This window comes from Prunus dulcis, chromosome 3 (genome assembly GCF_902201215.1).
Source record: "Prunus dulcis chromosome 3, ALMONDv2, whole genome shotgun sequence".
NCBI classification, from domain to species: domain Eukaryota; kingdom Viridiplantae; phylum Streptophyta; class Magnoliopsida; order Rosales; family Rosaceae; genus Prunus; species Prunus dulcis.
Genome location: NC_047652.1, coordinates 18,872,905 through 19,009,486, shown reverse-complemented (window position 1 = coordinate 19,009,486; position 136,582 = coordinate 18,872,905). Strand labels below are relative to the sequence as shown.

The window sequence follows — 136,582 nt, the reverse complement described above, 5'->3', positions numbered from 1 at the left end:
AATAAGGTGGACTAAATTTACCTTACACACAAACCTATTGAAAAATAAAAAATTCTATGGTACAAGTGAATTTCATTAATAACAAGAAGTTCCAAATTTCTAATTTAAAAAAATTAAACCTATGTAAATCTAGCAACATAAAAAAATTGAAGTAGGAATTTTAAGGTCAATTATAGCAATTACACATAAACTTCTCTAGAAATAAGAAAAATTGAAAGTTTAATCCATTACAAAAGAAGAAGAAAAAATTTGAACAATTTTAGTCCATCTAGCTATTCAAGCCAACTTGGAAAATAAAATTGAAAAGAAGGTTTTCAAGCCAAGGTAAAGGATTTTCTCTAAGGGAATGAAATTAGTGTTTTATGAAAAAGGGTAAGTGTCACATGTGTGAGGTTAGTTTATGTTTTTCTTTCTATCAGACTTGTGGGTTTAGTTAACTAAAGAAAAAAATATGAGATTTTTTGTGGGTGGGATAGGGGTGGTGTGTGTCTGTGTGGGGTGTAAAAAATAAAGTCGCCTAGGCTGCCTATTACTATTCTAACTCTCCTTCAATTATCTTGAACTCCTATGAATTCGAGCAAGTGTTTTCTTGCATGTACCCTCCTCCTCCCTCATTGATAGCAATCGAAACGGTGTTCGACTTCTCAACATGAACTACAAGATTACTTGTTGGATGACCTGAAATTTTCCACTCCAATAGTGGCGTTATCGATTGTGTGCACTAACAACAAGTGCAATTGCAGCACACTTGAGCTACAAGGAAACAGGAAGCAGTTGGAGCCAGTTACAGAGCTTGCAGTGGTATCAGGTACTGGGAAATTTGCTACGCTTGAGAAGTATTTCTTGGACAATCCAATTGGCTACTCAGTTGTAAAATGGAACGTTACAGTGCAACATTATTAGAAGATCATGTATATGATCCTTGGTTGGAAATATACTGCAAAATCAATAAATGATTAGTTGCAGTTCTTGTTCTTGTAATTTGCTGGTCAACCCTTGAGATACCAATATAGGGGCATAATTTAGTTGATGCATTTTTGTGTCGCTTGTGAGTTGGGAAGTATTCAAAACTAGATGTATGCATTTGTCCAGCCTCGTAATTTATAGTTTTAGCAGGATGTGTATGTCGTGCGGAAGCGTCAACCAATTGTAAGTGAAAAATAAACAACTGGCAAGAGATAAAAAAAAGAACAAAACAATACCAACAAGAACACCAATATTTATACTGGTTCGGCGATGTCTACATCCAGTTTGGAGACAATGGAGTATTCCACTATAATCAAAATGAAATAATACAATAGTATTTAACACTCAGAAACTCAAGCCCTAAATATACTCAAGCTCACACACTCAAGAATATAAAGGAAATACAAATTGAGTACAATTTAGAGAAAGGAAAAAAAAAAAACTGACAGCAACAATTGTTTTGCTGCCTAACTCTTTATTTTTCCTCTCTCACTTCTATCTCTCAGTCTTTGGTGCGGCTCAATCCCACTGGTGCTGCTGCCATGCTTCTCCATTTATAGAGAAGACAACGGGTGAATGGCAACTACTTCAGTTATGAGGCCAGCAATGGAGTCAAAGTAAGCCATCAATGCTAGCTACCACTTTGTCTCACCACACGATGCTGTTCCCTTTCTGCTAAAGCCAACCACCATTTGCAGAAGCCAATTCCAAATATCAAATTTAAGTAGCCGACAACACTTTACACTTGGGCGTGCAATCTTGAGTCAATAATCAACAGTGTAAACTGCAGTATGTGTGACTGTTATCAAATTTAGTTAGTCAAATTCCAACGTTGATATGCTCACCAAATAATATGAGACAGAATGCTCGATGTGGTAGCATTGACTTTTGTAACGATAAAGACTAATAAGCCTGTCAATCCATATAGTTGTACCTGCTCCAGTAGAAGATTCAGCAGCATAGACTCCATTTTAGTTGATTAGTCATGCCTTGCCCATTATATGTAGTTTCTTTTTATTTTGTTGACCAAAAAATTCCTTTTTTGCAACCCCCTTTGGTTCTAGGGATTTTTCCTTGGAACCAACTTCTTTGGCTAATCAATCGAGCGAATTTTACCCCGTTCATGTTATAGAGAGACTATTCTTCGCAATTTTATGATGAGTTTTGGTTCTCCCCATTTCTTTTGGACTGGCTTTTAAAATCCTTTATGCTGAGAAGGTAGAGTTGCTAGATTTAGATAGATATTTCATACCCAGTGTTGTGAGATCATGTGGGATATTGGAGGTGTTGTGGCATTCTTTGGCCAAGTGGATGTTGAGCGGGCAAGCCCTTTCACTTTTGGTGCTTATGGTTTTCCGTTCATGCAGAATCAGTTGTTCTCATGGTCTCTCTGTAGCATTGGTGCTATAAGGAGTCTTCTTGATCCTATATCTATCAACTCTAAGTGAGAAGAGCTTGAATTTGTAATAGTTATTACTCAATATCTTGCTGTATTTATTTTTCCTGATTTATTGTTTGCAACAACCTCCATTTAGGATGTGTACTTCTTTGTATTTACCTTTTCATTAATGAAATTTTGCTTGTTCTAAAATTTAAAAAAAAAAAAAAAAAAACCACAATAACCACACAATCCACACCCACTACAAAGTCAATAGAGTGCAAGAGTTAAATGTAGTCATATTCATATTATAAGCCCAAAAGGAAATATAGTCTTAGAGGAGATTAAAGATTCTATACGGCACATGACTTTATTATGTTGATATCCAGTATAAACCTCCTTACGGTTTTAGTGCTCCATAGTCCATATGCGTGGTTGACTAAGAATCAATTATTTCTGTGTTCATATATAAATGGAAACCAATACCCTCTCTCAAAATCACAAACCTATCCCAAAAGCACCTTATCTTCCAATAGCCTAATTCTTGGTTGCCCAATTTTCAGAAGCTCCTTGTTTATCTAGCAATGGCATCAAACCTCATACCAAACCTCAGTGACTTCTCCTTTTCACTACTACTGGTTCTAGCCATGGCGCCATTTTTAGCCCAATCCAGTAAGCTCAAAGAAACCCAATTGGTCCTGTACTTCCAAGACAACGTCTCTGCTGGTCCAAATGCCACAAGCTTACCAGTTGCAGGTATTGCGGGCAAGCTTTGGACCTTCACTCAATTTGGGACAGTTTATGTCACCGACGACCCATTAACTGCAGGCCCGGAACCAAACTCTGCCTCCATAGGCCGGGCCCAAGGCATAACTGTGGCAGCAGCCCTGAATGGACGGAATGCCCTTGTCTTGGTGTCACCTGTGTTCACAAACCAGGAGTATAACGGCAGCACACTAGAGCTACAAGGAAACAGCAAGCAATTTGAGCAAGTTAGAGAGGTGGCAGTAGTATCTGGTACCGGAAAGTTTCGATTTGCTAGGGGATACGCTACGTTTGAAACATATTTGGTGGACCCTGCCACTTCCTACTCCGTCGAGCGATGCAACATCACGGTGCAACATTACTAGGATATCAAAGTTTAAGGGTTAGAGATGATGGGATATAAATAATAAGCATGTTTTCCATTGTATGAATAAAATACCCTAATTTTGTTGTGTACTAATTTTTTCCCTTAGGGTATGTTTGGTAATAACACTTTGAAAATCATGTTTGGTAAGAGGGGGACTAAATTAAATGGGATTGTATAGTACAAGAGTAAACAAAAAGCGTCACTCGCTCTTCCAATTTAGTGAGCCTCAAACACAATTCGCAAACTAGCGATTTCGCTAAACAGAGAATGTGAGTCCAACAATAACCAGCTTCTTCTTCTTCACCTAGAACTGTAACCACCATAGACCCAATCAAACCACTAGAATCACCACAGACCATCGTCAAACCCAGTCACTCGAACCAACCACCACCAATTAAAACCCAGTCACTCGAATCAACCACCACCAATTCAAACCCAATGGAACCACAACCCAATTGAACCCAAATTCAACAACCAATTGAAACTTCCAAGAAATCATCCACCATGATCAGGACAACTGCAAAGGGAGACACCATTAACGGAGATGTAGGCTTTCTTGTATGAGACTGAGAGAAGGAAGTCATGAATTCCCAGTCTTGAAGTGGTTTGACAAAAATTCTAAAAACTAATTGGTACCCATTAAAGGATTCTTCCGGAAAATGACATAGAAGCCATCAAGTTGAACTTATGGAATAAATAGCTGGTATTGAATTTCCAGCCTCTGTCTGTCTGTCTGTCTGTCTCTCTCGCGCTTTTTCTCACCTAAAACCCTTGTCCACTCTCTCTCTCTCTCTCTCTCTCTCTCTCTCTCTCTCTCTCTCTCTATCTCTCTCTCTCTCTCTGCGCTTTTTCTCACCTAAAACCCTTGTCCACTCTCTCTCTCTCTCTCTCTCTCAGTAAAGGTTACAGCTTTCAATCTAGATAGTTGATTAAGAAGGAAGAAAGAAGAAGAGAGGAAGAAAGGTTGGGATGGCCTAGGAACTTGGGAAGGAAGAAGAAAATAGGAAAAGGAAAAAAAAAAAAAAAGAACTGGCTGGGAAGGAAAGGAAGAAAAGGAGAAAAAAGAGAAGGAAAAAAAAGAAGAAGAAGAAGAGATAAGATAGTTTTAGCAATCTTTAATTAAAATTAAATATTCAAATTTTATTTATTTTTAATTAAAATTAAATATTAAAATAATTATTTTTTAGTCCGACACAACACCAAACATAGGTTTTCACTATTTTTACAATCCAGTTTCTTAGTCCGACACAACACTAAATGTAGGTCAGTACATAATCCAGCTTAGGCCCATTCGAGCTAATCCAAGACAGTTCCAAGATTTAGTCCAGTCCATGACTGTTCCCCCCATTCCTCTTTCTCTTCAAAAAAAATCTGATTTTGGGATGAGTTGTTGATCTATTGGAGGTGAGTCACCTAGTCTAGGCTAAGGATATTAATTTCTTAAACTAAGATAAGATTGGGGATGAAGGAAATGAAATTTGGGAGAGGAAAAGAATGGAGAATAGGAGGAAGAGAAGAAAAAATCTATAAGGTGACTCAATTTCGAATTTGTGATTTTTAACTTGGTGTTTGTGTGTTTCTAGTTCCTTAAAGAGTTTTTTGAGTCTTTTGAGAGATGGGAAAATTGACTTGGAAGAGGTTGAATCTCTATTTTTGGGTTGGGTGGATAGAGCAATTTTTCAAGTGTGGGTGTTGTTGATTTTGGTTTCATTTTGAGTTTTTGATGAGTTCGATTGACAGGTATGAAGTTTAGAAGTGTTTTAGAAGCCTTAGGAACAACTTGGAGGTGTTAGAACGGTCGAAAACGACTTAGAACCAAATATGGAAATTTGCATTTTCTGGAAATTTGCAGTTTGCGAGCCTCAATTTGGCTCTCTTTTTCTCCCAATCCTCTGAATTTTTGAGAACTCCATTTGTTGGATTTTAAACTAGACTTGGCAAGGAACAAAACACAATTGGTTTCGTCGAATTTGGTTGAGTTTGGATACGTCAAACACGTGTGCAAAGTTTGGAAAAAAATCTGTTTTCTGCAGAAAAACCAGCCACGAGTTCAACTTTGGACCTAGTTTTCTCCTTCGTTTTAGCTCCGTTTTGAGTTTGGGTTGTTCGGTTAGAAACTAGAGAGAATAAGCTTCAAATCCACTACAAGTTTTCCCAGTTTTGTTAACTATAGTTTGGTCAAAATGTCTCACAAAATCTGACATTTAAACTGAAAAATAGAGGAAGTTGCAGGATTTTTTTGGGGAATATGATGAACATTAACCAGAAACAAGCCCACTCGCGGCTCCGGCGAGTGGCGGCTGTTCCGGAAGCCTTTCGACGCCATATTTTTAGTCCATTCGACTCAATTTCTCGATCCGAGTCCGATGATATATGTTTTGAGTCAATCCGAGGTGGTGCAAAGTATGAGCGGGTTGCGGGGCCCACGAGACCCAAATAGTAACTTTTGGATAACGGGTGTAGTTAGCCTTGTTTGGTGTTGACAAGGCATAGGACAGAGTTTTAGATTATTTTAGACGAGATTTGGCCGCTTTGGACCTCGGGCTGGTCTTAAGGGCATTTTCGTCATTTGTAAGCAAAGTATTTGAAATGCATAAGGTTGAGGTTGGACTTAGGTGAAATAAAGTGAAGACTGCTCAATAATAATTTGAATTTGGATTTGTTCAGGAATTGGATTAAAAGTGTAGATTCGACAACTCCGAGAATCTCCGAAGGGTAAATTTGGTACTTTAGCTAGTTGGGCATGAGGTAGGATTTCCTTATTTCCCGATGATTGGGCTATGTCACTTTTAATCTTGGTGCTTTTATATAGTACTATAAATATGAATATTATTGTTGCTTTGCTCGGCGAATATTATTTGATGTTATGTGAATATTATTATTGGTATTTCTTCGTGGATTTTATTTGATGTTGGATGAATATTATTATTCATGTGATTAAATCTGAAATATTATTGTTTATCTGTATTCTTACTCAGCATAAATAAATGATGTTTGTGTTGTATTACATATGCATCATAAATACAGTTGTGTTGGGTATGTGTGTAGTTTAAGGTATATCTAAGGGGTGGGAGAAGACTTTAAATATGTCTGAGTAAGAAGAAAAAAAGTAAAATATATTCAAGTGACGAGAGCAGGGCTTGAATATAATGAGGTGATGAGAGCAGGACCTCTAATGAAAAGTGAAAGTTGAGAAATTCGTAAACAAAAGAAAACTGGGTTAAGGACGGATGGGCGCTAGCTCATATTTTAGGGTACTCGGAGCCACAATGGTAAAACGCATGATATGGGACATGCATGATTGTTGCCCTAAGGTATGAATTAGTGAGATTAGAAGGGAGTGAGTTCATGGCACCACTACATATGCAAATTTATTTATCTGGTATGGTTGCATAATTTCTATATCTTGTGTTGTTTGTTGCATGACACTTTGATTAACTGTGATAGTTGACCTTGATGGGTTTGACGATACTTTACTGGGCATTAGAATGATCATACCCTAATAGATTGTGCAGGATTCAAGGCGAAGTTTGAGGAAACCGGTTTCAACCGAGCTACTAGGTTTTTGTTAACGATTTGTGTAATTAGCATTTGTAAGTAGTCAACCGTTTGATAAAGATCTTAGTGTGTATTTAACTACGAGCTACTACGATTCTGTGTTGTTAAGTAAATTTGTATTCATTTGTGTCTCTTTTTCTCATCATATCATGGTTGTAGGATTTTATTCTTATGACTATGGTATGACTCACACCCTGATTCGAGAATATTCCTTATTTTCGAATCATGTCGTGACAAAACGAGTATCGGGTATGGGGATTCCCGAACTTGAAAAATTCCCGACAGGTATAGGGAGGGGATGGTATTGGTGTCCCCATCCCCGAACCTGACCCGAAAATATATATGTTTATACTTAAATGAATAAATGAATAAATAAATATTTATAATATTTATGTTTAACCCTAAGTTAACTTCCATCTCCTAATTCTTCCTAATCTTCTCTGGAACTTCGTTAAAATATTTTAATATGGGCTAGATCTAGATGAGGAGGTAGAGTTGCTAGATCTAGATGGATCTTTCATATTGGGTGCTATGAGATCATGTGGGATACTGGAGGTGTTGTGGCCTTTTTTGGCCCAAGTGGATGTTGAGCAGTAAGGCCATTTTCACTTTTGGTGCTTATGGTTCCCTTTTCATGTAGAATCAGTTGTTCTCATGGTCTCTCTGTAGCATTGGTGCTGTAAGGAGTCTTCTTGATCATATATCTGTCAACTCTTAGTGAGCAGAGCTTGAATTTGTAATAGTTATTACTCAATGTCTTGCTGTATTTATTTTTCATGATTTATTGTATGCAAGAACCTCCATTTGGGATGTGTTCTTCTTTGTATTTACCCTTTTATTAATGAAATTTTGCTTTCTAAAAAAACAAAAAAAAAACAACCACACAATCCACACCCACTACAAAGTCAATAGAGTGCAAGAGTTAATGTAGTCATATTCATATTATAAGCCCAAAAGGAATATAATCTTAGAGGAGATTAAAGATTCTATACGGCACATGACTTAATTACGTTGATATCCCGTATAAACCTCAAAGCTAAATTTTTTAATTATGGTTTTAGTGCTCCATAGTCCATGTACATGGTTGACTATGACTAAGAATAAATTATTTCTCTGTGTTCATATTATACATGGAAACCAATACCCTCTCTCAAAATCACAAACCTTTCCCAAAAGCACCTTATCTTCCAATAGCCTAATTCTTGGTTGCCCAATTTTCAGAAGCTCCTTGTTTATCTAGCGATGGCATCAAACTTCATACCGAACCTCAGTGACTTTTCCTTTTCACTACTATTGGTTCTAGCCATGGCGCCCTTTTTAGCCCAATCCAGTGAGCTCAAAGAAACCCAATTGGTCTTATACTTCCAAGACAACGTCTCTGCTGGTCCAAATGCCACAAGCTTACCAGTTGCAGGTATTGCGGGCAAGCTTTGGACCTTCACTCAAATTGGGATAGTTTATGTCACCGACGACCCATTAACCGCAGGCCCGGAACCAAACTCTGCCTCCATAGGCCGGGGCCAAGGCATAGCTGTGGTGGCAGCCCTGAATGGACGCAATGCCCTTGTCCTACTGTCACTTGTGTTCACGAACCAGGAGTACAATGGCAGCACACTAGAGCTACAAGGAAACAGCAAGCAATTTGAGCAAGTAACAGAGGTGGCAGTAGTATCTGGTATCGGAAGGTTTCGATTCGCTAGGGGATACGCTACGTTTGAAACAAATTTGCTGGACCCTGCCACTTCCTACTCCGTCGAGCGATGCAACGTCACGGTGCAACATTACTAGGGTATCAAAGTTTAAGGGTTAGAGATGATGGGATATAAATAATAAGCATGTTTTCCATTGTATGATGGCATAATATTTACCAATAAAATACCCTAATTTTGTTGTGTACTAATTTTTTTCCCTTATCATATTTGGTACGACTCATTGGACTGGATTGGGTTAAATAGCACTCGAAACCCTTGTTTGGTAAGAGACGAGACTAACTTAAATAAGACTGTATAGTCCAATAGTGAAAAAACGCCTCACTCTCTCGTCTAATACAATGAGCCTGAAAAGTGGTTCTCTAAATAGCACGCTCGCTAAAGAGAACACGTGAGTCCGACGTCTATCTTTAAAAAAATATCATAATTTTATTTGTTTTCTTTTAATTATTGTTTTAAATTTATTTATTTAAATTTTTTTTTGGTGGCAGCATTTATTTATTTTAGATAAAAATCCTTAATTAAATTTAAATATTACAATAATTATTTTGATATTGCATTTGGAAAATCAAACTATAGTAATTTACAAATGTTTGATATTTTTTTTTATATTGAAACAAGTTTAATAATTCATGATGTGATGCTTTCTTTATCACAAGCAATTTTTACCTTATCAAATTATATTTTTCAGTTTGAAGTCAAAAGTCAAATATATAAAAATTATACATATATATAATTTAATTATTGTTTTACTTGGTCCCTGAAAAACCTAGAATTATATTGAGTGAGCTTAGCTCCTTTAACAATGTTTTCACCGACTAAGATTAATCTTGAGAAGCCAAAAAACAAATATCATAATTTTATTCTTCATTAAAAAAAAAAAATTTATTTGTTTTCTTTTTATTATTGTTTTAAATCTTTTTTTTTATTTTTTTGGTTGCCAAATATTGTTATAAATCTTTGAATTGGGTTTCTTTTTAGCATTTATTTATCTTTTAGGTAAAAAAACCCCAATTAAATTTAAATATTATAAGAATTATTTTTTAGTCACACTAACATCTCTAGAGTTTTTAAGTGCTTTCACAAACTTTACGAGGTTTTAAAAATTACATGAACACTCCATAATGTTTCAAATTGTTTTCACAAAACCACTTTTCATTGGAATTTTGTGAAAAAATGGAAAACCGCAAGAGGGATGGAGCCATTGAAGCTTGGGCAAAGTCTCTTAAACTGAAGTTTTTTATAAAAATAATAGTTTTCCTCTTTCTGTAGAGCCAAATACAAAATATTTATATTATAAATAACATATAAGTAAATTGGAAAGCTTTGAAGGTATAATAAAATTGAAGAAAACAAAATAATAGGTAAGTAAAAGGAAAATAAATAATAAGTAAGAATGTGAGTTTGGTAAGGTGAAGCACGTCAAAGACGCTGTCCTAAAGCCTTTGTAGTCTCCATACGTGCAGGTATTGACGGTCTACAAGACTCCAAGATACGACCCCTTGTACACAAACTCAAGATCCGCTATGAGCACATTCATAGACAGATAGGTATCCAAGTCACATAACCATTGCCCAAAATAATAATAATAAAGTAGAGAATATATGTAAAAGTACAAAAGGAGAGAATCAGAATGTGGTATGTGATATTCTAATAGTGTATTGTGGTTATTTCAAATGTGAAGGAGGAGTGGCCTTTTATAAGCATCCAAAAACATGTAACTTTCACAAACCATAAAAGTTCACCAACCAAAAAATTAAGGCATTCACCAACCAGAAATAAAACCTAAATATTAAATATTTATAACCCCCACAATAAATAAAATAAACCAACTAAAATAATTAAATAAATAAAACGGTTAAATTTTTAAAACCTTTAAAATTCCAACATTCATTGGCAAGGCTTAAGCATAAGGGCGAGAAGGAAGTATCCTCTCCATATAGAGAATTGAGCTCCGTTGAGGATTGTATGGAAATATTGGAGGCCATGGAGGGAGTGAATGATGATGCTTATGTGAAAGCTTTGGATAAGTTTACTAATTTGGATTGGAGGAAGATGTTTGTGAAGATGTTGGATCCACGGAAAACAGTGTGGCTCAATAGCCTACTAAAGTGAACGAGAGTGAATGAGTCTTAATTTATTTAGATTGAATGATTAATTGAGCTTGACACTTATATAATTGGTGAAAGATTCTGGCTTGGGCTGACTTCTCTATTTGGACAATGTAAATTGATTAGTAGTAGGTATCTCTCTAGGTGCTGCAATTGATTAGTACTGTTTCTTGTTGTTTATATGGAGTTGCTGCTGCTGTTGGTTTTTTACTTGTTATTTGGTATGTTTGGACTTGGATCTAAGCATTCATTTGATGTTGGTTTCTGCATGGTAACTTTCCTTTTACAGTCAAAACCAATCATTTACTGGTTATTTATTGCTATATATATATATATAGTCCTGATCTCTTGGACTACAGAGGTTCAAGAGATTTGTGGTTACATCCAACGGTTCACTCACTTTTGCACTTATTTTAAAAAATTTTTTTGAATCATTGGATTAATATCCAACGGTGAGTGACCACAATCTCTTGGACTCCTATGGTCCAAGAGATCAAATATATATATATATATATATATATATATATATATATATCTCTCCACCCCATAGTGACGAAAAACAGCAGCTTTGGTAACTTGATGTTTGTTTCAGTAAAAGAGGCATTGTAACTTTCTTTTAACGGTCAAAACCAACTTGTTATTGTTCCCTCTCTCTCTCTCTAAGACTAAAAGAGTGAGGAAAAGAAGCAGCTTTGGTAGCTATTTTTGGGTAGAAACTAGAAAACAAGCATCTTTTGGCAACGTGATTGCAATTTGCCGAAAATATCTTAATTATAAAAAATAAAGAAAAAAATTGTTTTCAAGAATTCAACCAAACAAGTTTTCAAATTTTAAAGATTCAAAAACAGTTTTCAAGTTGCATACCAAACAACTTTTTGAAACTTAAAAAATGGATTTGAGAACCCCTTGTTTTTAAGAAAAATAAAAAATTTTGAATTCCCTATTTAAATAGGATACCATACAGACCCTAAATAACTCAAAAGAAAAAAGAAAAAAGATAATTGCAAATACCAATATATACAGAGTACCGAAACGAACCACCAAACGGCCCAAACGGGCGCCAACACACCACAGAGTCGGTGCGATTTAAATCTTTCCTAAATTGAATTTCGTATTTCTTTGTTTGGGTCGTCCTTTTAATTCTAGGGTTTTGGCCGTTTGGCGCTAAAAGTTAAAAGGATGTTCCAGCTGCTGCTTTGCGCGGCGATCTTGGGAGAAATAGCGCTGATTCTAGCGCTGCTGTTGGAGATCAAACTGGCGGAGCCAGTGATGATAGCGGTAGATCGCTTGAAACGAGGGAGGGGCCCACTCGTTGTGAGGATCATCGCTGGTTCGGTGTTGTTTCTGCTAGTGGCCAGGGTCTACGGTACGATCAACATCATCAAACGAACCACTATGCTCAATCCGAGTGTTCTCATGAACATGCTCAAGATTTCTCTTACCGGTAACTTATTTTTCCTTTTTACAAAAAATTATTTTTGTTTTAAGATTAAATTTTCAGAAATTGATGGTACGAAGCTTAGGAAATCAAATTATAGGGAAAGTCAAGAACTTGAACCAGGCTTTCTAGTATTCTATAGAGAAATTGATAGCAGGATTTAGCTTAGGAAACATGATAGGGAACCCATTTCACTTGGAATGGGATTCTCTACGTGTAACTCTTTTAGCCTCTGACTAGAGCTGGGATTTGGGGCATTCGCAGGAAGAGAGAAATGAGAGAGAGAGAAGATATTTACAAAATTTCCCTTTAAAGGGGTATGTGCACATCGAATGTCAAAATTTAACAGAAAAGTGGACAGTGCATTTCAATTTTTCCAAAGTTCAAAGGGATATTGAGAGTATTTTATTTGCTTTCCAGGGACAAAGTGCAGCGTGCACTATAATTCAGGGGAATTTCTTCTAGTTTTATGAACTTTTCACTCCCTCCTCTAAGAAAAATGCCATCTTGTGTGTGGGGCGATAAGATATCCTTCTGCATTTTCTATTTACAATCTTAGTTTGTTTTGTGCTTGTGTGCTATTGGTAATGGTATATCACAATGTATGCTTTCTTAATTTGATTGATTGTTTGCTTAGTTTGTTGCTTCAAATTGATTTCCACGTTATCGAATGCAGGATTCTTGCTGTTTCTTTCAGTTATTTTGGATAGATTGCATCATTACACGAGAGAAGTTTCTTTACTCAGGACTGAAATGGAGGCTGCACAAAGAGAGAACCAAACTTTAAAAGAGGAGAAAAATGGAAGAGCCATGGAGCTTAAGATCTTGGGACAAGAGATTGCTAAATTGAGGACAAACATCATGAATACGGAAACTGAATATGAGACGAAAGCGAAGGGGGCAAAGCTGGAAAAAACCAAGGCATATGCCTTGAGAAAGCAATATGAAGGACTCCTTGCGGAAATTGATCGCGTGCAGGAAGACAACCAAATTCTTCGAAGCCAGCTAGAATGGGTGGATCTAAGCTATGATGACAAAACGAAACATGCAAGGAAGCGATTACATTAGCAAATTTTATTCATATGTATATGCGAGGGCCTTTTAGATGTGGGATTGAGGCAGAGAAAAGAAGATAAGTGCACCCATATGTATATAAAGTGTAGGAATTGACGCAAGGAATTTGTGTAGTTTTGAATTCTTTTAGTTCTGCTAATGTGAAGATTGCTCAAAGCATTGAACCCATTTCAAAATGTTACATGTGGATATCCCTTATCACAAAGCTAAAATGAAATGAGTTATCGAAAGGTTATTTCTTTCTTTTTTGTTGAAGGGTAAAATTGCAATTTTGGGAAAATTCATAAAAGTCCTCTGCTTCTATAAAAACACGCAGATATTCAATTTCAGTCTCCGACCTCAGGCTCTCTCTTGCCCGAGATTTTAGATTTTGGATGTAAGCGTAAAGGCAAAAGGATGGTGCAGCTGCTTTTGATCTTAGGGCAGGGGTTGGTTTATCTGCTCTACGCACTGATTTTCAGCGAAATGGTGCTGATTATGACGTTGCTGTTTGATGCTCCTATGACGAAAATGGCGATCTTGGAGTTGGATAGTTTGAAGCTAAACCAAGGAAAGGGGCTTTTGATTGTGAAGATTGTCACTGGAACTCTGTTTCTGGTTTTAATGGCTAACTTCTACAGTGTCCTCCGTATAACTATGAAGAACCGAACCAACGAGGGCGGTGGGCTAAACCCAACAGAGGAGGTTCTCAAGTCCATGAACATACTCCAAATTTCTCTAATTGGTAATTTTTCTTTTCGAATTTTACTGGGTCTCTTGTGAAATTCCGGATTTTGTTCTTGTTCTTTTTGGGTTTTACTTTGTTTACGTCTATCAGTTTTAAAGTTTCGATTTTGGTTATGCTAAATTGGAATATTCAATAAAATGTTATCAGTTTTTCACTGGGGACATTTGACAAACACCTTCTGATCATATGCAAGCTCTGTGTTTACTCAGGATGAGATTGGTATTGTGCTAAGTTATTAATCATCTACTTCTAGTTTTATGAAACTCTCTGCCTCCATTTTGCTAGACAAAACCTTTGGCCTTCTCATCTTTATAGATAAGTTTGTGCTTGTATGGTATTGGTCTATATCACAATGCATTTTGCGTACAGCATATCTGTGAATTTTATTCTCTGATTTTTCTTAAATAACCATTTGTGAATTTTGTTTCCCACAAAAAATTGATTTTCAACCTTGTTCAAAATGCAGGGATTGTACTGTTTCTTGTACTGATGATAGATAGCTTGCACCATTACATAAGAGGACTTCCTTCACTCGTGATGGCCATGGAGGCTGCAAAAACACAAAACCAAAGTTTTCGAAAGGAGAAAACCGAAAGTGTACAGAAGCTTAACACCATGGTACAAGAGAAGGATACATTGAGGACAAAGCTCAAGTATCTGGAATCTGAATGCGAGAGCGAAGCAAACGAGGCAAACAAGGCAAGAGCCGAGGCAGAGGCCCTAAGACAGGAATCTGAAGAATTCTTAAAAGAATATGATCGATTGCTTGCAGACAACCAAAATTTTCGGAACCAGTCGAAATTGGTTGAACAGAGATTCACCAAGCAAAGCATATCACACCCTAATGACAAAAAGAACTTGTAAGGGAGTTGTTAGGTATTTTTGTTTCTTCTTAACTTTTTTGTATATACCTCTTTCAGGATGCTATAGTAGGCAGAGAAGAAAATGAGAGCACTTATGCAATTGGACCAATATTTGTACGTAAAGGTAGTCAAATGATGCAACAATTGAGTTGATAGAATTTGGGTTCTCTTAATAGAAACATTGCTCTGTGTTCATAATGACAAATACAAACCATAACCATAACTCAATGAACTTCACAATTCACAAAGCAATTTCAAAAGCTCCTACGTGTACATGGAACATTTGCAATCCTACATTGATACATTTTTTCAAGGACTTACCTATTGAGAGGAGGGCAATAATATACTAAACTCACACATATACACTCGAACTCAGAATCTTGTCTGGTGAAGCAATTACTCTAAACCACTACACTAGTGGGTCCTTTGCTATATTGTTACTTATTCGTTTATGCTTTTTTTGGTAAATACATGTCATCTTTTCATTGATTTGGTCAATCCGACAATTCAATGGATATTAATAAATAAATGGCTTATTATCACAAAACATCCCTAAGGTTTACGAAACTATCAGATTGCATCCTTAATGTTTTTTTTTTGTCATTCGTGGTCCTCAAGGTTAGTATGCATGATCACAAATAGTTCATGTCGTTAGGTTCCTTCGAAAACTCTGTTAGTTTGCTGACGTGGCAAATATGTATATCACAAAACATCTTTGAGGTTCACACACCTATCACAAATGGTCCTTACGAAATTTTTAAAATTTTTAAAATTAAAATTTTTGTTTTCTCTTTAAAATTTTATGAATTATAATTATTTTAAAAAATATATTAAATTTTAAATACATGTGACACTATATTATTGTAGATGTGGGCTCCATATATATGCCACATCAACAAACTAATGAAGTTTTTTTAAAATAATTTAAAATTCATAAAATTTAAAAATGAAAAGAAAAAAAAAACTAAAAGTTTAGGGTTCATAAATGGTCCTCAAGATTAAAATCTTTCTATAAATTTTTTTTCATTTTTAAATAATTTTAAAAAGAAAACCAAAATTTTATGAATTTTAAATTTTTTTTTAAAAATAAGTAAGGATCATTTGTGATAAGTGTGTAAATCTCAGGGATGTTTTGTGATATATATATATATATATATATGTATGCCATGTCAGCAAACTAACAGAGTTTTTGACATAACCTAACGTTAGGGACCATTTGTGATGACACATACTAACTTTGAAGACCATAAGTGACACAAAAAAAATTAAGGATACAATCTGATAGTTTCGTAAACCTTAGGGATGTTTTGTGATAATAAGGCTAAATAAATTCATCTTTGACATATTTTCATTAATTAACTATTTAATATTTTTTTGGTTTTAACAATAATAAGAACTTGAAAAATAATTATTTAATTTGATTAGTAAGTTTTGCGTAAGTAGAAAAAGTTTTCTGAATAACTAAACTGATCTAAACCTTAATATAGCATCTTGAAATACTCAAAACCTTAATTTGTATTTTATCAAGTCGAATTCGATTAACTCTAAACCTTAATACTTGATGATGGTCTCAGCTTTACCAATGAAATACTCAAAAGAATAAAACAGAGGAATCTAATCTCAGCAAATTATCTTGTATTGAATAATCAGAACAACCCAGTTGCACAAAGAAAATTTTGTTCACTCAACTCTTTCTGCTGTACAATTTTTTTGTTCTGCACTCATGGCATTGAACCCATTTTCAAGACCCACCAAACTCATGTCCTTTTCATCAATATTGCTTCTACTAGCCATGCTCATGCCTCTAGCCAAGGCTCAAAGTCCTAGAGAAACCACCATAGTGTTATACTTGCAAGACTTGGCATCTGGGCCAGATGCCACTGTTGTCCCAATCACTGGCATCCAGGGCAAGCCTCAATCTTTCACCTCATTTGGCACCATTTTTGCCGTTGACGATATCATCACAGAAACCCCGGATAAAGTGTCGGCCCAAATCGGTCGAGCTCAAGGCATCCTAGTGGCCTCATCCTTGTCTGGCTCCAATGTGCATGTTTCAATGTCAGTTGCATTCACGAATGTGGAGTACAACGGTAGCAGCCTTGAGATCCAAGGCATCAGCCGCCAGTTTGAGAGGTATAAAGAGGTCTCAGTGGTTTCAGGCACTGGATCATTCAGATATGCAAGGGGATATGCTACTCTTGAGACAGTTTTCTATGACAATAAGACCTCCTACTCGATCATTCGATGCACTGTTAGGTTGCTTCCAAACAGTCAATAGTTGCAGTCACTTTGAGAAATGATTGTATTTTAGCTCTGAGCATGCAAGAAATTGATGAACATCTTTTTTTGGTGTCTCATAGAAATAATATTGGACCTTCCTTTTTAGCCAAAGCAGAACTCAAACTACTTCTTCTAGTCTCTTTGATTGAGCACATCCTACAATTGGCCCCAACAAAATCCATCTTGGAACTAATTTATTTTGGTCTTTACACAAATATATTTATATTAGGGTCTGTTGCAACTTGCAGGCGTGGTGCATTATTGCTTAAACAATTCTCAACTAGAAAGGAAGTAACAAGGAAGTAAAACAGAAGCTAAATGGTTGATATAGCATCAATGATTGCTCCTTTTTCATAATATAAGTTGAAAACCATAACTCAACATCACAAGGCAATTTCAAAAGCTAGCTCCTTTTCTTCTTAACCTGTTTTCTTGGTTGCTCAATTAGCTCCCATCCACCAATGGCATTAACCTTCATACCAAATCTCAGTGCTCTATCCACAATGTTGTTAATGGTTCTAGCCGTGACTACATCTTTGGTCCTAGCCAGTCATGAGGTCAAAGAAACCCAACTTTCCTTCTACTTTCAAGACATCTTTGCCGGTTCGAATGCCACAGACATACCATTTGCAGGTATTTCCGGCAAGGCTTGGACCTTCACTCAATTTGCCACACTTTATGCCATTGATGACCCTGTCACGGAAGGCTCACACCCAAACTCAGCCTCCGTTGGCCGGGTACAAGGCACCTCTATGACATCAGCATTGGATGGACTTAATGCTCATGTCTTGTTTTCCATTGTGTTCACAAACAAGAAGTACAATGGTAGCACTCTACAGATACAAGGGATTGATAAGCAATTCGAGCCAGTTAGAGAATTATCAGTGGTTTCAGGTACTGGAAATTTTCGATTTGTTAGAGGATATATTACTTTCGAAACGATTTCCGTGGACATTCCAAACTCATACGCAGTTATACGATGCAACGTTACGGTGAAACACTACTAGAACATCGTGCTCTTCTTTGTACTCAAAAGATTAAAAACAGAGTAGTTTAATTTCAACAATTATCTTGTATTAATGTTTTACTACAAGGGTTTTCTAGCAGAAAATTAATTGAGAATTTTAAAACCTTATCTTTTTGCTGCTCAATTTTGTTGTCTCTCCACTAATGGCATTGAACCCATTTTCAAGACCCATGTGTATTATTCATCAATGTTGCTTATAAGTTATAGCCATGCTCATACCTCTAGCCAGGCAGAAAAACTTAATTGTAACGGGTATAGCACTATTTTGTTAATCCCGACCAATATCACAATGACACGTGAAAAAGTTATCTCATGTGTCATTGTGTCAATAGTCAGGAATAACAAAAAGTGTCCCGTTGCATGAAAGTCTTTCTCGTAGGCTCAAGGTCGGAAAAAATAATGAACTCTCCTTTTTGGCCCAAATAGAACCCAATCTACTTCCATAATTGGCCCAAACAAATCCATCTTGGACTTCTTGCTTGGAAGTTGCAATGAGGTAATGCCAGTGAAAGGGGTGTAGATTTATATCATCTCAGAAACTTTAAGGCATTAACAAATGGATAGTAGATTAGTATTGAATTGGAAAGTTCTGGTGCTTTCAGACTCTTCCTCTGGCCACATAGAAAACTTTAGGCCACTTCCACTTGGAAGAACTCTATCCACCCAAATATTTGTTGTGTGTTATGCGAATCTTAATAGTATAATCGATCGATGTTGTTCCATGTTCTTTGAAGGAGAGTATTGTCAATAATATTTATTCCAACACACAGAACAGAAATCTGGTTCGAGATGTGAATGTTGGGTTCTGGCTTATCAAATACCGACTTAACTAGGCCATCTATTCTTCTGACAATTGCCTCAACAGTAAATAATGACTTGAAATCTCAATTTCCTAGCCACTAGCATTTGAGGAACTATACCCAATTTAAGCAGCAGTTGGCGGAATGGAATTAAAAACACCAATGTTTGGCAGCCTTCTTTACCTGCCAAACAAAGAAACTAAGCAGAAAGGATGATGGGTTTTTATCTTTTATACCAAGAATTATTTCTTCACTATGTCATGACTCATGGGAATTAAACCAAACCAACGCTAATAGTATCTAACATGACTTGTAGACTAATGATTTCAGATTCAAACTTACGTGACATTTTCGTGATATGTGTAAGGAAATTCCCTTCCATTTCAAACTTCGGCAAATAAAAAAAAAAACACAAACAAGAACTGACCCACCAAACACATATGGGGCCTACTAGCAATTGAGAGGGCTCACCATCCACTTTATAACAGTAAAACAAAAGAATAGAGGAAAATATGGAATTTATGATTACTAAAAACTTGATATTGAAGGAAATAACAAACTGTCCCTGTCTCTCTCAAAAATCAAATTGCCCAAACCTACACTACTGTTATTCATGTTTTTTTTGCAGGCCCCTAAAATATCAAAATTAATTCTACACCTATTATTGCTATCTAAGAAATTTAACTCCTCCTCCTCCTCCTCCTCACTACCTACAGCTTCAGGGCTTTCCAGTTGTTGTACATCACAATTAACTAAAACCCTTGCCAACCCACCAATCACATCAACATCATCTTCAGCTTCAGCATCATTGGCAATACCAATACTGTTGCTTTCCTCACAATCATTCCCTCTGACTGTGATCCAAGTCTCATCCAAAGCCCACCTGGGATTCCCTGAAGACAAGGACAACCGTCTGATCCTGTGATCGGAGGAGGAATTTTCAAAACTTGGGAACTGAACAAGATTGCCCAAAGTTTCTGATTCTTCTAAAGAGTTCCATAAGCCTTGATCAAGAATACTTGTTGGAGAAAATGAAGTGGATTCTTGAACCTGCTTTGCACTAGAAGTAATTATAAGTTCTTCCTTTTCCTCAAGAAATGAATGCTTTAGAAGTTGACTAGCCGTCCAGCGCTCTGTTGGGTCCCTCCTCAAACACTTTCCCAAAAATTCCTTTGCTTGATCTGAGAGGAAGCTTGGAATCTCGGGCACTTCACCAGAATACGCAATTTGATAAAGAACACTTACTGGGTTAGCTGCATTAGGCCATGGCACTGATCCCCCAGTAGCCATTTCAATAATTGTGCACCCAAGAGCCCATACATCACAAGGAAACCCCTGCTCTTCCCCACGCGCCACCTCCGGGGCCATAAACATTGGTGTGCCGCCAATTGGCACCGCCACTTCCCCCGCCGGATTAGCCCACCTGGCACATCCAAAATCAGCAATTTTTGGACCATCGTCACCAACCAAGATGTTCCTGCCTTTGATGTCACAATGTACCAACCCATGTGAATGCAAGTACTCTAGCCCCTTCACAACGTCCCTTGTGTAATCTCTGATCAGTGACTCGTCAATTTGGCCTCCGTGGTTGTGAATTTCATCGATGATCGTGCCTCGGGGCATGTATTCCATGAAGAGATTGTACATGAGCTTGTTGCTCTCACTAGTCATGTCATGCCCCATGTAGCTTATTATATGTGGACTTCTCAAAGCAGAGAGAATTTTCTGCTCCCTTTGCAAGAACTCGGACTGGGACATCTCGGCTGACTTGACGGCGAACAAGTCGCCGGAGAAGCAGGAGGTGGCTAGGGAGACGATGGCTGATGAGCCATGGCCAATGGTGTGGCCTCTAGTCCAGTCCATTTGGTGATGAGCTAAGAATAGAATGTAGAAAACTTTTTTGTGTTGGTTAAGATGCCTATTGTGCCTCTGCCTTTATATATGGACTTCCTCACTTGCAAAATATAATAAGGTGGGATAGTTTAATTGGTTGGTTGGCTTTCTCTCTCTTTCTCTCTCTTTCTCTCTCCATCTGCAACCAGAAGGGTTGACAATTCCTTTAACACTAGTCGACCACGTGTCAAAATTCGGGCGGGGTCGACGGCGGTGGCCTCCTATAAGGCTGTGATTTGGCAAAATGGCACGTTGGCACGTGTCAAGGATTGAGGTTTAAGAGCGTGCAAACTGGTTTTGGTTTGGTGCAACCGTGCAAGTGATGGGGAGGGGTTGGGTTGGGTTGGATGGATGGATAAAAAGCCTGAATAGGATGCTCTAATTTGTAAGGACGTGGGGAGTTTGGAAATTAAAATTGGCAACTTATGGGTGAGGTGTTAGGGGATGCGTTGAACCACCAAAAATGGGGTTGATTTCTAGTATCACTTTCAATTTGGGTTTTGGTATATTGGTTGAATTCAGGCATGTGCTATTGGATAAAAATATCTGGTTGGTCAAGATTTCAAGTTCTTTTTTTGTTGAGAAAAGTACAAGTTTCTGGGTATTTACCAAGAGTTAAAGAAGAAAAAGGGGGTTAATCTAATACTTGTTTTTTTCTTTTTGTCTGTGGGCTTTGACCAATTTACACTACACCATGCAACTTTTATATATATATATAATGATTTTGGGACCCTAGCTATATGATCAGTGGAAGCTTTGCCATGAGGATGTTGATAGTTTTTTTTTTTTTTTTTCCTGGTTAGGAATCAGCACCTAATATCTCTTTTTGTCAATTTAAGCCATTGTTTTTCATTGACCAAAATTGATATTGCTTCACCACCATCATTTGCTGAAAATTTGTGACTAGACTAGTCACAAACACATCCAAAATTCAAAGAATGTGCTTTACTTGAGCTACTTATAACTATATGACCAAACAATCCCTCCCCCCCTGATTCAAGTAAAAACAATGCCTCCTGATTCCATGTATTTGTCTTCATTCATTGAATGATGGCAAAAATTTGGCAAATACTTTGGATAAGTATTGACTAGCATAGTATCAAGCTAAAACTAGTATATTGTTGATAAATATTGGTTTCCGAAAACTTAAACGAGTACGGATCAACAATGTATATCAAGCTACTAGATTTTTTAACGCACTGCTAAAATATATTTTATCATGCACAATATGCAACCTATTAGAAAGTTTATTTGTTTGTTAATAAGAGGATTTGTGTCTCCTAAGTAAAGCAATCATGATTGATGATGCCGTCTTGGACGTGGCCCGTGGGCACTCCACTAAAATAATCACCCCCAAAATTTTCATGTCTAGATTGTACACAAAGGAAAAACGATTATCCACTATGTATGGTATGCAACAAACACACCTCAAAAGAAAACTACCATGATGAGTGTAAATATAATTAATCTACCATGCTAATCTGAAAAGGGTCATAATTTTAAACCAAAAAGTGTCATTAATTGCATTGAAACCATTAAATTAAACACTAAAAAATATATATAAATGTTTGATGAATTCATGTGCTACGTTTTGTTGCTTGAAGCCTCATATTGTTGATGTGATTTAGAAAATATTAAACTTCCTTCTCCAACTTCCTCATAATGAATAGCACACAACATATGGTAGATAAGCTTTTGATGAACCAATAAAAGCTAAAAAGGGTGTGGTGGTTTGGAACTTTGCAAGAGAGTTAAAGAGAGGAATCAATTCAAAGAGGCAAAAAGGCACAAAAACAAATGGCAGGGGTTGTGACCGATTCCAATTGACCAAACAATACCACAGTAAATCGGCAGGTGGGGTTAGTTGTTGTTGGGTTATATAACTTATAAAAGTAATATGCCAACAACAACCCTAATTAAGAATCTCCCAATGGCTGTCTCACTCAAAAGTTTTTTTTTTGGATAATGTTACTATCTCGGGTGTTATAGTATGAATGGATAACGAGTTTATATTTATAATATAATATTAATAAATAAGAAATATATTATAATATAAGTGAATTATTAACATCACATCACATGACAATGTTAAAGTCATATCGAAAAATTTCTCGTCTCACTGAGACACTCATACGCTTACCCACCCCACCATCTAATTTCTGTCAAACATGTTCAGTTAGTTGTTGGACCAAAGTGAGGGCAAATGTAAACCAACGCTTTCTCAAATCCCATGCGTGGCTTGTAAGGTAGCTTCACACAATGCACATAAAATATGATATTCTTGTTCATTTTTCATAAGCAATTCATTACTTATGAAACTGGGGCTAAACAAAAGAACCATAGGTAAGTGAACACGTTGGGCACGTTTTAAATGTCTGTACTTGTGGAAGTGACAAGGTTTACGTGCGTTTGGATGCCATTGAAATTATAAGGGAGAGTTAGTGTGGTCCTTTGAACACTGTTGATAGGTGGCTTCTTTTCATTTATGCCTGGCCTTCCCCTTCCGGCAAAGGATAAGGAAATTGCAGTATGCTTTTTCTTGTAAATTTAATGATATAGCTGTGTGAGCCTGCCATCAATTTGCTACCTTTTTCTAATAATAAAAAAATTGTACTGAATGTGAAGATGAATGCACTCCTTTGGTCCTACCTTGATTTTTTTTTAAAAACCATTATTGCCCTATAATGTAAAGATGAATGCTTGAGTTGGTATATTTTGGGGGAAAGAAAATTGCTTTTAATTTATAAAGTTCCCAGCCCACTTATCTTAACTCATTTTCAACGCAAAGCATTGAGATGAGATGAAGTAAAGACTAACTGAGAAGTAAGAAGCAACAAGAAAGCTAGTCATGCAAATGGCATGGAGACATTTTGTGTTGAGTGTAATGATACACCAACAAAAGTTCCTTAATTTCGGAATTTCAGATTAAAACGATAAGTTGTGAGAGTGTTTTATTTGTTCATGCGTAGATCATTTAAATTTATCTAGCAATTATATCTGCATCCGAGATCATGTATTCAAATTCCTCTTCTCTAATTTGACTTATAACAAAGAAAACTTGGGAGTTTTGGTTTGTTTTTTTTGGTTGCTTTGGGGATTTGAGTTTTAGATTGTTGTTCAGTTTTTGCGTAGTTGGAAAAATAAATGAGTGTTGCTTTGGTTTTAGCATGATAGGGTTGTTAGCCGGCATTTCAATGAGTGGAGATGGATGGGTTTTGCTTGCTTGGACGTGCCGTTATAGAAACTCTCTCTCTCTCTCTCTCTCTCTCTCTCTGTGCGGTGGCCATTTACAGATGGAAGAATCATAAAGAGCGCGGCAACACGTAACAAGTTTGTTTATGTGTCACTTTTTAATTTGTTAGTTAGAGACTTTGAGAGCTAAAAGTGCTTTCAATAGTGTGACTCTTTCTGCTTCAACCACGTACATGAGGAAATCCACAATGAAGACGAAATTACATCTTTTATCGCTTCTAGAACATTATAAACATTATAGGTGTGATTTGTGAGCTCAAAGTTCAAACCAATGATATCAGTTTCTCACAGAAATGATTTGTAGTGGCCACCTGTCCACAAGATTGTTGGTGGCTCATGTCAGCTTGAAGTCATTGTGACACTCTTTTAAATTTGTGCCAAGAGACTTTAGGTATGGCAACTATACGTCAACTTCAAGCCCATGTATATTAGAAACCAAGTTTTCTTGGGCAGATACAAACAATCTTGCCTTGATTTATTCACAGATACAAGATTGTAAAGGTTCATTGTGTCCATGGTCCATCACATAAACAAGTTCTATTGTCACAACCCGTTTTCTGATGTCTGCAGAGATTATTTACACAAGCAGGGGAAACAGAAAATAAATATAGAACTAAGCTGCTTCTGCAAATCCAACTGTTGAGTTCCCATAGTCGAACACGGTGTGATACCGACCCATGAAAATATCCCCCAAAATCCTGCATCAGATTTTCACCATTTTTAGCAATCCGATGTAAACTGTTTTGTGTGTGCCATTGCTGAAAAGAATGTACAAGTTCAAAAGATGCTATAAGCAATTATGGGAAGAGATAAATACCAGAGTGGTCCTCGAGGAGGAGCGACATCTAAAGCGATAAACCCACTGATGCATTGAGCTGCAACTCCCTCCCCGACTTTGAGAACGTACTGATCCAACAAACCAACGTTCAGAAGAATAAACAATATATAAGTGGGGTGATAAATAATACATAAAATGAACAATTAAATATTGGATAAAAAGGAAAGAAAACTACTTTTATCAACAGTGGCAATAATGCCTATTAGAAATATAATATCAGCTTGCATAATCTTATCTTGATGTGAGAAAGACAGAGACAGAGACAGAGACGGAGTAGAACAAATTGAAGCTAATCTGGCTCTAACTAAATGCACTACATGGTAATAAATGCTAAGATGTACTCAAACCAGTTTCATGCAGAGAACTGGTTATGAAAACTCGAAGTTGATAAGTCTTTCTTAAGTATATTAACGCAGTTCCATGAGTGCTTTCTTAAGTTGGAGATCTTTATTCACAATTGGGCATGTGAATACAATTGAGAAGTAGCCTACTCATGTACTCAGATGAAAGATGAAATGATTTAGGGTTAATGCCATGACCACCATACCTGCTCTGGAGCAAGGTCAAATAGTTTACCACCAATGGTAAATGATACACTGGGTAAGGAGGATAGAGCGTCACACTGAACTACCGATTCTCCACTGGGACTGGGAAGTCGTTCACAGAGCTGCAAGCAAGAATTCCAGCATGAGCTTGCTGCAAGGAACGTTTCACAGACACATGAAAAGGAAGTTTAATTTACCTCATTGACATAATTCAAGATCTGATCTTCTGTCTCATTTAGCCTTAGCCGATTCTGCATCCATACCACTGCCATCTCACAAGCAGTACATGCAGCATCATGCACGCCGTCAGATGTCATTTCTAGTTTCTCATTCACCATACTTTCAATGCCCATACTGCAAAGATGTTAACACATTTAAATCAAAATGATCTAAGAAACTCATTATTACCACTATCCTTCCTAGAAAACCTTTAAGAAAATAGATTGATCTGCATCTGACCTCACACCATGAGTTCCATCAAAAGTGCAGAAACCAATTTGGGAGCAAATTTTTTTGGGTTGTGCCTACAAAACATGCCAGTAAAAGTAAAAATCAATTCACTGCAGGGAGTTTTCCGGCGAATTGAATCAAAGAGAAAAGTACCAATATAAATATTGTCTTCATATATCATTAAAATGATGGAAGAACAGTAAACTTTTAATTAAAATGCACTGGAAACAAAAAATTTAAAAACAAAAATATATATACCTGAGCTAGCAACATTTCTATTATAGTTTTCCCATATTGTTCAACCACTGTCTTACATTCTTGGCTTACAACACCAGAGGCTCCAATGGCATGATTGATTTGGGTGATAACAGTCTGAAAAAGTGAGATTAGACAATAATATTGATTAGAAGTTGCTAAAACTATCAAATAAAACCTGATCGCAGATCACAGTGATGTGGGCTTTTTATATTCAACAGATATGCCTTAGACAGCATGATACGTGTATGTCTTGTGCAGCGCTTCTTGATATATTGATAACTGGATACAAAGAAATACAAATACGGAAATGGTTGGCTAGAATACATACTGTTGGCCCAGCCAATAGGGAGGTTCCTGAATCGGCAATTGCTGAACAGCCACTAGCACAGAATCCTGGAAAGTGACATGATAATCTTTCAATACCATAACAAACAAATGATAGAAAGTATCTACTGTCTCAACATAGGAATGTTTCAAATACAAGTTCCATATCATTACCAGATGTTTCGCCACCAATTAAGACATCACCCATATCAAACTACAAATAAGAGAAACCAAAAAGAAGAATGAAACCAACAAAAAAAAAAAAATATCAAATATCAACTATCAACCATCAAGTAGAAAATCTGCAAAAGATGGTAATATCTTGGATTGCCAACCTGCCAATAGCCTTTCTGAGTCACAGGAACATATGTATGCTCACCCTTGTAATGATTAGAATCAACCCCACCAAATACAATCTCACCCCCTTCTTCCCCTTCAGTATTGCGATTTAACCAAAATGAGAAAACTGGTTCTGTAACAAGACCTTGATTGACCAAATTATACCTGTTATAATGGCCAATGCAATGTCAAACAGATTAGCATTGAGGACTTACAAGTGGGGGAAGGGAAGTATAATGATAATCACAGCTGACAGAATTTGGAGTGTTTAAAAAAGCATTTAGCCCATTAATATGGAAGAAAGAAACTAGTATATTATTATGATGTACAAATTGAATCGAGTAATTAGTATACTTAACAACTAAGTGGTATTGACATACCAGACAGGAACAGCATTTCCAACTGAGATCTCTTGAAATCCAAGTCCAAGTATACCATCAAACTTAGCTGCGACGAATGTGATGCCAGGCTCTTTCGTTGCCTCAATAAAGTCCTAATAACCAGTAGTCATAGTAAGGGTAAAGTCCACAACACTGAAATTCACCAAATCTAGGTTCTGTCAAAACTTACCTGATCCTTAACAACAAGATTGCCAACAGTGACATGGTCCTGGCTGAAGAAACCTGCAATTGCGCCGGTCCCATACTGGATTGCCGCAGATTTTCCTACATTGGAAAATGGAAACACACAGTTTTGACATTTAGTTTATACATTGTTCTTTAAAGAATGTCAGTGTTTTCCCCTTTCCATGAAGTTTAAAACAGTATCACTAAATGCTATGGTTAGCCCTGTATTGTGGAACATTTGGGACACCTTGATCAAGAATCAAGGTTTTGCTCATCCCAACCTAGGGCAGTCATAACTTATCAGGATGTGAATGCCTTGAGCCAGTGAATAGGAACTTACCGTTCTTTGTGTATGTACTTGATTGGCTAGACTTATACTTGGAGTGAAAAAAGCAAGCAACCTGCAACCAAATTCGAAAGATACGAATTTTTAAGATAACTTCATTTGAATTAATAGTTTTGATATTAAAAGAACTCGAAACAATGGAGGAAAATACTTCATACGCTTACCGAGAAATAACACTTGGCTGAGGGCACCCAAAGATTAGAACTTCCAGTGTCAAATATCACAGTGAACTTCTGAGCAGGACTTCCAATGCCAATCTCACCAAAATACTGAGCATCCATATAGTTCTTTAGTGCAACAATATCAGTGTCCTCAGAATCCCCAAGATTACCACGCAGATGATACTTCCTAATAGGACCTCCCGGTGTTTCTTCTTGCTCATTAGCATTACTTCTTCTATTCATGTGACATTTTTGATCTATTTTCATCTTTTTCAGTCCAATTCTGACCAACCCATCATTGGTTGTGGAAAACACCACATGAGACAGAAGCAGAAAGAGAAAGGGAGTAACCAAACTGGCTCCAAATTTGGTACCCATTTTGAGAACTGCAAAACAAAGTGTGCAAACTTGTCGCTCAACGATCACTCTTAGAAAGTACTGAAAAAGCTTTGACAAAACATATTAACACGGTCTATGTGTTTGGTTACTGAGAAACTACCATGAAAGCAAACAATTACATAATGGCAATTAGACTTTCGTTTCTTTTGACCTTTTAGTTATATTTTCTCAGGAACCAAACGGAGCTTAAACAACCCTAGTAGAACTCAGCCAGCAACAAAGGTGCAAACTTTATAGTTTAAACGAACACCATCTAAAGCATGTACAAAAATAACCGATTCAAAAAAACATCTGGGTGAGAATCAAATGATCAGGAACTTAATTTTGAAACAAAAAATAAATTCTGGAAAAAGGAAAAAAAAAAAAAACAAATTACTCACATTCCTGAGTACGACTTCGAACTACGAAGGAGCAGGTGAAAACTGAAACAACGAGGAAACTCAAGTCAGACGATTTAAAAGAAGAGAGGCTGGTTCGTCTGCTTTGCGCAGTAGATTAGTTCATGTTACGAACCAACGATGCAACCAAAGCAGCTTTATCGAACGGATCAAAATTGGTTGCAATTGTTGTGGGTCCAAGATTTGATGATGTGTAGTAGCATAATTGGTTGTCTGTCATTTGATAGTTAACTAGTCGAACCAGCCGAAAATTACAGTTATTCTTTGCTCAACTACCAGTCTTGTTTTAAAACTTAGGTAGTGGCGCCTTTATGGGACTCACAGTCACAAGGTTAAGGCCCATCAACAGGCCCAAAATAATCGTTCATCCCTCCTGCTGGACTTTGATGAGCTTAAACTTTTGGGTAGCCCATTTTGAATTGGAGCCTTTCAGTTTTGGGGCTGGCTTTAACAAATGTTAGTATCGATCAAGTACGGTTTCATAATCCCCAACTCAAATCTCAACCCTTATCCTAATCAGCTAACTCAACTTTTATCTCAACTCTCTTCGATAACGAAGAAAATGTCTAAAACTCATTCTCTAATTGTGCACAAGTCTCAAGATGAATATCGTACACATGAAATCATCTGCAAGCCACACTTATCAGGTAAATTCAACTATATTTACACTCATATGAAATGTTCGTGCTCTTTTTATAACAAAGCTACAAAAGCCGCGACGATGGGGTCAAGCAACCCCATTAACTTTTTCTCATCTTTCGCTAATCTTCATCTCAACGTAATAATGACATTAAGATGTTTGACAAAATGTTTATAAGTGATTTTAAAAGTAAAAAATATTAAAATTGTGAAACACGTTGATTTGATGATTGTAAGATAAGAAACCTTTTCTAACTTCGTTGCTGCCTAAAAGGGTACTTATCTCAAACATTATATCAACTTCTTAATCTTGCACAACTCACATACAGTTCATCCACCACACTCACAATCAAACAATTCAAATCAAAGCCATTAGCGCAATGCAAGAAGAATATAACCAAAAGAATGGGACAGGAAATCGGGTAAAGTCCAAATTAATCCCAAAAGAAAAGAGTGTGGAGCAAAAGCCAAAAAGTCTCTTTCTCTTTGTCCCTTAGTCTCTTTCTTTACGTGTCAAACTAATCCCCAGTCTTTTGAATAACTCCGAGACGGTTTTGTTGACTCCTTCCCTTGACCGCCAGTTGATACACATAACTCCAAGAAAAAACCAAATGCCATTATTCTTCTTCCCCACATTGTCATTTTGCTTTATCTTTTCCTTGTAACTTTTATTTGGTGCATTGGAAAAACATGTAACATTGACATAAAAAAGAACAAAAGAGGAGATGGCTGACAAAAACACCAATCCCTCCATTTCCGGATGCATCCAAAAAAGGAAAACCAATTTGCATTCTTTCCTCTTCCTTTGTTTTTTTTTCTTAAATTTAATGGGACTTTGTACTGACATACAATTTGAACATATTGATGATGTTATTCGAATGACAAAGAATATAAAAATCTATGTTTAATTAATCCCTCTCCACCCAAAAAAAGAAAGAAGAAAAAAAAAAAAAAACATGTATATTCTCACTTTCTTTTCTCCCAGCCCATACAAAGAAAGAAAAAAAAAATCCTAAAAAGGACAACTAAAAAAGAAAAAAAGAAGAAGAAGCTTGCTTTAGTTGGCTGAAAAACTTGAATTGCTAAGTTTATTGTTGTTGCTGGTGGTGTTGCCATTGCCATTGCCGTTGTTGTTGTTTGAGTTGGTTGCAGGGTTGGTGCCGTTGTTACTATTGTTGTTTGGATGAGCATTGCCAATAATGGAGGTGATGGCTGCTGCCAGAGCTGCAGTGAAGTTTGGATCAGCTGCAATGGCGGCAGTGGCTGCAGTGACAGTGTCAGCCAATGAGTTCTGCTGCTGCCCTTGGTGCCCTGGTTGCTGTTGGTGACCCAGTTGGCCACGCTCCATGTCTTGTGACATTTGCAGGCCAGAGAATTTTGACTGGTTATAGAGTGCTTGACCAAAAATCTGAGGCAGCAATGAGACGGGTCCATTGGTGAAATTCTGAGATGGGTTCGGGAATGGGATGTTGAATTGGCCTGGTGGCCTTTGGAGCTGTAAAGGGTTTGGTGATTGTGTTAAGTCCAATGTAACAGTAGGGAATGGTGCTGAGGCTGAGATGGTGGCCATGCTAGAGGAGCATGGGAGGATTGTCCTGGTGAGGAAGTTTGAGTCCATTAGGCCATCTGCACTCGGCATAGACCCTGAGAGTAGCATTCGTGCCGCGGATGAAGTAGTTGATGCCATTGCCATGGCTGCTGGAGGCAATGGGTGGTTGTGATTGCCTTCATATGTAGTAATTAGGATTGTCCTATCTTCTGCACATCTTTGTACCTGTTTGATCGCAGTAGCAATTAAAATTAGTACAAAGATCGAAGATTAACATGTTGTGAATCATAACCGAAAATGGAAACAGTCTGACAAAATAACATGCCGCATATCTAATAAGAGAATGTTACCCTAAGCGAGAGAGCTTACTTGTTTTCGAACTGGGCAACCAGCAGCCATGGTGCATCGATAATAAGCTCGAGGACACGGGTTTCCCTTTGCCATCTTTTGTCCATACTTTCGCCATTGACATCCGTCAGTGATCTATAAACCCAACAAAATTTATCAAATTAGCAAACATGTTGGTACAAAATCTGATGCGTCATATATATAAAACTCCAATATAGTCCAAAACACATACCATAGGTGCCTCTGATCGAGCTCTGACCGAAACTCTTGCCTTCCTCATGGTAGCCTCAGTTTGATCAACCTCTTTGGGAGAATTGAGCCTTGGAACTTTGTTCGGGCCCCAACTCTGTGATGGCTGATCTGGGCTCTCCTCTCTCCCAATCCCTCTTCCAAATTCCTTCTTCTCCTGATCATCACTATGCCCTGCAACCTTCACATTCTCTCCAAGCGATCCAGACCGTTCGCGGCTTTTTTCTTCAGATGAAGACTGTGAAGGCTCATCAGTGTCAGCATTATTAGCAGCCAATCCGAGATCCATAAACTGCCTAGGGACCACTACTGGCGATCCATTGCTATTAATGAGCTTCTTTTCTTCCACCACTACTTTGTTGTTCCCATCAAACACTCCATGGCCTTCAGCAGCGCTACTGTTCTGCTCAGCCTTCTGGCTTTGCATCAAAGTCAGCAAATGCACCTGAAGAGCGTTGTAATTGGTAGTCACCTGATTAAGCATGCCTCTCAAACGTTGATTCTCCGCGTTCATTCGCTCAAGCTCAGCTTGAAGAACAGCCAGCTGAGAAAACAAAAAGTGATACCAACATATATTAAATATGGCAAATTAGCAATAACCCAAGAATCAGGTCCAAAATTCAGTCACAAATTAAATAAATGCAAAAGCTAAATTATGTATCTGTACCTCACTTTTAGCTCTTTTATCTTCTATGTTCGACGAAATGCCATCATCCACCACTGATTGCTCACTGCTAGTGTTTGTAAGGAGAAGATTCAAGCCAGTCTATAAACACATAAACAAAAACTAAAAACAATAAGAAAATGATGATGACTGTTTGTCGAAAAAGGTTCCGACTTCATTAAAATCTCATGGACAGACAGTTGTTGAATTAAGAACGCCGATAAATCAGTAATAACAATGAAGATGAAGCAAAATGGTGAAAAGGGTCGCTTACATTTACGTTGAATTCCATATCCGTCGGGCCATGTAAGTCCATTTTATCAGCAGGGTCGGCGGAGGCAGACTTGTCTTGACCAACATGGCTCTTGTTATCGGCGAAGAAGTCCCTCTCGTCGATGACTTTACGTTTTTCATTGGAGGGTGGTTCAGGAGAGTGCTGATGGTGATGATGATGATGATGATGATGATTATCAACATCTTCATGGGTGCAGTTGAGGTTGACTGAGAATTGCAGAGTTGGAGGAGGAAGAGGAGGGGGAGGAGGAGACCTCTGGTGAATTGTGGAGGCGTCCATGTCCATGTTGAGTGAGGAGTAATGAAGCTGCTGCTTCTTGGTCCTGCAGGGTTGGTGGTGGTTATATTGGTCTTGTTGAAAGGAGTTGAGGACTATGGGATTGTGGAGAGAGAACCCAAATGGATCTGAATCAATGGAGAGTCCACTTCCCTTGGCCATAAAAACCCAAGAAAACTGTGGAGAGAGAAGAGAAGAGAGAGAGAGTGTGTGTGTGCGTAGGTGGAAGTGTGTGTGTGTGAGCGTAGGGGGAGAAAGAGAGTGCAATGGACTCGGCAATAAAAGGGGGGCTTGGACTAGAGAAGAAGACCCAATACCAAATTTTGATCAGCAAGAGAGTAGCAGCAACAACTGGTGACTGGTGGTGGTGTTGTGTTCTCTGTTGAACATTAGGTTTGGGATTGTTGGATTTGGATTGGAGAGAAATGAGGGGGAGGGAGGAGGTTGTGAAAATGATAAGATAGGGATGAAGAGGATGATCAAATTGGAAGGTAAAAATTAAAAAAAAAAGGAAGGGGAATTAATGCTCTTGGTAGCTACTTGGGATATTGCTTTAAATATCACATGAGGGATGACTAAATACACTTTATATATATATGGTCACATGAGTAAAGCCTAGGTCATTAACAAGGATCTGACTTTTGGGTTCACCTTCATGGAAATTTTTTTATTTTTAAAGAATATGGAAAGTTTATTAGTAATAATAAATTTTGAGCTTATTTACAAATTACACAACTAAAAGTCTTGGTGATTTTCGAAGAAGGTCATCATCTTTCAAAATTTCAAGTCGCAACCCAGACTTTTAAAATGTTATCAATTTCAACATTTCGTTTGTTTGACTGTGTGTTCTTTCGTTAATTATTTACGTGGCAAGTGTGGGCCCACTTCTAAAAGACAATAAAACTAATTTTGAAGAAAAAATTTCTTTGTCTAATTTTGATCTAAGATAGTGATGTGGGGCTATGTCTTCTTTAAGGGTTAGGTTGCTTTATAAGGTGAGCTTTGTGTAACACCAGAACTGTATGGAGAAAGGATTTTTTCTAAAAATGCTCTTAACGAATAAACGTACTGTCAGACAAGATGAATGTCGGAATTGATAATATTGTAAAACTTTAGGTAACAATGTGAAAAGATTGAAAGATGGTGACTCTTTTTGAACTATTGGGTTTCAAATTCAAATCTAAATATGATGGAAATCAAGATTTAACTTAACTAAATGCAATATCTTTTCTAAGAAGATAGGTTTGACCTCCATTTTGTACACACTAGAAGAAGAAGAAAGTGAAAAAAATATTATACCCACCTAAACTCTTGTCTTGATTGAATTATTTATTTTATTTTGGAATGGAAAATTTCAAATCAACTTAAAAATAAATCAGTGATTGGGATGTGTCCATCGTCCTCATACGCCTAAAGCTTTTCTTAATCTGAATGGTGATAATATTACTTAAATCACAGACTCGCACTGTAGCAGTGTGAGCACAGATTTATGAGGGAGGAGGCAGTTAGTTGGGCCCCACATCATGTGGGTCCAACGCAAGGGCAGTCGTTCGATCTGGGTCTGATGTGAGATAGATTGACTCGTTCACGGCTCCCGATTGGCCCGGCGTCTTTCGCTCGTGGAAAGTATAGTTTGAGTCAACGGTTCTTATATGAACCTGGGGCGGGTCCCATATGGAGGTTGCCGATTGGCTTCTTTTTGGGGGGGGGGCCACTCGGACTTTGGACACGTACCACCGTATGGTTCTATTCGGACCGAGGCTGACGGGTTGACCCCGTCCACCGCAATGGACCCAATCTTGTGTTTTATTATATATAGATACCAGATCCAAGAATAAAATGCTAAAGAAGAAAACAAAATTAATAATTAATATAAATACTAAAATTGAAATAATGGTCCATCCATCAGTCTTGCCCCTTGACTCCGCTTTGTTCCTTTAGTTATTTTCCCCTATTAAAAGAGACAATGATATAATGGTTTTATGTGGTGAAAATCATGGGCATCGCTTTAAAATTTGAAATCAAATGAGTGAAGATTATTGCAAAAGATTTCTTGCACTTCAAATACGCAAGTGTATGTTTGGCTTCTTGTATTACGCCGTCTAGTGTCTACACACGCATGTGCAATTCTTTGACAATTTTTCAGTGTTACACACTAATTTACATATTAAAATATAAATGAACGACATTATTGGTAAGTTATAAATTTAATGTATGTTACTAAGAAAATAAATATGCGTGTCACACGTGACACCACGTGACGCTGTGATTATTATCTTGAAAATCAATCCAGTATTTAATAAAGAAAAATTAATATAATTGTATTAAATAAATAATAAAAATGAATGCAAAGGTATCTCTTTCATGGTAGTTTTTATAAGAAAAGGAAAGCTACAATTATGGGTTAAGAGATAGAAGATGATAGTAAAAGTAGTCTAAAAATAGAGGATCCAAGGACCCTATTGAAAGCAAAGTTAAAGAAGTGTAGTAGTAGGTAGAAAAATGGATAGCTTTTTTTCTTCCATAAATTAGGGTTCTACTGGTATATAACAAAACAAGTGTCGTATAATGAACTACTTAGTCAATCATTATTTTCTCTATTCCTTACTAATAAACTATGACGACCCTAATTTCAAATTACCCTATTTAAGCAAACAAATTTAGTTTGCCTTTTTTCGAGTTTCTCTGCTCGTTAATTTTCTACTATTTGATAACAAATTAGACCTGGTTTTATACTAATCATACATGTTTAACTAACCCAAATCGATGATGGTGAATATTTTTTTTTTCCCATTAATTTTGCCTTTTCTGTAGCATGATCACGCACATACATTGGCTTTCCAATTGTAGTCAATGAAAGGGGCCGCATTATTTGAAAGGCAAATATAAAGTCGTCAAAAAAGAGCAAATGGGTCGTCTTTCTTTTTCCTCTACCAGCTGCAATCCTCTTCATTTATTCAACTCTGCCTACTTAGACGTGAGTCATGTGACTTGCAAGCAATATAATGAAATCAAAGGTGGCTTTTTATAATTTCCTCAACTCAAAAGTAAACCATGTCCTGTGCGCAGAACCAAATTAGAAACCAGACTCTTCTTTCAAATAAAGTTCCATCCACATGTAGTAATTAAATTTGCATATGAATATTATTTTTTTCATGCTTACTTTTTGTGCAAGCTAAGGCAAAGAATGTGGGTAAGGAGGGTACAATATTTATTTAGTTTGGAAAAGATAATAGGGTCCAATAGAAAGGTGGCGGCATTAATATTATATGTGGTTCAAAAGGATGATAAAAAAAAGTTGTATTTTTTGCAAGGCATATTTCAGGAATAAAACGTGATTCAATTAATTAAGTCCTTTTTGTCACTCGAAAGTCGAAATAGTATATATCTCTATCTATTTTATGTTCAATTTATAATTCATTTTGCAGTTCATATGTCACTAATAGTAAATAATTTTGATTATAAGAATAATTATGTCACAGTCGGTCGCTCACACACATCGCTCATATTCATCAACAGCTCACTATGCGTTGGACTCGTCTAGTATTTCTCATGTAAGTTTGAAAAGAGTTGAGCTCATTGGTTTTTTGTTTAGGGTCAAATGAGCTCTTTGATTATGTTATGGAGCCTATTTTCTTTTCTTGTATACAATAAATGATTTGACTACAAATTTAGCTGGCCATAGGGAAAAACGTGCATGCTTATGAGTGGGGACAGACATGGGCAACAATTATGGAATTGAAGAAAACAAAGCAAGTGTGAGGGCAATATCGGCCTATTACAGGCTGCTAGGGTTCTCAAAAGTTCATGCAACTGCTTTTATTAGTGTCTCGTGTACATTTTTTTCTTTTGGGTTCAAAAGCACAACTTCAGAATCGCTTTTTGAATAATTACTTCATGAACTGGTTTAGTTTAGTGCTAAGCTACTTTTGCTGTTATATGGTCGGTTACATTATATTTGAAATCTCATGCATGCATATGTTCGATTAATCTTATAAACGATAATTGTTGAATACTACAATACTCAGTTCTCAAACTTAATGTAAATTTCTAAATTGTTTTCGAGTATTGTTTGTGTCACAACATATTATCTCTTATAACCACTCCACAACCACATTTAAATTACTCAAAAGATACACCAACAAAGTTAGCGGAGTTAGCTCTTGATTAATTAACTAATTGGGTAGATTAATTAACTAGTTGGGTCTTTTTAAACGGCAAACTTAGGTAAGACAAAGTACTAAGTAATCGAGTGACGAATTGCTTTATAAACCCAAACCTACTTCATTTGAAGTTTTACATACATTTATAAACACATTTATTTGGCAAACGATAGGATTATTTCAGTGATTGCGGCTCGTTCTTGTTGTCTTGTACTTCAAGCAAAACTACCACTGCAAGAATTAGACTAATTAATTAATTAAATTATACAGAAATAACGTTTTGATAAAGGTTCATCTGACTGCCGACATATGATTTGTTCAAAATTAGCAGATTCTAAAGGGTGTCGCTCAAATAAATTATTTGAAGAATTCCTCAATAAAATAGGACTATATATGTCAAATTGTGTGTCGTTGGATCATAAATTTATTAATTAAGGTACATAATTTTATTATTTCAAGATCATAAATTATTGGGTTAGCTGGGCTGCTGGAGAAGACTTAGACTCATGATGAGGTTATGCGTGCATCTATCACCCTTACAGAGATTTGACAAACCTGATAATGGTGCAGCGTGGATACTCCAGAATCAAAGATCATGTATTAAAATTAAATTAAACAAATATAAAATAATTATTTCATTTTCTTAAATATGATTAAAATAAATATTCATAATGGAGCTAGGTAAGCACTGCGAACCATAGAACCTAGAACTGTATATTAAAGTGATGGATATTTTCACACAGCTAGCAGATTTAATTTGATATTAATATCATGTTGCAAACGAGGGACAAACGTGTATGCATTTATGCCACAAAGTTATTTCTTTTAATAGAAATTTTGGGATTGAATTTATAATTCAGCTAAAAAAGTCATTAGTCACGAAAAATTAATACAAACTAGCCACAAATGGACATTACAATAACGGAGCTCTAACATCAAAACTAAGATAATCTGGGGCTCCTCCACTAATGATCACGCATGATTAAATAAACTTTGGCATAGTTATCTCAACTAAGAGTGCAAACTCAGAACCAAAAAAAAAATAAAAAAGATAAAGCTTTAAAAAATCAAACCATAACAATAGTTATTAAGGCGTTGCTTTCATATTTTTCAAAACTTGGTCCAAATGTGCAAACGGGGTCTAGCCCAGTAAAAAAGAATCTTAACTTGCAAATCAGTGGTTTCAAGTTCAAACCCTATGACACCCTGGTAGTATATTCCAAATGTAATTAAATTATCATGATAATTTAATCAATTTATTTAATTAATGTAGATAGTCAACAATAGTATAATATATGATATATCCATCAGTTTTTTCCAAGTTGCAACTTCAAATAAATTTCTCTCAAGATTCAAAGCCAATTTGATGACCAATGAAACAAGCAAAAAAAATGGATAAAAAAAGATGAAGAGAAGAAACAGAAAGTCAGTTCCCAAAGCATTATATTCTTCTTTTTGTATGTATATGCTATATATATATATATATATATATATATATATATATCTCTCTCTGCTGCTCTTTCACAGTGCATTTCTCATTAGAGTCAACAGTTTTATATGAAAGAAGGCAAAACCCATAATTTATTGTCAACCTAACAGCAAACATTGGCGCCCCCCCTCCTCTTTTTTCCCTCAACTTTCTTTAAATTGATGAGCGTTATGCGTACTCTGTGCAAAAACAAGCAAACCCCATGAATGGCTGGGTTTTTAGACTTTGATCCGTCCTTGACGAAGTGTCCAAAAAGTTAGGAGATACTGAAAGATTTCTAATCTTTAGTTTTAATTTGACGTTGAAAGGACGAGATGAAGAAGAAAGAAATTAGATTAAAGTCATAGCCACAAGGTATGACCATAAATCCAACTAATTTTGTTAATAATATTCGAGAAAACCAGAGCTCACGGTACTCGGCTAGTCAAAATAAAACAAAAGGAAAATGTTCTAGATATGGTCCATGCCATGGCATAAAAAAGTCTTCATCTGCTCAATAATTTTGCCTTGCTTAAGCAACTGGACCACCGTACCAGATTCACATTATACATTTTTTTCTGGGGTTTTTATTTATTATAAAAAAAAACATATAGAGATTTAATGTCCAAGCACTTGACGTCTAGATATTCAAACTCCAATATTGAACCCGTGAATGGGGTAAGCTAGGAATGCAAATGGAAGCTTATGTATTATTCTATGGTTTTTTTAAACGCTTTAGTAACTCGTATAATTCACTAAATACAAGTACATAACCCGAATTCATACGTATATGGGCGTGGAGAAGGAGGTGATTGTAGGAATTAAGTGAGTTCAATTACGTTAAGGTTTCTTTTCTTTTTATAAACATGCGCGGAGATCTTTGAATTTTTTGACATTTTCTAATATTGAGAAAAGAAGAAATACAATTAGACCGGAAATTAGTTCATCAGTGAAGTTGGAAGTTGGTCAGCAAAATGGAAGGAGTCAAGTTTCCGTTGAATGAGGCTAGAAATTGGTTGATTTCTCCGTGTATTTTAAGGTTCATATTTATTGGCCATAGGCCATAAGCCGAAGGTGATTACACAAATCCGTATCAGACAAAGAGGTGAGAAACATCGCCAATTTTTCTTGTCATTTCTTTTTCATGCATTCAAATGGAATTGACGTGAGAAACACGTGTGAGGCCATTATTTTCCCTCTCTACAACTCATTTCCAATTGGTCATCTCAAATTCCAAGTTGCGAAGAAATTAAATTGAAAGGATGTGGTCCATTTCATTATGATTTGAATTTGCAAGAGGCCAAACTCAACACAAAACTTGTACTGCATACCAACTTTTGTACAAGGCTGGTTAAGATGTCTGGTTCTCCATAATTCAACATTCAACATTTTTCCTCAACTTGCACACATCACACGCATTATTTCTAAACCTAATTTAATGCACCCATGCACACCCCTTTCACATTCAATTTAGTCATTTAAAAATAAATAAAAAGCAATAAAATTTTATTAGATCAAATGGACAAAAAGAGTACAAAGGAAAAAGACTGTAAAGGTAAACCAAACCATCCCAATAGCAATACGGTGGACAATCTATTCATTTCTATATATGTTTATTGAGGCATATTTGGAGATATTTAGACATAATTGACACCGAAAATCATCTGTAGACATGGCGCATCCAAATTTCAAATATAAGGAGAAGATAGGTATATTAGACAAGAAGTTAAATATTATTGCTAGCCAAACCAGGAAGTTGTCAAGTCTGGATAAGATATATCCTACTAGAGATAAGAGATAGTAGCAACCAGTAAGTAGAGCATATGTTGGATATATAAAACTAGACTAGTAAAACTTAAGCAGACAGATAACGAGTCATCCACAACTCGAAGCGAGACCAAGCCAGCTGAACTGCAGCTTCATCCTCATCAGGCATGCCCATGTTCTTCCTCCTCTTCACACCTTCTTGAGATCTATTCATGAAGGCATGCCCATTGCCTGGATAAATGTGCACCTCATACGGGATTCCTGATGCTTTCAGCTTTTCTTCCAAAGACTTGGCAGCCTGAAAATCAAAATCCAATTTCAGCATGAGTAATTTTTTTTCCATAAATTTGAAGGCTAAGGTCTAACAAGGATCCAATGGGGGTTCCAGAACATGAATGGGCCTAGAATTTTGCTACGACAATTATACACAATCATAAGGCATCAACAACTCAGTCCAGAAAAAGAAATTCGGAAAAAAATAAAGAAAGGTAACCAAAAATAATCAAGACTGAAAGATAGAAAAAGAAAAATCAATACCCCCACATCTGAGAAGCCAACATAATTATCAAGCTCTCCAAAATGAGCCTGAACAGGAGCCTTAGCTTTGGCAGGGTCTGCAAGCTCTGATGACGGTACTCCGTAAAATGCAACAACAGCATCAACCTCAGGGACCAAAACAGAACTTGCAATTGAGAGAGCACCCCCCAAGCAAAATCCAGTAACACCGACCTATTTTGATTAAACAACAGGTTAATTTAGCAAATGATTTTACTTTCTAAACTTCTTCATATCATAACTGATTGATATAACCATAATTTTTAGTGATGGGAACTTCGAAGGAGGACTGGTTATCAGAACACAGCAGAATCTTACTAAATTTTCTGGATCATGGCATTTCAAAGCAGTTTCTAGTCATGCATTACATTGGTTATTCTCATCCTGAATATTTATAGCACTTAATAGAGAAAAAGAAAGATCAACTTCAAATTTTAGCACTGACTTACCTATCTGTTCAATATGACATAACAATCGTCCAACTGTTCTGTGGCTATTTTTGTTGTAAATAAAGTTAGGCATCACAAGGCTTAAGATTGAATGTCTCAAAGAGATCATAAAAAATGGACAAACATATCAGAAGGAATAAGGCATCATTGACGATTAAGATATAACTTCACTTAGATATGTAATGTACTTCTGCTGTTAGTTAGCTGGTTGGCAGTGTCTGTTTAAAGTTTATCTATATTAGTGAACACCTTGTTTCATGTATTTCCCGTTTTGTTTTTTCATATTTCCATAACATATATACACCATAAGACAAACCAGACCCCAGACCAGCCCCAAATTATAGCTACGAAGACAATTATTATATAATTAAACAAGAAGTAAACCGCGTCACACCTTCTTTGAACCATTTGCTTTCAGCCAATTAGCAGAGGCTTGGATATCCTTTACAGCACCTTGCCAATCAAGACCATCCATCAAATGTTGTGCTTCTGCAACATCCAAACCAACCTTTCCCCGATACAAGCTAGAAAAATTAAGCAAGAAGATACTTAGCATTCAAACGCAGCAAGTAATTAAATAAGCATGCACATAATACTAATAGATACTAAAGTAAGCTTAATGAATTTACTCTGGGATAAGTGCTTTGAAACCAGGAGCAAGTTGAGAAATTTTCATAGCATGGTTCTTGATTTCAAAATCCACACCCCACCACTCTTGAAGTACAACAATCCCAGGAGCATCTTCTTTTCCAACAACATATGCATCAAATGCCTGGTCAATTAAATAAAAGAAGAAGAACAATCAGAAACAAGTTTTAGTAGCAGCTAGTAACCACAAAAACGTATTATCACGAACAATTCGATTAATGAAGGAAGTTGAGGTTCCACCCCAAAACCAATTGGCAATGGGTGGAGTAGCGCAACTTCTTATAAACCCAGGCTAGGTCCCTTAACTTTTCAATTCAGGATAAATACTCTCAAGAATTAAAAAGTTCAGTTCATTTGCAACGAAAGAATGAAATGGTTTCTAAATACAATCTGTCAAGACAATCAACTTCATAGTTGCAGTTCAGCAGTATGACTTAGTGTGCTTAAATGTGTCAATAGAACAAAACTGAGAGACAACTGAAATCTAAGAACAAAGTTGGAGAGCATGCAGAGAAGGTAGCGTGGATGTTACCCATTTGCCAACATTGATGCACAACTTTCCGGGAGGCCACAACATGGGCAATTTTTTTAAATTTATTTTATAATCAATCCAGGCCCGATCATATTAGAAAAAAATAAAGTATGATTCTTTAAAATAAAATAAACAATTCCACCACAATCACATTAATTTCATAAATGGTAATAGTTCCAATTCACTCGAACATAGAAATCTAACAAAACGACACAAATCCCATCTCATTTCCTCCCTAATACATTCAAAAACATCAAATTCCCTTTTACCATCAGTCAAAATTGTCAAAAGAAAAAATCATACAGCCTCAACTGAAAGAAAAAAGAAACCCCATACCAGAATTTCGAAAAAAAGGAAGAAAAGAAAAGCAAAAGACTAAATGGGGCAGAAGCAAGACTCACAGTATCACCTCTGTGGATTTGGATTTTCTTGAATGGGGCAGCAGCAGAGTCGGCCATAGATCGGACTGAGAAGCGAGAGAGAGTCCGTACGAGTGAGAAAGGAGCGGCGGTGGAGTTTGGGAGAGCTTTGGAGAAGGCTCTGGAAGCTGATGATGATCTCAGATTAATAGCAGCCGATGCCAACATTCTCCACTGAAATTTCACTCAACAAAGTAAAATAATAAAAAACAGCTGTAATTATTATAGAGACGAAGAAATGCCACCACGACGTCGTTTTGTACATTTGGGTTGCTTTTTGAGACAGATGTAAATGTCTCATGCAACACACGAATTGGTCTTATGCCACGTTCGTCATCTCCCGAGTGTTTACTGCAACTCCTCCAACGCTTCCTCAAACACCCAAACCAAATCAACCAAATCCATTCCCGCCTTATCTCCCACGGTCATCTCCTCCACAGCCCAAACCCTAGCTCAGCTTCAAAATGGATGACGACCCTCCTTTACAACACTTTGATCAGAGCCCATCTCGGTTTCAGCCAAGCCCACAAGCCTTTCCTCCTCTTCGCCCACATGCTTGCCCACCAAGCCCCGCCCAACAGCCACACCTTCCCTCCGCTTATCAAAGCCGCCTCTGCCTCCTCCTCCCCGAATTTGGGCGCGCCCCTTCATACCCAAGTTGTGAAACGGGGCGTTCTGCATGACTCATTTATACAAACCTCGCTTGTTAGCTTCTATGCTCAGTTTGGTATTTTGTGTGATGCTCGCAAGGTGTTTGAGGAAATTTCTGAACCGTGTGTTGTGGCGTACAATGCGATGATTGATGGGTTTGGGAAGAATGGGGATATGGGTTTGGCTGTTTCGCTCTTTCAAAGCATGCCCAAGAGGGACGTGGTTTCGTGGACAAGTGTTATTAATGGGTTCGGGAGAAATGGGAGTTTCAGTGAGGGGATTCAGTTTTTTAAGATGATGGTGCATGAGGATTTGATGGGTTGTTTTGTAAAGCCAAATGAAGCTACTTATGTTACTGTGCTTTCTTCATGTGCTAATTTGGATGGGTGGGGATCCCTTTATTGGGGAAAGCAAATACATGGGTATGTTACTAGAAAAGAGATTGAATTGACTGCATTTCTGGGGACTGCATTGATAGATTTTTATGGGAAGATGGGTTACGTGAGAAGTGCCGCAAATGTTTTCAAGAAGATGGTAGTCACAGAAGTTTGTACTTGGAATGCAATGATTTCAGCTCTGTCTTTGAATGGTGAGGAGCGGGAGGCTTTGGACTTGTTTGAAAAAATGAAGAGAGAAAGGTTGCAGCCTAATGCAGTTACATTTGTCGCAGTTCTTACAGCTTGTGCTCGTGGAAAGCTGGTGAATTTTGGTCTGGAGTTGTTTAGATCAATGTCCAATGACTTTGGGGTTGAACCAATAATGGAACACTACGGGTGTGTGGTTGACCTCCTGGGCAGAGCAGGCCTATTTTTGGAGGCAACTGAGCTTATCAAGAGCATGCCTTTTGAGCCTGATTCTTCTGTATTGGGGGCTCTTTTGGGTTCTTGTAAGATTCATGGGACCCCCGAGCTGGGAAATAAAGTTGGGCAGAAACTGCTTGAGTTGCAGCCACAACATTGTGGACGATACGTGGTTTTGTCAAGCATTAATGCTGGGACGGAGAGATGGGATCGTGCTGCTGCTGTGAGGCAAGCAATGGTGCATGCTGGAATTCGGAAAATTCCAGCCTACAGTGTAATTGATGTAAAGTAGAATTCATAGCTACATAACATAATCTTTATGATTTAGAAGTTCACAAGAGTATACTTGGAATTTACATGAACTGGCTGATAAGAGGAGTTTTCATCCACACAATCCCCACAAAAAAGACATACACTTCCAAGATTTCAAAGGTAATTAAAATAAAAATTAGAATCAAATGGTCCAAATGGTCCAAATGGAGAGTGAAATTATATTTCGTTTTTCTTCTTCTTTCCTTTTCATGATGGGTTTGTTTCAGTTTGGACTCTTAAGTCGTATGGTGGTCATCCACCCAAATAATTGGATACCATCTCTAGAATGATATATATGACAACCTTGCCTCAAGAATATGCAAATGTTTTTTTGCCAAAAAGAATTTATACTATGGCCATGTGATCTTGTTCAATCATACCTTGAAACATGTCACACAATTCAACATTTTGTTTATTTTTTTCCTTTTGGAAGGAAGGGACGAAGAGAACAAAATGAAATTACTACGTGTTTGAGTTGGATTCTCACATTCTAATATATAATATATAGACCACCACAAGCTGCCGGCTTTTCATGCAATATGTAATACAAATATGTCCTTCCACAGTGTGGATATGCTTTCATCACCATATCATTAGAAAATAATCATATGCCACGTGCACTCAAAAAACCAAGCAAACCTGCAAAGCCAACCAGACCACACTATAAGTATATATATACGTAGCTACATATAAACTAGGCAGCCAAAACACCCTCCCTTTCTTCTCATCTTAGCAATGGCTAACCCCAACTCTCTCCCTCTACATGAAAGATTCGAGCACAAAAACACTTTGCACAAAGTCATGGAGTTTATAATCCTCTTCCTCCTCCTCTCACTCCTTGTTTATCGTCTCCTCTCTTTCAACAACAATGGTTTCACTTGGCTTATTGCCTTTCTATGTGAGCTCTCCTTTACCTTCAACTGGATCATCACCATCAACAACAAATGGAACATTGTTGAATACAAAACATACCCAGACCGCCTCTTACAACGGTATGTAACACCGATCATGTATGCTGCACATCCCTTTTTTTTTTTTTTAAATGTCCATTTATTAGTTCAATAATTTATTCACTTTGATGTTTAATCATGTGCTTTTAATTATTAGCGTGGCTGAGCATGAACTTCCCCCAGTGGACATGTTTGTGACCACAGCAGACCCAGAGCTGGAACCACCTATTATTACCATAAACACTGTGCTTTCTCTGTTGGCTTTGGATTACCCAGCAGACAAACTAGCTTGCTATGTGTCTGATGATGGTTGTTCCCCTCTCACCTTCTACTCGCTTGTGGAAGCATCAAAGTTTGCCAAGCTTTGGGTTCCATTTTGCAAGAAGTACGATGTTCAAGTTAGAGCTCCTTTTAGATACTTCTCCAATAATAATACCATGTTTTCTGGAAATAAATCAAATGAATTCAAGCGAGAATGGAAAACACTGAAGGTGATTAATTATACTCCTTTAGTCAAATTTGATCATACTTATGTTGTTAGAAAAAGGAAAAAAAAACATCTTATATTGTCAGACTGTCTAACACGAGAAGACAAATTTCCTCGGGATGATGACAAATGAACTTGTTTGTCTTCATGTGTAATTTGCAGGATGAGTATGAGCAGCTTAGCCGCAAAGTTGAGGATGCGGTAGGCAAATCTATTCCATTTGATCTTAGCGGAGACTTTGCAGTTTTCTCAGATATAGAGGGCAATAATCATCCAACAATCATCAAGGTATACAGCTAAGAATTGCTGGATTGTCTGCCCCTTTTGCCTCTATATATATGGTGGCTTTTCTCGAAAGCAACTTTACAGAGACAGACACACAAATCTCTTGGTTTTTTGTTGTCCTATGACTGATTTAGATTTTTTTTTTTTTCCTTCCAATTGTTCTGAAGGTTGTATGGGAGAACAAGGTAGGTGCTTCAAATGGACTGCCACATTTGGTTTATATATCCAGAGAAAAGCGGCCAAAGCATCCACATCATTCCAAAGCTGGGGCCATGAATGTTTTGGTATAATCAATTTCATATATAGAAACTGAAATGTCAATATGCGCATCAAATATTTATCGATAACATGTCAGTATGTTTTGTTAGTGATAATGATATCGAGACATCGTCATTTATAAGTAATATATTCCATCTGTTTTGATTAATCTTAACCAAATTAATTAATTGTTGATCAATTATACATGTGGTGTAGACTAGAGTGTCAGGGTTGATGACAAATGCTCCCTTCATGCTGAACGTAGACTGTGACATGTTGGTCAACAACCCAAACATGATGTTTCATGCAATGTGCATGTTGCTGGGATCCAAGAACGAAACGGAAAATGCATTGTTCAATTCCCACAAACCTTCTACGACGGACTCAAGGATGACCCGTTTGGCAATCAGATGACAGTTGTGTGGAAGGTGCACCCCATGCAAATTAATTTGAGATATTTAGTGATATACCCATTCTTAGCACTAATATTATAAATAAACTTTACATAATTGAATTTCTATAAACAAACCCAAAAAAAATCCCAAAAATGAAAGCTGACCTTATTGAATTTAATATTAATTATTAAATTACTTTGATGCCCTATTGAGTGTTTTGGGTATTTTTATGAGATTTTGGGGTTGGGCTTGTTTTAAAAAATTAATGGCAGTTTTGTAATTTATAAGAAGTTAAAAGCCTCTTTGTGTGTTTCTAAAGTCCATTTCACATGAGGTATTTTTATAATTTGGGCTCCTATATTGGGTATAATAGTAAATCTCCCAATTAATTTCATATCAAAAAGTATATGACGGTCCATAAATCAAAATTTTGAAGTATATGATTTACATTGGTGAACTAATCAATATATTTGTTACTATATGGTAGTATGCCGGGCGTGGAATATCAGGAATTCAAGGCCCTTTTTATTTAGGAACAGGATGTGTTCATAGACGAAAAGTTATCTACGGTCTCTCTCCAAATGATGTCAAGATGACTAATGGTAAATCAAATCCCTCTCTCCATCCCCAAATGTCTCTTAATTTTGTTTTGTTAGTAAGAGTATAAGCTCGACGAATGTGTGATCCTAATTTTTTAAGTTTTCTTGCCAGGAAAGCCAGAACTGCATAAAACTTTTGGAAATTCAAAAGAATTCACCAAATCAGCAGATGATGCTTTGAGAGGAAAGACAAAATATCCAGACATGCTTTCAAAATCCATGGAGGCTGCACACCAAGTTGGAGATTGTGGGTACGAGTATGACACCAATTGGGGTAAAAAGGTATGTCCGCTTACATTTTGTCACATTAGTTGGGATTTAAAAAGTCGGAATAAGCACGAGATTTGTAGCTCAAGTGATTAAAAGCAATTACCTATGTACTTAAGATCCTGCTTCAAATATCCCCCCCCCCCGGCGCGGGGATCGAGAGTGTATTTTTAAGAGTTTCCCTAAGGTTAAGTGACAGTGTGTTTTCAAAGTTGCAAGTTCCTTTTTCTTTTTTGTATATGTTGTTGTTGATCTCTTTTCTTGTGTAGGTGGGGTGGATGTATGGATCAAGAACAGAAGATGTCCTCACTGGGCTTTCAATCCATAAGAGAGGTTGGAGATCAATTATTTGTTCACCTGACCCACCAGCTTTTCAAGGGTGTGCTCCAACTGGTGGGCCTGCTTCCATGACCCAACAGAAGAGGTGGGCCACAGGCCTGCTTGAAATCCTGCTCAGTAAAAATTGTCCCATATTTCATACTATATTTGCAAACCTCAAATTTAGGATGTTCTTAGCGTACTTCTGGCTCTTTTCTTGGGCCCTACGCTCGGTTCCTGAGCTTTGCTATGCTGCTCTGCCAGCTTACAGTATCATCACCAACACACATTTCTTGCCCAAGGTGAGAGCACACCCACATCCTTGGACTTTAGGGTTGATGCAAGTTAAATATATGCTACATACTACATAGATCATCAATTTTGTTCATCAAATAACTGAAATATGAGCCCACTTTGTGAATCAAGTAAAACGTTACTATTTGCGTTGCCACATTATTCGGGTACAAATTTTCAAGATGTTAGTGTTATACTATTATTTTTAACACAACTATTCTTTCTAACTGCTCCAAATGTGCAATGCAGGGCCAGGAACCAACCTACTATATACCAATAGCTCTGTTTGTGCTTTACCATGTGTACACTTTATCGGAGTATCTTCAAACCGGTCTATCAATCCGGGCATGGTGGAACAACCAAAGAATGGGAAGAATAATCCCAATGAGTGCTTGGTTATTTGGAGTTGTTGGTGTCATACTCAAACTCTCAGGCAGATCAGAGACACTGTTTGAAGTCACAAGAAAAGACCAATCTACTTCAACTGATGAAGGAACTGAAGCAGGCACATTCACATTTGACAAGTCCCCAATTTTTGTGCCTCCCACTACAATTTTGCTGGTGCACTTAACAGCCCTTGCTACTGCATTGTTTGGGCTGCAACCACCAGCTCATGATGGGCTCGGGTCTGGCCCATTAGAGGTTGTGTGCAGTGTGTGGTTGGTGCTGTGCCTCTGGCCGTTTTTCAAAGGGCTGTTTGGTGCTGGGAAATATGGGATTCCCTTATCCACCATATTCAAGTCTGCTGGTTTCACATTACTGTTCTACACTTTGTGCACAAATATGTGCCCTCTTTGGAAGTGAAGGGAAATGACACAGTTGAAGATGTTAATTGAAGTCACTGAGAGTGGTGTGGGCACTGAGAATCTCTGTGTATCTAGAGTTGAAAGAGAAACCAGTTGGAGATGGTACTGTTTATTGAAAGTGTGTTGCATGTTCCTAATTGCTGCTCGGTTCATGATTCTTCCCACAGTGTTTTTGGTTCACCAATTCTATGGTCCATGTTCATGACACTCTTCCATCACATTTTCTGATGAAAAAAACGTGATAAATAAATTTAGGACACAAACAATAATGTCATTCTAAAAATACTCAGCTTATAAAATGGCAATACAAATTACCTGTATAGCGTATTTAGTACGTTATATAATTGGATCAATATGTAAGAGCACTTCCAGCAGGTTGTGGCCCGGGCAGGAGGGGGCCCAAGCTCCAGGTAGAGGTTCCAGCGCACAAATGCAGACCGGACAGCTGGTGGGCTCCATAAGTTTGGGCGGGCACGAAGGCAAGAATCGCATGGATTATTTTCTGGGTTTGTCAACGTCAGCGATGATGTCAACAACCAAAAAAAAAAATCTAAAAAAATACTAGAATTTTCAGAATTTTTAAAAATAAATATTTAGTTATATTCTTCAATTTCCACACCAAAATTCTATACAAATTCCTCTCCTCATATCTCATGTGAATAGTAGTTGCCCTTAAATTACCATGAAAATATGTGGAAACACCACAAGCTTTTTACGAGAGCTATCACTATTCACGTAAATAGTAACAACTCTTGCTTTACTCTTGTCATTTGTCATAATAAATAAGTGAAAGTACTTTAAAAGTTGTGAACTAAAACCTAATATTTACATGTTGTTAGTTTGTGTATATTCGTCGTTATGTCACTTTGTGATTATCACACACACAATAATCTCGCCGGAAAAATACTAATAGTCAAGTTATATATCTCACACACTACAAATTCCAATCAGATACCAATAATTTCTTCATGCCTCAAGAAAGAGCTAATCATATAATATACACCAATCAATAGTGATTACGATAATGATACCTACAGTTTGGCATTTGCAGAGCTCAAATCGAAATCAAAATAACTTCATGACGTCAGGACTGATGTCGGGCTCTCCCTCTGGTCTGCTACACACTTTTTTACATTTGTCTAAAATTAAAAAAAACAAACAAACAGACAAAACAAAGAGTGGGAGTGGCAGAATAAAAATCTTATCGGATTTGCATAAAACTGTTGATCGCATTCGAAAGCGCCAACTCCTTCTCTGCATTTCGCAGCAAAAGTTGGAAATGGAAGACTGAGAAACTCTTATGATTTGTCTCGAACTTCAAAGTTTCATGGCATTAAATTAATCAATGTTTGTCTGCGTTAAAAAGACAATGATTAATTTGATATAAATTCTTGACTCGTTGACAATTTAAGGTTCGTTTGATACTATTTCAATTTTATTTTTTAATTTTTTAAGTTTAAGAATATAGAGAAAAAAAAAAAGGAAGTGAGGATAAGTAGCGTAGCAATCACTAAAAATTAAAAAAAAAAAAGATTATCAAACAACCTAAATTTTTTCTTCAAAAGAAATAGTTGTCTAACAAAATTATAGGAAAATCAATAAAAAAAGAAAAAGATAATATATCTCATGTTGCTTTTTATTTATGTGTTAGTAAATTTATAATTTTATATATCTCATCTCCCCAATATCTGTATACATCTTCCCTTGTGATGAATCACTGCAATTCTCATCAATCTCTATCTATTTTTCATGTCAGAAGTCAGAACATGTGCATTGAGAATCCAGCCAACTTCATAGGTTGGCTAGAGTTAATCCGGGTAAAGACAAATTAATTAAAGAGGGTGTATTCAATTATAACTTTTAAAGATATTTTGTAAGTGAGTGACTTTTATTGAGTTGACATATTCTTAACGACTTTTATATATTCTATAAAATTAATGACGTACTTTCATATACTTTTATCATAGAATTTTACATACTTTTATCTGTGAATAGTATTTATCTTTTAATATTTATTATAGAGTAGTTTAACCAAAGGAAATTGCTTCTAATATTTATCTCCAGCATTGATAAATTTTGGATGCAACTAGCAACGTGCAACCAGCTAGATTGGAACAGAAGCCTCAGCCTCCCAGCATATAGGAACATTAGTTATATCCTATAAGTCATGTGCCTGATACTATTACAACTCCTCATTTCATCTTTTGAGCTTCAAAAATAAGTGCATTAGTTCCTAAACCTTTTTTGTGTGGAAGAAATGGTAAATTGATTAAACCAGGGCGCAAATAAAGCACCAGATACAACCAAGCAAGAGTCCAATGCACTGGGACTACGAGCAAACAGAAAACAGAACAACCGAATACAAAGAACATGAATACATATTGGAAAGCTAGGAAACATGCTGCTTCAGAAAGCCACGAAAACATCACAAGCCAACCATAATCTGTATAAACATAGTGCTACGGTGGGTAGGGGAGACCGTCCTAAACAGTGGTGGTTTTATTGATAGTACACCGACCAAAGAGGGAGGGGGTCTAGAGACCCAAACACGATAGTGCACCCTCGCAATGGCCAAAGCTACAGAATAATCGAAGTCACTGACAAAATCTTTAGTAAATTAGCAAGACTTTTGGTATTAAGAATTAGCTTTAAAAGTATTCAAAATTCATCCATTTAACAAAGTTTTCAAAAATAATTAACTTTTTGGATACCTCAAAACTTTTAAACACTTTTTAAAATCATAATTGAATACTACTGAACTTTTAAAGACTATTTAAAAGTCATAGTTAAATACCTCCAGACTTTTAAACTCATTAAAAGTATTTAAAATTTATAATTGAATACACCCCCCTAAATATATTGAACCCACAAATATTCAAGTGGATAGCACGAAGGAGTACAAGTATATTAAGATGGTCCTAGAGGGAGAGGAGCTTTGGGAGGAGAAAATAATTATCTCTTTTTACTGGGAGTGATCTCTTAAAAAACCTCTCCTCTTTACAAGAACTACTATATTTATAGGAAGAACAAAACATGAATTAATTTACAAGACTACGACCTCAGCTCGGAGCCGAGCTGTTTATGTCACATTAGATCTGTCAGACGACGGGTAGTCCGGAGTTGTCCATATCCTCAGCCCATGATGACCTTCTTACATTTCTATTAGGGGGCGGACTTGGGCAGAATAGCTTTTCTACACACATGGTGGTAATCTTATCTAGTGAGGTGGTGACTTGGATGGCTAATACCTGGCTTTCGAAGGGACGGGGGCGCGCTTTATGTGACATGACGGATCGGTGGTCAGAAAGGGTCTTGTCATCGACGTGGACGACTTACCTCCTTTCGATCTCCCTTGAGGCAGCTCGTAAGCCGAGGTCGAGAGAGTGGTTTTCTCATTTTTTTTAGTGCGTCGTACGAGACTAGGGATGGCAACGGGTCGGGTATGACAATACCATCCCCGTCCCCGCTCTCCATCCCCGCCCCCATCCCCGAACCAATTCCTGTTTAATAGGTTTCGGGGAATCCTCGTCCCCGTTTCCATCGGGAGACTATCCCCCATATCCGTCCCGAATCCCCCAATTTTTTTTGCACAAAAAATATTTATCATATATTTTAACATCAAGTTTCATATTAAATTATCATTCAACACATCCAAATTAACTATAAAGTTCAACTCAACTATTCAAAATCACATCAATATGAAATTCTAGAAAAGATTAGGAAGAATTAGGAGAGAGAGAGAGAGAGAGAGGTTAACTTAGGGTTAAACATAAATATTATATTTATTTAAATATAAACATATATATTTTCGGGTCGGATTCGGGGATGGGTACACCAATACCATCTCCTCTCTATATTTGTCGGGAATTTTTTAAGTTCGGGAATTCCCATATCCGATAATTATTTGGCTCCAAAATTTTCCTCCATTAGAATCGGGGACCCGACGAGAACCCGCCCCCGCAAGAATTTTTGCTATTCATATACGACCACGTATCATACTTTTATTGGGCAGATGAGCTCGGCACATGCCAAGCGTCAACAGTGTAGATAATTAGGTAAAGGGCATGCTTAATTTCTCAGTTTATCAGGCCATTATTAGTCATCTTATTAATGTCTTGTTGCTCAGGTGGATAAATATGAAAAGCATTCCTTTGATTTTTTTTTTTTCTTCTTTCATTTCAGACTTTTAATTAAGACATTGGTAGTGGTTAGATATCTCTATCATTCTTTTAAGGCTCGCGCAGAGCCTCGAACTCGGAGTCACAGCCTTTGCAGTCGTCCATCATGACTTGAGAGAAAAGAGAAGGAAAAGACATGGGCCTAAATTAATTAGTAATTATAAATCCTTTCTTCTGCAATTCTTCATTATTTTATGATTGTTTCATGGGGAAGAAGTTGCAAAATGAAACTTTTCACCACATTAGAATGTAATCAGGTGTTGAGACTGATTATATACATGTTTAGAATAAACAAGCAACCACAAATTAGACCTGCCACCCGATTATAAATACTCACCAGCAAAATAAGGGTTGAGGCTGCAGAAAACTAAAACACACCTCACTGCATTAGGTTACATTCCAATGGCCAAGTCAAACTCTTCCCCTCTCTATGAAAGGTTGGAGCACAAAAACACCATGCATAAAGTCATGGAGTTTATAATCTTGTTCCTCCTCCTTTCACTCCTTGTTTATCGTCTCCTCTCTTTTAGCAACCATGGTTTTGCTTGGCTCGTTGCATTCCTATGTGAGCTCTGGTTTACACTCTACTGGGTAATCACCATCAGCAACAAATGGAGTTTTGTGGAATATAAAACATACCCCGACCGTCTCTTACAACGGTAACCCCATTTCACATCTCATTTTGTGGTTCAGATTCACAGTTTGACTGACAACATAAACATCTTAAGTTGTGATCAGCCAATCTTGTAACATATATAATATCTTATGTTATCAAACAATCTAATAAGACAACATTTTTCGTAACTTCGATATCATAACTTTTGTTTTGTGTTATATATGTGTAGGGTGGCTGAGCATGAGCTTCCCCCAGTGGACATGTTTGTGACCACAGCAGACTCAGAGCTGGAACCACCTATCATTACCCTAAACACTGTGCTTTCTCTGTTGGCTGTGGATTACCCAACAGACAAACTAGCTTGCTATGTGTCGGATGATGGTTGTTCCCCTCTCACCTTCTACTCGCTTGTGGAAGCATCAAAGTTTGCCAAGCTTTGGGTTCCATTTTGCAAAAAGTACAATGTTCAAGTTAGAGCTCCTTTCAGATACTTCAATAATGATGCCATACCTTCCAGTAAGAACTCAGGGGAATTCAAGCAAGAATGGAAAACGATGAAGGTGAGAGTGCAGTGTTTTATTTCCAAATATTTTGTTAAAAATATTCAAGTGCAAATGTTTGCAATGTAGACTGTCTCAGCATTATGTAGACAGTAGTTGGACGTTTGAACATCCAATATCGAGGGTTTGAACATTTCTACATTGCAAACATTTGTATATAAACCGGTCTAATAGTGTAAATGTGATGACAAATGTACTCGTTTTCATGTTTTGTAGGATGAATATATGAAGCTTAACCGCAAAATTGAGGATGCTGTTGCCAAATCTATTCCATTTGATCTTAGCGAAGATTTTTCACTTTTCTCAAATATAGAACGCAATAATCATCCAGCAATAATCAAGGTCAGCACTGTAAACACTGACTCGTACTGACAGATTCGCTGTCTCAATTACTCACTTCTTATCTACCCCTTATGCCTCTCTTAAAGTTGTCTTCTCAAACCTACCTTTTAATTGGAAGAAAGATTTCAATGAAACGGGGATAATATTATTATGTTATTTTTGGTCAATAACACTATGATGCATGTAATAATATTTTCACATGTGACAAAATATTATTGACCGGAATAGTAAAATAATAATACTTCTGTTGCAATTAATTTTTTTTTATAAATATAGTAATAGAACCGTACTAACAGTTGATATATACACACGGGTTTTGAGTCACCCACTAGACGCTATTTATTGAGACGACAAAGACGTGACACTTCACTGAGGTGTAGGTATATACATTTACAGCTATTTTAATGTGAATGTCCTAGAGCAAAAAGACCTGACTTGACCTCGACTTACATGAACCAGTTTGACTGTTGACCTATTTAAAAAAAAAAAAAAACCCAGTTTGACTGGTTATTTTTACTCTCCACCAAAAGCAAGCATTAATTATAATTAGCCCATGAAAAATAATTAACAAATTAATCACTCTACTTTTTGGATGTTTTCTGTCCATGATGTTTGAGAGATTGTTTTGTCTTCATTTTTTTAAGTACTGGTTATTGTAGGGATTTGGGTCTTTTTCATTTGTAATTTCATGTGAGTTGGGATTCAAGATGTATATTTGTTCTCACCGTCTTGTAATACTTGTGCATAGTTGGTTATGATTTTACAGTTTATGTATTGCAAGAACCTCCATTTGGGATTGTGTTCTTACTGATGAATTATGAGTTATTCCCTTGATTTCAATTGAATCTCTACTGTTTTGGAAAAAAAATAAAAAATTAAGCACTCTAAAACCAGCTTAATTAGAAGCTCATTAGCTAGAGTTTTTTAAATTTATTTTTGAAGGTGGTGCTGGACAAGGAAGAAGGTCATTCAAATGGACTGCCCCGTTTGGTTTATATATCCAGAGAAAAGCGGCCAAAGCATCCACATCATTCCAAAGCCGGGGCCATGAATGTTTTGGTATGAATTATTTCATATATTTCTCATCATGTTAATTAATTAATTATCTTTTTAACAAATTAATTGTTGAATTCTTTATATATATAATATGTTGGCGCAGACCAGAGTGTCTGGGTTAATGACAAATGCCCCCTTCATGCTGAACGTAGACTGCGACATGTTTGCAAACAACCCAAGCGTTGTTCTTCATGCAATGTGCATACTGCTTGGATCCAATGAGAACCAAAATGAAATTGCATTTGCTCAATTTCCACAAATCTTCTATGACGGGCTCAAGGACGACCCCTTTGGAAATCAGATGGCAGTCATTTGGAAGGTACAGCTCAAAGCAAAATGCTAATTAGTTTAGTATCTTAATCACTGATTAATTACTGGTTAATTCTAATTATTTACTAACGATGAACTACTTTATTTATTTTTATAGTACTTGGGGCATGGGATTCAAGGAATCCAAGGAGTATTTTATGCTGGAACAGGATGTTTTCACAGAAGACAAGTCATCTACGGTCTGTCCCCTAATAATGGTAACCAAATCAAACATCCAATCCTTCTTCCCATTCCATGTGATGTGTGTGTATATATAAATATAAATATATATATATATATATATATATCTTAGGTTGTTTTTATTTGTGGTAGGAAAATTAGGGAACCAAGAATTACTTAAAACCTTTGGAAATTCAAAGGAACTCACCAAATCAGCTGCTGATGCTTTGAGAGGGGAGACAAAATGTCCAAGCATGCTTTTGAAATCTATCGAGGCTGCTGCATACCAAGTTGCAAGTTGTGAATACGAATATGGCACCAATTGGGGTAGAAAGGTATGCCGGTGTGAAATTCGGATTCTCTGCTCATATTTTTTTCGCTTTTAAATACCAATTAGCTTTTAGTCTAATGAAATTTAAAACACAACGAGTCTAAAATGTTCCCTCTCTTTTTTTCTTTTCTTTTTCCTGTATAGGTGGGGTGGATGTATGGATCAACCACTGAAGATATACTCACTGGGCTTTCAATCCACAACAGAGGTTGGAAATCTATAATTTGTACACCAGACCAACCTGCCTTTCTGGGTTGCACCCCAACAGGTGGGCCTGCTTCCATGACCCAACAGAAAAGGTGGGCCACAGGCCTGCTTGAAGTGCTACTCAGTAAAAATTGTCCCATATTTGGTACTGTATTTGCTCACCTCCAATTTAGGCAGTGCTTGGCCTACCTCTGGATCTTTACGTGGGGCCTACGGTCACTTCCTGAGACATGCTATGCTGCTCTACCAGCTTATAGTATCATCACCAACACACATATCTTCCCCAAGGTGAGCATGAATTATGAATTCATAGAAAATCAATAAAATTTGATAAGGGTTAAAATATATATATATATATATAGGTTCTCAATCCCTCTACATAAACAAACTTTTTTCCCAAGTAGAATATATCTGAGTTTCTGTATCTCGTAATCTCATATATTTTACCTCATGTGAGATAGTTGAGATAATCAATAGCTCTTGAAAATTGATGCAGGGCCAAGAACTTGCTTTCTATATACCAATAGCTCTATTTGTCACGACCAATATATACAATATATCACAGTATATTCAAAGCGGTCTATCAATCCGAGCATGGTGGAACAACCAAAAAATGGGAAGAATAACCGCAATGAGTGCTTGGTTATTTGGAGTTTTTGGTATCGTCCTCAAACTCTCAGGCATATCAGAGACAGTGTTTGAAGTAACAAAAAAAGACCAATCTTCTTCAACTGAGAAAGGCACTGAAGCAGGCAGATTCACCTTTGACGAGTCCCCTATGTTTGTGCCTCCCACTACCGTTTTGCTGCTGCACTTAACCGCCTTGGCTTCTGCTCTGTTTGGGCTGCAGCCACCAGCTCATGATGGGCTCGGGTCAGGCCGATTAGATGTTGCAGGCAGTGTGTGCTTGGTGCTCTGCCTCTGGCCATTTTTGAAAGGGTTGTTTGGTTCTGGGAAATATGGAATTCCCTTGTCCACAATTTTTAAGTCTGCTGGGCTCACACTCATGTTCTGCACTTTGTGCAGAAGTTAATTTTGCAAAGGGTACAATATGTTTTTCAACTTTATGCATTTGGATTAAAAGTGGCAAGCATAAGTATAATGAGATCCGATTGTAAAACTGGCAAGCATGTTCTGCATTTGATAACATCGATCTAAGTCATGCAATTTCCTAGAGAAAAACTAAATCAGAAACATAAACAAAAGGGCCTACAATCTTATGCTATTTTTTAAAAATGGTATTATCATTCTATTCAAAAAAAAATGGTATTATCATGTGTTAGGTCATCATGAGCCTCAAAAACTTAAGCTGCTAGAGAATAGGTTGATAATGTGTATCAAGCTTGCACCATGCACATGAAGAGGTAAATCAATAGGAGGAGAGAGACAAACATATAGGTGTAGCCCCATCATACATCTTGCATGCCAACAAAGAAATAGGGAACATAAATTGAACTGAGAGCCACTCATAAATTGAACTGAGGTCAGACAACTCCTAACCTCGAAAAACTTGGACAGTGAGAGAGCGGCCCAACAATGGATATCAAACTTAGATGGTAAATTTGCACTAAACATGTGTATAGGCAATATGTCAATTGGGCTACAGCTAGCCTTGATATGTTTGAAGGTGCTAATACCTGATACCATATGTCTATATATACTCACTCAGTTGGCACTAGCCACCTTAGACTGAAAATCTCATCCACACCTCTATCTGTTTCCAAATGGCTAATTCTCAATCTCTTCCTCTGTTGGAGCATGATTTCTTTCAAGAAGAAATACCTCCATAGGTTCTTGACTGAAGTCCGCACGCTTCCTTGGTTGAAAGAAAACTCCGGATTACGTTCCCGAGGTCGAACGGTGGGAATAGGGTGAGTACCTGCAAAAGTCACTCAGACGCTCAAGTCAATGTTTGTGCAATGTACTCTTAGTATTCAATTGAATTTTTAGTACCTTTGCTGGAGGTCTAGCCGGGTTTTTATAACGCTTCGAGTTCTTGGGTTTAGCCCCACTTCCCTAGCTTTGCGCATCCCATCCTCCACTCCGTGGTAATGGGATCAGATGAGCGTGTCTCCCTCGCTCCGCACTTCTCCAGTGGGAGGGAAGTTCGATCGTCCCACGTCTTTTAGTTGTGGCATATGTGTTAAGCCATGATATGTGAGATTTGGTCCCCATAGTGCCCCCATTTTTTCCTCTCTACATGCTTCGCTGGTGGAAAGGGAAAAAATGATCTAAGTGGGACTTTGGAACAGGATTTCTTCGGATTGAGCGCATGTCGTCATGATGGGCTCATGGCTGAGCCCAACTAAGCCATACGTTTTCATTCTTGGGCTTGCTGGTCAAACCCAAAAATATGATTCCTATTGGCCTATCACCAACCCGTGCACGTTGCTTTCACACCTTGCATGTGAAATATCCAAATATGAATTTTCATACACGTTGCTAACTTTTCAAGTTCCAACTGTGGACTATTATTCCCATGTGGAGTACCTAAGAGCGGACAGCCAATCCCATACGCAAGTGGACTCTTTTCTTTATTTTGGATTTCTGCACCTCTGCCGATCCGGTGGGCCCACACGCATTTTTCTCTTTGCTAACCGATCCCAGTTAGGGTGCACTTGGCTTTAAGCTTTTGCCGATCCAGTGGGCCCCATGATCCTTGCTTTCTCTTTGCTAGTTGATCCCAAACCCAGTTGGGGTGCGCTTGGTTTTGAGCTTTTGCCAATCCGGTGGCCCCATGCTCTTTACTTTCTCTTTCCTAGCCGATCCCAAATGGATTAGGGTGCGCCTAGTTTTAAGCTCTTGTCGATCCGGTAGGTTCCATGCCTCTTGGTTTCTCTTTGCTAGCCGATCCCAACACCAGTTGGGGTGCGCTTGGTTTTGAGCTTTTGTTAATCCGGTGAGTCCCATGCCTCTTGGTTTTTCTTTGCTAGCCAATCCCAACCCCAGTTGGGGGTGCACTTGGTTTTGAGCTTTTGCCAATCTGGTGGGATCCAAGCTCCTTGCTTTCTCTTTGCTAGCCGATCCTAAATGGATTCCAATACTCCTGAGCTGTCCTTCGGAACCCGTGCGCCTTCGGTTCTTCAACTGATCCAAAGTGTCCATGACCCTTTTTCTTCTTCTTACACTTGACCTTTCAATGCGGGCCCCAATACCCCTTAGTTGTCCTTTCCTGAGCCGTGCACCTTTGGTCTCTCAACCGATCCAACGTGTTCACGACCTTTTTTTCTTTTTTTTCTTTGCACTTCAACCGTCTATGCGGGCCCCAATACCCCTTAGTTGTCCTACTGGATCCGTGCGCCTTCGGTTTCTCAACCGATCCAAGGTGTTCATGACCCTTTTTTTTTTAATGAAAAAATTCTTCTTTCCCTTTTTACCTTTTTCCTTGCTCTTAACCTGTCCATGCGGGCCCCAATACCCCTTAACTGTCTTTCCAGAGTCGTGCGTCTTTGGTCTCTCAACTGATCCAAGGTGTCCACGACCTTTTTTTTTCCTTCTTCTTTCTTTCCTTTTTTTCCTTTTTCCTTGCGCTTGAGTTGTCCATGCGGGCCCCAATACCCCTTATATGTCCTTCCGAAGCCGTGCACGTTTGCTCCATTTATGTTGAACGTCGACTGCGATATGTATGCCAACAATTCAAAGATCTTTCTTTATGTGATGTGCCTATTACTTGGTTTCAAGCATGAAAAAGATGGTGCATTTGTTCAGTACCCACAAATGTTCTACAACACTTTGAAAGATGACCCATTTGGAAACAACGTGGTTCTACTTATAAAAGTGCATATTTTTACAATTGCACACGCATATTATACATGTTCAAACTGTTGGTGGTGGTGTATAATACTTGTTTTTCTTGATCAGATTTTCCTTACTGAAGGTTCTTATAGCAAGATTTTAACGAGGCTTCGTTGTAGCACATCAGAGTCTAGAATTTCTTATATACATTAGTATTTTCTACTATTATTTTTGGATAGGTTCAGTGTCTTAGAGGCATATATCTGACTTTGAACGTATGTGCTCATAACACACCCTGGGCATGTATATTTGAGATCGTATCTTGAACTCTTGTGGACCGTCGGTACTTCCACCCTTAATATAGGTGGGCAAGGAGGTCACCTAGGCCTCCAAATCGAAAGGGCCACCAACTTTTATAAACCTCTATATATACATATGCATGTTACTTTAAAAATTATACTATATTAATATTATATTAAGCCCAGGTACTATTTTTTTTAAAAGCCCAATTATTTACTCTAAAATTAAAAAATAAAAACTTAATAAGGGACCAATTTTTTTAAAGTTAAATCAGTTTAATAAGTTAACCTAGTTGAATAGGTTAACCTAGTAGCATATACGTTAGATGGGAAAATTTGCTCTAATCAACACAATAAAAAAAACAAGCAGTTTATTATTGAATATCTACTGCAAGAGGAAAAGAACTTCGAGGAAGAAAAGGAAGGTAAAAATCCCCAAGACTATTCCTTATATTTTATATTGAAAAATACATGGTAGAACAAATTGATTATGCAAAGTTAATTGATACTTTGGCATCAAAAAATGCATGACGAGTGATGTTTTGATGCATTTTATAAAGTTGTTATGTGAATTACATTTTGTTCATTTCTTTTTAGGTTACAATTCTGATTTTGAGTTCATTTAAGTTTTTAACTTATCAAAAAAAAAAAAAAAATTCGCACAAATATACATAGAGAGTAGAAGGCCACATTTTGGTAGCGTGGCAGAACCTTTTCATTCAAGTTACTAAAGAACCAATTGGAAAAAGTTGAATGAAATTTCTAAATTTGGCTCTTCTAAACCATAAGTCTAATTAAAGTTATACTACCAGTGTGTCTCTTTGAGCCACACCAATAATCAATAACAAAAAATAACAATTTAGGTTTAATCCCCAGCAAAATTGCCTAAAGTTAGCAAAGAACATCACATTAAATTGAAGGTTTCTCAATCTCGTAATCATCATCTCCTCCAAAATCCTCTCTCTCTCATAGTCCTCATTATCCAAGTCTAGAGCCATTTGTAATTTGTTTAGAAGATCAAATGGCCATCTCCAAGACATTTACACTTTGCATTGTTGCTCTCTTGGTGTGCTCGATTTGCAGTGAAACGACGAATGCAAAAGATATAAGTTATGGGTCAATACGCCGTGATCAGCCGTTTGGATGCAGGGGGCAACGGTGCATGCCTCCACCATCCAACTCTTATAATAGAGGTTGTGAGAAGGAGAATGACTGCAGAGGTGGTGGTCGTAAACTAAAATGAGTCTTCCAAAGCACAACATATAACCAAGAAGGGGAGACACCAAAAAATGGTGCTTCAAACACTAAAGAAGGATGCCCATTCTTTTACATAAATGTATTTATTATACTACTCGACATCTAGCCATATTGTGAATATGATGTAATAAAGAACAACATTATCTAATCAATTTCAAAAGAGTTCAATGTGTTGCCAATCTTTTTTAATAATTGATTCAAGTTTTTGTTTTCTTTTTTAGTTCACCATATGCAAACATTAAACTACATTTACTTAATCATACTCAGACGTCTTAAGGTAAAAAAATAAATCTATTTGAGGAAGATATGTGAAATTTTCAAAGAACCAATTTCATACAAGTAAATCTTACTTCTATGAGAAAAGTAATCTGCAATTTTATTGACGAATATGGTAAATTTATCATTCTCGATTATGAACACTTCATGTGAGATGTTCTATGCATCAGACATGCATAACTGATTTATTTTAGACATGCACAATTGATTTATTTTAGAGACCTTCCCTACTTGAATTTTGGACCATTGATTAGAATATTACATATTTGTATTACATGCATGCATCTAACTAATGTATAGAGGCTATATTTTGTAGACAATTTGGACGGGATTCGCTGGGAGACAAGGACCTCTCTATATGCAGGGACCGGATGTTTTCACAGACGTAAAGTTATCTATGCTTTATCCTTAATTCCTTATCAGTAACTCTCATTCATCAAAATTATTCCTATTTTGAGCACTTTATTTATTATAGTCAAATATTTAGCTTTAATTTTGTGGAGAGGTTTCATCTATTTACTTAGATGAATTTTCTAACTTATAAGGAAATCTGACAGATGTGGCATTGGATAAAGAAGGGTTTGGAAATTCCATTGAGTTCATCGAATCAGCAACTCATATTTTATCAGAGAAAATTGATCATCCTCGTGACCTTTCCATTGCTGTTGTTGAGGCAGCCAACAAAGTTGCTGGTTCTGCGTACGAGTATAATACATTATGAGGGACAAAGATTTGATCAATTATATATGTTTTCTTTTCTTATTAGCGAAGAAAAAAAAAAAAACAACTATATGCCCCTGGTTAGCTTAAGAGCACTTTCATTCATCCTTTTTTGCTCTGGCAGAAAGAGGTTTAGGCTCCAAAAACAACCCTTATGAAGAAAAAGTTGCCATAACAAAAAGTGAGCCCACTAAACTGAACAAGTTGGAAGACAAAACTTGCTTGAACAAGCTGTCATCAACGTAACGTTTAGCTTAAAAAACCTGTTGTGCATCGTGTATATGGAATAATTATTTCTATCGCATCTCATGACTGATGAAAATGAAAAAGATTTGTAGGGTTACTGTCACACCGACAGGCTCAAGGATTTGAGCATGTGAGTTTGGTGGACTGTGGTGGTCCAAAGACTTTGTCCATGATGGGACATAGTTGGATTATGTGACATTAATTGAGTTATGTGGGGGCAAAAGAGTAGTAACATTATTGGTGGACCTAAGACTTTGTCCATGAGGATGAGAGAGCATAATTGAATTATGTGAGTTTAATTGAGTTGTGTGGGGGCAAAGAGTACTAACTAACAAGTTATTAGTTGTATAAATCGAGTAGACAATATGATTAATATTTAATGAATCTAGACTATAATATTAGTAAGTAAATACATTCGTTACAACATGACTGTCACACCGAAACATTACTCGTGAAGTAATTTTGACATAGTTGGGCTGACTCATTTCGGGTAGGTTGGGTTTATGGTGCAGTCTCAGAAGATATCCTAACTAGGACGAAGATCCATGCAAGAGGCTGGAAGTCTATCTTATGCATGCCAGACCCACCAGGCTTTATGGGCTCTGCACTCTCATCTTCTCATGTTATGTTGACCCAAAGGAAGAGATGGGTCACAGGCCACCTAGAAATTTTGTTCAGGAAAAATAGTCCCTTCTTTGCTACCCTCTATGCTAAGTTGGAGTACAGGCAGTGCTTGGCATGAACAATATCTATATTTGATTTACTACAGTCTAAGTCATATAATTTCCTACATAAAAACTAAAATAATAAATATAAATAAAAAAGGCTACAATCTTTTGTTATTTTTGTTCATGGTATCATGTGTTAGGACATCGTTAGTGTCAAAAACTTAATATTGAACTGAGAACTATCCACAAAGAAGTCTCAAATACCATGTCAAACAACCATTAATCTTAAAAAACCTAAGCTTTGATGGTAAACTTACACCAAGCACATACATGTAAACTGGCTTTCATCTGTTTGTCAAAAGTTTTATCAATGGTTAATTAAGACAGATAACAATGATTGTTGACCAAAAAAAAAAAAGATAACAATGATTGATGCTGACGCCTGTCTGTCTATATACTCCACTCAGTTGGCACTGGCTGCCTTAGACTGAAAATCTCATCCACACCTCTATCTGTTTCCAAATGGCTAGTTCTCAATCTCTTCCTTTATGTGAAAAAACACCCCTTAAAATTAACACACTACAGAGAGCCCAGGAAATTGCAATTTTGTTCCTCTTCATCTGTCTCCTTGTTTATCGTCTCCTCTCCCTCACTGACCATGGTTTTGTCTGGCTTCTTGCCTTCCTGTGTGAGTCTTGGTTTACCTTCAATTGGGTTCTCACCCTCATCATCCAATGGACCCCTGTTGAATACAAAACTTACCCTCAAAACCTCTTGCAACAGTATGTCACTTCTCAATTATATATATTAATCTCTTGACCAAATTGATAACATGTTTGATTAATGTTAATAAATATGCTTAATTAGGGTGCCAGAGCTTCCTGCAGTGGACATGTTTGTGACAACAGCAGATGCAGAGCTAGAGCCGCCCATCATCACAGTGAACACAGTGCTCTCTCTTCTTGCTGTAGATTATCCATCTCACAAGCTAGCTTGCTATGTTTCTGATGATGGCTGCTCACCTCTCACCCTCTACTCTCTCACTGAAGCCTCTAAATTTGCTCAGTTTTGGGTACCCTTTTGCAAAAAGTATAATATTCAAGTTAGAGCTCCATTCAGATACTTCTCTGGCAATTCCAAATTGCCAAGTGATAATCCAATTGGGTTTCTACAAGAATGGACAAAAATGAAGGTAGAATTTGGCCTTAAGCCTATTTAAATTTGTATATATCCGATCATAGTAAGCACCAAACAGAAGATAAAAGATTCAAGATATCTGGCTAAGCTATCCTCATGCTCATGGTACAAATCTTTGATGTCATCTTGGATTTTGTAGGATGAGTATCAAAAGCTCTGCCAAAAAATTGAAGTTGCTGTCCAAAATTTGGCAACCCTTGATTTTTCTGGAGACTATGTGGATTTTGCTGACATAGACAGAAGGAACCATCCCACCATAATCAAGGTGCTCTCTCTCTCTCTCTCTCTCTCTGTGTTTGAAAGATTGTCTTTTCAATCAGTAATTTGGATAAAGTTTGCACAGGTAATATGGGAGAACAAAGAAAGACTTTCAAATAATGGGGTGCCACATTTAGTTTATGTAGCCAGGGAGAAGCGTTCAGATCAATCACATCACCACAAAGCTGGCGCCATGAATGTTTTGGTGAGAATTTCTTTTCAGCCAAAGAAAACCACAGTATTTCGCTTTTTAAATGCTTTAAATACATGTTGAATAAATTCTATTCTAGTAATTGCTATATAATTTAATCAGAAATACCCTGATTTTCCAAGTGACCAATTTTTGAGTTTTATTATGTATAGACCAGGGTCTCTGGTGTGATGACAAATGCTCCATTTATGTTGAACGTCGACTGCGATATGCATGCCAACAATTCAAAGATCGTTCTGCATGCGATGTGCCTATTGCTTGGCTTCAAGCATGAAAAAGAAGGTGCATTTGTCCAGTGCCCACAAATGTTCTACGACACTTTGAAAGATGATCCATTTGGAAACCAACTGCTTCTCCCTCTAAAAGTGCGTCTATTATATGTTTTAATTATTTGCTTGCGCTGTAGTAGTTTTTTTCTTCTTTTCTGAATCGGATTTCACTTATGAGTGGATTTTAACGAGACCACATTGTGGCATGGGGCTAGAATTTATACTCATATTGATGTTGGCTTTTGTTTGAATGAAAGTCTTTCTTTGATAAAAACAAAAAATATTTTTGGATCTTTTGACCTAGACATGCATCGTTGATTTAGTTTAGGGACCTACCGTAATTGACTTTTGTGTGTAGACATCTTGGCCAGGGTTCGCTGGGATGCAAGGACCTCCCTATGCAGGGACCGGATGTTTTCAAAGACGTAAAGTTATCTACGGTTTTTCCTTGATAGATAGTGAAGGTACCTAAAATTCCTTATAAGTAGCGCTCATTAGTCAAATATAGCTTTAATTATGTGGAGTAGTTTCATATCTATACTTTGATTAATTTTCTAACTTCCAAGGAAATCTGAGGGATGTGGCATTGGATAAAGAACGGTTTGGAAATTCCACGGAGTTAATCCAATCAGCAACTCATACTTTATCAGAGAAAATTGATCATCCTCATGACCTTTCCAGTGCTGTTGAGGCAGCCAACCAAGTTGCTGGTTCTTCGTACGAGCACAATACATTGTGGGGGACAAAGGTTTGAGCAATTAAATATGTTTTCTGTTCTTATATAAAAAGTAAAAAAAATTAACTATATGACTCTTGGTTAGTTTAGGGGCTCGTTTGGAATTGATTTTGGAGATGTCAATAATCGCTTTTTATGAAGAAGCACACTTCTTACTAGAATTACTTAAAATCACTAAAAGTGATTATATGGAGAAACATATGGCCAGAATCACTCATAAACGAGCCCCAAGTGTATCTCTCTCTCTCTCTCTCTCTCTCTCTCAAAAGTAATTTTTACATAGCTGGGCTGATTCATTTCAGGTAGGCTGGGTTTATGGGTCAGTCACAGAAGATATGCTAACTGGGATGAAGATCCATGCAAGGGGCTGGAAGTCTATCTTATGCATGCCAGACCCACCAGGCTTTATGGGTTCTGCACCCTCATCTTCCCATGTTATCATTGTTGAAAAATCAATCAAATACTATCACCTCATTTTGTGAATACAAATTGATATCTTGTTTTCAAGTTCGGATTCTATTTTTTATGTAGGTCAAAGAACCGGCTCTCATATTCTTCGTTGCCGTGTTTTTAATGAAGATTTTGTACACCCTACGTTTTTACCTGGGATTTGGCCTATCAATCAAGCAATGGTGGAACCATGTGAGAATGGGGCCATCGGGGAAAATACCCTATGTAACTGCATCGCTATTTGGAGTTGTAACCCTGGCATTCAAGCTTTTGGGTATATCTGAGGTGGCATTTGAAGTCACACAAAAGGACCAATATTCCTCTTCAAGTGATGACCAAGAAGATGATGTCAATGCTGGTAGGTTCACTTTTGATGAGTCTCCAATATTTGTGCCGGCCACAACTCTCCTGTTTGTGCACTTCACAGCCCTAGCCATGGGCTTGTTTGGGATGCAACCACCGGCTCATGGTGCGGATGGGGCGGGGCTAGGTGAGATGATGTGCTGTGTTTGGGTGGTGCTATGTTATTGGCCATTTCTCAAAGGGTTGTTTGGGAAGGGCAAATATGGAATTCCAATGCCTACTATATTCAAATCAGCTGCCTTGGCCTTGCTTTTCATGCACTTCTGTGGAAGGATCCCTCTGCCACTGCGCCGCTGATGGACTATAGTTCCCCTTGGATAGGCTATATTGATAAATTTTCCCTTATTGTTATTGTTTTTCCTAATTGTATTTTGTTTGAATAAGGAAAGTACTTTCCTCCTTATCATGTAAATAGGAGTTTCTACATTATTATGAATAGGAGTGTGACGTGTGTGTATAAGTTTTTCTTTTTATGTTTTTGATAAATTATTTTTGCATATGTATCAAACCGTGATTCGCAGGAAAGAAGAGTATCTCATTAGAGAGAAGGAGGTAAGCAGTATCCTTTGAATAATTATGAAGATTAACATGAACAATAGAATTGACATCAACCCCTTTTTCCTTAATTATTCACTATTTCTATGATCAGGGGCGGCCCTGGGGTGACTCAAGTGGTGCCACCGCACAGGACCCCCAATTCTTAAGGGCCCCCCGAAAAAAAATTTCTTTATATCATATATATTAATATTATAGGAATTGTATATATAGTATAGCGTGCTAGACATTTGCACAAGGGCGTGTCTGGTGGAGTTAGCTCCAGCGCTTCTCCATTTAACGTAGCGCCAGAGTTCGATTCTTGTTGAAGTCGGTCTATATGCTGTTTTTATATTATTTTTGCATTATAACTAAAAACTTTACATAATAAATAAATAAATGAAAAACCAAAAACCCTTGAAATAAAAGGAAACATCGAAGCTAACCACAGGAGGAGTATATATATCCCCCAAACACTTTCTACTCCGATCATTCTTTTAAAAAAAAATTTATCATCTAAGAAAAGTACTTTTTTCATTCAAAACAAAACAAAAAAAACTTCATGGCTTCTTCTTTTCTTTTAAACTCTGATTTTCTGGTAAGTAATCATCATCATTCATCAATCTCTCTTTGGTTCTTTTTTCAATCCTTTGACAATTTTAGTTATTCTTTCAATTTCAGGAATTTCAACACCAAAAAGAGAAAACCCTAATTCCTATATTCATAAAGAACACTCAAAATCAAATAGTCAAATTCAAATTAAAGAACACTCAAAATCAAATAGTCAAATTCAAATTTTAGGAATTTGTGTGCAACTACTCTTTAATTTGTGATTGCTAATTTTTTTCCCTATTAAACACAAATTGCTTATTGGAGGCAGCAAAGGACCTTGTAGGGGCACAATGAGCTTATTTTTGTACCAAACATTTAATTTTATCAAATAGAAACATTAAAATTTTTATGAATTTGATTTCTGGTTGTCATTACATATTTATTCATGACTTTTAGTTATAATTTTTTTTTTATGACATTAAGTTATGACAGGACCCGACCCAATTTTCGCTTTGGAATTCTAGCCAAGTCCTGTGCGTGTCCGACACCTGGCAAATGTCGGGTACAAATGACCTTTTTACCCTTCTCGTCTCAAATTCTTTTCAAATTTCCTTTAGACTTCTGCCGAAAATTCGGCAGAGTCTCCCCTGTATACCAAACCCAAAATTTTTCCACCTGTTAAACAATCAAATAAATCCACACCAACTGCCAGAATATCTCAAGTAACAGATCTCAACTCCAATTTTCCACTAAAACTAGATATCAGAGCATTTTCTAAAGTTTTCAAGGTTTCAAGGATTTTCTACAAAACTCTACCTTACTTGATGGCGCGGAAGCTATGAATGGCCCGGTGGTGGATCCCGCGTACTTCTACGGCCTGGGGGCGAAAAATAGGTTGAAAATGTGAGTGGACAAAAAAATAATGTTCCCGAAAACAATTTTATAAACATAATAACTCCCAGTTAAAAATAAGTAAGGATCTAAATCGAGGGTTTATCTACATTTCAATACAAGGTATTCAAATAAGCATGTAAAAACCTACTGATGAATGTGNNNCATATAACTGAACAAATGTGTAAAGATATAAATGTGCGAATATCAAGAAACTGATATAAAATAACTGAAAGTCATAATTGAAGAAAAGAAAACTCAAAATCCTTTGAAAATACCACCTATTTGTACCCCTGTCATATCTGTCAATTCCCCTGGCAGGTCTCGGGCGCCACGCAGCCTACCCGAGCCGCAAACTGGCGAAATCAGGGCACTATGATCAGCCTGATCTGCCGGTAGATTCCTCGATGACACCAAGTCAGCTCGAGTCGCTCTGGCAGGATACAGGGGACCGTAGTCAGCATGATCCGCAATCTTGGCAGGTCTCGGGGACACCAAGTCTGCCGAGTCGCAAATCCTGGCACTCACGGTCCGAGCGTCCCCGTAACTCATGAGGCAAAGTCAAGTGCACTGACATAAACTGAAATCGGACTGGATGTCTGAAGACATCGGTCCAACTCTGGGTAATCACCAAGTAAATGGTGGGTACATGGTGGTTCTAAAATAAACTATTTTTAGAAAAATCTAATAACTCACTGTCTTTTTGTGAAACTGAAATGTAACTGCTGTCTCCTCTGATAGAGTTCTCAAACTCTGCTTTTTATATTACTGAGCTTCAGTAACTAAACAACACGTAAATCAAAGTATTGTACAGCACAAATCACGTTCGAAATGAATAGTTCATAAAACTTCTTCAAGATTAAATAATGACATTAACCCATATAAACTGATTTGTAAAAGCTTATTTGTATAAAATCATTATAAAAATCACTTAAATAATCTTATTTACATAAATCATTTATATAACTCATGCATATAAAATCGTTTAAGATATAACTCTTGCATAGAAAATCGTTTATGGAAGAAAGTCCACTCACTGATGGTCCGAGCTAATTGGACCCTTCGAAGGTCCCTCCTGCAGGTCGACTGGACCTCTGGTGCCTGATTATCCATGAATAATAAATCAATAAACTGCTGAATAAAAGAATTAAATTAAACACCTTGCCCCCGGCTCCTAGAATTATGTGCACTCATTTTAAAGTTACTCATATGCCCACATTAGCTTTTTAGACAGTTAGACCAGCCTTAAAAGACCCGAAGCCTTACTAAGCGATAAACTGCCAGATCAGCCTATCCGGGACCCCGTGGGTCCACAATCTCCGATGGCCAATCTGGGCTCCTCTGAAGGTTCCTTACAGAGAAGGAACCATGTTTTGCTAGTTTGGTCTGAAACGGACGGTCGGATTAGCCAAAATCGCGTTATCGCTTAAAATCCAAACCCTAGCCCTAGGGTTCGCAATTTCGGAGTATCCGGGACTCCGATTCGAAATCCGTCGAATCCTACACGATCCTGAGATCATGTAGACCGACATATCCGAAATCCAGCGCGATCCGATGATTTGACGACACTGCACCCACGGATCGCGCGATATGGAAAATCCGTTCGGGGCTCAAACGGACTCCGAATCGAGATCCGCGAAATCCTACGCGCTCGTGAGGACACGAGGGTCACAAAACTGCACAGAATTACTTCACCACCCTCGCCCACGCGCCCCAGCACTCGCGGGCAGATTCGGGTGTCTAAAGCGATACCGGGTGGCCGAAAAATCTCGGAACCAAGACTCCAAACTCCTATCCTAGGTAAAACACCCCATTTGGAGTCACTTTTGTTCTTGGACATACCCCAAAAATTGACCAGAAACAGTAGATCTCGGCGGCCGAAGTTTCGGCCAGAATTCAAGTCGAAAATGATCGCTTTAGAGCTAAAATCGATCGAAACCCATACATCCATAAGCTATAACACGAAAAATAGCTGAGAAACCATACCTTACTCGATTGATTTGGTGGAGAAACGAAGGAGAAATTCGAGTTGGAAGATCGGGTGAACTCGGGTGAACATCCGTCGGAAATCATGGTTTTCCGACCAGCTCCGGGCGGCCCAAGGGTGGACGTCGGTCAGGTCTTGACGGCGAGAGGGAGGCGGAACCGACGGTACCCTTGCCGGAGATCGGTTCGGCCTATGGTGGCCGGGCCGTCGCCTAGAAGTCGAAGCGTGGCACGGCTGGGTGCGACGGGAGAGGAAGAGAGGAGAGAGAGAGAGAAGGGATAAAAATCTGACTTTTTGACCAAATTACCATTTTGCCCTTCGCGGTATTTAGACCATATCTTCTTCGTTACAGCTCCGATTCGGGTCTACTCCGTGTCTACGAACTCGTTTCGCCGCGCTCTACGCAATGGCGTAAGCGAAATTCCCAAATTCTTTCTCGATTAAAAAGTGAAATTTTCCCCCATTAAAATATGCGAGGGCAAACTTGTCTTTTTTGCTAGAAGATATTATCCTTACTTTTTTTATATATTTTATTTCTTTTTTAGATATTTTGTTTTGGGTTATTACAAAGTTATGCCAAATTTTTATTTATAGTATTTCATATTAGATTATGTGAAGCCCCAATTTAAGTTCGCACAGGGCCCTCAAAATCTCAGGGACGTCCCTGTCTATGATGTTTTCACATTTTGTTAAATTTAAGTTATTTTGTATCATTCAAATATTATATACAAATTTTAAGTTATTTTGTATCATCCAATCCAAACAGCTTATTGGGTTTATTAAATGTTTGCTGTAGGCTTGAGGGTCGTAGGAAAAGAGGACAAAAGCTAGCCTAGTTTGCATGGCAGCATATGGAAGGGCAATTAACCTAACTAATTTACTATTTTCTTTTATCCTTTTCTTGTCAGCTTGTGTAATAAATAAATGCTCACATTTTACTTATAAATAATAATCTACTCTTGCACAAGGCAAATTCATTATTCATATTGTGAAGTTCTTTTTTGTAGTTATAATATTTGGGAAAAGAGAATTATTGAAACTTCCATTATGCCTTAATTAACCAATAAAATGGTTATTATAATACAAAACTACAACTATCCACACATGTTATAAAAAAATAAAAAAGCTGTAAAATCACAATATGCATTTATGACTAATTCCAACCAAAATGGACTAAATACAACAAAAATTAAGAATTTTGACTCCCACTAATTACAATTAGATTCTAATTACGGACAAGAGATCAATGAATGATACATGTAAATGGGCTGCATCATAATTAAGTAGAATTCAAGCTTCAATCCAACGCGCTTTCTCACCCACAGTTAAGAGAACTCAAGCAAAACATTGGGCTCCCATGTATTTTACGAGTGAAAGTCTAGCGGAGTATGCAAGGCGCACACAATAAATATTCCGAAAATTATGGAATAAAAAAAAGATAAACCTATATCCAAAAACAAGGAAAGAAAGTAAAATAAATACCAAAAGGCCACTTTTGCCAGGCTATAAAACCTCAATAAGAGGCCTTCTTGAAGGAGTCCAAGTCCCAACGAAACGCCTCCATACCAATCCTCTCACTCTCTTCCCTCACTACACACACTAAACAAGAAAATGGAGATCTGAAGAGACCAAGGCATTTTCTTCTCTTTTATTGTTTGGCATTGTTAATTCATTTCTCCAATAATTAATGGCTATCATCACTGAGTCTTTGCTCGGCGATCAATCATCATCACGGCCACCGGAAGCTACATCGGGTCAAAACAACTCAGAGTCGACCCGGCCTAATGATGCTGACCCGTTCAAAAAGGTGAATGTGGAGCAGTGGATTCTTGAGCTTCGCGATAGACGTACCCGAGAAAACGCACTGCAACGCCTCTCTAAGGTGATCATGATCATAATATACATTTATCATTTTCATATGCATATATTTCTTGGTATATTTTTGTATATGATTCATGTCGCTCAAATGTATTTTTCAAGATAAAAAAAATGTATTTGCATGTCATGTTCCCAGTCTATATCTGCCACGTGCTTTGTACGAGCAAATCTCTGTGGTTAGTTTAGTCACATGTGGCAGAGTTCGTTAGAGGGATGTTACTCTCTCACTCTTCCAATCTCCGGTCTTCTAGTTTAGAATATTATTTATAAAAAATAAAAAATAAAAGTTTAGCCACATGCATATATTTTACTGGGTACTTTTTTATGTTTCTCTTTATTTTAATTTTTATTAATTGTTTGTGTTCCTCAATATACAGATCAGGGAAATTCGTGAGGACTTGGCTCCATTGCTGTGGCATTCCTTTGGCACCACATATACATTGTTAAAGGTATGGCACGTAACTTGGATTTTTATTTTTTATTTTTTTCCCCGGTGAAATGGTGGGATTAATCCTTAAACACAGAAAAACCAAATGACAGAGATAACTTGGATGATTGAGTTAGCTATATATATATATATATATATTCGACAGAGTTTGTCATTGCAAATTTCTTAATTTTCGAGATTGATATTCATGATGATTTATTTATATTTTCATCATTTTAGGAAATACTTGAGGTGTACCCAATGGTCACATCTCCACATCTTCTTACTCAGGAGGCATCAAATCGAGCATGCAACACACTCTCTCTATATCAGGTTATATCCACCTACCTATATGTACTCGCTCTATCATTTTTGTTTTCTCTTTAATTCTCATGTCAGTCTCTTCATACTTTAATTCAAGAGAACTTTTGACGACATACATTTTAGGAATTAATGATAATGATGCTTTTTATGAATTCTTTATTCTTGTAATGAATTATTACCTACGAAAGTAAGCTTAAATTGTCATGTTGCTTTTGTACAAGTAAATGGCATTTAATATGTTTATTATTTTGTTTTTACAGTGCGTAGCTGCTCATCCGGAGACAAGAAATCTGTTTGTCAAAGGTAAGTTTGTTAAAATAATGGGCTCGTTTAGCTCCTACGATTGGAATGAATTGGATAAGTCACTAAATCTAAGGTATGTTGAAGGAGAAAATGAAAGTAGATGTAAATAATTTTTCATTTTTGGGGGATTCAGAGGGATATAAGTTATAAAATGTTATTATCCTACTATTTACTGGGGATTAGATGAGACAAGTTTTTTTCATGAGTAATTCATCTTCTACGCCTTCAAATTGGTAAAAAAAAATTCATTTCTTAGTTAAAACATGCTTTAAATATAGGAAGTTATCCTATCAAATCCAGTACTAGACACCAGACGAGCCCCAGGTGTGAGGACTTCATTTACTTTTGGGAGGTATCTTACTAGAAGAGGGCTTCCTATAAAGTAACGAGAGGAAGTTATAGTTTGAGTTTTGTAGTCACGCAATGCATATAATTGAATTGTATACATGCTGTGTGCAGCCAACATTCCAATGTATATCTACCCTTTCCTCGGCACTAAGAGCAAGGAAAAACCTTATGAATATCTGAGGCTGTCCAGCTTGGGTGTTATTGGTGCCCTTGTGAAGGTATATGTATGAAATTATGTTTATGCCTTCAATCCCATTTTCATTCCCTTCTATTTTTGAACAATTTAATCTTCTTTAACTTAATGAAATAATGATAATTTGGATCCCCTTTTCCTCCTTGTTCAGGATAATGATGAAGACATCATCACTTTCCTTCTCCAAACTCAAGTGTTCTGCTACTGCATCCGCTGCATTGAAGTTGGCACTATACTGTCAAGAACTGTAAGTAACAAGGAAGTCTATACATACAATTGTTCCAAAACTCATGGCTGTAATTTGGGAATTTCTGTATAGTAATTTATGTAGCAATTGTTACTTGAATTTAGTAAATTGGAAACAAAACACACAGATAACAGGAATTTTCTGCCTGGAATAGGCAATTTTTTATTATACAAGCGATACTAGGGGATAGGTGAAATCAAACCTAGGACCTCGGATGATGCAGGACCAAATGCTTTAAACCACTTGAGATACAAGTCCCTTGCTTTTTATTTTTAATTTTTTTTTTGGGGTGCAAAGGGAAATCACAATTTGAATTGCACCCATTTTGCATCTCTGTCTCCTTGTTTGATCATAAGGCTTAAGATTGATGTGCCTTTGAATGTACAGGTGGCCACATTCATAATTGAAAGAATTCTGATCAGTGATCAGGGAATGAAGTACTGCATCACTTTCGCGGATAGATTCTACGTCATCACTCAAGTTCTTAGCAGGATGCTCGATAAGCTTCCCGAAGAACCCTCCCACCGGCTGCTCAAGCTCATCATTCACTGCTTTCTCAGGCTCTCAGATGGTCTAACGTTAGTAATTAAGTTATTCTTAAGGGTCCAGAGATATTGGCATTACTTTCATTTGTTTGATTATAAGCAAGTTTGGTGTTTGAAATTTTCACAGCAGGGACGTTGACAGCTTAAGCCTATGTCTCCCTAGGAGCTTGAGGGATTCTAGAGTCATTAACCTCGTCTCTGTAAGTTCTTGAGAGGTATTTAAGATATCTGAGTTTCACATCAAAACCCCAAGATTCATACTGAGACACTTGTATTTTCCAGGATGACCCGGTAGCCATGTCGTATCTGAGGCGCCTGTATTGCAACGTTGCAGCAGGGAGGAAGCCTAATGGAGCAGCTGGGAAGCAGCCTAATGGAGCATCAGGTGCCGAGTCCAATGGTCGCGTGGCTAAAGGCTGAATGGCAAACCATGGCATCCATCGATGCTGATCAGGCACCACCACCACAAAAGAAATACCATCCACACAGAATGAAGAATATAGTCGTACTTTCTTTCTCGTTGTAATTCTCGTGTATCAAGTTTTAGACTAAATGCAACTGTAGACTCTTAGTTTTTAATGTTAATTGCTTTGTTTCTGAATGCTTTTAGCATGAATTAGAATCAGTGTTTGATTTTAAGAAAGGTGCAATGGGATTTAGCCAATGTCTTTGTGAATCACATGTCTGCAGGGATAAGCGCGCTGGACAGAGATAAGTGCTGTTCATAAAGCTCACTCGTGCTTGAAAGTGCACGACCTTACTTGGACAGGATCTGTTTTATAGGTTGTACATCTGTATCCTTGATTACTAAGGAGACAGGAACCAAAGTCTGGTGGATGAACTACGACCGTTGTTATCAGAGCGTCATTAGCAGCTTCGTGGTCTCCGGTCATTGTGGCAGTAGATGGATCGTTCTCAGCCGCTGATCAAGCTGGCTGGGGTGGTTACACGGTTGTCTGACAGACACCCAATCACTTTTTTTCTTCCATACTAAAAAATATAATTTAAGTAAGGGTAAGTGGGCATTCAACTAATTCTCATTTCTTTCTAATCTGGCTTACCATTTCTACGTAAGATTATAAAACAAAAAATAATAAATACAAAATTGTGAATAAATGGAACAAATAGATCTAGAATACAGCATGAACTGCAAACATTGCATTGATAGAAACTCAAACAAATTAGGTCTCAATCTTGGGAATGCGAATGTAATTCATCTCGCTTGGGAGGAATTGAAAGACTGCTTTCAAGCATAAAAGAGAGATCATGCATCTGTGACATTATTCTCTCCTCATCTTCAGATTTTGACCCTGTTCTTGCACCAGAAACATCTCCACCCTCCGCAACATCTTCAGATTTTTTTTCATCTTTTGTGCTCAGATCAACCAAACTAAACATGCAACAGAAAATATGGTTAAGATAGGTTGTTCAAAGTACGAATCAAAGCCTTTTTCATCAAGTTTCATGTACTACATTCACAAATGCAAACATTAACATTCAAATAAGTTTCACGGTAGTTCAAACCAGGATTCTGAAGCTATAATAACAGCCAAATAGGTAGGCTCAAGCACGCACCTGTCTAAAACAGAAGAGTCTGCCTGCTTCATATCCACTACAGTTGAACCATTGGAACTGTTAAATGCTCCTGCTGAGAAATCCGGTTGGGATAAGCTACCAAAATTCAAGTCCCCGGAGTTGCTAGCTGTGCCGAACAAATCCACTACAGAAGTCTGGTCAACAGGTGTCGTCTGATTAGTACTTTGTTTTAAAGAACTATCAGCAAGATTTGGTGCACTATTTGAGGTCGCAAAATCATTCCAAGCATCAAATGAATCCTCATCCTCATCAGTAGTCTTATTATCAGGGGCCTTGTTGCTAGTGGTCTGTAATTGATTGTCTTGAACCCAATCAACATCAGCAGGAAAAGAGTTATTCACATTCTCAGTTATACCCTTCACCTCAGCAAGCGTTTCAAACTGTTCAGGACCTCCAGCAAACCCAGAGTTGGAAACACCCAATAGATCACCTTGAAACCAGTCAGTAGTCAAGGGTGCAGACCCAGTCATACTATGGTTTGATTTTTCATCAGTTGAGTCTACTGCAGATCCGAATACTGTGTCTATGTGGGCTGAAAGATCCACTGTGGAACCCACAAAGGGGTCAATTACTTTTGACTCTTGGGGAATGTTTTCAGAAGCTTGATGAAGGTTTTCAGAAGCATGAGGAAGAGTTTCAGAAGCATGAGGAAGGGTTTCAGAAGCAGCAGACTGAAAATTTGCCGCCCAACCAGAAAAGGAATCACCACTCTCTCCTTCAGTAGACTCCACAACTGTCTCAAAAGGCTGTACATTCTCAAACAAACTAAGAGTTTCACGAACTTCGAAAGCATTAATTTCTTCACCGGTAGTCTGTGTGCTAGACTCAAACAGCTGCTCTTCAGAAATATTAACTGCGGCATCTTTTTTTCCTTCAGAAAAAAAGTTGTCGAGATTGACTCCGGCCAAATCTGGTAAGCTTTTGGGCTGAGTAAGTGTCTCATTTGAGAAATCAGTCTCAACTTTCTCTGGCTTAGAGGTCCATTTTATTTCAAGATTCAAAAGATCAGAGAGACTTAAATCATCCTTCCGAGCAGTCTGTCCTCTGTTGAACTCATCTGCTCCAGTGGGTAATTCTACTATCTCCTGCATACCAAAGTCTCAAACTTCACTAAGTCTTCTTTATTTAAAATATACAGCCTACGTTGATGACAGAACAATACTCCTCATCTTTAGCAAACAAAACTATAATTTCTGACATATGTGATATGAGTTCAGAATAAATGGACAAAAATCTGTGGCACCTAAGAAAGTTCTGAGTGTGATCTGTTCATAATCTTTAGTGCCAAGTAGACTCTGATGCAAAAATCATATACAACGTACTATCCTAAATTTCTGCATAATCCCAAAATTGGCTTCAAGCTTTTAGTTTTTTTATACACTACATGATAACACAAATAGCTTCAAATAGGAAATGTGAAATCAACTTCATCACTCCGCCGGGCTTCTAGAAAGAGCTCGTAAAACAAATTACGAAAACATTCAAAGCTTCAATCTTTTTCATCATCTAGAAGCGAGATGATATAATTTCTTAAATTTCCTGTTTTTTTTTCTTCTTCTAATTTCCCCTGAAATAAAAATAACTTCATTCCAGAAAAGCAATTAGGGAATCTAAATTTCATTTCTTTCTCGTTTTCCCTTCAACCAAACACAAGAAGAACCCCTTTTTTCCTCTCTTAACCTCAATTTTCTCATCAACCAAACAAAACATACAAAATTAAGTCGCATACCGATCCATCCAAGCTCAGGGACTTGAGCAACCACCGGTAGCCAAAAGTGTCGCGAAAATTGATGGGGTCAGGAGGGAGGTCCTTGCAATGTTCTCTGCCACAGAAGGCGCAAATAAGTGACTGAACGCCCCTCAGCAATCTGCCCTTGCAATGCTTGCACCGTAGGTACGGCGGGGATGGATCCAAATCCGCTATGGTTTCTTCGACGGATGGTAGATTTGGCAACGGCGTGTCGTCTGGGTCATACGACGACATCTTCGCTTCTCTCCGAAGCGAGATTTGCACCTCCTTTATCATATCCGTCGGGATTTCCATCGCCATTTTCAGGCTTGCTGGTCTCTCCCTCTCTCTGTCTCTGGGTTTGGGATGGGGCGGTGGTTCAGTGACTGGGGCACAGAGTTACTAGATCGCATAGTATTACTTCCCACCAGTTTCTGTTGAATTCTCTCTGTTCACTCGGGATACGGCGGTAATTCTGAAAATAAATAAATAAATAAAATTTAAATTCAGCTCTGTATTCTTATTTTGCTTTTTTTTAATACTAGCCCCTACGCAGATATTTTCACACTTCCACACTTCTGTACATGTTAGAGGCTTTTAAAAAAATAAATAAATGTATTTTAAAATTAAAAAAGATAATGGGTAGTTGTGTTGTGTTCCATAAAAATAAGATATATTATATATATATATTATAATTATTTTTAATATAAAATAGTGTGAATTCAATTTTTAATGTTTGCATTAATCAAGGGTATTTTTTAGTATTTTGAATGTTTCATTATTATCTGTCTTTTACTTTATATATATAGATAACTTATTTCAAACTAAAAGGCTAAAAAATCATTAAAACAACATTGCTTTTGTGTGGAACAAATGTATATTTTAACTAATCATGTCAAAAAAACTCAACACTAACTTATGTTACACTGGTTAATATAAACTAAAAACTAGTTCTAAGTTGTTGTGCAAGAATCAAAATTGGATTTGAACTAACACCAAGTTAAAAAATAACAAAAATAGTTACTTTAATTATTAAATTTGTTAAAAACAAATAATAATAAAGGTTGAAAATGTAAGAGTTAATTATTAGTGATAACACAAAACCAAAAAACGACTTTGACTATTAACACAAAATAATAAACTGGGAAATGAAAATGGAAATGGACCAACTGGCAAAAGTCTCACTCTCAAATTATTTTTTTTTTTTTAAAGGATAAAAACACGGTCACAGTCTCACAGGCTTTCGCAGATGTAAAGAAGCCATCTTTGATCTTCACAAGTCCCAACTAAAACTATACGGCAGTCGGGCCGTGAAAAACCGTTAAGAATCGACGTTGCCGGCTCCAAAGCTCGGGACTTTCGATTCGATTTCACAAGCTGAGGAAGAACCCAGATTGGAAGAGAGAGAGAGAGAGAGAGAGAGAGAGAGAGAGAGAGAGAGATGGCGATGAGTCCGGCAGTGTTGAAGGCGGGGCTGGTGATAGTTGGGGTTTGCATAGCCGGGTACATAGTGGGCCCACCTCTCTACTGGCACTTCATGGAGGGCTTAGCTGCCGTCTCCCACTCTTCATCTTCTTCTTCCTTATCTTCTTGCCCTCCTTGCACCTGTGATTGCTCTTCTCAGCCTCTCCTCTCCATCCCCATTGGTAATTTGCTCTTGTTTGTTCTTCTTTCACTTGCCTATGATCCATTTTGGTTAGATCTGATTGGATCTCTTTTATGTTTTCGTTTTTTATTTTGTTGAGTTTAGCACATTTTGTACTGATTTGATGCCAATGAGCTCAAAATCCCATTTGGGTTCACTGATTCATTCCATTATTTTTCATATCTGAAGTTGGTAGCTTTTATTGGTTGTGATCAATTTGGGATTTTTTTAATCAATTGCGTTACTTCATTCAGCTGATTTTACTGTATTGTTAGTTGATTGTCATCACTATCAGATGTGTACTCATCTTGCTTTGTTCTTGTTCTGCAGGACTCAGCAACATTTCATTTGCAGGTTAGTCTCTTCACCGCAAATTAACTTGTTCTGCATGTATGTTCTAGATTGATTGCTTTGTGATATAACTGACTACTTAGTATCTTCTCCTTGCCATAAAGCGAGTAATTGTCCCCTGTTTATGTTAGATAATTCATTTTCCCTGAGGTGTTACCTTTTAAGGACCGATATTATAGCAAGTATCATTCAATCCAGTATCATCGTCGCAAAGTTTTCATTTTCAGATCCCACTCTCCAATAGACAATTTTTTCTGGAAGAAATGTGAAGTCTTGCAGTATTGCAAACTTTCCTGCTCACTTTTATTCTCTCAAATTCTGTCTCTCAACATCATCTAGATGATTCTGTAGAATGTGTGTGGTTTCTCCACACTACACATTTTGCAGTTAAGACTGCATCAAGAGCTCCCAGCCTAGTAGATTTCGTTCATTGGACCATAACTGAATTCTGGCCTTTTCTTTTTCCTGTGCCCTCTCACTTTTTGTCTATCTTAACTCGCTCTTTAAAATTGCTGATTTAACGTGAAGGATGGATTTGCATCTTTGATGCTTGTCCGTTTCATTCTTATTTTGGTTGAACGATCATCTAAATAATTCAAATACTTATTACCTTGAATTATGGAGGTTAAGTTGCATCTCAAATTACAAGGTTGTGGTTTTCATAAGTTTGGTTTTAGAATTTAGGTAGTATTTTTGGTTTTCCAAATTGGGTGATGCAATTATAGGGCTGCATGAAGGTTTCAAATTTCATTCAATCCTTAGAAGCTTCCACTGTGTATTTATGTCTTTGGCACATATTATGCAGATTGTGCAAAGCATGATCCAGAGGTGAGTGAGGACACCGAGAAAAATTTTGTGGATCTTTTGACTGAAGAGTTGAAGCTTCGGGAAGCTGAAGCTTTAGAAAATCAACAACTAGCTGATATGGCTCTGCTGGAGGCTAAGAAGATTGCATCCCAGTATCAGAAGGAAGCAGACAAGTGCAATTCAGGGATGGAAACATGTGAAGAAGCAAGGGAGAAAGCTGAAGCAACATTGGAGGCACAGAGGAAACTGACAGCAACATGGGAGCTTAGGGCTCGTCAAAGAGGATGGAAAGAAGGGGTTACAAATTCTAATACTCAGACGCAAGGAAATGTTCAGACTCTGTAGAAACCCTCTGTGGCAATTATGGAACAGCCAAAGGCTAATCTTCTTCAACATGGTACTTCCTCTCTTGGTTAGTGATAAACTCTTACTAGGACACTCTTCTTCAACTTAAATGGGGCATGATATGCAATCAGTTTTATTTACCAGACTGAATTATTTGTATTTACAGTTAAAAGTATAGAGAACATAGTTGTTATCTAGCATGTCAAAAGCAATGAATGTTGTCAAGAACCCTGATCATCTCAATTCTCCACCCAATTATAGTTGAATGTTCCACATGTGAGACTGAAAGCAGGAATTCTTCATTAAATATCAGTATGGATGGTTGTCTAAATCCTGGCTTCATTGATTGAGGAATGTCAAATTCTTTTTGTATTTGGTCTAAAAATCTCCATAGATCTGATAAGAGGTGGTGGAGGCTGCTGACTGCTATTGATCCAACCTAACAATATTGGGCATGAGTGGTGGGAAACATGTAGGAAAGCTTCACTTCTTGAGAGGATTATAAGTAGACACTTACATAGGCTGAAATTATTGTTTTGGCATATACAAGACTGGGCTGTCCCAATACCTCGGCTGGCCAGTCATCCATGATGTCCTTGGGTTAATTGGGGAAGCAAAGCCCAGCAAGTGGGACTTAGGCTAGTCCAAAGACCAGCAATAGCCGAGATGGGATGCAATATGGGAAGAAACCCCTTTTTTTTTTCTTGGGGTTGCAAGGAGGAACTCTTAAACTAGAGAAGTGGAAAGATTATCAGACTTAGTGACACGTTACGTTTTTTAGTTTAGTGATACTTCTCTTCTCAGAAGCAATTTGAAGTTGGAATTCTTCCTCCTTTCTTCGATAAAAAATGAAAAGTTGTCACACCGAGACTGTAGTATACAATGCAACTTCTCAATCCTTGGAATGTGATGGTTTTACTAATCATGTTCTGTGAGTGAAAAGTTACATACAAAGATTGCAAGTATACAAGAATTTCTTGTGAAAAAGCTACAAGATCTATAGACAAAATATTGCAAAAAATGAGGGGCAAGATCATGCTGGCTATCCTAATAATCTTGGTTTGGGAGGACCTAATCTCATTCAATGCCTTAAAGCTCATCCAACTTTGGATACTACCTATGCACTTAGCACATCGGTGTGCGAAAGGAAATTTGCCATCAAGAGGGCATGCATGCTTTTTGAAAGGCATGTGAACTCATTTGTGTCAATTTGTCAAATCATACACAGCCAAAGAAGTTCAAGCGGAGTGGGGATACCCTTGATCCACGCCACCACAATAAACCCTTCACATTCTGTTCACTTTTATTTAATGAATCTGGGCACACCCACCTTGCCCTTTTCCCTCAAGTATCTCTCCGCTTTTATTGACTACAAACCCCAAACGACACCAAATTTACAAAAACAGACAAAAATACATTATTTCATCATCCATCACATCCCCATTTCAACGACTGTGATCACTCACATTGCTCTCTTACTTGGCCTTCTCAAGGGCTGTGATTGAAGTTGCGGTCCCAGTGATTGAATCATATCTTTGAAACACATAAGCAACAAACAAGCAAGCCGTGAGGGTCACAGTGTCCTTTCCAGGACACTGTTTGTTGTACTGGCTTGGTGAGCCGGTCTGCGGTCCATTGGACCAGTACAAGTAGTTCAGTAACTCCTTATTTTTCAAGAACCGGTCCGGTTGAAAAGTCTCTGGTTCATCAAAAACCTTCTCATCCTTCATCACCTGTGGTTGATACCCACAAAGCAACTCTCCCTTCTTGATGTCAAAAACCGAGTCATGTGAACTCAGTTGAAAGTCCTTCCTGGCCCGGGCGTATTGGAGAGGAACCGGCGGGTTGCACCGGAGTGTTTCGTATACTACAGACTGAACCAGTGGCAAATTTTTAGCTGAGTCGAAAGTCAAAGTTGAACCGGCCTTTTCTCTGACTTCTTTGACTATTTTGTCTTGTAAGCCGGTGGTGTCACTAGCTATTGTGCTTATTAACGTTGGTAGAAAGACAGAGAACCCACCAAACGCGTTGAAACCAAGCACAAACAGAAGGTTGTGAATTACTTCTTCTTGGCTCAGTCCAAACTCGGTTTCACCTCTCTTCACTACTTCTTTACCTGTAAACAATTCCATAATTTGTGTTCATGGCACATGTACAAGCTTAAACTTGTTGAGGAATGTCATTTGTACCGGATTTATCGACCACGTTATAGAAAATATCTCTAATAGCCTATATTATATGTGTGTCCCACAAAGATGTATGGTAATATTCTCTTGTCAAACTTATGTCAGCAGATAAATGTTTATGTTAAATCCGGACAACATATTCACATAATAATCAACTCGATTAGTGGTCCATAAACAATATGTCAAGAGAACATTTCCCTAAAGACGTAATCTACAATATGCTACTAAATGCAAGTAGAAACAGTTTGTTGGTAACATACCTTGTTCCTTAACAAATTGGTAAAGCTTGTTGTAGTCTCCACTCACAAGAAAAGATGGGTATGCAAAAGAATGGAGGAGAATCTCCTCCAGAGGCTGAAGCAAACCAATCTTGACAGTGGGGAGGAGCTGGAGGGCGAGCCACCGGTCCAACATGGCGTAACCGGACTCAGCTATCTTGGGTGAGCTTGCTGTGTCAGCACCAACTAAGCATTTTGTGAGGAAATTGAAAATGAATTTCTGGAGTGGGATCAAGTAGCTGGCACTCCCATCCTTGGACACTTCTGATTCTATTGTGTCAAACATGGTGGAGAGGTTAGCAGTGAGCTCAGGTACCCAAACCTTGGAGCTTCTTTTCAAGATGTCCATGGCAAAGTTCTTGATCTGTGAAGAAGATCTTAAGATTGTAATTAGCTTAACAAGAAATAAGCATATCACAACAAGATGATACTTCATTCCATATTTACTAAGAATTATTACTGTGTACAGTTAACTTTAATCACCATGGTAACTTTAGAGGAAACGGTAGTAGTTCATTTTATATAAGAGTAAAAACAGAGAGTACCGAGAAATAGCAGAAAAACTTGTATGAAACAGGAATTGCACTGTTTTGCTATCCTCAACAAATCAAATAATACTACGTGAAAAAGTTATCACGCGTGGCATGCCGTGATTGGCTGAAGATAGCAAAAAACAAGTGTTTCTCCAGAAACAGAGAGAGACCATTGACCAAACCCGTGGAAAATTAATCCCAATTCACTGAGCAATCTGTTAATCTTAGTCCACTCAAAATTTAAGATTATCTATCTCACATTCAACTGGACGTTAGGACCACCAACAATTGTTGTAATGGTCCCAGAAGTAGGGGTCCTGCAGAAGTCACAATTTTCTTGGTAGAAATTTTGGATTGGCTTGACTCACAGCCTAAACATATGACAAAAGACAAACCAGTGTGTTGACACATTTGGACCATTTTGGGACTTTTCAGCAACCTCATTCTCCAGGAAAACATATCCAACAAGTCTCTCATCCATTACTCTAATGAAAGAATCTACTTCTAGTTCAGCAACAGACATAAACAAGCCACAGTATCTTCAATTGCTCGACACAATTTTTCTCTTCTTCTTAAAATATGGCAACTAATAAACCGGTAAACCAACGGACCAGTAAATGAACCCGAATCTATAAGTACCAACGAGTAATGTTTTCTTGCGAGATTTTATGTTGTTATATAAATTCTTATGTTGTCAGTAAATTTGAGCCACGCATTTAGACAAAAATCAACTCGAGATTTATGATAATATAATAATATAAAATATTTGTGTTGCTAGACACTATATTTGGGAAAGAACATTTCCGGATCTGAACATTTTCAAAAACAAAAACAAAATCAAAAAAGTATCCACATGAGTTCATGTACCTTAGCGTGTTGTGGTTCAGCGGTATCAAGATAAGCACAGGCCCTCAAGCCCCCTGTAAAGTTAACACTGGGCATGAAGTCACCAACAAGAGTATTCTTCTTCTCGACCAAGTCCGTGTCGAAGAGGTACGAAAAGGACTTGCCGTCCAGAACAGCCACAACGTTGGGGTTGACGTTGAGAAACAGAGGAAAGCTCGGAGGGACATTTGTACGGAACACAGTGCTCTTGTATTTCTCAGTGCGTTTTTTGAAGAAAGTTTCAGGGCCTTGGAACCAGAAGTAGTCCAGGCGGTCAGAGATGGGCCCCAGAAGCGGCCAGCCGTAGGCTCCGGGGATCGTACGGACAGGAAGTGATACTGGCGGTGAAGAGAGCGGTGGTGATGATGGTGGTGAGGGTGAGGGTGATGGGGATGAGGATGAGGATGAGGATGATGATGGGATGCCAGGCGTCATGCTCATCATGAAAGACATGGGTTTTTTATATAAATTTTTTAATTTTGTTTTGGGGTTTGAGATTTTGAGATTTTGTGTTGTGAGGTGGAGAGATGTTTTTGGTTTTGCTATTTCTGAAGTTGTGAGGTTAAAGGTAAGAGCTTTAGTTATAAATGCTCTGTAGTCTTTCCCGGCCACTTTTGACACACAAAAAACGTGAAAAATTCATCTGAAAATCTGTATCCAAAAAAAAAAGGACAAATAAGAAATGTTGAAAAAAATCACATATGTATGGTTCAGGTATATTAATAACTTCGCACTTTTTATAATGACTGAAATACGAGTTTTAAGTTTTTTTTTTTTTTCCATGTTCAAGGATAAGGACAGGGATATTCCAATCTAAACATGAAGAAGGGGGATCTAAACACATCCATTCTAACGAAGTTGACTAAGCCACGTGTCTACAGAGTTGATTAAGGTCACCATGATTATCTGTCTCTTGCAAACTTAAAACTCTTAATAATTAGCACATGATATGCGTTCAAAGCAAAAATAAATGAGCAGCATGCAACTCGTTGAGAATCTTGCCACAAACAAATGCATCACAGCTCATTGAAGTCATTGTTTATTTGTCTTGTAATTGAATGAGAAGATTTTATTGTGATCAGGATGGATTGTGATCAGGATAGGGCTGTGTGTGCACATGTCCTGCCTTTCTGAACGAAACGTGGGGTTTGTCCATTTGCCTGCCTTGTCATTTGATTGATTGAGTAAATAGTCTACGGTTTTGTTATTTTTGAATAATATTTCTTGCTTTTTATTAAAAAATAACATTGCTTTTAATGAGACACATTATATTTTTAGTTTGATTTGCTGAAGACCAAGAAATTAGAAACCAATATCAACTTCATCCTTGTCATCAAGACCAATTTAAAATAAAATATTGAAAGGAACAGCAGGATATTATTATAAATAAATATGAGTTGTAAAGTACACCTTAAACACAGTTTTCATTTCATTTCCTTTTCAATCATAAACAGAGAGCTAAGGAAGGTGTATGCTGAGATCATCCAAATTGGTGGTGCCAAGGATGCTCAAGCCATGCTCATTGGCTAAATGTAAAAGGCATATGAAACACAGATGAGGGGAGATTTCATTGATAGCCCCAGCAGCTCTGCAGTCACTTGGGAAGCTGGCCAAGATTTGCTTGAAGGATGCCAGTTGTTCTTGACCCTTTCCAAAATCAGAAATATCAACAATCAGAATTTACCTTATCATAAATAACGTATATCATAAATGAAGCAGTTCCTATTCCTAAATATGGTTCTGTGTTGATCTTCTATTCTGTTTATATAATTGTATCCAATACAAGAGTAGAAAAACTTTTATGAAACGAGAATAGTACTATTTTGCTATTTTCGGCCAATCAAGTTATACTAAGTAGAAAAATTATCACGTATAGTATAGCCTAATTAGTCAAGAATAGAAAAACAATGTTATTCCCATTACACACACGTGTTTCTCATCCAAGACACAGGTACTTGTGCATTTCTGTTGGCCGATCACATCAAAGGCTATTACTGGTAACCAGTACGTTCCAACAGACATTGATTGCCAGCATGAATAAAAAAAGGAAAATAGTCTTCAATCAATTGGAATAGTACATCAATAATCGATAGCTCGTATTAGTATAGAAATAAATCCCGAATCAAGCTTTCATGTCTTTTCTAACTTTTTTTATGTAAAAACTCATTCCATATGCTATATACTATATAGCCTAAGGAAAACTGCACAAAAAATTATATGCAGAAAGAAATGGAAAAGAAAACTTAGCGCACCTGTGTCGACATGTGAACAGATTCTTGTACATGGCCCCAAAGGGTTTCTTTCAGAACCTGGACATCAACTTGTTTGGAAGTCTTGTCATAGTGGACTTCAATTTTGTTTACCTGTATTGTTTAGATGTAGGAAGAAAGCATAAGCAAAAACTACAGATTTGTTTTAATGAGCTTTGAATTACAGACTAAAACTATTCCTAAGATTGCAGTCCTTATCATCTCCATGATCAATATCTATAAAACTAGACATAATCCAATTATAAACTTGTAAAATACTTGAAAGACAAAGGGAGAAATAAAATACAAAGTTCTTCCTACTTCATATAAAAAAATATAAATAAATAAATAAACCTTGTAAAATACTTGAGATGAAATCAGGTTTGTAAACCACCATAACTCTCCAAGTCATAGGCTACCTAACACTCACTCTCAGACTTGTGGTCAACTGCAAGGGGTCTCAAATTACATCAAGCTGAAAAGTTAGAAACCAACCTGGCGAGGCTGAGAAACAAGTGTGCTAAAGTCCTCCACATCACTATGGCTAATTCCGTCATCATATTGGCCACCAAATACATTATCATCATCATAGAATGGCGATTGCCCATAATCATCAGACTGTTGCCTCGATTCATCTAATATCACAACAAGTACTCTATATATTAATTGCACATTTCATCATTAATAAAAATTTTAAATAAAATAAAAGGATCCAGAAAAAATGTTAATTATTGGTTATCCCTATTTATTACCAACCAACGAGAAAGAACTTTCTTACCAGAGGACTTCTTGCCTCTCCTTCCAAGGAGCTGCAGCACAAAAAGAAAAAAAAAAAGCATTTCATGAAAAAGAAAGAGCGTACACCATTTTGATGGAAAAACATATATAGTATGATTGTTGCAACACATTACCTTTACATTAGGTATCAGAAATAGCTTGATAAGATCCTCTGGTTGATAGTGGCAATCCTCAGGAAGCCTTGTATTACAGGGTGCTCTATTTGCTGGCAGCAGTAAGGACTTCGGATTTTTTGGAGGAGCAAAAATATCTGGCATTTCTTCTTCCAAGGCTTTCGTGAAATCAAGATCAGGCTGTACTTTTTTCCTGTGTCGTTTAACCACCGCTGGTTGTTCTCCAGAAGGATCAATCTCGGAAACTGAGAAAACATATTGTTGCACTATGTTACCATACTACTGGAGCACAAGAAATACACATACACATACTGGTTGATGATATAACCACTGAACAAGACCTTTAGTTTTTCGATACTTCCAATGATCGGGACCTGCCCATGCATTTTGTTTTGAAGTTAATCCAAGACTTAAGAACAAATACTCATCAACGTCCTTAAGTCTCTCCTCGTTATCACGCTCATCGAAAGCGCCCGGTTCATTTTCCTACAAATTTAAGAGATTATCAGGGAATAAAGTGATTCCACTTATACACACAACTAGAGAGAGACCAACTGAACAAATATATACAATCAAAACCAATTACAGGGATAGTTTGTTCAAAAAACCTCGTGATAACTAGGAAAAGTTGAATTTTCACAGTTAAGACCCTCCTCTACCATGCTTGTTTGGTCATCATGTTCGTAATCCCAGTTTCCAAAGTTCTCAGGTACATCACCATCAAATTCAACTTCATTATTATGGGCTGCGTCTACTTGCTCTGCTGATTCTTGAGAACAGGAATATATATCTGCTGGCCTTCTGTTATCTTCATCAAATCGATTGACTATATTCCTGAGAGTTGGTGAAATTTCATCTTTCATTCGCATGTTCAATACCATTTGTTCAACATACTCTATAAAAGAACAAGAAAACATGACTGTTATTAAAACTGAATATTCTCATTTGAAAAAAATAATATGGGAAGACGAGTTACCAAGAAAACAATACATTACCAAAAATGCAACTCACCACTAGCAAAAGAAAGATCGATGGTATCTGATTTATCATGTTGATTATCACATGACATGCACTTCGCTGGTACTTCCGACGAGTCAAAGAGAACTCTGCATCTACCATATACTCCAAGATTATTCATTAAAAGACCCCTAGCCCCACCTTCATCAAATTGTGCAGATGTCTGATGATAGAGTGGATCAACTGCAAATGCAACTGAAAAATACAGACATTAATATTACAAATTTGACCTCGCATTTCACACTTTAAAACTATTTATACGGATAGCAAGGATGTGTGCTCACCATCAAACTTTTTTACATTTAGAGCCTCAAAAGACGACTCCAGCGTTGATAAAGGTGACTGCATTTATGGATTTACGTCAGTACTTGGCATACAGAGTTTATTAAATCATTCGAGTGAGCCAGAGAACTATCAACCTTTTTCTCCATCTCTTTCTTGGAATGCGCCACATCTTGTCCATTGTCAACAGCGGCATCATCCGGACTAGTATCTAACATTACAACACAGCATCAAGAGAACTATACAACTTTACAAATTGACAGTTAACTTTCAAACTATAGATGAGCTGATTAAAGATTACTATACAACATAGTAATCACTCCTACAAACCGTTAACAATTAAATTGTTTCAGCCAAGAATCTCAAGTAAAAGACTTGAACAAGAAACGAAAGAACAAAGTATAGTGAACCAAACCTTGTTCGTCTTCTTGGCCTGCTCTATTCATTCCACCAAGGACCTTATATGCCTCAGAGTGTACTGAATCCACCCTTAATGAGTAAATTTTGACTCCAGCTTCAAGAGTGCAGCTTGCCTGCACAGGTAGAAAAGTGATACATATTTAATTGAACATAGCATATTCAATTGAATGAATGAACTTTTGGCCACACTTTCAAGTTCCAAAACTAATCCGAAATATCCACAAACGACGAACAATACTTAAAAACAAACCCTTTATATATCATACCATCAAAAGGCACAGCTTACCTTTTGAAAATTCGTCTCAGCGTCATTTTCCTCTTCAACCTTAATAATTTCCGTCAAATGGTCTATCAGATTGAGCTCCCATGTGTTCTTTTGATTAATTTTCTGCACCCAATAGATAAAACTCAAAATCTAATACAGTACAAAGGGTTATCAAAATTCAACCAAAGAAAACCCTTTTGTTTAAATCATCATTAAGTACTAAAAAATGAAATACTTCAAAATTCACACTCATATTGACAAACAGATTGCTATAAACTTCTAACTTTTGGTTAAATCAAATTCATTTGAAAACTTTGAATGATAAACTAACAGAGAGAGAAAGAGATAAGTGCTGACATTTTCGCTAGCCAGTTTGATGCAATTCTGGAACAGCTCGAGAATCTGCTCCTTGCCGAGGCAGGGATCAGTATCCGCATCCAGTGGCGGTAAATTGAGCGCAATGGATTTTCTGCGAATCGCGGCGGCGCGTGCCGCACGTGCTTGTGCACGCTCGAGGTGGTCGTCGTTGGAGCCGAGGAAGAAGGGGCTGGTTGGAGACTGGAGACGAGCGGCCATCGGGAGCCTCTGCTTCTGGGCCGTTGGGTTAGGGCTTAGGGTATCGGCCATTGTAATCGAAAGATTGAATTGGGGAAAGTATGAGAACGGGAGAGTTGAGATGGGAACTGACGGGACGAAGAGGTTTTCCCTCCACTTTGTGTTTGAAATTTTTGTGGGGTTTTGACGTTAGAGATTTGTTATGGTGCTTATCATACGTACTATGACCATCCATTTTGTGCAGCAATCTTTATTGCCTGAATATTACCCAACAAAACAAAAAAGTAAAAAAACAAAAAGTTTCACTTTGCAAAAACTGTTAATTTACACATTTTTCCAACATTTTATCGTGAATGTTACAATAATAAAATTAGACGGTTCACATACGCGATGCATATGCAATGTGATGACTGTTTAAAAGTCCTAAAAGTAAAATAGTGTAAAACTTTCATTTCTTTACATTTTGCTCTAACTACTTCAGTAGCTGAAGGTTTTAAGTGATGAGAATCAATAGGGTTGTTTAAGGTTAGGTGTTTTAGAGCTTCATGGTTTTATTGAATTTAGTAGCCAAAACTGACTTTTGGTTTTCTGCTATTCAAAATCAAAATAAAGGAATTTCAAATGAACAAACTAGTGAGCAACTACAACCATTTAAATAGTTAATGTGTTTTGCTCTGTACAATTGCGTTCTATTGGCCACTACTTGTGATGCAAGAGTTGTGTCCATCTCTTTTTCCTTTCATAGAGGCCTCCTTATATCTGGTATTGCAGTTTAGTCACATGTTTGGTATTGCAGTAACATCATAAGGACCAATCAAACCTTCTCTCAGAATGCGCATGGCAGCTCCGACAGTGAATTTTCTTGCAAACAAGTAACATGAAGCGACTTTGGAACCGGTATGGCAGAACTCGGTGTGTTGTTCGCACTCATAGTATACATGGTCGATATCCTGTAAAAAACAAATATGATCAAAAAGTAAAAACAAGCAGACTGATATACCTTAGGCCACATGAAGTTTGGTGTTTGGATCCAATCCTCAGAAGGAAAACAAGATAGCTTAGGCCATTTAAATTGATCAAGTTATGTATGCAACGCAAGCAGGACAAGTTTTATAGACTTTGTTTCTTATGTGGGACATAAGAACTACTCACCTTAATTTCTCTCATCTTCCAAGGGCTTGCATCTGCATAATCAAACGTTATAGGGTGCCAAGACCTTCTTTTCCATGGTATCGTTGACTGATTCCATGATGTGTAGGTCAATGTTCTTCGTTCCAGTTCGTCCTCAAGTCCACTTATCTTATCACAACACACAAATGCAGAATTTGAATGAAATTCCCAATAAACTTTCCAAAACAAAGCACATCTTAAAAGATTATAACTACAGAAAACATTTGTTTATTAATATAGGAAAGAACAGAAAGCATCTGCTTACTGCAAGTAGTGTCTGCACGTAATGTTCATCTGAGATACAATTGCGATACTTCGGAACTGTCTGCATTAGAAACTTGAAATCAAAATCATGCTCCTGTGGACAATAACGGGCACATCACATGTATATACATACGCTTTGAAGGCCAGGGGCAAACCCTTTTTTCTTCCTTCTTTTTCATGTAAAGTTTAAAAGACAGTATTTCCTTACAAGAAGTTGCCTCTTCAAACGCAGGTCTATAGGTGGCCGCCGCTGAAAATTGAGCAACATTTCAAGATGTCAAAAGAAACTTTCAGGCAGATGGAAATGGGACCAGATAAAGCCTCCCTGTATACCTTACAGAATTTCCTGAAGACGGGGAAAACCGTATGGTCGTCCACAACAATTTCTGCATGTCTTCTAACCAAAGTTATCCACTGAGAATGAGATCAACATGACGTTACATCAATAGGAGGAATCAATATCTTGAAAAAGAAAAGAAAAGAAAAGCAGAACTGTGTTCAGTTGAACTATTTATTCCATCTCACTGCAGCAAATATACATGGAAGATATAAAACCTGGGATCCTTTTCGCCATCTCTTCTCAGGTATAGTAGGTGACATCTTCGGATCATAACGAAATCCTTTAACATCAACGAAGCTATAATGCAGAGACTACAAAAAGTTCAGCTTCACTGTTTCTTCCATATGTGTAGGAAACACAAAAATTTAACCAGCACTTCTAAAAAACATTCATTCTGGTTATTGCTGATATCAAATACCTGTCCACAAAGCTTCTTGGAGAAGACATTACATAGTTGTAAATGTAACTGAAGTTGTACAGAGGCACACAGCTGCGAATGAAGAAATAGACACAAAAAGTGCAAATTAGTTTGTTTTTGATACAGTTGGAAGAGGTCACTTGCATAGATAAGAGGTGACGAGACCTACCTATCTGAGAGGAGGGCAAATATTTGATTGGCTGGATCATACAGAGCTTCTTCAAGTAGTAAGCGCTCTGCTTCTATCATACTTGATTCTCCCCATACTACCTGCAGCATAATTGCCAGTCAATCTTACTAAGAAATGAAGGAACGGAACCAAGTAAAATATGAACAAATTGAAGCTGTACTTGTTCAAAGAAGCTAAAAGAACACCTGAATGCTGTTGTTCAGCTGTCGACCGAAAAGAAAGCAGAACTTGTGGATACTTCATCAAATGCAAAACCAGGCTCTGAATGAATATAAATCGAGAACCTTGCCACATCGCCATTCTGCAAAGCTCACAACAAAGCATATCAAAACCTCTCTCCATGTTATGGTTCTGTTCACAACCGATTTCACTTTCTTTTTGCTAGCAAGCAAACCTTGAAGAAGGTGTCCCAGAGAAAATAAAGAGGAAGATCCCGATGAACGAGGAAGAGGAAGGCAACTTTCGGAGGGCCTTTAAACTGATCTTCTTGAATGAAAGCATGAGACCTCTGAGACGTGAAGAATGATGGTGGGAGCTTGGACTGAGAATGGAGCACTCTAAGGAAAGCCAATAGACATAGAAAGATACTGACAATGATGATGAGACCTGTAACCAACCTCAAAAGTTGACGCATGGGTGATGAAGCTCTCTTCTTTGTCATGGTTAGTTTTGTTCTCACTATTTCTTTGCAAGTGCCTCTGTATATGCGTGAGAGAGAGAGAGAGAATTGAAGGAACCGTTTTCAACTTCGATGTTTGAAGGTGCTTGTGGATTGAACAGTTAATTAATAAGGAAAGCTGAAACTGCACTTGGCATTTCTGTTTCTCCAAGTCTGTTATTTGTTAAGAACCCAGTGACAATGAAGCACGTCCCCTCCTCATTTAAGAACCATTTTTCAATCTTAAAGCCTCTTCTGTTTATTTTATTATTTCTTTCTTTAATATAGTTTTTGGCAAACTCTAGCAGCATGAATTAGGCTTAAATAACCAAATTAATATCCGTTACAATATCAGAATCGGAAACTCAGCAACTGTATAGACTTGAAGATGCACTTCTGGCCTTATTCTCGTAGCTTAAAAATCATATTAAAGCCGAGTGGCCTGTTAATCATGTCAGCAAATTACAGAAAAACTGACAGTAAACGCCAATAAAAAGAAGAATACAATCTGGAACATCAACGGTTTCACAAAGGTGTGTCTTTTATTTAGTGAAGGTAACTTCTGTATACACAACAACAATGTTCAAATCCATCAAAAAAATATAGTCCCCCACCCCAGCATCTAGGTGGAGGCCCCTATTCTGTAAATGCCTTTACATGCTTTCAAGAATTAGGAACTCATCCTACATCAGCTCTTTCTCTGCCCTTCCCTTGCCGTTTCCAAAACTACGGCCTCCAGTCAATAGCTAATCAGTATGAAGCTCAAAGAATCAGGTATCGGTCGTAAGATATCTTATTTGGTGTTCCTCATTAGATATGCCACTACGCATCCCAGCACGGCACCAGCAACAACCTGAGACCAAACCAAATAAAAATTTCATTGATACTTGAAGATTGAGATTATGAATATCTTACTCAAAAAGCTCCCCCTCAACAAAGCTATAATAATGGTTACCGTACAAGATAACTTAACTACAATGCATGTATGTCTAAACGTGTATTTCTCTGAAGCTAAACCTTGTAATTACTAACTACTTCATGATGATAAGAATGAAGTGGTCGATCCATAATAACAATGGTCGATGTACATTCTAGCTTTGTCCAGTGGAGCCAGCATGACAGAGTAAGAGTATTGCATTTGCTAACTATACAAGCAAACAAGAAGCATCACCGGCCAGCTACTTTGCAACAAAATGTCACTGGTTAATGAACATGTTCACACGATTTACTACTCTGGCTAGGAAATGAATTATGGGGGCAAAGAAAATTTTCTTTTCTAGTTTAATTAGCCAAGGACCATCAGCAGAATGGGATTACTAATTGCCCTGCTTCACGGCAACCACAATGAGCTTAAAATCAAAACATGAATATTAAGACAACATAATTTTCTAATAACATGGTGAGCTAATTTTCCGATTTACTCAAGTGATGTGCAGCAAGCAAGAGTAGTGCAACAAACCTGCAAGGGAGTATGTCCAAGTGAATCGCGCAGAGGTCTAACACTGGACAAAGGATGCTCCGGAGGAAGCTCGTACACAATTTGGTTCAGCAACTGCAACACCCATCAATGTGATAAATGAATCATATCAAAAAGAACACATGATAATCTTCTCTTACCAAACACCCAATATGCTGTCAAATTTCAAACTAGATCATCTAAAATTGAAAGTCTATCAACATAACATGTACACAAAAACAGATTCCCATTTCTATATAAAACAAGCTCATAATTTTAAGCATCTAAGCTCATACAAGGAGATGTTACCTCGGCTTGCCGACCAGCATGAAGTCTCACTCCGGAGGCATCATACATCACCTGGAAAATACAATATGTAAATACACGGTAACGTTTGGACTAAACATGATATGAAGGGAAAAAAAAGGTAAACTTTTCTACATACAATGCATGCTAAGACCAGAGCAATGGCGAAAGCGGGTCCTCCGACGCCATCTTGAAGGCCAATGGCGACCGCCAGAGCCGTCACCGTGGCGGAATGCGACGACGGCATTCCGCCGGAATCGAGCATTCGCTTCGAATCCCATCTCCTTTCTTTGTACCTGAGAGCAGCAACCCAAAACACTCAATTTTCTCGCCCTTTTGACTCTAAAATTTCCAAATTTATTTCTCAAATTGAAAAGTTCAGCTGCGGAAAAAATTGAAATTGGAGGAATGAGAAACTGTACGGACCAGGAGGTGAAGAGCTTGAGGAACTGAGCGAGAGCGCAGGCGAGGAACGCAGCGATGATAGGGAGGTTCGACGGGATCGTTGCAGTCGTCGACGGTGAAGACGACGTCGTCGCATCCGCGGCCGTCATCACCTCGTCCGTTTCTCACTTCCAATTAATTAATTGCTGTTTTCTTTAGACTGAAAGACTGTAGAACCAGGAAAGGAAAGAGGGAAGAGGAGGAGTATGAGTCGCCTGGGCCCACCAGCTGAGTTCAACGCACCAATCATAGATGAGTTGGAATGAATTGTCTGTTTTGGTTTTTATTTCCTTAAAATATTAAAAAATGCACCGCCCAATTGAGAAAAGAGTAGGGCGCACACGTGGGCCTATGTCATCTTGTCGTATCATATTTGGTATATCATTTTGTGTGTCACCCGTTTAATAGAAGCGGATTTATATATGACACCTTTACTATAAAATTTCGCACACAAATTCATTTACAAATGTGCCTAGCATTGTTTTTTGTTTCTTCACCAAAAAAAAAAAAAAAAAAAAGCTCAAAATGCGGTGGATTTGGTAAGAAGCAAGAAATAAAGAAATTTGGAATTTGGGTTTCTCCAAGGAAGAAGCAAAGTTATTGGCATGACCAAGAAATTCTACTCACCATGCAAGAGGAGTGTAAAAGTACAAGGACCTATTAAGAAATTGTTCTCCTATAATAAGAACAAGAAAACAAATCCCCCAATTGCAGCAACTACAAAAACTTCCAAGAATCATATACCTACAGTCTCGATCTCTTGGACCACAGGAGTTCAAGAGATTGTGGTTGGGTCAGCTCCGCTTGGATGAGCTGACCTAAGAGGTGGTGCATTTCTGAGTCACTGAGGAACCAAGTCTATCCCCGAGTTGCCAACCCTGTTGTTTACTTGAATTGCCTCGTGGATGTCAACCCAGGTCTTGTTTTGTCCAATCGAGTGGGTATTGGTGTTGCCCCCTTAAGGTCTAAGTTAGTCTGCTTATTCTCATTATTAAATATTAAATGGAGCAGGTCAGAAGGCTGGGGAGCGTGAAAGCTACTTAGTAAAGGGATCACCCTTTGAAAGCAGCTCTAGAAGAAGGAAGACTTCTCTTTCCTCCAGCTTTAGTTTTAGTTTCCACCGTTGGATATTAATCTAATTGTTCAAAAAAATTTCTTAAAAGAAGTGCAAAAGTGAGTGAACCGTAGAATTACATCTAACGGTGAGTGACCACAAATCTCTTGTACCCCTGTAATCCAAAAGATATACCTATTTGTTTTGCTCCACACAGTGAAACATCTTATGGCACTTTCTCTCTCTCTACAATTCCTTTTTCCATTTACAATGCCCTTGGTGTCAACCTCCTAAGCCAAAAATGTACAGAAAACAAAGAGTAATAGTACAGACTCTTTAAGGCCGGAGCATCTTCTGAGTGTCATCGGGTAGGGATGATGATGAAGAACCACTATATTTGCTGGGCAATGGTGTATTCCTTCGAGACTGGCGTTTCGTTGGCACGACCGCGGGCTCCTTCTCGCATTCTTCGGCGGCTGCTTCATTCTCACTGTCATCTTCACCCTTGAAAACTGGGTGGATGTATGCATTTTGAAGGAAGCTTTTCAAGTTCAGATTTGGCTCTCTTGCACGTTCTAATGTATCTTTCATCATTGCTTCCTGCAATTCACCATAGAAAAACATCAGCATAATACAAACCCAAATGCCTTAAAAGAAAACTGAATTAAACGAATTCATCAGAACACAGCACATGTTTAAGCACCAGAAACCAATACATAGAACCGGGTCTCCCAATAGCAAATCTAACAAACCTGTAACGGATATCTGATGAAAGCAGGTTCGTAGCAGCCTTTGCAAAATCTATGGAACCATATGGTCAACACTGGGAGTGTGATAAGCAATGGCGTTGACTGAGCAGCTTCTTTAGTGCTTAACAACCCCATCAGTAGCAGTTGTGAGACGATAAGTGCTGTTATGATGCGCCCATGGACATCAGGCCAGAATGCTGCAGCGCTTTCATACTCTTGATTATAGACATTTATAATCTAGAAATATTGGAAAACAACTTCATTAGAATTTAGCAGAAGTACTCAGTCAAGGGATTGCATAAATGAATTCTTGTTATCTGACCAACAAATAACAAAACCTTCTGTTAGAAAAATGTACAACTTACCTGATGACGATAAACAACATATGCCAGGCCAAAGAATACTATTATGAATGGAAGTAGGATTGGCGACACCACAGCATAAACAAGGCCAAGTAAGAAATAGAGTTGTATTTGAGGTTCACCGGTGTTGAAACCAAGGGTTCCTGGATCCATGGCCTCTTCCCTATCCTTTTCAGTCTTCACCAAGAGGAAAATTTTCAAGTGATAAATAATCAAAGGTTTCAACCTTAGAATCTCCCCAGCAACTCCGGCCCACCCATCGACCATTATATAAGTTATAAAGAAAGTTGCCTTCATTGGAATTGAAACACCAATTGTCTTTGGGATCCTGCACAAATAGCCAATTAATCATATATCAGAACTTTTTGTATCAAAGCAGCAATCTCAACATCGGATACAGAGAGATGAAGCTTATATTCATTGTAGACCCAATAAGCTGGATCAATATGTCAAAAATGGTATAGCTTCTTATAGGACTTTGTATATGTATGAAAAGAAGAAAAAGCTTTCTTATATTATAAGTAAGCATCCCTCATAGTACACCAAACTAAAATAAGTAAAGGTGCAGATACAAGAACATACTCATTAGCAGATTGGTGGATGAATTTATCTAGTTGTTGAAACGCAGTTCCAGTGATTATGCTCCCAAGAAATACGTTGACAAATTGGAAAATATAATATCTAGTAGCCGATCTCCTCTCTAGAGCTGATATGCTATTAAATCCTTCAAATTTGGACATTATCATCAAAATAGTAGGAAGGAATATGAGAAAAATCTTCAAAGCAATTCCAGGTAGGAAACCTTGGATAAATGATTTTATAAATTTCCTGCACGACAAACAGGATGCTGTTAGTGCATGCTGATGGTAGGAAAAGTAATTAAGTGTTGAGCAATACTTACACTTCAATAACGGGCTTTAGGAAGGGGACTGCTTTCTCAATACCCTCAATGTTTGCAAGGGATTGTACAAATGCAATGGGTATCATAAAAAAGAAGGTGAGGAAGAAGAAAGCAACGGCAACTACAAGCCTCCTGATTGTCAATGAAACATAGGGGATTGCCAGGTTATCCCAACAAACATCACGGGGTTCCGGAGCCCACTCAGTCAACCATATAGTTGGGTTTCTGGATTGTTGAGTTTGTGCACAAACAGCGGCATTCCATCGAGTTCTGAAGGACACAAATGCTGCTGGCATGATAGATTTAGGGTTGCTTGTAATCTTATCTCTCTCTGAAGATATCTGTCAAAAGTAAATTTGAAAAAGAAAGAACGTGAGTAATCCCATGCTTCAGTAAAATCACAATTCAACCCCCGCATTCCACTAAAAATGCTAGGAGCAAGCACTATGTGAGCTTAAAAGCCTCTCTAGTCTGATATTTGTGCAATAAAATGGTTTTTAAAATAATTGATCTATTAACTAAATGGCTTTAAAGTACAAGGGAATATGCTAGAGGAACAAAAATACAATCGAAAATCTAATAAAAAATGCCTCCGAAGAAGACCAAAGGAATAACCGAAGTATGCACAATGACAGAAAGAACAATAAGTAGCAAATCAGGAGTTGAGCTCACTCTGGAGCTTTCTTTGTCTTCAGTACAACATAGAGCAAGTGAGGTGGAATCATTTTCAAAATAATTAAGTGCTACTTACTTCTTTTAATAGCCTCTCAATCTCAGATGTATAGAAATCAATAGCATCCACCCGATTACCCCAAAGACCAAGAAATCCAGTCTGCTCACAAGACATTGTTAATGGATATGAGAAAATAGCATGATGAAAAGAAAAGGAAAGGAAAGAAAAAGAAGAATGCATTACCTTCTTAGATGGTCTTTTGGATGGATTTCTAGACAATTTAAGTTGATAGTAGTCAAGCCAATTCTGTAACTTCTTCTTCTCATTGACTAATTTAGAAAGTTTGTTTGCATTGTAAACAACCTGCATGCAAATACTTCAGCAATAAAAACAAAACCAGAAACATGGAAGAAGAGCAGGTTGTGTAAGTGGCTAGTGTAATGTAAGTATAGTATTTATGGATGTAAGGGAAAGCAAAAGGATCAAACCTGATGAGTGAGATAGTGGTCTGGATGGTTGACCAGAAAAAAATGTTCCACAAGCTGACTAACTGTTTCATCAGGATCTGGTGGCACGTTTCTAACCAGTACCTACCAAATTTATATATTTCACAACATTTAAGATCAAGAAAAGTAAAAAGAAATGTTTAAAGCACACCAATTCCCACTCAAAATAGTCTAACTGGATAGTACATAGCAGTAAGGATATATATCATGTGGTGATGACATGTGTAGACAGAAGTAAAGATCATAGTCTGTACAAATACAGAGGAAATGTTGGTCTAAATTGATGAGTAAAAAGGGAAAACAAGACTTTTGTATGCAAATATACCGAACACTTAACTCCTAGTAATATCAACTCATAATTTATGTCTTGAAACAGCATAAAGAAATTAAGTTCAAGTAGAAACTTGCATGATAAGACTGACTTCAAGTTCAATTTAACATATAAATTTAACCCCTTGACCCCAGCCCGCCCTAGTAGGTCCTCAATATTAGGCTTCAATGTCAATTTGTTTATCATATAAGTAAGCTTGAGAATACATCAAGTTGATCTTACTGTGAACTGATCAGCGCGCCTCTGGTCTGATGCAAGAAAATGCAACCTCATTGATGCAACCTTCTCATACTCCCTTTTCAATACATAGCATGTCCACAATGTAAAAGCATAAGCCATTACTAAATGAGTCCAAAATCTGCATCAAAAGTTAAATAATCATCAGAAGATAAAATCCTTGGATTTTAAACAAGTTTCCATGCACAGTAACATCTAACTGAGTCCCACGTCTGCATCAAATGTAAATAATCATCTAAAGTTGGATTTTCATACTCAATTCATGAAAATGTACACATATCAATATTTTAATAATTATTTGACAGAGCTTCTTTGTATAATCCATTTCTGAAATTCAAAGGAAAAACAATAATTCCTTTGGGAGAGCTTCATTATTTTTATCTTATTTTGATTGGCAGAAACTAGGCAGGTTCACATTAATATTTGCATATTAGTTTAAAAGCTAATTCTTCTCAATTAAGACAAACTAAGAAGTTCATAACTAGAAGTTGAACACACACATACACTTCCCGCGCACACTTGAGGAAAAAATAGCAAAACTTATAAAATAAAATAAAAGTTGTGCAATATTAGAAATTAGTGAAGAATGTATTGCATACCTACTTGATCCAACAGGAACGTTTGAAATAGAGAGCTCATCTATGTTGCTGAAAACTACATTTGAATTCTTTAGGGTGCTATTGGTCCAATTGACCGGGACCATGACTGCAAATGCTATGAATGCGATGGGTACAAATATTTTTAGCCTGCACTTTAATGGGCCAAAATCTCACCATCAGTCAAACAAGACAAACATTGAAAATCAGAGCCAGAAAGAAGAGATATATTCAGCCAATGCAGAAAACAATTTATGCAAAGACAGATATGTGTTGACAAGATACTTGAAACACTTGCCATATGCTATTCAAATTATCTGTACTGATTTAGGATATAACGGGACATGGTAACTAGAAAAATGTAAAAACAAGAACAACTATCAGTTTCAAAATTTAATATTGATATCATATGAGTTCTCCATTTAGAGATCTGAACAACCTTAACCTGTCCGTCGTATAGTATACTTTGTATTCAAGTCCTTCAAATTATTGGAAGTTGCACACACATCATACATATAGCAGACAATTAGTTACAGAATAGAATTTTTACATAATGACATTCTTATGTACCTGCATCTTTATTCTCATCAAAGTATATAATTGCATCAAAAAAGAAAAGAAAAAGAAAACTGTAATTAAGAGACCAACCCTTCAAGTAAATATAGCTGCTAATGAACTGAAGCAAAAGATGATCTACCAAAGCATACCCTATCAAGTAAATCCTCAAGTAAGCAGCAGAGTCCAACCCTGCATGGTCAATTAGCTCAGGTTCTGGCATTTGTAAGGCAGCAGGCATCCAATTCAGGAATTTGACATATGATCTGAAGTCCAGATTCACAAACTTGCTTACAAGTGCTCCTCCACTCGATGGACTGCTCCTTAACCCTTTAATATACCATTTCGGAAAGTAGACCCTATCATTGACGGGTTGAATACGAAGTATGGCAAATGCCACAAAGAAAGCACATGCAGTGAGAATATTGATAGCTGCTGCAACTGCTATATCATTCAGTGTAGCCATATCTCACTTCAAAGAAATATACGTGAATGATCCTTCTGTAATATGGAGAAAAAAAAGAGGGTAAGCTTTAATATTCTCAATTAAATAAGATAAAATAGAAAGAGACATAGGGATATTGGTTTGCACACAGCGTCGTTCTAATAATACTGATAGAAAAGAGAAGAAGAGAGCCTTGGAGTCAGCAAAATCCTCTATTGCAGAGTAAAAGGAAAGAAGGGTCTAAATTAAAAACTTGAACTTCTCTTTGGACGTCAGTGGTTCACTGAAAAAGAACGTCTCCTTTATGAGAATACCAGTCCCTCAAAACAAATAAGGGAAGGACACCCCTATGTGGTTAGGCCTCTATTTTTATTTGTATGGAAACCTTGTGGTTTAAAGGTATAGAAAAAAGGCAAGATTGTAATTTCATAAATATTATGGTTAGCACATATGAAATTTAAAAAAATAAATAAAAATACATGCCACCGAAAGAACAAGAAGACATGGGGGTTCCATGTAAATAGGCCTAAACAAGGGAACTGATCTGAACTTGACCCGATAAAGCAACCAGAAGCAAAGGTGATCTCTGTCGTGCATGCCTTTCAAAGCAAGCTTTTTCGCATCATCTCAAAACAAAAACGCAGAATTAAGTTTCTAAACAATTTCCAATATCTCATAAACAATATTGCAGCATTAAAACGAATACATCAAAAACAACAAGAATCAGCAGATTCTGTTGAATAACTTTCAATTCCTTTGCATTGGGACTTCGAAAAAAGAACACAAATTTGTCATTAAAAAAAAAACAGAGATCGGACTGAAAAAAAGAGTGATAATTGATCAAGTGAACGATCCAAAACTTAGATATCCGTTAAAAATCATAAACGGAAGAGTGCATTTTCTCGTTCTGTTCCCCGCTATTTCATTTCTCGGTAAACAAACAAACAACAAAATTCAAAGATTTTACACTTACAGAAAACCAAATCAAGTAAAGAAAAAAGTCACAATCTTTTGAAGTCTGTACGTATTGGATCCTTCCCCTCCGAACTTCTCGACAACCAAACACGCATTAAGCTTTAAGATTCAGAAGCACAAGCAGTCTTACCTCTATTACGCCGGACGAACTGAACTCACTCCTTCTCTCCTTGACAAGCCAAACACAACAACCTCAAGTCCTCATCAAGACCAAAACACAGCGTCTGAGTTCAACCGGAAAGAACGAAAAGCAATATAAAAAGGCTCTCCAGACAAAGCAGGGGCCTTGAAAGTCGCAGGCCGGTGAAGACAGTGGCTGGTGCTAAAATGCGCCTGCTGTGTAGAGAAAGCGAAGGAAAATGTTGGTTAAAACACGCGGGTCGCTGTCAGTCGGCTAGGGAAACGAATCAAACGAAGCAACGTTAGTGATGACGATGTTACTAACAGTCGCTTCGGTTATGGTTTTCGATTTAATGGATAATTAAAATATGTAATTTTGGAATTAATGAGGAAATTAAAAGTTGAATCTGTGTTCGAAACGGAAAAGAGAAGGAGAGTTTTTTTGTAATCGCTGGGGCCACTGGGATTTTGGTTGTCGGCATGTGGGAAGGTGAATTGAGTGTCCCTTTATGTTGGCAGCCGAAAAGGTGGGGCCCTCGTCTGTACATTTCAAACGGCTACATATTTCTGTGCTTTTTGACTGTTGGGATGTGGACACGTGGGCCATGAATGGAATCTGAGCTCTAAAGCGAAGCACTAGTATTGGACTTATTTGCTCTTGCTAGGTTTACTGGCATGAAAAAGAAAGAAGAAGAAAACAGTGTCCAAAAGTAGGAAGAAAAGAAGGAAGAAAATTATGGGAGTGGTAGGTCCTTTGTTTTAAGGTATTTCTTTCTTTTCATGTCTCTTCCAGGGATATGTTACTATTTCAAGGCTAGAGTTGTAGCGGTGCACTCAAATACAACTCACATTGAGAACGTGGGAGCTCTAGGTGGAAAGCTTGGCACGCCCATAATTTAAGGACTTCGAAGTTTGAACTTCAATTGTAAAGTTGTATTTCTAGTGGCATTCATTTTGCATTGTCAAATTCCACATTCCAACGTGTTTAACACTAGTCGCGGAAAAAAAGAAGAAATTTTTTAGTGTGACAGTAATGTGGTATGCTGATTGTGAGCATTGATACATTGAATTGGTAGCTTGTAGGTTAAAACATCACTCATGCTGGTATGGATGTTGTTGACCTGTACTTGAGCACATTAGATTGTAGGTGAAACATATTGGTAAAGTTATGTAAACAGGAACATGGCGGCACGTTAATGTAAAGTTAACAGCATTGTCACATTTGCCAATGATCCACTCACAGTGAATGGCAGACATCTTTCTCATTAAATATTCAATTTTTTTTCTCTAAATTCTTTGCTTCATTCTATGTCCAGCAAAAACATAGATCCATCGTCACATGCACAAAAGATACAGTTGAATAATCATATAATACAATCAGATCTTGGCTCTCCTTCCTTTTATTCCTTTATCTCAGGTCAATACATAGCAGCAATTATATTTTACAAGGGCACAATTCAAACACACAAGCAGGCTTTGGCAATGCAGGGAAACTGGGAACTCATGCCTGGCTTTAATTCTTCTGATGCACAGCAACCCGGTGGATGTCCATGTCCTTCAACATGACAGAACGCCCACATGAATCACACGGGGCAGTTCTCGACCCGCATGCACTCTCGTGCTCAGACAATCCTCTCAATCTGTCCCGAACATCTAAAGCAGAACTTCCAGCGTGAACCATGTCCCCACAGAACCGACAAGCAATAAGGCGCAGGGGGCAAACTGAGGCTTGGTGTTGCACCTGCAAACATGGAGATAAAATTTCAGCCTTTTCAAGTTCATAGACTAATGATTCGATTTAAAATTTTACCAATGAAATGAAAATGTAATGATGCAGAAAGGAAAGGGGCAGAAAAATATAGCTTACCATCTCTTCCTTCTCAAGCACAATTCCACAGGGGCAGTGAAGCGGCTCATGGAACACTTTCATGTGCTTTTCCATTTCTCCCTGGTGAAAAGCTTGCCCACATTGCTGACAATGCACATGATTCTTGGCCTCCTCAACCCTAAGAACAACTCCACAACCAGCGTGCTGACAAACAACATTATGTCTGCTACAAAAGGCTTCATGAAGTCCTATAGTCCGACTGGGTATATAACGTTTACAGTTCTTACACTCTACAGTATCCATCTCCATTGATGATGAGGAAGACACAGCCTGCTGACCTACCTTCCGATTACTGTCATCTTGAACATTCACAGATACTTGGTACTTAGTTGTTCCCTTAAAACCATAAATACCAACACTGTAAGTTCCTGCTTCCAAGCTCTTTTCTTTAGAGCTAAGGATCAATACCTTTGAACCAATGTCATGAGATGACCATTCATGCTGGTGCCTTGTTGGGAATATGAGAGGATGCTTGGAAATATAAATATCAGTATCCCCAGAATTTGGCTCTGCGTCTATTCTCACCTCAACTTTCGCATCTACCGAAGCAATTTTCTCCCAAGTATTATTATCTATTGAGAACTTGTAATACGTGTAGTTCCCTTCATCAACCATTCCAGATTCTGATGTTCCAAATGTAAGTGGTTTTAGGACATTCTCGTGAGTCTTTTCTGAAGCTGTATCAGCACCAACTATGTCAACTTCAATATCTGTTTCTAGAACAGATACACTTGAGGAGGGTTTTAATTCAAGGACCTGTAACTTATATACCAGCTCACCATAGTTAACTATAAATATATCATCTTCAGAAAGGGTTGCATGCTGACGAAGGCTTGTTTCAAGGATGGCCTTGTGATTGGGCAAGTCTGAAAAACCTGCCCTAAGAGGTTGAAGTTTTGCATAAGTCCCTTTCGACAGCCAGACATAGCGAACTTCAATCAGAGGAATACTTGGTGTCTCTGCTGGAAATAAATTCTGCCATACATGAGGGGGGAGGCCAACAAAACCTTCCTCTGCAGTGAACTCCAAAACACCTGAATGGGTGCTCCTACCCTTCTCCTTATCAGCATCAATCATTTCTGAAGAAGCCTCTTGATGAACTGACGACAATTTAAAGTATAAAGGTCCCTGATCAAAAGCACCTTGTTCTTGCAATTCATTGAAGCAGGAAGATGGAAGCTTGATCTTATCTCCACTACCCTGAAAAGGTACTGCTTCCAATACACGGTAAAACATGATTCCTCGTCCGACCAGCAGACTTTCTTGCATTTGTTGATCAACCTGAAGAAATAGGCGTTAGGAAATAGGCATTTCTTGCAACTAATCAACTGAAAGAACTGAAAGAACTTGAACTTCCCCTTAAATTGATTGCATATCACATTAAGTCCCAAAGGTTGGCAAGCCCAAATTACCAAGATAAAGCAAGGTTTATTTTTTATTTTTCATGAAAGTAAAGATTAAGGGAAGCATGTCAATATCGATATGGAGACTAAAATAGAAATTTATTATGCGATACATATTTGGGTAAGTTTAGGCCATACCTAGGAATAAATCAATAATCATTGTGATTTTCCCAGGCACATTGTAAGCATAGCTATTCAATTCCAATGACATTGATTGCCAAGGCATTATATGTTTGAAAGTTTCCAGGGATTAATGAAAAAAAAGGGCTTTCTATGAATAAACTCATAAACTTTCAAAGAGCTACGCAGTTTTCTATGAATAAAGTCATCAACTTTCAAAGAACTGAGCAATCTCAGATACTCTTTCCAATCATGGAAACAATCAAACATATAAAACAAGCTTAAAATCATGCAAATACCAATTTCAACAATCAAAGTGATCGGAAGAATAATGGGGTTTTAGAAACGAACCTTAAGCTGGGCTTGGGCGGCATCGAAGAGGCGTCTGGATCTCTCAGCATCAATGGCTTCTCTTTGCTTCTTAGCTTCTTCTTTACGCTTTCTCTCCCTTTCCAATTTCTTCCTCGCCGTCTCTTTCCTCTCCTTCTGCTCCTTGTCCAGCTTCTCTCTCGCTCTCCTCAGCTCAAAATCCATCTCTCTCTCTTTCTCTCTGCTTTTCTGGTTTGTGTGGCTTTGCTCGTATTCGGAAGGTTTTTGTTCTCAAATATCAGAGTCCCAGTTCGTGTTGGTTAAGAAGAACACACAGAACAGGAAAAGAAATTGGTTTTCCTCTCATGTTGGAATTGTGTATTTTGTTGGTTCCACGAATTTTCTTTTCACATGGATTTATTCCAGAAGGATCTGGGCCCTTCCTTTAGGAAGACCATTTGACTACTTCATGGGCCACCAAGCCCAAATCACATTATAGTTATATATATAAAAAGCCCAAAACCAATTTCAATTACTCTATGTTATTTTATTTTATGTTTTTTCAGGTGGTGATGGTAGGGTTCGTTTAGGCTTATAGGTTGTTTTAGGGTTTTTGATATGTTGGGTTTGTGAATTTTGTTTGGGTTTATGGTTAATTGTGATTAGAGGTAATTATATTTTTGGTCATTGAGATTAGGGTCGAATTTAATTTTGATCACCAAAATTTCAATTTTCTGATTTTGGTCACTGCATTTGCAATTGTTAGCAAATCAAGTCAAATGTTTCAATTCCATAAGTTTCATTAATTTAAAAATATTTTAAAAATTAAATTAAATATAATCACTCTAAACTCTTAAAAAACACAAACGCTCGCGACAAAGAACAACCCCAATCTCCTTGGCGTCGTTTGCATAAGTCCAAGGTTCATGAGAATTGGGGTTTCGAATTTGTTTACTAAAATATACAACGATTTAGGATTTTCAACTTTGATTTTGGTGAAAAATCGACTGATTCTGAGGTTTTCAATTTATATGTTGGTGAGGAATTAAGAGAAGATGGCATGGAGAAGAAGAGAACTTGGTAGAGGCTCAAACAACCCAGGTGAGAAAACGACTTGGAATTTGAATGTTTTTGGAGTTGAGTTGTCATTCATAGAGTGAATGAGATCAAAACTTTACTTATTAACATAAGCTTATAATGGCATCGATGATTCAAAGGAGGCTGCAGATTTACCAATACAAAGGAGGCTATGTTTGAGAGAAGAAGGCTCCTCTGTTGCGAGCATTTGGTTTTTTGGTTTTTTTTTTTTTTCAAGAGCACTTGGATTAACGAGACAATTCGAAGCTTGTTTCTTCTCCGGGTGGTTGAGCAAGGGTGCTTTTTATTAATAAATAGTATAGCCGCGCGGCTATACTATGGTTTTTAAAAAATATATATGTTTTTAATAAATAGTATAGCCGATCGGCTGTACAGAGGTTTTTTTTAATTAATAATATAACCGCGCAACTATACTTTTGTTAAAAAATCGCCACCTAAGCCATATGCAGTTCTCTTTTTAAATAAATAAATAATATAGCCGTGCGGCTATATGGGGTTTTTTATTATTATATATAAATATTAATGAAGAGTATAGTTGCATTGGGATACATTTTAATAAATAAATAAATAAATTTTTTTCCTTATTTTCATTTATTGATAAGAGTAGTTTAGAGCATTATCCTTTACTAATAGGCCATTACCCAAGTTTCTATTGTCCCTTTTTGATTTCTTTACTTTTCCAGAGTTATTACCCGTATAAAGAATTTAGCATTTTTCTCGTTTAATACTCGTATTATACGCGTACATCTGTAATTTTTCAATAATATTTTCGTTTTCCATACACGTATTAAAGACTCTGTAAAATACACTTTTTTTAAAAGCAAACGTACAATACACGTACATACATATTTTTAATGTTTAATACACGTGTTTTTCACAAAATTTTCATTAATACACACGAAATTTATTTATTATACACATAATTTTCACATATTATTGAATAAAAATAATATACATTTAAATATTTAAATAAATTATATTAAAATATTGTATAATGGCTGAACTTTTCAGTTGTAATTTGCCAAAAAATTTCAGAATAAAACAAGTTTGTATTTTTTTGGTATTTTACTAACTATGAAAGAATTTGAGAGACTATGACTATTTCTTACTTGTAAGAAAAATACAAGATGGTGATTTTGCAATCTCTTTGTAAACCAGAACAAAAATTACAAACAAAGTTTTATGAATATAGTAGTAAGAGAGGTGGTAGTATTGACTCAATAAATAAATAAAAAAGGCTTCGTATATCTAGCGCCTGGAAAATGGAAGCCCAAATAGCCAAGCCCAATAACTTGGTAATATAATAAGAAGTGAAAAAAAGGAAAAAAAAAAAGGGAATTTCGGGGGAGGTCTGTCAGACAATCCTGTGAGGCTGTGACCACTAGGGGTGGGCACTCAAACCGGCAAACCGGAAATCGAAGCCGAACCACACCGAACCAAACCGGAAAAAAACCGAGTTGACCAAAAAGTCAAAAACCGGTCAAAAACCGAACCGGACCGATTTGGACCGGATTCGGATCCGGTTCCATGTCTTCAAAAACCGAACCGGGCCGAACCGAACCGGTGAAACTAAAAAAATATATAATTTCAATATATATTTATATTTAATGCTATATTTTTAATTTCACTAAAAAAAAACCTAATATTTATCCAAGTTCAATGTCAAAATATCTCTCTTTTCTCACTTTAATATTTATTTATTATATGAAATTGAATAATTTGTTAATTTTCAAGTAAAAAAATAATATTTCAGTTGAGAATTGTATTACAAAACAATTTAAAAAAATAATTTTTATAATCCGGTTCAAAACCGAACCGGAACCGGAACCGGACCGAAACCGGTTCAAACCGAACCGGACGGTTTTTGAATTTTTTTAATTAAAACCGAACCGAACCAAACCGCATGAATAGTATCGGATCGGTTCTAATTTGAGGCAAAAACCGGTCCAAACCGAACCGTGCCCACCCCTAGTGACCACCCCAGCCTGCTTGATATCAGCGACTGATCCCAACGGTCATGGTTCATCCACCGGACTTTGGTTCCTGTCTCCTTAGAAATCAAGGATACAGATGTACAACCTATAGAACAGATCCTGTCCAAGTAAGGTCGTGTAATGCGGCTATTAAAAGAGAGTCTCTCTTTTGTATATTTCAGATGTGGGAGTTTTTGAGCCATTTGGGTGTCGTTTTTAGTTCAACCATGAAGTAGATCTTCCTTTCTGTCGAACAAGGCCATTATAATTTATAAAGGATTCTCAGCTAAATTAAGCTGCAACAAAAGGCACAGACTAGCATTTGGACCCCAATATTGTTGTCAGGTTCAAACTTTTTGAAGCTGATATAAAAAAAAGAAACACCTATCTGTATCAAAATTATGATTAATGCACCTGTTGTAATAGTATAGTTAAGTATAGGTCTTGAAACTTTTTGGACAGAAACTTGTCATGTTTTTGGTTGTATTAATGCTACTTTATTTTGTTCCTAGTTCTGGCGCTGTGATATAATCAGCCTTGACTTCTCATATTTAGCATTCCAAGATAATATAGCAAGTGTGCTCAAGAAGCTAGAGAGAACAAATTTTCTCCCATATCACATTTCTGGATTTTCTAGCTTGAGATTGATCTCACAGATCACATCAAGATATCTCAAAATCCAACAACTCCAACAATCAAGCCTATAAGAATTTAGGTTGTGTTTGGTACGCATCACTGAATTGAATTGACTTAAATAACATTAAAAATTCGTATTTAGTAAGAAAGAGGAGATTAACTTAAATGAGATTATATAATCCAACAGTGAAAAAGACATTTCACTCGCTCCTCTAACATAGCTACGTTGAAAAGTGGTTCGCAAAATAGCAAACGCGCTAAAGAGAACATGCGAGTCCGAACTACACCAATTTCTTCTTCTCCTTCACCTGGAACTGGATTTTCTGGATTTGTGTTTTCAGTAAACCATATCGACAACAAAAACCATACCTAATTAAACACCCATCACCACCCAGCTCACTGCATAACCCAGAAACTTGACGTCTCCACCTCCCCTGCATAACCACAACATCCCCTACACAATTGACTGTGAGCAATCCAATAGAACCCCATCATCATCATAATCATCCCCATCGTCTTCGTTTTGTTGATATGGGTCAGAATCTAATGGCCTTAATTAGGGGCAAAGTGGGGTGATAGAAAGGAGAAGCGGCATGATTGTGTGTGTGGAAAGCATGGCCTGAGCTGTGTGGTTTGGGGAGGTAGGCAAATGGGTTTGAGGAGGATCTTAGGTGGTGAGGTGACGAGAGAGGGGAAGAAGAGAAGATATTTGTGGTTTTCTCAAATATTTTATTATTTTATAATTAATTAATTAATTAAGCTTAAATTTTATTTATTAATTGTTTATTTCTACTATGATGTTATTATCTATATTTTTTATTATTAATAGAATTCCATTATTGTTACAATTATTTTTTTAGAACATAAATTAACAAAAATACACTTGAAAATAGCTTACATATTATTATTCTAAAAAAGATATCATAAAGCGTTTAAAAAAATATCAGAATCTTTAATTAAATTTAAATATTACAATATTTATTTTTTAATCCGACGCATCACAAAATGTAGCTCGGTACTTAATTCAACTTAATCTAATTCAAGACAATCCCAAGAAAATTGGAGGCTACACATTAAGATTTTTCATTTCAGGTAGTTCCCCAGAATGACAATTTGCCTCTTGGTCTTGGGCATTTTCTTTTTCCTCACCTAATACTTTCCAAATGTTGTCCAATGCATCTTTTGCTGCTCTGTTTTGTGCAACTTCCTTTTTAAGACTATAAGTACCTCTTCCAACAATCTCATTGTTTATGAAAACCTCAACCGTGTGGCTTTCCTCCCACAAATTTACAAACCGAAGTTTTAGATTGTTCTTTTGGCATATTTCATAAAGCTGTGTAACAGGATGCGTCTTTATCGTCCCCGGATTTATTATCGGCTCCAACAAATCCTTAAACGCCTAGATTTTTCGAAAAAAAGACAAACATTCTAGTGAGAATGGTTTAACAACAAACATTTGAAACAAATATGAGGACATGAGAATGCAGACCTCCCACACAGTGTCAATTGAGTTACAGTCCATGAAAACTGCTCCTATTGTTGATTCAACAATGTCTGCAAGGTTCTTTGGAGCATCTATGAGACCATTGGAATGCAGTGGATAATGCGAAATCGCTCGGGTGAATTCTCGAATCTGTAAAATTTCAACACAACTGTTGATGATAACAAATCCAAAATTTTGAAGTTTTGTTCCTTTGAAAGAAAACAATTAGTTTCACATCAAACAATGTGCAGGGTTGGCAATAGCCATTAAATTAACAAGCACAAAATTTCAAAGTATCTAGAAATTCTAGAACCCAAAAGCAAATAGATATCGACTATAAGATTGTGACTTGTGGTTTTTTGAGACTCCCATGCCTTAAAGTAATGCCGTATAAGCCAATATAATGCAGATTAGGACAAGAAACCTAATCGTTGAAGATATTAAAATATACTAATCACGGCAATTAAATTGACTAAACAAACACATCAGAATCCAAATGAATATTGTCAACAACTACATGTATTCTAATTCAACTTTCCTTGTTGATACCTACAAAAGCGCCATTAGCACTTATCAAAATTGATGTTGATTATCATCAAAATCCATGTCCAATAGAAAATATAGGATCCAAGAGTTTTAAGCTTTTACTGCCCTGTCATCACTTACTTGTTCTTCAAGAAAGGGTTTCTTGTGCCGCAGGTAGCGGTGCAACCCGTGTTTGATAGCCACACGTGCAAGCTTCTCGGTATCCACATTGGCCGCCCGGAGCCGGGTCAACCTGCCTGGTGGCAAGTCCGGGTACAAATTGTATTGTTCTCTGCTGAACAACAAATTGAGCACAGCGTCCCCAACATATTCCAAACGCTCATAAGAAGAGGCAGAGCGCTCTGTGGACAGAAAAGAAGAATGTGTAAAAGCTTCTTTTAACAAAACCTTGTTGGTGAAGCTATAGCCTATGATCTTCTCCACTTCTTCAAGATTTGGCTGAGCCTCCTCATCAGTCAACGTCGTTGACTTTTCAGCCTCTGAAGACAAGACTTCGTCCATATGAAGTGTTTGATATTCTTCTGCTTGTGCTCCCATGGTTGGCATGAACAACAGGTCATGAGAGGAGATATATATATATAGATTAGATTATGAAGCGTGGAGATTTGCTGCAAAGCACTTGGTTTATATACATAAATGGTCGGCACGCCTTTGTTTTTGTGATATAATTTGGAATTAATTAACAAAATTTGGCAATTAGATTTGGAATATATTAATACTAGGATTAGGAGGCTGGGAGCTAACAAGGAAATATCATAGGCGGCTTTGGAAATATAGGTCGGTTATTGGTGATAAAGATATGCGGCCGCTTGTTTGCTTCTGATTTTTGGAAAGTATTGATGTGAAAATAAGATCGAAGAAGAAAAAGGGTTTTGCTGGACGGCAGAAGAGGAAACTGAATTTTGACACATTTGGTTACAATGGATTATCTTCTCACAAAGGAGATATTGATTACTTAAGGACATCCAATATCTTAAAAGTTGTGATTTCTCTTCAAGGGAAAAATGTTTCTCTATCGATGTTGTTATCTCGTTTTCTTAAGGTCATCTCGTAAGTTGAAATAAATTTCAGTGCTTAGTTACGTTAGTTATATTTATATATAATCGGCACATACACCATTTTTTAATTCTCCTACCATATACAAAGGTGTGATCGTATGGAGTTTGTTGATGAAGCGGTTAACATCATTTATTCTTCTAAATATCGCTTGTACATAAAATAAAATAAAAACATTACATGGAGACCCACATTTATGCTAGGAGGGAGAAGACAATCTTGAATTATGAAAATCATTTTTGTCTTCAACTAGTGGTATCTTAGATAACATGATTCTCGAATATAATACCTCCCCTAGTGTATGAGACTTGATTTTTGGAGTAAGTGAATCGCATTAATTGTTTTTGGTCACCAAACCTTCAATTATGACATTATCACAAGCTGGAATTTGTATATTGCCAAGTCGCCAAGCTGGGATATTTTTCTTTTCTTCTCCAAATGGATTTGGGATTTAGGATCTTAGATTTATGTCTGGTTTTGGATACCATGCCAGCAAGTGAGCTTACCAATTCTAGTAGAGCACATCACAGTTGGAAATTAAATGGCTAAATCATACAAAATGGCCCTGAACTATATTCATTGGTCACCAGGGAAAGAGTCTGAGCAGTGAAAGTAGACAAAAGGGGCATCTAGAATGGCCATTTGGCTAAGGCCATGGGGTCAAAAAATCAAAGTGCAGTCTTGTGGCTCAAGAAATAGATTGAATGCTTCAAGCTTTATGCAGCATTGAATAAAGAAAACGAAGAATCTAGAAATGACATCACATACTTTTCAAACTCTCGAGTCAAGTCATAAACCATCATGATTCACGTTGCTTGGAGCCAAAGAACAAGATTATTTTCAAACTGTTTCTAGGGAAATCAAAGCCATCATTATGCATGTTGCTTCTAGTAAATAGAAGATTTCGATAATGAAAATCAATCATCTTTTGCTCTCAACTTTTGCATTGAGCATCATTAATAATTTTTTTAACAACTTTGGAATGCTAAAATAGGAGAGTCACATCATCAAAAGTCTCTCTAACAGCATTCTTAAACTCAGTCAATTAAAAGTGCAACATCTTTATCTCTCTTTAGGACTGATAAGTTGTTTTGGCTCTTCAAAACATTTAATTTTACTTTGAAAAAACAAAACTTATTTTGAAAATATTAAAAACTTGTATAAATAAATAGACATTCTTCACATGTTTTTGTATTTTTCATTCTTTTCCATAACATTGCATTAATTGAATTGAAAAGTCTTTTCTGGCATAAATTATCAAAGTAACAAATAAACCTTTTCAAATTGCCCCGTAGGTCAACAAATTATAATTTGAAGATTAGTTTACTACTACCATTGGAGAAAACCAATCACCAATCGCCAATCACTAACCCTAGTCCCAATCAAATCATTATCGGAGGCTTAGCATTTCAAGATGCACATACATTTTCTTCAAACCCCCAAAAAAGAGGGAGGGAATCAAACCCTGAAGAACCAAGCTTTGGGAGGCGGGGCTGCCTCTTAAACTGTTCGATCCCTTTCTTTTTTGACCTGTTGGGGCCTGCATATCCTAGTAGTTTTTGTTTGTAGTTGTACTCTTTCTGTATTTAATAAATAAATTTTAAAAAATTAAAAAAATATATAAAAAAACCCTGAAGAACAGCAATTAACAAGCAGAAGATTTCCCACCATCTGATGGCTTTCATATTTTTCGTTTGCACGCAAACCATTTTCACAAGGAAAACCAGTAAATCCATATGCTCTGTTTTTCTTTTTGGTTTTATTACCACCATAATACGCTTCCTTTTTTGGAATTAATGCAAAGAATTCATGTTTTCGTATGAGAATGGACAGATTTGTATATGAAAAAATAAGATGGTTTTCTTCTTACTCTATCCACTTGCACTAAAAACTTAACTTCCCGAGGGCAAGATTTGAGGGAACTTTTATCTCTTCATTTGATACGTTAAGTGATATATATACAATTTACAAAAGACTCCCACGATGCTCAATTATCTATGCATGTACAATGTCTATGATATCTCATATTCGGTGTGTTCACAACAAAAGATACTTCCTAATCCTGAACACAAGCAACATTGCACTTCTAGATTTCTACCTTCCCGACATCAGATTGACCAGAGCTTGATTTTCATAGAAGGATCCAACATCCCAATCCTCAGTTGAGGATGAGAGCGTCATCAACGCAACCACGATAGATCGCATACTTGGACGCAGGTCTTTATTCTCATGGGTGCATGCTTTGGCAAGTTGGGCCATCTGCACCAGAAAATCACCATAAGTCATTTTTACACAGATATCTCTAGATAAATTATAATGTTTTTTTTCCCTTCTGAGAAATTATTTCACCTTGCGCACTGAGTCAAGTGGATAGTTGTCTCCAAGACCAGGGTCAACCAATTTCCGGAGGTCTTCTTTAGGATCGGGTTGATTAAGAACCTCCTCAAACTGTAAAAAGTAAAATTACAATAAAAATATGCTCATGTGCTTTCGTGCAATGCCAGATAGAAACCCAGCATAAACTTGGTAAGAGCTAGATTGGCTTATTTAAGCAAAGAGATGGCAAGAAAACTAACCAAACCAACAAGGCCTCTTGATTCAGAGCCAGAACTATCTGCCCTCACAACAGCTTCCTTGGCGGAGATCAATTCGTAAATGACAACTCCAAATGCATAAACATCTACTTTGGGAGAAACTTCGCCATACTGAGCATATCTGTACGCAAAAATATTAGGAGTTAACTCATATTTGCAGAGACTATAGCATACTTAAGTTTGCCTTTTTTCCCCATCTTAGAAAGAGTTTATTGCATCAACATACAGCCCAACATCGGATACAAAACACATCAAAATACCGACTTTCAAGGGAAACAAATTGGGCTGGAAGAACAGAACCATTCTCGCTATTCCAGCAGGATTCTATATTCCCAGATATAAATGAATATCTCAGCACCTAAAGACCTCTTGCATCTCTGACAGAAGCTGGAGGGGCAAACTAAAGACCTCTAATGACATTTGACAAAGTAGCAATCAGCCACTCTGGATATTTATCTTACAATTACATATGTCCACTAAAGAGTGCACAATCTTCAGGCCCATTCGGCCATCGGCTTACAGGTCAGGGGATGATGGCAGGGAAAAAAAAGAAGGGAATCAGGCACTCATTGAGCTTACGATAGGTCATTCCAGCAGATTTGGTCCCCCAAAATTTCAACAAAGGCAATCTGTTCAGGATAAAAATTTGCTAGAGATGTAGCAGATAAAGAGTTAAAAGAACATAGAAAAAATATCTTACTCCGGCGGCATATATCCAAATGTTCCCACAAGACGTGTGGGGAGTGATGTACTTCCAACCTCAGTCAGTTTAGTTAATCCAAAATCTGCAACCTGCAATAAAAGAGAAATTTCATTGCAACAATGTGAACAAGCTTTCAAAAGTTCATAGTGGAAATATAGGCACTAAAGTAACCTTGGCATGGAAATTTTTGTCTATCAGTATATTGGCTGATTTTATATCCCGGTGGATATAAACAGGAACAGTATGCTCATGAATGTATTCAAGACCTCTTGCTGAATCTAGGGCAATCTGCACTCTATTAGACCACGGTAGTGGGTCCCTCCCTGGAAAAAGAAATTAAACAGTATTATTACCATTCTCCTGCATACAGAAGCACTAAGAAGCACTTAAATCCCCATCATGCACAGCCTAACCTGAACCACGTAGATGTTGGCTTAAGTTTCCATTCTCAATGTATTCATAGACTAGGAAAAGAGAGCCCTCAACGCAATAACCAATCAAGCGCACCTGCATTTATTGTCTAGAAGATTAGAGATAATCACACGTCTTAGAGATCCGTTATGCAACGGCTACAAGTACTGTAGTACTAGTATAACCTCACAACTACATTAAATGGACAACTAACTAAAAATTCTTCTCAGATAACATTAAATTTATTCATAATATTATTTCTATAAATGCAAAATCAGAGTTAAGTATAAGTAACAAAACACATTGCATTGAGAATGTATATACTAACACACTTATCTTATAACATCCTTTTTCTTAGTCCAGCTGTCTTTCCAGTATTTACATAAAATAAATTTCTCTGATCACATACTTAACCTCTGATTTCTGAGCTACTAGGCCATACTTGCAACCTGATAAGAGTTTGTTGGTTTACCTAGTCTGAACCACAAGTCCCAAAAACTTAAAGTTGTCATGATGTGATGTGGAATCAAACTTATATTGGGATATCGGAAATAAAAGGATTCTAGGAGATTCTTTTCCAAATGTATCAAAAAATAGACACATACAAAAGCTCTTCTAGTAAATTCCAGCAATTCTTTAAAAAATAGGCTAAGCAAATATGTGGATTAAAATTGCTAAGTGAAGAGAAAGCATCAATTACTTCATAATTCTTCTGCAAGATTCACGTACATTGTCATTGTTTGGAAAGATAAGTTCATTACCAGATTCAAATGATGTACACGAGTCAAAACATTTAATTCGGCAAGAAATTCTTTTGATGCTTGCATGTCCATCTTCTTGATTGCAGCTTTCTGCAAAGAGAGAGTTATAGGGGTTGGACTTCTAGGAGAAGAAATAAACAATTACAGCTAATGCTCGCACATTTGCTCATAAATAGTACTAGCGAATTAGCAAAGTAGAATAGATGCTAATGTGCATTAAGGCACAGTTTCACAACTCCCTGGATCAGGAAATTGGAGTAGGAATGTTGTAAAGGGAAACATTTTCATCTTTAATCTAAGCAAATGAAAAAAACATTGTCTGACACTCGGAGCTAGTTTTCACTCATTTGATAAATCTCTCTTCCAACTTACGTGTTCAATTCCCTTCGACCAGAAAATTCAGAGCAAAGTAGATTATAGTCACAGGAAAGTAGTTTTATGTATTCAGCTATGTCTTTTATGAAGTACCTCTCAAAAACATGCTAGTTATTTGATTATATATAAAAACTTTTACTTTCTTCAACCTAAAAGAATTACATAATGGTCCTAGTCCCCACAAGATTTCCATCCAACTAAAGGATAAAAACACCATGAAACTTGAGAAAATTTTCTTTTACAGTCCACTATGATACTTGAGAATATTAAGGGAAACAAACCTCGCCTCTCAGCTCTGCATAGTAAACGGCTCCGAAACCTCCTTGTCCAATCTTATTAGCCAGACTGAAGTTATCAGTGGCCCTGGAAAGTTCTTCGTATGAGAACTCCACTGATTTGTCCACGGAAATGCCTGTTGGGCCTCGACCAGCACCATTTGCTTCTTCAGGCTTATCTGGGATAAACCCAAGTGCTAGACCAAGAAGAAAAAATCAATGAAGTCATGTCAAATATCCATTTGGTGCCAAAACCATGGAGTGTATGAGGGCAAGAACTCGAAAAATAAAATAAGTTATTTGCAATTACATGCAAAAAAATGATGCTAGACAAAGAAAAGTTTCCAGTTTGTTCAACAAAAATGAACCACTAACAAGACTAAATGAATGCTAAATGAGAAGGATGACATCATAAATTATGGGGCTTAGTCAGCTACTCTAACTGGTGTTTCTGCAAAGAGTCAGAGTTAAAAGATACTTGATCAATCCAAAAAGATATTTGAAGAACTCTTCCATTCACAAGTATCTACAAATTAAGGTACAAGGAGAGGAGTAGGTAACATACAAAGCCCATGCTGAGAAGACTGATCATCAGATGCTGCTAAGAGCAATTTTGCATCCACCTTGTTCTTTCGGTAATATCCATATGCACCACCACCCAATATCAGCACTCCAGCAATTACTGCCACAATTATGCCAGCAATGGCTACACCTGCTAGTCCTGCTTATACAAAAGAAAAATATGAGATCCAGGTAGCATTGAGTTTCTAACCAAACCCTCTCACATTTGCATATGAACATGAAACCAATTTTTGGAGAAGGTCATAACACCTGGGCTGCAAAATGGACAGAAAGAAATAAAACTCAGAAATCTTAACAATTTTCGGAAGACAGAGAGGAAAACAAGATGTAATAATAATTCAGTTAACATGTTGAAGTAGTTGAAGCTACCTTGACTTCAGAGATCGATAGCTTCCGTTTTCATCTGCAAGATAAAAAGGAAACAAGAACTTGATATTTTAGCCCTTTACAAAACTATATTGAAATTGGAGTAATGCTTCATAGTTCCCCAAAAACTTGATATCCAATTTATTCATATTTATTACCATTTGGGCCACCCTGAAACAACTCAATGTTTTCACTAGCATTTTGACACATGCATCATGGACAATGGATTAATAATACAAAGAGCATGATAATTAAGCTAAAAACCTTATCATTAATGACTATCTTACAACAAGACAGTTATTGTTTTATTGTTCTCTTGACCAGTTCAAAACATCAGCCAAGATGCCCACCCAGTCCATAGCCACAGGAAAGGCATTACATCACCTAGCACTTTACCGAACATTATTGACAGAGGGAAACAAACTTACGAATAACAATTTAAGATGTTTCTTTGACATTACAAAGAACTGACTATCTGGTCTGTACCTGTAACTTGAAAAACTCTGTAAAAATCACACTCTCTTTCTCAAGTCCACCCCAAATTTTTTCCTGTTGGATTTCAATAAAGGAGACTCTTCCAATCAATTCAATTATATGCAACCTTTCCTTCTGATGGCATCATTCTACTGCACTCATTAACATTGCAATATGAATCAAGGCATCCTAATTTAGTAATAAAATTCAAACACACGCATTCCTAAAGCTTCTACCAAATTATATAACACGATATTCAATTTTTAAACAACCAAATGCCTTTCATTTTAACAACTTTGGAAATTCAGTTAGATACTTCACGTGTCTGCATCAAAACACAAAAAAGCTCCATACATTAGTTCCAATTATTCCATTGATTGGATCATTGGCTAAAGTGAAATTTTGTAACGCATTAGGGCATCATCCTATTAAAATTCTTAGAATTATAAAACATTTCTTTTTCAATTTTTATTTTTATTTTTTAGTTCTTTAAAAATGGGTTCAAAAAATGAAAAATCTATATTTGATAGGGCTTCTTCCTATACCTATGAATTTCATTGGACCCAGAAATGATACATTGGAAGAATCTTCTGGGTCTTCCAATATCAATAGGTTGATTTTTTCGCTCCTGTATCTTCCAAAAGGACCCATAAGCGGGACCACCACCCCATAGCATGTTGTCGAAAGAAGCAGAACCCTGTATTTCTTCTAGAGAATCTCCTAATTGTTCCTAGTTATATCGCGAATAGCTTTGTATCGGCTAAATTCGCGAGTTGGAGATAAGCGGACTCAAACCGCTGACATCCGCCACAGGGTAGAAAAAGTTGCATTTGTGATAAATTCATACCAATCCACAGAATGGTTTCTATTTTTATGTAAAAGGTTTATAGACGAACTTAAGAATTTGGATAGTATATCCAAATCCATTCCTTCACCAAGGAAAAAAAAAACTCGTACCTTTGCCCGGAATATACACGAAACCACTCCCTTGGCTAAAATTCACACCAGGGTTATATCTCTGCAGCAAAGTCTGATTCAGCTGCTCAGCCTGCGCAATCGAAGCCAAAGTGTCCCCTGGCTGAAGTGGGTACGTGATAAACAGACCATAGTCCTTAGAAACCGCTGTATTCCCACATGAACAATTCACAGACACATTTAATTTGGCATTCGTGGGTATATTAGTTGGAGCATAGCTATTGAACCATGTCATGGCCTCCACCGTCGTCAGATTCGCATAGTAAGTCTGCGCAACCTTCTTGTACGTGTCCCCGGAAATGACATCGTACTTGAACATATGGCCAAGAAATTTTCCATTTACGCATTCACATTTAAAAGGAATATTGATCTTTGTACCAGCTAGAACACTGTCTGTGTTGGGCACCGTGCCTTTGTTGTAGTTAACGATTATCTCTTCGTTCGTCTCCATTAATTGACTGATTAATGTGAGATTGTAGCCCGACTGTACGAAGTATTTAGCTAAAGCCAAACCGCAGCTTTTGCTGCACTGGGATTTCACTGTGAAACAAAGCGAGAGGAGCACCAAGAACCCCAACCCAATTCGAAATCTCATCTGGTCGATCCAAAAATCAAAACCCAAGTCACAGAAAACCAAATTCGAGAACTGGGTATCTGGTTTCAGATCGAAAAAGAACAGGAACAGAGAGAAAGATGAATGCTTTGGGGGGGTTTTGGACCGTTGACTGATACTTGGATTATTTTTCTGTCTGTGATTATGCCTTGCTGGGTTTTTTGTACTTTTGATTGGATTAGCTGCTGGGAATGATTGGGCAGATATTTTTGTAAATAAATTAATAAATTGTGGAATAATTAGTGTTTCGTTGTCGTACTCGTACTTAGCGTCTGTGACCACCTAACGGTTAAAAGAAAACCTTCCCGCGGTTTTGAGTTGACTGTTTCTGGAGAGAGTGACTCAATCAGCGAAAGTAGGGACTAGGGTGGAACACCATCCACCGAGTTTACTGCGACGGCGGTCGAATAAGAGCTTCCTGCGACATTCTGGGCCTTGTCGTTTACTAAAAAATCCTCAATAACATTGTCGCACAATTCTAGATCTTGCAGTTTTCATTTCAAGGTTAATTTTTCATATTATTAGATTTCAAAAACCAACCATGTTTTTCCCTTCACTATATAAAACATTCACTCACTCGTCAAAAGTGCGTAGATGCTAGGTAAGTGGTGAATCTATGAATTTAAACTACATATAAGATTCCTCTTATAATAAGGTCATTTTGTGAGTTATAACGGTTTTTTGTTTCTATTTTTATGCAAGTGATATTGATGAAGCGGAAATCGAATCTAGAATATCGGATACAAGATAAATGTTCTTAATCATTTGAACTCAAAGTCGTTTGCATACACCATAATATTTAAATTAAAATATAAAATTAACTAAATACGTTCTATTTAACTATCAAAAATACTTCTGATATATCCGAATACACTCTATCATACAACACCAAATTTATTTGGGAGTTGAATATAAAAGTTGTTGGGTAAAACACTTCCTCGTCGCAGTTTGATTTGAATACACTTCCTCGTCACAATTTTTTCCCTCAATCCAGCTATGTTAAGATCAAGTTCACCATTCTTATCAACACGAGCTTTGAAATGCCTCAGTCTGTCGCCAAGTTTAACCTTTAGCATAAACCAGTGACTTGTTAGAAACCAACTAAATACAGAACATAATTTGAAAGATCAAAACTTCTGACTGATTCAATATGACCAACAAAACTTGTACAAATGGATAAAATAATCAAAACTGTCTACAGATTCTATAAGTGCAAACAATTTCTTTCCAAATTTGACCCAACTCTAACTAAACTAATCAGATTTAGTCAGATCAACCCTTTTCACCATTGAAAAAGATGAAGTCTTTCTAGAAATAAACAGTTTGTTAATCTGAGATGCCAATGAATATTCAAAATTATCAATCTATCCACTAAAGTTAATACTTCATTTGACGACTCCCTCGACATGTTTGAAGCATTCATGCGACTTGTTTGCATCAATGAATTACTAAATAACGATGAAACAAATTGTTGAAGCATTAATAAGGTTTTTGAATATGGTGAGTAGAATGTATTTATTAAAATTATATTTATTTCAAAATACAATATTTTCTTTTTAATCATTTTATATTAGAATAAATTAATAATTCAATAAATAATTTGATAATAAATATGCTCAAATTAATTTTAAAATTCATTTAACATTACCTTAAAATAACTACAATATACAACTTTCAGCCACAAATTGTATTTAAATATACATAGTTAAATTGCGTATGCAACTCAAATACTGAAATGGGTCCTAAGAGTGACCTCTGGTTAAAGTTTTGAGCACCTTATTTGTTGAGATTTTGGGTTGAGGAGGACCATAGGTTAAAAAATTGTGGGGTTCATGCCGTATTGTCAAATTTGAGAGGCGCTCTGTGGCTGGAGGTCAATTTTAGGAGCCCACCAGTGAAGACTAGGCTTCAAACATAATAATAATTTGTGGGCAAACTAGACCCGCAACCTAGTCATGAGACAGTTGTACCAGAAAGGGTCCAGCCTACCAATCAACTCCGCCTGCACAATTTGTTCATTTGCTACCAATCTTCAAGTAACAAATTTGGTATTTACCAAGTAATAATGCACATAAATATTACACTACATAAACAAAGATAATATTATTTTAAAAAGTGTTTAGGAGTTTTTCCAAACGTACTAAAAATTACAATTTATTATATTGTTATTGATTGGAATGTAAGAATTCATACTTACAGTTTTTGCTAAGTGAAATATCAGCGGAACAGTTGGTGGATAATGTGGGTGTTGTTGGTAGTTGAACTAGTCGTACTAGTTGTACAGCAGCAGAATAGTCAAATTTGGCTCGGCTCGGCTCAAGTGAGCCAAACGCAAATTGCCTTTCCAAGACCGGCGTCCACGTTGATCGTCGACCGTTGACCCATCCTGATAAATCGATAACGAAACGAAAATTAGAATTTCAATCAAGTCAAATAGGCCGAACAGGCTGCTCATTTGTTATGTCCAAAGGGACTGCTTATGGGCCCAGATCCGAAAAGCAACATCGGCTCGGAGTCTCAGACCCAATAGTGAGTTTGAAAATTTGGTGGATTTTTTACCGCCAAATTGTGCCTCAATGAGATTATTTTATTTTTTTTTCCTTCTTCTTTTGTCTGTCTGTATGTTACTTTCTCAGTGAAACTTGCATTTGACTCATTATTTCCATGCAAACTGCTTCGTATAGAAATTATTGAATATATATAATCGATGCGTCATGATGCAATGGGTTGGATCAATATTAGAACTGAATATAACATATTGAGAATATCTCATATCGAATAATGGAAGCTCACGTTCTAATATGATATCATAATAGATTATCCATGTAATAGCAGCTCGGAAAGTTATCCTTTCACTTAAGATATGCTGGCACCCATTGAGAAACTATGAAAATAGATGTTGGTAACATGATATCATAATAGATTATCCATATAATAGAAGCTCGGAAAGTTATCATTTCACTTAAGATATGCTAGCACCCATTGAGAAACTATGAAATAGATGTTGGTAATGCAGTGGCTAGTAGTGTCTGCCATTATATGAAAATAAGATTGACCTTATTTTATATATGGGAACTAAATGTTTTACCCTTTCTCACCATTTTTATGAAACGAAAAATCTCCTGGATCCAGCTAGTGTCCTAAACCTACAGCAGAGGATTTGTAAACTGGTTGACTACTGATTAACAGGCCCTAAACCTGAGCTATATTTTATTTAAAAAATTAAGAAATCAGAAAAGGTGGTGGAAGTGGGTTCCCTTTGTCGTGGTTTCTATGGCATTCATATTGGAAGAAAGTATTAGTATTATTATTATAAGGGAGGGACAAAGTCACTCAAGTGAATTTGACTTTGAGACAAAATTAGTAAAAGATGCCTTTATAGTCTCTTGGATTTGATGCCATACCCAACCTTATTACACAACAACATCTTCCATATTTTCTCAGTGCTAAATTTGACGCCACAACACCCCCATAAAAACCTCACTTAAAATAACATATAAACACTACATTTCCTTTTGTTCTTCCTATTTTTGGTCAAGAAATTCCTTTTGTTCCGTGCTTATGCAACCAAACCCTAATTACATACTGTTGAGTTTGAAGGCCATAAACATGTACAACAAGGGGTTAATTACATAAAAGTACTTAATCTTTGAAAGTCGTTTCAAATGTGTGATCTCTGCTGAAATAATGTGCAATTTGCAACTTCTTTGCTAAAATGTGTGATCCATATGTCAGCCTAAGGATCACATATTTCCACAAAAGCTACTTCGTTTTGCTGAATTTTCTTCCCTAGACTTCTTGACACTTGAAGATCAACTTGATATTTATATTCATCATATGAGTACAAGGAGCAATTTTTCTCAATTGCAAAATCAGTAGCCTTGCAAGAAAAATGGTGGAGAAAATGTTGCATAGAACATTTAATTATATGTCTATTTGCTTGTGACATTAGCCTTAACTTTACTGGTTGCAACTGCTTCGATGGAGAGAGCATTTTCTGCTATGAATATTGAGAAATGTCTACTTCGCAATCGAATGGGAGATCAATAGTTGAGTCATAGCTTACTTGTTTATATTGAGAAAGATTTGTTTGTTTGTATTGATAATAAAACTATAATGCTACGTTTTTAGAATATGAAAACTATTGTGGACAATTGTAGTTTGTAATGTGGTTTTTTCTATTAATTATAAATTATAATATTATCATTTCATTTTTGTGGGTCTATTTTGTATAAATTTTTTTTGAAAACTTTTACACGTTGACTCCCGAAAGGAAATTCTTATATCCGCCACCGCTCTTACGTTATTTTGTCTGAGAGGCAATTATAAATGCTTTTGACATTTCATATTTTAAGGAAGAGAATTAAGAACATGACAAGTGGACAACATGCATTGCTTACCTGTTGGGCTGGGCTCAATTCAATTCGGTCCAATTTTCCCCTTGAATTAGAACCGAAATCGAAACTTACACATAGTCCGATGCTGTTTCGGTTTTATATAGTGTGTAGAATTCTCACTAAGAGCTTCCTACGACATTCTCGTCCTTGTTGTTTATTAAAGAATTCACACTAACATTGCCGTACAATTACGGACCTTGCTGTTTTTAAGGTAACTTTAAGAAAAAATACGGTGATACTCTACTACACTACAAGGAAGGAGGAAGGAGATTTCTCACACACACTATAAGTTTGTTATAAATACCCCCTCACATGTAATTCATTATGGAGATTTTTTTTTTTTTTTTTGGGTCTGACAGATATGAGTGTTGAGTTATTGAGTTAAAGTTTCTTTTCCAGTGATTGGAATTTTGGTGTGAAGCCAAGGCATCTTTATCCATCTATTTTCTGTTTTTTCCTTGTTTTTGCTTCTGCTAATCGACCTAAATCTATCCTACATCAATATCTCATATTGGGTATGTTCACGATAAAAGAAACTTCCTAATGCTAAACACAACAATGCACTTGTAGATTCTGACTTCCAGACATCAGATTGACGCTTGATTTTCATATAAGGATCCAACATCCCAATCCTCAGTTGAGGATGAGAGAGTCATCAAGGCGACCACAATAGATTGCATACTTGGACGCAATTCTTTGTTCTCATGCGTACATGCTTTGGCAAGTTGAGCCATCTGCACCACAAAATCACCGTAACTATTTTTACACTAATATCTAGAGACAAATTATAATGTTTTGTTCTTCTAAGAAATTATTTCACCTTGCGCACTGAGTCAAGTGGATAGTTGTCTCCAAGACCAGGGTCAACCAATTTCCAGAGGTCTTTAGGATCAGGTTGATTGAGGACCTCATCGAACTGTAAAAAGAAAAATTACAGTAAAAGTATGCTAATGTGCTTTCGTGCATTGCCAGATAGAAACCCAACATAAACTTGATAAGAGCTAAAGAGATGGCAAGGAAACTAACCAAATAAACAAGGCCTCTTGGTTCAGAGCCAGAACTATCTGCCCTTACAACAGCTTCCTTGGCAGAGATCAATTCATAAATGACAACTCCGAAAGCATAAACATCTACTTTCGTAGAAACTCCGCCACATCGAGCATATCTGTACGCAAGCATGTTAGGAGTTAAACCCATATTTACAGAGACTATAGCAGAACTTTAAGTTTTCCTTTTCGCTCCTCTTAAGAGGAGTTTACTGCATGAGCTTACCGCATAACATCGAATAGGAACCACATCAAAATACCCACTTGTAAGGGAAACGAATTGGGCAGGAAGAACAGAACCCTTCCTACTATTCCAGCAGGATTCTCCCAGATGTAAATAAATATCGCAGCACCTAAAGACCTATCTCTGACAAAAGCTGGAAGGGGCAAACTAAAGACCTCTAATGACAATCGACAAAGTAGCACTCAGTCCCAGACGATCACTCTGGATATTTATGTGAATTTAGATATTTCTACAAAAAAAGTGCACAACATTTAGACCCCTTCAGCCATCGGCTTACAGGTTGGGATGATGGCAGGAAAAAGAATCAGAATGGCTCCTTCCAGCAGATTTGGTTCCCCCAAAATGCAACAAAGGCAATCTGTTCTTTCTAAAAATTTGCTAGAGATGTAGCAAATAATGTGACAGAAAATTAGAAAAAATCTCTTACTCTGGCGGCATGTATCCAAATGTTCCCGCAAACGTGTGGGGAGTGATTTACTTCCAACCTCAATCAGTTTAGCTAATCCAAAATCTGCAACCTGAAATAAAAGAGGAAACCTCATTGCGACAATGTGAACAGGCTTTGAAAAGTTCGTAATGGAAATAGAGACACTAACGTAACCTTGGCATGGAAATTCTTGTCTATCAATATATTGGCTGATTTTATATCCCGGTGGATATAAACAGCATCGGTATGCTCATGAAGGTATTCAAGACCTCTTGCTGAATCCAGGGCAATCTGCACTCTTTTAGACCATGGTAGCGGGTCTCTCCCTGGAAAAAAAAGTAAACGGTATTATTACCCTTCTCCTGCATACAGAAGCACTTCAATCCCCATCATGCACAGCCTAACCTGAACCACGCAGATGTTGGCTTAAGTTTCCATTCTCAATGTATTCATAGACTAGGAAAAGAGAGCCCTCAACGCAATAACCAATCAAGCGCACCTACATTGATTGTGTAGAAGATTAGAAAAAAAATAACACGTCTTAGAGATCCGTTATGCAACGGCTACAAGTACTTAGGCCATCTCTAGTCATAGGGCTAAATATAGTCCAAGGCTAAATATTTAGCCCTCCAAAATATTAATCTTTTAAAGAATAGTGCATGGCTAAATTTTTCCATCTTCAGCCATGCAAGACTATATTTTAGGGTCCTTCATATTTTATTATTTTGAGAAAAACTATGGTATAACACTCATATATTCCACAACTATGTATTGTTTAACTTAATTAAACTACTATTTAGAGACAATATTCCATGGCCAATAATTTTTTATAATTTTGTTTAAACAACATTTGAAAACATTTAAAAAGGTAACCACATTTATTAAAAAGAAAAAAAGAAAGAAAAAGGATGAGTTTCAATGGTCTGACCTCCGACGGTCATGACCAGTAATTTTTTATAATTTTTTTTACGAATTGAAAACATTTAAAAAGGTGACCACATTAAAATAAAAATGGTTGGGTTTAAATGGTCTGACGTCCAATGGTCATGACCAATAAAGTTTTATAAATTTTTTTATAAACAACACGAATTGAAAACATTTAAAAAGGCTTTTAAAAATATATCGATGACATCATCGCTTTTATTGTTGGCTGTTGGATATGCATTTGCACGAGATGATTCGTGCTCTTGCCCACACTTTATAATTTATCTTCTTCAAAAGCACATGCATGAGGCCCACAAAAAATTTGGCCTTGGCCAAAGCTGGGCTAAATGTGGCCCTCCAAATTTGGCCAAAATTTTGTTTAGTCTATGGCTGGAGATGGGTTTTGCATTGTTTTAGGGCTATATTTGGGATACAGCCCATGGCTGGAGATGATCTTAAGTTGTTATGATGTGATGTGGAATTCAACTTATATTGGGAGCTTGGAAATAAAAGGACTATAGGAGATTCTTTTTAAAATATATCAAAAATAGACACATACAAAATTTGTTCAAGTTAATTCCAGCAATTCTTTCAAAAATATGCTAAGCAAATATGTGGATTAAAATTGCTAATGAAAAGGAAACATCAATTACTTCGTAATTATTTTGCAAGATTCATGTACATTGTCATTTTTTAGAAGGATAAGGTCATTACCAGATTAGAATGATGTACACGAGTCAAAACACGTAATTCGGCAAGAAATTCTTTTGCTGCTTGCGTATCCATCTTCTTGATTGCAGCTTTCTGCAAAGAGAGAGTGAAATAAAAAATTACAACATAAACAAAACATGGTCTACAGATCATAATTTAGAAAAGTAGGCGAAGAGAGTGGAATTGATGAATTGCACGATGGTTTTATCATTGTACATTGATGTCAATAAAATTACATTGACTAGAAAATTCAGAGCAGAGTATATAAAGGTTTCCCTTCCCTTCCCTCTATCCAACTAAATGAGAAAAACACCATCCAACTTGAGAAAATTCTCTTTTACGATCCACGTATGATACTCGAAATTATAAAAGGAGACAAACCTCGCCTCTCAGCTCTGCATAGTAAACAGCTCCGAAACCTCCTTGTCCAATCTTATTAGCCAGACTGAAGTTATCAGTAGCCCTGGCAAGTTCTTCATATGAGTACTCCACTGATTTGTGCACGTTAATGCCTGTTAAGACACCAGCAGCACCATTTGATTCTTCAGGCTTATCTGTGGTAATCCCAAAAAGAAAAAATCAACCGTCATGTCCAATATCCATTTGGTGCCAAAACCATGGAGCGTATGAGGGCAACAACTAGTAAAAATAAAATGAATTTTCAGTTCCAAGAGCAAATTAGCACAATACTTAATAGATATAGGTCAGTGGTGTTGATATTAGACAAAGAAAAGTTTCCCATTTGTTCAACAGAAAATGAACCACTAACAAGACTAAATGAATGCTACTCTAACTGGTGTTTCTGCATAGAGTCAAAGTTGAAAAAGATACTTGATGAAGCCAAAAAGATCTTTGAAGGACACTTCCATTCACAAATATCTCGAGAAAATATACAAGGAGAGGAGTAGGTAACATACAACGCCAGTTCTTTCGGTGAAATCCAAAACATGCACCAACAGCCAACAACAGAACTCCAGCAATTGCTGCCACAATTATGCCAGCAATGGCTCCACCTGCTAGTCCTACTTATACAAAATAAAAATATGAGCTCCAAGTAGCATTGACCTTTCTGACCAAACCCTCGCACGTTGGCATATGAACATGAAACCAATTTTTGAAGAAGACCATACCTTTTGAGCTGCAAAATGGATAAAAAGATCAAACGCAGAAATATTAACAATTTTCAGTTAACATGTTGAGGTGTTGAAGCTACCTTGACTTCAGAGGCGGATAGCTTCCATTTGGATCTGCAAGATAAAAAAGAAACAAGAACTTATGCGAGGGAAGTTGGTATTTTTGCCCTCTACAACACTATATTAAAATTGGAGTAATGCAATTAACTATTCGTGACACTCTATTTATTACCATTTGGGCCACGGGCCACCCTGAAAAAACTTTATGTTTTCGCTAGCATTTTGACACATGCATCAATGAATCATGGATAATGGATTAATGATACAAAGAGGATGATAATTAAGCTAAAAACCTTGCCACTAATGACTATCTTACAACAAGACAGTCATTGTTTTATTGTAATCTTGACCAGTTCAACACATCAGCCAAGATACCAACAAGCACTTTACCAAACATTATTCAAAGAGGGGAACAAAGAAAATATCTGGTTTGTACCGGTAACCTGAAAAACTCTGTAAAAATCACACTATATTTCTTAAGTCCACCCCAAAAATCACACTACAGTTCAAAACACAAGCGAGAGCCTTTCTCGTCGAGAACAAAAACTCGTACCTTTGCCTGGAATATGCACGAAACCACTCCCTTGGCTAAAATTCACACCAGGGTTATACCTCTGCAACAAAGTCTCATCCAGCTGCACATTCTGCGCAATCGAAGTCAAAGTCTCCCCTGGCCGAAGTGGGTACGTGATAAACAGACCATAGTCCTCAGAAACCGCGCTATTCCCGCATGAACAATTCACAGACACGTTTAATTCGTGGGAATCGGGTATCTTAGTTGGAGAATAGCTATTGAACCATTCCATGGCCTCAACCGTCGTCAAATTCGAAAAGTAAGTCTCCGCAACCGTGTGGTACGTGTCCCCTGAATTGACATCGTACTCGAACATATAGCCAAGAAAGTTACCATTTACACATTCACATGAGAAAGGAATATTGATCCTTGTACCAGCTAAAAGACTGTCTCTGTTGGGCACCACGTCTTTGTTGTAGCTATCGATACCGCTCGTCTCCATAACCCTGGCGATGAATGAGAGATTGCTGCCCGGCCATACGAAGTAAGAAGCTAAAGCCAAATCGCAGCTTCTGATGCACTGGGATTTCACTGTGAAACAAAGAGAGAGGAGCACCAAGAACACCAACCCATGTCGAAATCTCATCTGGTCGATCCAAAAAAAACAAAACCCAAGTCACAGAAAACCAAATTCGAGAACTGGGTTTCTGGTTTCGGATCGAAGTTGAACAGGAACAGAGAGAAAGATGAATGACTTTTAGTTTTGGGGGGGTGGGGGCCGGCTGGACCGTTGACTGATAGTTAATTTTTAAATAAATTAATAAATTAATAAATTCTGGAATAATTAGTGTTTCGTTGTCGTCCTTAGCGTCTGTGATCGCCTGATGATTGTTTCTGGAGAGAGTGACTCAGTCAGCGACGGTAGGGAACATTTCCCCCAGTTTACTGCGACGGCTGTCCAACAAGAGCTTCCTACGACATTCTGGGCCGTCTTGTTTATTACGGAATTCTCAATACATTATAGATCTTGCAGTTTTTAAGGTCAACTTATGATTACCACTGTACTTTTAATTTTTATTATTAATCACATAAATTATATAAAATGTTAAAACTATATTTCTTAATATGAAGCACATTACTGGGAAATTTTCTTTTTCTTTTTCTTTTCCCCTGCAGTCTACTAAACGCAGCCAATAAACGTGTGTTCATGATCACGGAAAACCAGTACAAACGTTGTCCGGATGGTTCTATTCCAGTTTAGTGAATTCTGTAAGAAGCTATATTCATTGCTCGTTTTAATTAAGCGATCCATCAAGATCCATAATAAGAGAAAGGTTGCATGAACACCCGAATTAAATTCCAGCTACTGGATGCAAGGTGCTGAAGAGATTGATGACCTTTTAAGTCATGCAGAGGTCTGCTTTCTCGTCGTACCATTAAGTAGTTCTTTTGTTTGCATTCCTCATCAGTTATTATGTTAGTTTATCACAAGAAAGCAAGAACATCTCATTGTTTCCTCTCAGTGAAAAAGTGATTGCATCTTTTTTATCCCTTTTGAAGGTATGGATGAGACAATTGGGAACGCAGGTCCTAATAGTGTCCCTTCCCACTAGTCACCACCAAAGTCCGTCAAACATAACTTGATTCTATCGGAACTCCCCCCCTCTCCAATTTTTTTTTCCATCCCACTTCTATGTCTATACTATATAGAATGAGATAATAAGGAAAAATGATAAAAGTTTCAGCTTATGGGCTTCCTAAATATTGAACTTTGGTTTCTACACACAATGTCAATGTGTCATCAAAGTTCGAATTTGAGATCATTAGTATGTAAGTTAATGTCAATGCCCTCTTAAATATGATACCATTAGTCTCCAAGTCAATACCACTTTTGCACGTGGGTACCTGAACTTACGAAAAACATACAAATTAGTCACTCCGTTAGTTAGACCGTTAGTCAATTTGTTAAATGATGATGTAGCCTTCCCGTGTGGCTTTTTTTGCTGATGTGGAAAAAATTAATAAAAAATTTCTTTATTTTTAAATTAATTAAACATATTAAAACCATATATATTTATTTTAAAAAAAGTAAAAACAAAAACAAGAACCATCAAACCAAACCCAGGAAATACCGACCCCCATCCCAATCTGTACTTATTCTTTCGAAGGATCACCCGTCGACTTCCTTGAACCTTTCATCTCTCCACATCACTGATGAAAGTGTGGGTGCCCACAGTGGTGACTCTACTAGGGATAGAAAAGACTCCAATGCGTCCATGGCTATTTCCAAACAAAGACCCAATTCAATGAGCTTGACCTGCACACACTTGCACTTTTTTCGCCCTATAACCCGGCGGATTCTAGTTTCGGGCACCTGGCCCACTCGGCCTGTGCTGTGACCGCGACCAGTTTCCTCCACCCCACGGACCAGTACCCATGGCCCACTCCAGACCATGAGATACGTCAAGGAGAGCAACCGCGCTGATGACCAAGGCAGGCCACCTTAAATAGCCCATCTTGAGAGGCACAATGGGAGCTTCCTCCCCCAAGCCTTACCGGAGTTATAAGGAGACACTTAGCCACACTAGAGAGCTTAGAAATTTCCCATAGGTATAGAAAATAATCTATATTGGCAAGAAAGAAAATGAGATAAAACATAACATTTGATTGTTTCGTACGGGAGGCAGAAGCTATTTTCACAAGTTCATGTTTCACTGAGGAAGAGAGACAAATTGCAACCCCAAAGCTATTTTTCAACATTCCTATATGAAGTCCAAAAAAAAATCTTCATTCAAAAGGAGCTGTTCGATCTCAACGACTCCTTTATAGGGAGCTGCCACGCGTCCCACGAATTTCCACTTGAGTGGCCAACAATTGTAGGCGCTAGGCTGAGAGGGAAATGCAGCCCACGCGATGCGCCTGACTTGAGTAGAGGCCAGCGCCTACAAATTAATTTTTTTCAACCACAAAAATTGTAGGCAATGGGCTCCACTCAGGTCATACGCATCAACTCAGCCACATTTCTCTCTCAGCTAGTCTCTATTTAGGCTTTCTCAAACCCATTTACTTGTAAACCCAAATTTTAAAGTAATTATTTGGATTTTGCCTGAATTTAAACCGTTTTTCCCCTTAACTCATCATACTCAAATTTGAAGTCCATAATTTTATTAAATTGTTTAAAAACGATTTATGTATAAAAAAATAAAAAAAAATCACGGATAACTTTTCTTCATTTAATATTTTTAAACATGTTTATAATTTAATTTTTTGAACAATTTAATCTAAAAAAATTGAAATTCCATGAATATAATTTTATTTTATAAATATGTGGGTATTTATAACGTTTAGAGTGAGTTTGGGGTTGGATATGATTTAGATTAATTTAAAATATTATTTTGACCGTTGAATTTAAAAGTCAACCATTGGAATTTTTTTTTTACCATTAAAATAATTTAGTTTTAATTTGGATTGTTGATTTGAGTTACTGTTGAAACTAAAAAAAAACGATGCGACACCAGTGCACAACACCAGTGCACAACACCTGGCACAACAGCATTTGCACATAGCAGCTGCAGGCCCTCCTTGCATGTGGACTCCACCAGAGATGGCCTCAGATTGGAGGAGTTTTTCTCGACTAAAAGTGAAATTTTAGGTTTTGACATCATGGGTTAGAGATGACCTTACAACTTTTTGATTTGTTTCTTAAGAATATT

At 37.2% G+C, this 136,582-nt stretch overlaps 24 protein-coding genes, 1 non-coding gene and 3 pseudogenes across 27 annotated transcripts; 13 read left to right on the top strand and 15 right to left on the bottom strand.

Annotated features, from left to right (window-relative positions):
• Nucleotides 1-2,860: 2,860 nt before the first annotated feature.
• LOC117622974 (dirigent protein 2-like) lies at nt 2,861-3,565 on the top strand. The gene has a single exon (XM_034353790.1). The coding sequence runs from the start codon at nt 2,929-2,931 to the stop codon at nt 3,472-3,474; it is 546 nt and encodes a 181-aa protein (XP_034209681.1). The 5' UTR covers nt 2,861-2,928; the 3' UTR covers nt 3,475-3,565.
• A 4,659-nt stretch (nt 3,566-8,224) lies between these two features.
• Nucleotides 8,225-8,849, top strand: LOC117623161 (dirigent protein 2-like). Its single transcript, XM_034354031.1, has one exon. It carries the CDS (start codon nt 8,277-8,279, stop codon nt 8,820-8,822), a length of 546 nt encoding a protein of 181 aa, XP_034209922.1. The 5' UTR covers nt 8,225-8,276; the 3' UTR covers nt 8,823-8,849.
• A 2,977-nt stretch (nt 8,850-11,826) lies between these two features.
• Nucleotides 11,827-15,129, top strand: LOC117623487. Its single transcript, XM_034354482.1, has 3 exons — nt 11,827-12,298; nt 12,969-14,090; nt 14,560-15,129. Exons 2-3 carry the CDS (start codon nt 13,763-13,765, stop codon nt 14,955-14,957), a joined length of 726 nt encoding a protein of 241 aa, XP_034210373.1. The 5' UTR covers nt 11,827-12,298; nt 12,969-13,762; the 3' UTR covers nt 14,958-15,129.
• LOC117621928 lies at nt 12,034-13,360 on the top strand. The gene is made up of 2 exons (XM_034352454.1): nt 12,034-12,298; nt 12,969-13,360. Exons 1-2 carry the CDS (start codon nt 12,034-12,036, stop codon nt 13,358-13,360), a joined length of 657 nt encoding a protein of 218 aa, XP_034208345.1.
• A 1,485-nt stretch (nt 15,130-16,614) lies between the features above and the next one.
• On the top strand, nt 16,615-17,423 carry LOC117623531 (dirigent protein 22-like). The gene has a single exon (XM_034354543.1). The coding sequence runs from the start codon at nt 16,680-16,682 to the stop codon at nt 17,232-17,234; it is 555 nt and encodes a 184-aa protein (XP_034210434.1). The 5' UTR covers nt 16,615-16,679; the 3' UTR covers nt 17,235-17,423.
• LOC117621927 (dirigent protein 1-like) lies at nt 17,289-18,243 on the top strand. Its single transcript, XM_034352452.1, has 2 exons — nt 17,289-17,305; nt 17,685-18,243. Exons 1-2 carry the CDS (start codon nt 17,289-17,291, stop codon nt 18,241-18,243), a joined length of 576 nt encoding a protein of 191 aa, XP_034208343.1.
• A 1,321-nt stretch (nt 18,244-19,564) lies between these two features.
• Nucleotides 19,565-21,064, bottom strand: LOC117622129 (mitogen-activated protein kinase kinase kinase 18-like). Its single transcript, XM_034352682.1, has one exon. The coding sequence runs from the start codon at nt 20,924-20,926 to the stop codon at nt 19,592-19,594; it is 1,335 nt and encodes a 444-aa protein (XP_034208573.1). The 5' UTR covers nt 20,927-21,064; the 3' UTR covers nt 19,565-19,591.
• A 3,545-nt stretch (nt 21,065-24,609) lies between these two features.
• On the bottom strand, nt 24,610-28,945 carry LOC117621279 (aspartic proteinase A1-like). Its single transcript, XM_034351659.1, has 14 exons — nt 28,815-28,945; nt 28,039-28,421; nt 27,869-27,929; nt 27,533-27,627; nt 27,343-27,455; nt 26,959-27,127; nt 26,798-26,837; nt 26,628-26,692; nt 26,300-26,413; nt 26,051-26,115; nt 25,789-25,945; nt 25,594-25,713; nt 25,026-25,114; nt 24,610-24,906 (listed from the first exon to the last, which is right to left on the bottom strand). The coding sequence occupies exons 2-14, from the start codon at nt 28,411-28,413 to the stop codon at nt 24,822-24,824; spliced, it is 1,548 nt and encodes a 515-aa protein (XP_034207550.1). The 5' UTR covers nt 28,414-28,421; nt 28,815-28,945; the 3' UTR covers nt 24,610-24,821.
• A 1,372-nt stretch (nt 28,946-30,317) lies between these two features.
• Nucleotides 30,318-33,444, bottom strand: LOC117620526 (probable WRKY transcription factor 31). The gene is made up of 5 exons (XM_034350608.1): nt 32,556-33,444; nt 32,285-32,383; nt 31,601-32,161; nt 31,390-31,503; nt 30,318-31,245 (listed from the first exon to the last, which is right to left on the bottom strand). Exons 1-5 carry the CDS (start codon nt 33,012-33,014, stop codon nt 30,529-30,531), a joined length of 1,950 nt encoding a protein of 649 aa, XP_034206499.1. The 5' UTR covers nt 33,015-33,444; the 3' UTR covers nt 30,318-30,528.
• A 6,734-nt stretch (nt 33,445-40,178) lies between these two features.
• On the bottom strand, nt 40,179-43,065 carry LOC117621179 (protein usf). Its single transcript, XM_034351511.1, has 5 exons — nt 42,836-43,065; nt 41,884-42,026; nt 41,649-41,778; nt 40,788-40,979; nt 40,179-40,548 (listed from the first exon to the last, which is right to left on the bottom strand). Exons 1-5 carry the CDS (start codon nt 43,019-43,021, stop codon nt 40,339-40,341), a joined length of 861 nt encoding a protein of 286 aa, XP_034207402.1. The 5' UTR covers nt 43,022-43,065; the 3' UTR covers nt 40,179-40,338.
• Nucleotides 43,051-44,647, top strand: LOC117621178 (putative pentatricopeptide repeat-containing protein At1g10330). The gene has a single exon (XM_034351509.1). It carries the CDS (start codon nt 43,175-43,177, stop codon nt 44,594-44,596), a length of 1,422 nt encoding a protein of 473 aa, XP_034207400.1. The 5' UTR covers nt 43,051-43,174; the 3' UTR covers nt 44,597-44,647.
• Nucleotides 44,648-45,350: 703 nt separating this feature from the next.
• On the top strand, nt 45,351-49,390 carry LOC117621172 (cellulose synthase-like protein H1). The gene is given in 10 exon segments (XM_034351504.1): nt 45,351-45,608; nt 45,724-46,057; nt 46,216-46,341; nt 46,506-46,622; nt 46,813-46,945; nt 46,948-47,024; nt 47,479-47,593; nt 47,703-47,872; nt 48,127-48,477; nt 48,719-49,390. Coding segments are annotated over 10 exon segments (2,235 nt in total). The 5' UTR covers nt 45,351; the 3' UTR covers nt 49,274-49,390.
• Nucleotides 49,391-53,681: 4,291 nt separating this feature from the next.
• Nucleotides 53,682-58,201, top strand: LOC117621173 (cellulose synthase-like protein B4). Its single transcript, XM_034351505.1, has 9 exons — nt 53,682-54,112; nt 54,299-54,629; nt 54,846-54,971; nt 55,914-56,030; nt 56,131-56,346; nt 56,455-56,554; nt 56,670-56,851; nt 56,992-57,342; nt 57,551-58,201. The coding sequence occupies exons 1-9, from the start codon at nt 53,856-53,858 to the stop codon at nt 58,085-58,087; spliced, it is 2,217 nt and encodes a 738-aa protein (XP_034207396.1). The 5' UTR covers nt 53,682-53,855; the 3' UTR covers nt 58,088-58,201.
• Nucleotides 58,202-64,720: 6,519 nt separating this feature from the next.
• On the top strand, nt 64,721-68,236 carry LOC117621926 (cellulose synthase-like protein B4). Its single transcript, XM_034352451.1, has 9 exons — nt 64,721-65,037; nt 65,123-65,447; nt 65,592-65,717; nt 65,796-65,915; nt 66,074-66,286; nt 66,549-66,654; nt 66,757-66,938; nt 67,229-67,375; nt 67,458-68,236. Exons 1-9 carry the CDS (start codon nt 64,778-64,780, stop codon nt 68,034-68,036), a joined length of 2,058 nt encoding a protein of 685 aa, XP_034208342.1. The 5' UTR covers nt 64,721-64,777; the 3' UTR covers nt 68,037-68,236.
• A 4,961-nt stretch (nt 68,237-73,197) lies between these two features.
• LOC117621176 (CCR4-NOT transcription complex subunit 9-like) lies at nt 73,198-76,474 on the top strand. Its single transcript, XM_034351507.1, has 9 exons — nt 73,198-73,585; nt 73,959-74,030; nt 74,249-74,341; nt 74,593-74,635; nt 75,095-75,201; nt 75,328-75,423; nt 75,811-76,001; nt 76,096-76,168; nt 76,251-76,474. The coding sequence occupies exons 1-9, from the start codon at nt 73,391-73,393 to the stop codon at nt 76,386-76,388; spliced, it is 1,008 nt and encodes a 335-aa protein (XP_034207398.1). The 5' UTR covers nt 73,198-73,390; the 3' UTR covers nt 76,389-76,474.
• A 245-nt stretch (nt 76,475-76,719) lies between these two features.
• On the top strand, nt 76,720-76,934 carry LOC117623668. The gene has a single exon (XR_004585195.1). It is a non-coding gene; the product is annotated as a small nucleolar RNA U3 (small nucleolar RNA).
• Nucleotides 76,935-77,021: 87 nt separating this feature from the next.
• LOC117621174 lies at nt 77,022-79,788 on the bottom strand. Its single transcript, XM_034351506.1, has 3 exons — nt 79,294-79,788; nt 77,544-78,649; nt 77,022-77,358 (listed from the first exon to the last, which is right to left on the bottom strand). The coding sequence occupies exons 1-3, from the start codon at nt 79,612-79,614 to the stop codon at nt 77,157-77,159; spliced, it is 1,629 nt and encodes a 542-aa protein (XP_034207397.1). The 5' UTR covers nt 79,615-79,788; the 3' UTR covers nt 77,022-77,156.
• A 672-nt stretch (nt 79,789-80,460) lies between these two features.
• Nucleotides 80,461-82,772, top strand: LOC117621177. The gene is made up of 3 exons (XM_034351508.1): nt 80,461-80,939; nt 81,269-81,292; nt 82,095-82,772. Exons 1-3 carry the CDS (start codon nt 80,735-80,737, stop codon nt 82,439-82,441), a joined length of 576 nt encoding a protein of 191 aa, XP_034207399.1. The 5' UTR covers nt 80,461-80,734; the 3' UTR covers nt 82,442-82,772.
• A 558-nt stretch (nt 82,773-83,330) lies between these two features.
• LOC117621185 (fatty acid hydroperoxide lyase, chloroplastic) lies at nt 83,331-87,458 on the bottom strand. Its single transcript, XM_034351520.1, has 3 exons — nt 86,306-87,458; nt 84,888-85,269; nt 83,331-84,557 (listed from the first exon to the last, which is right to left on the bottom strand). The coding sequence occupies exons 1-3, from the start codon at nt 86,774-86,776 to the stop codon at nt 83,917-83,919; spliced, it is 1,494 nt and encodes a 497-aa protein (XP_034207411.1). The 5' UTR covers nt 86,777-87,458; the 3' UTR covers nt 83,331-83,916.
• A 217-nt stretch (nt 87,459-87,675) lies between these two features.
• On the bottom strand, nt 87,676-92,216 carry LOC117620513 (condensin complex subunit 2). Its single transcript, XM_034350590.1, has 13 exons — nt 91,825-92,216; nt 91,489-91,590; nt 91,198-91,315; nt 90,920-90,993; nt 90,785-90,842; nt 90,495-90,695; nt 90,092-90,378; nt 89,825-89,969; nt 89,484-89,728; nt 89,351-89,381; nt 89,068-89,207; nt 88,576-88,686; nt 87,676-87,970 (listed from the first exon to the last, which is right to left on the bottom strand). Exons 1-13 carry the CDS (start codon nt 92,092-92,094, stop codon nt 87,782-87,784), a joined length of 1,971 nt encoding a protein of 656 aa, XP_034206481.1. The 5' UTR covers nt 92,095-92,216; the 3' UTR covers nt 87,676-87,781.
• A 534-nt stretch (nt 92,217-92,750) lies between these two features.
• Nucleotides 92,751-95,285, bottom strand: LOC117621925 (annotated as a pseudogene).
• Nucleotides 95,286-95,484: 199 nt separating this feature from the next.
• LOC117622142 (uncharacterized membrane protein YuiD-like) lies at nt 95,485-97,611 on the bottom strand. The gene is made up of 5 exons (XM_034352711.1): nt 97,251-97,611; nt 96,964-97,120; nt 96,828-96,878; nt 96,522-96,614; nt 95,485-95,915 (listed from the first exon to the last, which is right to left on the bottom strand). The coding sequence occupies exons 1-5, from the start codon at nt 97,376-97,378 to the stop codon at nt 95,856-95,858; spliced, it is 489 nt and encodes a 162-aa protein (XP_034208602.1). The 5' UTR covers nt 97,379-97,611; the 3' UTR covers nt 95,485-95,855.
• Nucleotides 97,612-98,404: 793 nt separating this feature from the next.
• Nucleotides 98,405-105,161, bottom strand: LOC117623444 (CSC1-like protein At3g21620). Of its 3 annotated transcripts, none has more exons than XM_034354421.1 (12): nt 104,783-105,161; nt 103,385-103,733; nt 102,681-102,827; nt 102,067-102,202; nt 101,496-101,597; nt 101,251-101,370; nt 101,086-101,166; nt 100,335-100,675; nt 100,016-100,261; nt 99,437-99,761; nt 99,075-99,308; nt 98,405-98,922 (listed from the first exon to the last, which is right to left on the bottom strand). In XM_034354421.1, exons 2-12 carry the CDS (start codon nt 103,696-103,698, stop codon nt 98,659-98,661), a joined length of 2,310 nt encoding a protein of 769 aa, XP_034210312.1. In that variant the 5' UTR covers nt 103,699-103,733; nt 104,783-105,161; the 3' UTR covers nt 98,405-98,658. The 3 variants fall into 3 exon arrangements, with proteins under 3 accessions (XP_034210312.1, XP_034210314.1, XP_034210313.1); XM_034354422.1 differs by lacking the exon at nt 104,783-105,161 and adding an exon at nt 103,827-103,898 and having other exon boundaries at nt 98,659-98,922; XM_034354423.1 differs by lacking the exon at nt 104,783-105,161 and having other exon boundaries at nt 102,681-102,832; nt 103,385-103,491.
• Nucleotides 105,162-106,015: 854 nt separating this feature from the next.
• LOC117623056 lies at nt 106,016-108,884 on the bottom strand. Its single transcript, XM_034353903.1, has 3 exons — nt 108,535-108,884; nt 106,640-107,941; nt 106,016-106,513 (listed from the first exon to the last, which is right to left on the bottom strand). Exons 1-3 carry the CDS (start codon nt 108,715-108,717, stop codon nt 106,286-106,288), a joined length of 1,713 nt encoding a protein of 570 aa, XP_034209794.1. The 5' UTR covers nt 108,718-108,884; the 3' UTR covers nt 106,016-106,285.
• A 2,659-nt stretch (nt 108,885-111,543) lies between these two features.
• On the bottom strand, nt 111,544-111,701 carry LOC117623669 (annotated as a pseudogene).
• A 1,564-nt stretch (nt 111,702-113,265) lies between these two features.
• On the bottom strand, nt 113,266-114,765 carry LOC117621924 (ribonuclease 3-like protein 3). The gene is made up of 3 exons (XM_034352449.1): nt 114,349-114,765; nt 113,689-113,832; nt 113,266-113,598 (listed from the first exon to the last, which is right to left on the bottom strand). Exons 1-3 carry the CDS (start codon nt 114,763-114,765, stop codon nt 113,266-113,268), a joined length of 894 nt encoding a protein of 297 aa, XP_034208340.1.
• Nucleotides 114,766-117,196: 2,431 nt separating this feature from the next.
• LOC117620789 (lysM domain receptor-like kinase 3) lies at nt 117,197-123,585 on the bottom strand. Its single transcript, XM_034351016.1, has 12 exons — nt 122,783-123,585; nt 121,355-121,388; nt 121,235-121,239; nt 120,969-121,124; nt 120,410-120,600; nt 119,754-119,843; nt 118,995-119,088; nt 118,753-118,904; nt 118,579-118,670; nt 117,861-117,999; nt 117,634-117,732; nt 117,197-117,543 (listed from the first exon to the last, which is right to left on the bottom strand). Exons 1-12 carry the CDS (start codon nt 123,393-123,395, stop codon nt 117,379-117,381), a joined length of 1,830 nt encoding a protein of 609 aa, XP_034206907.1. The 5' UTR covers nt 123,396-123,585; the 3' UTR covers nt 117,197-117,378.
• Nucleotides 123,586-128,100: 4,515 nt separating this feature from the next.
• Nucleotides 128,101-133,593, bottom strand: LOC117620790 (annotated as a pseudogene).
• Nucleotides 133,594-136,582: the final 2,989 nt, after the last annotated feature.

Excerpts from the sequence above, each read along its gene's own strand:
- LOC117621928 (XM_034352454.1), top strand. The coding sequence starts at position 12,034 with ATGTTCCAGCTGCTGCTTTGCGCGGCGATCTTGGGAGAAATAGCGCTG. Across the intron at positions 12,299-12,968 it reads GCTCAAGATTTCTCTTACCG|GATTCTTGCTGTTTCTTTCA; the intron begins GTAACTTATTTT and ends TATCGAATGCAG.
- LOC117621174 (XM_034351506.1), bottom strand. The coding sequence starts at position 79,614 with ATGGCGATGGAAATCCCGACGGATATGATAAAGGAGGTGCAAATCTCG. Across the intron at positions 78,650-79,293 it reads CCCTGAGCTTGGATGGATCG|GAGATAGTAGAATTACCCAC; the intron begins GTATGCGACTTA and ends TTTGGTATGCAG. Across the intron at positions 77,359-77,543 it reads GACTCTTCTGTTTTAGACAG|TTTGGTTGATCTGAGCACAA; the intron begins GTGCGTGCTTGA and ends TTGCATGTTTAG.
- LOC117620513 (XM_034350590.1), bottom strand. The coding sequence starts at position 92,094 with ATGGCCGATACCCTAAGCCCTAACCCAACGGCCCAGAAGCAGAGGCTC. Across the intron at positions 90,379-90,494 it reads CGATCTTTCTTTTGCTAGTG|AGTATGTTGAACAAATGGTA; the intron begins GTGAGTTGCATT and ends GTTCTTTTATAG. Across the intron at positions 89,208-89,350 it reads GAGAGGCAAGAAGTCCTCTG|ATGAATCGAGGCAACAGTCT; the intron begins GTAAGAAAGTTC and ends TTGTGATATTAG.
- LOC117622974 (XM_034353790.1), top strand. The coding sequence starts at position 2,929 with ATGGCATCAAACCTCATACCAAACCTCAGTGACTTCTCCTTTTCACTA.
- LOC117623487 (XM_034354482.1), top strand. The coding sequence starts at position 13,763 with ATGGTGCAGCTGCTTTTGATCTTAGGGCAGGGGTTGGTTTATCTGCTC. Across the intron at positions 14,091-14,559 it reads ACTCCAAATTTCTCTAATTG|GGATTGTACTGTTTCTTGTA; the intron begins GTAATTTTTCTT and ends TTCAAAATGCAG.
- LOC117621185 (XM_034351520.1), bottom strand. The coding sequence starts at position 86,776 with ATGTCTTTCATGATGAGCATGACGCCTGGCATCCCATCATCATCCTCA. Across the intron at positions 85,270-86,305 it reads CTGAACCACAACACGCTAAG|ATCAAGAACTTTGCCATGGA; the intron begins GTACATGAACTC and ends TCTTCTTCACAG. Across the intron at positions 84,558-84,887 it reads CCAATTTGTTAAGGAACAAG|GTAAAGAAGTAGTGAAGAGA; the intron begins GTATGTTACCAA and ends AATTGTTTACAG.
- LOC117621176 (XM_034351507.1), top strand. The coding sequence starts at position 73,391 with ATGGCTATCATCACTGAGTCTTTGCTCGGCGATCAATCATCATCACGG. Across the intron at positions 74,636-75,094 it reads AAGAAATCTGTTTGTCAAAG|CCAACATTCCAATGTATATC; the intron begins GTAAGTTTGTTA and ends TGCTGTGTGCAG. Across the intron at positions 75,202-75,327 it reads TTATTGGTGCCCTTGTGAAG|GATAATGATGAAGACATCAT; the intron begins GTATATGTATGA and ends CTCCTTGTTCAG.
- LOC117623444 (XM_034354421.1), bottom strand. The coding sequence starts at position 103,698 with ATGGCTACACTGAATGATATAGCAGTTGCAGCAGCTATCAATATTCTC. Across the intron at positions 101,371-101,495 it reads ACCACTATCTCACTCATCAG|GTTGTTTACAATGCAAACAA; the intron begins GTTTGATCCTTT and ends ATTTGCATGCAG. Across the intron at positions 101,167-101,250 it reads CCAAAAGACCATCTAAGAAG|ACTGGATTTCTTGGTCTTTG; the intron begins GTAATGCATTCT and ends TCTTGTGAGCAG.
- LOC117620526 (XM_034350608.1), bottom strand. The coding sequence starts at position 33,014 with ATGGCCAAGGGAAGTGGACTCTCCATTGATTCAGATCCATTTGGGTTC. Across the intron at positions 31,504-31,600 it reads CTCGATCAGAGGCACCTATG|ATCACTGACGGATGTCAATG; the intron begins GTATGTGTTTTG and ends TTGGGTTTATAG. Across the intron at positions 31,246-31,389 it reads GTTGCCCAGTTCGAAAACAA|GTACAAAGATGTGCAGAAGA; the intron begins GTAAGCTCTCTC and ends GCGATCAAACAG.
- LOC117621924 (XM_034352449.1), bottom strand. The coding sequence starts at position 114,765 with ATGGGAGCACAAGCAGAAGAATATCAAACACTTCATATGGACGAAGTC. Across the intron at positions 113,833-114,348 it reads AACCCTTTCTTGAAGAACAA|ATTCGAGAATTCACCCGAGC; the intron begins GTAAGTGATGAC and ends GAAATTTTACAG. Across the intron at positions 113,599-113,688 it reads CAATTGACACTGTGTGGGAG|GCGTTTAAGGATTTGTTGGA; the intron begins GTCTGCATTCTC and ends CGAAAAATCTAG.
- LOC117621178 (XM_034351509.1), top strand. The coding sequence starts at position 43,175 with ATGCCACGTTCGTCATCTCCCGAGTGTTTACTGCAACTCCTCCAACGC.
- LOC117621179 (XM_034351511.1), bottom strand. The coding sequence starts at position 43,021 with ATGTTGGCATCGGCTGCTATTAATCTGAGATCATCATCAGCTTCCAGA. Across the intron at positions 42,027-42,835 it reads AAATCCACAGAGGTGATACT|GCATTTGATGCATATGTTGT; the intron begins GTGAGTCTTGCT and ends TTAATTGACCAG. Across the intron at positions 40,549-40,787 it reads TTGGCTTCTCAGATGTGGGG|GCTGCCAAGTCTTTGGAAGA; the intron begins GTATTGATTTTT and ends TTTGATTTTCAG.
- LOC117621173 (XM_034351505.1), top strand. The coding sequence starts at position 53,856 with ATGGCCAAGTCAAACTCTTCCCCTCTCTATGAAAGGTTGGAGCACAAA. Across the intron at positions 54,630-54,845 it reads AAGAATGGAAAACGATGAAG|GATGAATATATGAAGCTTAA; the intron begins GTGAGAGTGCAG and ends CATGTTTTGTAG. Across the intron at positions 56,347-56,454 it reads AGATGGCAGTCATTTGGAAG|TACTTGGGGCATGGGATTCA; the intron begins GTACAGCTCAAA and ends TTATTTTTATAG.
- LOC117623056 (XM_034353903.1), bottom strand. The coding sequence starts at position 108,717 with ATGGATTTTGAGCTGAGGAGAGCGAGAGAGAAGCTGGACAAGGAGCAG. Across the intron at positions 107,942-108,534 it reads CCGCCCAAGCCCAGCTTAAG|GTTGATCAACAAATGCAAGA; the intron begins GTTCGTTTCTAA and ends CTATTTCTTCAG. Across the intron at positions 106,514-106,639 it reads TGCTTGAGAAGGAAGAGATG|GTGCAACACCAAGCCTCAGT; the intron begins GTAAGCTATATT and ends CCATGTTTGCAG.
- LOC117621177 (XM_034351508.1), top strand. The coding sequence starts at position 80,735 with ATGGCGATGAGTCCGGCAGTGTTGAAGGCGGGGCTGGTGATAGTTGGG. Across the intron at positions 80,940-81,268 it reads TCTCCTCTCCATCCCCATTG|GACTCAGCAACATTTCATTT; the intron begins GTAATTTGCTCT and ends CTTGTTCTGCAG. Across the intron at positions 81,293-82,094 it reads CAGCAACATTTCATTTGCAG|ATTGTGCAAAGCATGATCCA; the intron begins GTTAGTCTCTTC and ends CATATTATGCAG.
- LOC117622129 (XM_034352682.1), bottom strand. The coding sequence starts at position 20,926 with ATGGACTGGACTAGAGGCCACACCATTGGCCATGGCTCATCAGCCATC.
- LOC117622142 (XM_034352711.1), bottom strand. The coding sequence starts at position 97,378 with ATGACGGCCGCGGATGCGACGACGTCGTCTTCACCGTCGACGACTGCA. Across the intron at positions 97,121-97,250 it reads CTCAAGCTCTTCACCTCCTG|GTACAAAGAAAGGAGATGGG; the intron begins GTCCGTACAGTT and ends TGCTGCTCTCAG. Across the intron at positions 96,615-96,827 it reads ATGCTGGTCGGCAAGCCGAG|TTGCTGAACCAAATTGTGTA; the intron begins GTAACATCTCCT and ends TGGGTGTTGCAG.
- LOC117623161 (XM_034354031.1), top strand. The coding sequence starts at position 8,277 with ATGGCATCAAACTTCATACCGAACCTCAGTGACTTTTCCTTTTCACTA.
- LOC117623531 (XM_034354543.1), top strand. The coding sequence starts at position 16,680 with ATGGCATTGAACCCATTTTCAAGACCCACCAAACTCATGTCCTTTTCA.
- LOC117621279 (XM_034351659.1), bottom strand. The coding sequence starts at position 28,413 with ATGGGTACCAAATTTGGAGCCAGTTTGGTTACTCCCTTTCTCTTTCTG. Across the intron at positions 27,628-27,868 it reads AAGTACATACACAAAGAACG|GAAAATCTGCGGCAATCCAG; the intron begins GTAAGTTCCTAT and ends TTTCCAATGTAG. Across the intron at positions 24,907-25,025 it reads CCTCCTCGAGGACCACTCTG|GATTTTGGGGGATATTTTCA; the intron begins GTATTTATCTCT and ends AATCTGATGCAG.
- LOC117620789 (XM_034351016.1), bottom strand. The coding sequence starts at position 123,395 with ATGAGATTTCGAATTGGGTTGGGGTTCTTGGTGCTCCTCTCGCTTTGT. Across the intron at positions 118,671-118,752 it reads ACAAAAATTTCCATGCCAAG|GTTGCAGATTTTGGATTAAC; the intron begins GTTACTTTAGTG and ends CTTTTATTGCAG. Across the intron at positions 117,544-117,633 it reads CACTTGACTCAGTGCGCAAG|ATGGCCCAACTTGCCAAAGC; the intron begins GTGAAATAATTT and ends TTTCTGGTGCAG.
- LOC117621926 (XM_034352451.1), top strand. The coding sequence starts at position 64,778 with ATGGCTAGTTCTCAATCTCTTCCTTTATGTGAAAAAACACCCCTTAAA. Across the intron at positions 65,448-65,591 it reads AAGAATGGACAAAAATGAAG|GATGAGTATCAAAAGCTCTG; the intron begins GTAGAATTTGGC and ends TGGATTTTGTAG. Across the intron at positions 66,939-67,228 it reads ATACATTGTGGGGGACAAAG|GTAGGCTGGGTTTATGGGTC; the intron begins GTTTGAGCAATT and ends GATTCATTTCAG.